Raw genomic sequence first — 116,707 nt, 5'->3', positions numbered from 1 at the left:
AGCATGCACAGGAGAAAGTGAGGGTTAAATCCGGGCACACCACGCATGCACAAGAGAATGTGAGGGTTGAGGCTGGGCAGACCACGCATATACAAGAGAATGTGAGGGTTAAGGCTGGGCAGATCACGCATGCACCCTACAGAGCAGATTTAATATTTTTTAGAGCAGCATATTTCAGCAGTTAGGTGCAGCACTGTGATGTGCAAGGGGGAGAGAGCCGCGCTGAGCCAGATTTATGAAATACAGCACGCTGCTGCTCACTACCCCTGCACTAGTACACAAGCTATCTCATGCCACACAAAACCTTTACACCATAGGCCAGACGTGTGTGTGCTGTCTAGCATAGGATTAGTATTGGAAACACACTTACAGTACAAAATCCTATACATAGAGTAATCCTTAAACACTCCAGAGTTTGTGTTTGTGCTGTAAAGTGCAGGGCAGGTCGTGTTTGTGCTGTGAAGTGCAGGGCAGGTTGTGTTTGTGTTGTGAAGTGCAGGGCAGGTTATGTTTGTGCTGTGGAGTGCAGGTCAGGTTGTGTTTGTGCTGTGAAGTGCAGGGCAGGTTGTGTTTGTGCTGTGGAGTGTAGGTCAAGTTGTGTTTGTGAAGTGCAGGGCAGGTTGTGTTTGTGCTGTGAAGTGCAGGGCAGGTTGTGTTTGTGCTGTAAAGTGCAGCGCACATGCAATGTGTGGATTGTTTGAAGAAGTGGCAAATTTTCTCCGTGTTATCACGTGATTTGAAGGTTTTTTAACATAAAAGTAACAGATCCTCAATACTCTCACAATGCGATATTGAAGCCTTGTATATTTTTCCATATTTCCGCATGTTGCTAATATATGAAGTATTGCGTGTCCATGGCGGTGATAGAAAGGAGGAGTTTATTTCTTACAGAATGCTCCACCCACAGATCTGCTTCCTCCTCGGATACTGACACCTTCCGAATCCCTCAGCAGCATTCCACATTGGGTGTTGCCTCAGAGACTCTGGGATGGCACAGCTCTGTTGAAGAGACTGCAAGAACTTTGTGTGAAGAGTGAGCCGTGATTATTTGAGGTGTTACATGTGATTGTGCAAATCTGTGCCCGCCCTGTGTGTAGGTCTCTGGAAGTAGGTGATGCTCGTGAATGGCTTGGACGAAGCCTAACCTTACAATACAAAATGTATGGAAGTGATTTGTGTGTGCGAGACAGTGTGTATCTGCATGTTTGTGAATGGTCATCTTGGGTGGATACATTATATATGAGCGTGTAAACGACTGATCCGTTTGATTACTTATTTCCAGTGTGAAGGTCTTTGTGCCTGGGGATGAATTGTGTTTCACGTGTGTGTTTGCCCGGCAGAGCACAATGCCTGTGTAATTGTGCAGCATTGAAGATGTGGTTAAGAGATACCTGGTTTGTTACATTAATCCATTTATAAATAAGGTGTGAGACTGTACAAGTGAGTGTTGGAGTTTGTGTCACATTTGTGAGTACACAATTGAATGGACTTTTTAAAGAGCAATATTTTGTGTATGCGTGTTTGTTGCAAACATTTGGCGTGTGTGTTGCAAGCATTATGCCAAAGACAAGCCTTTCTGCTCCCAGGCACACCTGGCCGTCACTCCTGGGACCAGAAGTCAGGTAGTATACTCAATATTGCTCATATTCTGCATAAGATCTAAAGTCTTTCAGGTACACAGATTTTAGTATTTTCCCCATGTTTGTCTCGTTTTTAGAAGCAAATTGCGTGTATGCCAGCCACACATAGAGTAATCGGGTACTCAACAGACCTCAGTTTGGACCAACAAACAATAAGACTCTTCTCCATCCTCAGATTGAGGAGTCGTTAAAAGCGCTTTACTAAACCCACCCTCCCGAGGCAAAGATAAGGTGGAAATACTCAAATTATTAGAATCTTCTAAGCTGGATATCCTGTGCTTAACTGAATCCTGGTTGTCAGAGGAATCTACTCCAGATCTCCAGAAGCCATACTCGAAGATAACCAAAAGAGCACGAGCTCAGAGAAAGGAGTGAGATAGGAGCAATTATTCTCCAGTGGATTCACACATCTCTGAAACAAATTACTCAAACTGAGGGGGTAGATCTGCTTTCCTTTCTCAAGTTTCGAGTTGATGACGACAACTCGGTCCCTGAAGATAATTAATTTGCTGATTTAATGATGTTGAATTTACACCAACACATTACATGCTCAGATCACATAAAATTAAATCCCTTAGATTTGATCTGGGCGTATAATTCGAATTGACTGAATATAATCATCCTTCCTTGCATATGGTCCAATCAGATGGCGATACATTAATACAGAGCCAGTGTTATCAACACTTTCAAACCCTCCCCCCTCTTCCCATCAATTGAAGACATTCTCTCCAAAGAAAAATTACCCACTCTGTGGCTCGGACATGCTAGTGACCCACACCCCTCAAATCCAACAGCGTGTTATAAACCGCACCAGACCAGTGCCCTGGTACAAGCCAGAGTTAAAGGAGGCGAAATCTGCATTGCGTCAACACTGGCAGGAAAGGGATGATGAAGGGAGCAAAATCACATTTTAACCCCTTCCATGCTCATGACGAGCTCAGCTCGTCATGAACAATGGGATTCAAAGATCATCAGCATGGAGGATGAATCTCTGTAGCATTGATGGTGTTAAATTGAGCTTGAGGAATATAAAGGCAAAACCGCACATGCAAAGTCCTCTTAATAGGCCCAAAAAAATCTTAGCAGCAAATGTAAATTGTTTTTTGATATCCTGAATGATTAGTCGCCCCCAGATGAAATGAGAACCTCCCTGACTCCTCTCGAGGCATTCTGTGACAATCTAAATACTTAACAAAAACATTCTTTAAAGATTGTATAAACAAATACAGTAATTCTGAAGTTGAGTCTGAAAGAACTCCACTCTCCTTATCCTTGTTTGAAGAAATAAACAGGCTTCATGAATTTATGATCAAGGTCAAATTTGGGTCACCAACTGACCTTTGCCCTCCAGCAGTCATAGAATCTCTGACCTCCGCAATCAATCAATCAGCATTTATAAAGCATATCCCAAGGATATCTGGGCACTGAGGGTGCTGCGTCTCAGTCAAAAAGCGAGTTCTTGAGCAGTCCCCTGCAGAGCGTTTTCATCAATTCAGCAGCTCAAGCTGTCGCTCCAAGCGCGTTTCATAATGCTGTAGAGCTCACGATACTGAAAAACCAGGGAGAAGTCCCGGATAGAACCAAGAATTATAGGTCAATACCTCTGCTCCCTTAACCTGCAATAACTATTGGTCAGAGAACTGTCTTCAAGAGGTTCCAGGCTTTATAACTACCCCAGCTCTCAGATAATTCTTATCAATGGAATGTCCGCCTCACCATTCCAGTCTCAAAATATGATGCAATTTGATGATTACTTGATGAGGTTCAATCAGCTAAAACTGAATATTGACCAAACTGAGAATGTAATTTGAAAGAATAAGACCAACGTTTGGAGCCAACTTTACTCTCCAACAAAAATTACTTTGAGTGATAATCGATAGCAATCTTAGCAAGACCCAGCTGCTGGAGCAGTAGGATCTAAATGCAGATTTATACTGAAACTGCTTCAGAAACTAGCCCCACTCCTCCCACTTTAGACAAGAAAAGCAATAGCGGTGGCCACAGTCCTATCTAGATCGCATTATGCCAACCGAGCATATGTAAGAATACCCAATATCACCATTCATAGACTACAAGTAATTCACAGCGACGCAGCTTGTTTAGTACGTCATCTTCAGAGGTGGGCACGCACCACACCTATATTGAAATAACAAATCCACTCCGAGGCCCTCTGTCTCAGCCCTAAAGGGTCGAGAGGTCTAGCCCCTCACTTCATTGCAAATGAAGCGGAAATGCATACGCCCGTACAAAACCAGACATCTCCTCACTTGAATTTACTGTCTTTTCCGAAATTACAGAAGATCAGATCAGGTGGACGCAGCTTTGGTACAAGTTCCTTTCATCCAGAAATCTGACAGCTCACAAGCCTATTCAGACTAGATTCTTCGCCGTTATGGTTCGTTTTCTCCTCTTTAGTGTATTTCAGATTCAGTTCCAAGAAACCCCAGGTTGAACATGCTCTCTATATGTGTAATGACATAACAAGCGTTTTGTAGATCCTGTGGAGGTTTGGTATGTTGGCGTGTGCTTCAGTCACTGACCTGAATACTGCAAAAGAGAGGTGTACAGTGCAAGTGAGGATGATAGCGCAGTTTTGTCTGCCAGGGTATTATAAACCTTTCATTGCTGCAAGGCTGTTACAGTATTCTCTTTTTGTGGTTGCACAGTGTACAATTTGAGAAGACCAAGGAACAGACGTAATGTTGGAAACACATTTCAAATCCGTGCCTTTCATAATATATGAACTATGTTGCGGGTATTGTGAAATTTTAATGATTCCATTTTTTTTAGGTTTCAGAAATTCGCAATTTTCTCTGATCAGGAGTATTTTGACCTAACTGTCCTGTATTAACATGTTGTCTTTTCTCTTTTCCTCTCCTCTGCAGGCACTTGAGACTTGAACATCAATTTACCAGAATGGGCAGAAGACGGGCTCCAGAAAAGAAAGTGACAGCGCAGTGTTCACGTGAATCCGTAAGAGCCACAGTCCCATCTTATCCTCTTTGTGACATCTCAACTTCAAGATTCCGAAATGATGCTCAGAGGGACCAGGACCTGGAACCGCTTTCGGAGAACCTGCCCCACATTATCCTTCTATCCATGCTGGAGGAGTTGGAAGCCAAACTGGATAACTTGATGAATACTGTAGAGGACGTACCTTCTAGAGTCGCTGGGCTGATCAAGAAAATCTGGATAGAAAAGGATCAAGGTTACCTAGATAATGGTGCAGTGTCTTTGGAGGTGGTTTGTCCAGCGAGTATTAGAGATTGTGCTGTTAGCCGGTCTCCTGCAGCACCTCAACTGGACAGGCCCGGGGAACCGAGCTTGTGTCTTCAGCCGGTGTGTTATGATGGGCATGCACCAAAGCAGGACTGTACGCTCTCCTCGCCAACTGATGTTCAAGTGCGTCCAGAGGAGCCAAACCTTTGTCTACAGCCAATGTTGCCTGATCGACGCCACCCACAGCAGGACCAGTGCTTGCAACCTGGGTTTCCAGATAGAAATGGAGTACAGCAGGATTGTCCTCTATCCCGGTGCCCTCAGACAGATCCTCCAGGCAGATCACTGGAGGCAAACCTGTGTCTTCACTCAGAATTATTTGATGGGCAGACACTACAGCAAGACCAGAGCGTACAGACGGCGTTCCCAGAAGAGTGGGAGCCAGATGAGCCCCTGAAGCAAGAACCATCCCCATTGTCTACTAATAGCTGGGACCAACAACAGAACCTCTGCCCACACCCACTATTTCCTGAAGGACACGAACCACAGCCAAACCACCGTATACAACCCGCGCTACCAGATAGGAACGGACCAGATGATCCATTAGAGGAAGAACTGATGTGTTTTTATTTCCAAGATCCGCAGGAGAACCACAGCCTACAACCCATGTCACCTGAAGAGATGTCATCAGACGAACACATAGAGTCTGGGCTATTGTCCTTTGATGAGTTGGGGTTACAACAAACCCAGTGCCTACAGCAACACCTATGCTTGAAGCAGGAATTCCCTAATGCACCATTATTGCTGTTCGAAGCTACCCCAGGTATGTGTTTCACTATAAATGGACTCTCGGAGTGCATACTAACACATGTAACCTCTTCAAAATGCGTATGGGCAGATTTTAGAAAGTCTCTGAGGGGAGGATTATTGTTTGGATGGAACCCACTGAGCGATACTGACCCCCAGAGTACGAGTACACAGGGTGCAGATGTTTCCCTGCAATCTCCTCCTCTGTTTCCACACAGGACTGCATCCTTCCTGTGCAGAAACATGCCTGGTTATGGGACTCTGCATGAGACAAACAGGCCAGTAGCTCTTGTCGTTCCATGATCGTCCCCATTCCAGGTTGAGGAACTGGAAATAGTGTTATTCATGGGAGGAATTACTGGCCAGAATCACGTAATAGTCGGATGCAAGTGATGTGGTGTTCATTGAGATTAGCAGACAAGCGTAGCCTAGAGAGGGAACTGTGTTTCCAGTTGCACAGTTACATTGGGTAAGACGCAGTCGTTTCCAGTTACGGATATAAAAATCCTAGTCTGTATTCGGCCTCAACAGCAGGGCCGACCAGGGATGTTGTTGTCCCTGCAGGGTTCTCCAGGAGTGCACACCACCTCATGATAGACAGGTACACAAAGGTTTTGGAACTCTGAGGTGACTTGTAATAATCTTAATATATGCACCAGGTGGTACTTTATCCCGTATAATACATGGACACACCATCACCGTTCCCACAAATCTTGGTGCGTAGCTCCTACATATGCAGCAGCTAACATGTTTGCAAACATGAAGAATGAGCTTAAAACCTCTTGTGCAAAAGTAAACATCAAAACTGTTAGAGATTTCTTCCAAAAAGATGTTAGAAACTGTTCAATAAAAGCCCATTGAAAAAAAAGCTGCAGTAGCTCGAAACGTGTAGAAACATGCAGAAATATTCCACCCATCCTTTATCTAAGGAAACTAATAAACATATTCCCTCTGCTTCTCATAGTAAGCTAGTAACATACAGCATAAGTAATAAAAGTAAAGTTCTGTTTGTTGCTTTAAACAGCTGCTTCAATTATGCTTCGTTACTTGACCTTCTTTTCACATCAGCTGCTGGTGCTGGCAGCAGGCATTGTGCCCACAGAACTCGACTGTAATAACTTATAAAAGCCGAGTTCTGACGTCTTTTCTTCATAATCACTGACTTGGTGCGTCACAAATTCCTGATTATTAAGAAATTAGAGACTGCCATTTATACAGGGATTACAGAATCCCATGTAATATAATTATATATATACACGTATAATAACTTTGGTACAGTTCAATGAATTCGCACAAAACTATTTGGGATTGGCATGGCTAGTTTCATGCAGTGTTTTTTTGTGGTCCTCAAATTAAGCCACTAGTCATTTAAGATAGAGCTAGCTGGACCTTTAGCCCATGAATGGTCCGTGCATCTCGACTCGCGGACCCAAATGTAAAAATATATTGGATCCGATTGGACGAGGGAGCGTTTTCTCCCGTCGTCCATTTCGGATACGTAAACCCAAAGTTGGGTCTGCGGACCTGAAGCTCCCTGATTGGCTGGCTACATCTTGAACCATTACATGATGAAGAAACTTGTTCCCTGCATCCTGTAAAAATACTAAAGAAGCCATGAAGAGCCGTGGTGCCATCCTGTCTCTCCCTGGCACAGGGGCTGCCTAATGTTAAAATGTAGAAAGAAATTGCTGATTTTGAGACAGAGGTTGGATTCCACATCATGACCCTTGTGGTCCGCAAACCTTAGGCAGGTGTCTGCGCAGGCACAGTAATTGCCTTGTACCCTGGTGGATATTTGTGATGTTCGGAGACCTGCTGCTCGGTCTGAAACCCTATTGATGTCCAATAGGGATACACAAGTTTGCAAGGGTCCGAGAACCCCAAGAAAGTGTCTGGGAACCAGGCTCTTCAGGGAATCCCCTGCTGTGGTCAGGCACCGTTGAACACCTGGCCCTGCTTGGAGTTGGCTCCAGGGAACTGTTGCGTGTGTATATGATGAAGAGAAAAAAAAAACACTGAAAAAACAAATAGGTGTCTCCTATCTGAAAGCTGTTGGCTTTGGCAACGAGTTTTAGCCATTTTGTACCCCAGTGTGACAGCTGTTCTGCATGGCTAAAAGTTAGTGGCACGAGGTCGGGTGGGGTAGATAGAAGGGGGATAAATTGGGGTAGAGTGCAATGGGGTAGATTGGAGTCAAATGGGGTAGATTGAATTTAGCTAGATTTGGGTGAAGTGGAGTAGATTGAGGTGGAGTGGAGTGGATTGGAGTGGGATAGATTGGGAAAGAATGGGGTGGAATGAGGTAGATTGGAGTAGAGTGGGGAAGACTGGAGTGGAGTAGATTAGAGTGCAGTATATTGGGGTTGTTTGGATTGCGGTACATTGGACTGGAGTAGACTAGAGTGGAGTTATATAGAGTCGTGTAGGGTAGATTGGGTTGGGGTGGGGTGGATTAGATTCGACTGGAATGAGGTAGGTTTGGGTGGAGTGGAAATGGATAGATTGGAGTGGAGTGTTGTGGGGTAGATTGGGGTGGAGTGGCATGGGGTCGATTGGGTGGATTGTAGTGGGGTGGATTGGATGGAGTGGGAGGGATAGATTAGGTGGAGTGGGGTAGATTACAGTGGAGTGCAGTAGATTATGGTAGATTGTAGTGGGGTAGATTGTGGTAGTTTGGAGTGGGTAGATTGTGATAGTTTGGAGTGGGGTAGATTGGATGAAGTGGGGAGGTTTAGATTAGGTGGAGTGGGGTAGATTACAGTGGAGTGCAGTAGATTATCGTAGATTGTAGTGGGGTAGATTGTGGTAGTTTGGAGTGGGTAGATTGTGGTAGTTTGGAGTGGGGTAGATTGGATGAAGTGGAGAGGGATAGATTGGGTGGAGTGGGGCGGATTGGATGAAGTGGGGAGGTTTAGATTAGGTGGAGTGGCGTAGATTACAGTGGAGTGCAGTAGAGTATGGTAGATTGTGGTAGTTTGGAGTGGGTAGATTGTGGTAGTTTGGAGTGGGGTAGATTGGATGAAGTGGAGAGGGATAGATTGGGTGGAGTGGGGTAGATTGGATGAAGTGGGGAGGTTTAGATTAGGTGGAGTGGGGTAGATTACAGTGGAGTGCAGTAGATTATGGTAGATTGTAGTGGGGTAGATTGTGGTAGTTTGGAGTGGGTAGATTGTGGTAGTTTGGAGTGGGGTAAATTTGATGAAATGGAGAGGGATAGTTTGGGTGGAGTGGGGTAGATTACAGTGGAGTGCAGTAGATTATGGTAGATTGGAGTGGGATAGATTGTGGTAGTTTGGAGTGGGTAGATTGTGGTAGTTTGGAATGGGGTAGATTGGATGAAGTGGGGAGGGATAGATTGGGTGGAGTGGGGTAGATTACAGTGGAGTGCATTAGATTATGATAGATTGGAGTGGGGTAGATTGTGGTAGTTTGGAGTGGGTAGATTGTGGTAGGAGTGAAGATGAGTTGGATAGATCGCAGTGGGGTAAATTGAAATGGAGTTGGGTAAATTGGACTGAAGTAGAGCGAGGTAGATTGGGGTGAAGTCAGTTAGATTGGAGTAGATTAGAGTTGGGGTAAATTGAAGTGGAGTGGGGTAGACTGGGATATATTGGAGCAGAGTGGGGTAAATCTGAGTGGAGTGCGGTAGATTGGGGTGGAGTGGGGTAGATTGGAGTGTGGTGGGGTTGATTGGCTTAGATTGAGTGTAGTAGGGTAGATTGGAGTGGGGTAGTTTGGAGTGGGATGGGGTAGATAGAAGTGGAGTGAGGTAGACTGGGTTATATTGGAGCAGAGTGGGGTAAATCTGAGTGGAGTGCGGTAGATTGGGGTGGAGTGGGGTAGGTTGGAGCGGGATGGTGTAGATTGAGTTAGAGTGGGGTAGATTGCGGTGGGTAAATTGGGAATGGATAGATTGGAATGGGGTCAATCAATCAATCAGAGCATTTATAAAGCGCACTACTCACCCGGAGGGTCTCAAGGCGCTGGGGGGGGGGGGGTCCGCTACTGCTCGAACAGCCAGGTCTTGAGCTGCTTCCTGAAGGCGAGGTGGTCTTGGGTCAGGCGGAGGTGGTTCGGAAGGGAGTCCCAAGTCTTGGCGGCCAGGTAGGAGAAGGACCTTCCTCCTGTGGTGGCTCTTCGGATGCGGGGGACGGCGGCGAGGGCGTGGCCGGTCGATCGAAGCTGGCGTTTGGGAGCGTAGAAGTTGAGGCGGCTGTTGAGGTATCCTGGGCCTTGGTTGTGTAGGGCTTTGTGTACGTGGGTGAGGAGCCGGAAGGTGATTCTCTTGTTGATCGGGAGCCAGTGCAGGTCTCTCAGGTGTCCGGAAATGTGGCTGCGGCGGGGGATGTCCAGGATGAGTCGTGCTGAGGTGTTCTGGATCCGCTGGAGTCTCTTCTGGAGTTTGGCGGTGGTTCCGGCGTAGAGGGAGTTGCCGTAGTCCAGACGGCTGGTGACGAGGGCCTGGGTGACCGTCTTCCTGGTCTCGGTGGGGATCCATCGGAAGATCTTACGTAGCATGCGCAGGATGTTGAAGCACGACGAGGAGACGGCATTGACTTGTCTGGTCATGGAGAGGGAGGAGTCCAGGATGAAGCCCAGGTTGCGTGCGTGGTCTGTTGGTTTGGGTGCGCTGCCCAGGGCGGGGGGCCACCAGGAGTCGTCCCAGGCGGATGGTGGGGATCCCAGGATGAGGACTTCAGTCTTGTCCGAGTTCAGTTTCAGGCGGCTGTTCGACATCCATTTGGCTACGTCTGTCATCCCTTCGTGCAGGTTGGCTCTGGCGGTGGCGGGGTCGTTGGTGAGGGAGAGGATCAGCTGGGTGTCGTCGGCGTAGGAGATGATGTTGAGGTTGTGCTGGCGTGCGACGGCTGCGAGGGGGCTCATGTAGATGTTGAACAGCGTGGGGCTGAGCGATGATCCTTGTGGTACGCCGCAGATGACTTCGGTGGTCTCCGATCTGAACGGGGGGAGGCGGACTCTCTGTGTCCTTCCGGCGAGGAAGGAGATGATCCACTCCAGTGCCTTCTCCTGGATTCCGACGTTGCTGAGGCGCTGTACTAGGGTACGGTGGCAGACAGTGTCGAAGGCCGCGGAGAGGTCCAGTAGGATGAGGGCCGCTGTTTCTCCGTTGTCAAGCAGGGCTCGGATGTCATCGTTAGCTGCGATCAGGGCGGTCTCGGTGCTGTGGTTGGCCCGGAAGCCAGACTGCGAGAAGTCGAGGGAACCGTTTGTCTCGAGGAAGGCGGCCAGTTGCTTGTTGGCGGTCTTCTCGATGACTTTTGCCGGAAGCAGGAGCAGCGAGATGGGGCGGTAGTTCTTGAGGTCGGTGGGGTCGGCTGATGGTTTCTTAAGTAGAGCGCTGAGTTCGGCGTGCTTCCAGCTCTCCGGGAAGGTGGCGATGTCGAAGGAGGTGTTGATGATGTCCCGCAGGTGGGGTGCATTGGAGCGGGATGGATTGGGTAAGTGGTGTGGAGTGGAGTGTTGTTTCATGGGGTGAGTGGCATAGATTGGAGTGGAGTGGAGTGGTGTCGAGTGGCGTAGTGTGGAGTATACTTGGTGTGGTAGCGCACTGCCATTACAAACAACACATTTTCAATTAAAATGATCATTTACACTGAAATATGGTTGTATTGCGCATAAATGATCATGTTTGCAAATGTCATCCCCTAGTGTTTTAATGTATTTCAATCATATTCAAATATTTTTCTCCACACTTCAGTAATACAAAACAAATGTGCTTCATTTGTACTAATTCTGATATATTCTGAAACATTATCCCAGTACTTTTTTTTAGGTCTTGTCCCAGCAGCGCTTAACTTTGTGGGCTTACTGCCCACCCATTGCTTTTTATTTGTTTCTTCGAATCTCCTTTAAACAGCCTTGCTTCCCAATGGCTAATATTTCCTACTTGTCCCTCCTTTTCATATATTGTTCCCTTTCACGGAGCACCGTCCCGTTACTTGTATCCTTGCAATGGTCCCATATTATCAACTGCTTTAGGCACTTTTTCTTTTTTCTTTGTCTTCTGTATGAAGGCCCAAATTCCTTCTTCACCGCGATCTTTTCCCTGACTAGATCCCCAATCTTTGGAATCCAGACAGGCCTTGCTGGGACAGGTGGTTTTTCTTCAGTGGTTGTTGGCTTTTGTGTTGTGTTACTCAGACTTCTTTTTGTTTCATTTAAGTCCTGTAAAACAACCAAACGATCTTTGACATCAAAGAATTTTTGTTCCACCACAGAAGTTTGACAATCGAGGTCTTCGATTATCATTCTAGTACCAAACAGTAATTCATATGGAGTGATTCCACCCAGAGAATTTCTTGGCAGATTGTTAAGACTACGTTGGACACTTATTAGATGTTTGGCCCACCCATCACCCGAGCCTAATACCCTAGCTCTTATAGATTGCTTTATGTCACGTTTTTTTCTTCCCACTACCGCATTTCCCTCAGGATGGAATGGACTTGAGTACCGCAATGCAACGCCCAAGCTGACCATGGCCTCCTTGTAAGCCCGAGAGCTAAACGCAGGACCCTGGTCAGAATGTAGCGTGCCGATTGCCGCAGTTCGAACGTCAGCCGAGCGCTGAGGCCACATCCAAATGAATCTTGTCCTAATAGTTGTGGGACCGCATTCGTCCATGGTGACGTCTGCGTGTGGAAAGTCTAATGCTGTCTAACAGTGGTGTCTGTGCTGGGCTGGCTACACTGTAGTCAGATTCTTGGTGTTTTTCAAAGCTATGATCTCTGTAACAGACATCGCAATTAATTCCAAATTCGTATACTTCGACGCTCATTCCTGGCCACCAGTACACCTCTTCTAACTCTATTAGAGATTTTAAGATCCCTGATGTGTCAGACCCTCTCCCATATGTGCTTTGAGAACCAACACAGCTCTCCGGTTCCTGTTTGGAATTACTCTGTCCCCCACTCCAGGGATTCGAGCAAAATTATGTATGTATGTCCGAGTGGATAATTTAGTGGTCACGCCACATAATTGCCTTTCATTGAGGCATTCACTGCTAGCATTGTTTCACCGTCTATCGTTGTTTTAGAACGATTGACTGTAGCTACGGAAGCCGTTTGCACAGCTGCCTTCGCGGCTTCATCAGTCAAGTCAAGTCAAGTCAAAAAATGTATATAGCGCGCTACATACCCAGAGGGTCTCAAGGCGCTTGAGGAAGGGTGGGGAATTATTGGTCGAAAATCCAGGTTTTAAGCTGCTTTCTGAAGGCTGGGTGGTTTTGAGTGAGGCGGAGGTGCATGGGAAGGGAGTTCCATGTTTTAGCCGCTAGGTAGGAGAAGGATCTTCCCCCCATGGTGGATTTGTTGATGCGTGGAACCGCAGCGAGGGCTTGGTTGGAGGAACGTAGCTGGCGGGAGGGGGAGTAGAAGGATAGTCGCGTGTTGAGGCATTCTGGTCCAAGTTCGTATAGGGCTTTGTGTGCGTGGGTAAGGAGGCGGAACGTTATCCTCTTATTGACAGGGAGCCAGTGGAGGTCTTTTAGGTGACCGGAAATGTGGTCTTTACGCGGGATGTCTAGTATGAGTCTGGCTGATGCGTTTTGGATGCGTTGGAGTTTTCTCTGAAGTTTAGCGGTGGTACCGGCGTATAGGGTGTTTCCGTAGTCCAGGCGGCTTGTAACTAGTGCGTGGGTGACCGTTTTTCTAGTTTCGGTGGGGATCCAGTGAAATGTTTTTTTGAGCATGCGGAGGATGTTGAAGCAAGATGAGGAAACTGCGTTGACTTGTCTGGACATCGAGAGAGAGGAGTCCAGGATGACGCCCAGGTTCCGTGCGTGGTCCGTTGGAATGGGTGCTTTTCCTAGGGCAGCTGGCCACCAAGAATCGTCCCAGGCGGAAGGGGAAGTACCTAAGATGAGGACTTCTGTTTTGTCTGAGTTCAGTTTAAGACGGCTGTGCTTCATCCATTCGGCTACTTCTTTCATTCCTTCATGAAGGTTGGTTTTAGCGGTGTTTGGGTCTTTGGTGAGGGAGAGGATCAACTGAGTGTCATCAGCGTAGGAGATGATGTTGAGGTTGCGTTGGCGTGCGATGGTCGCGAGGGGGCTCATGTATACGTTGAAGAGGATGGGGCTGAGTGAAGAGCCTTGTGGCACGCCGCAGATGACTTCGGTGGCCTCCGACTTGAACGGTGGAAGGTGGACTCGCTGAGTTCTTCCGGCAAGGAACGAGGTGATCCAGTCCAGTGCTTTTCCTTGGATTCCGATGTTGTTGAGGCGTTGTAAAAGGGTGCTGTGGCAGACTGTGTCGAAGGTAGCGGAGAGGTCAAGGAGGATGAGGGCGACTGTGTCTCCATTGTCCAGTAGTGTTCGAATGTCATCTGTTGCTGCGATGAGGGCGGTCTCAGTGCTGTGTTTGGCTCGGAAGCCGGACTGTGATGAGTCGAGGGATTTGTTGGCTTCGAGGAAGGCGGCAAGCTGGTTGTTGACTGCTTTCTCGATGACTTTGGCCGGGAATGGTAGGAGCGAAATGGGGCGGTAGTTTTTGAGTTCGGTGGGATCAGCTGTGGATTTTTTCAGGAGGGCGCTGAGTTCGGCGTGTTTCCAGCTTTCCGGGAAGGTGGCGGATTTGAAGGAGCAATTGATGACGTCTTGGAGATAGGGTGCTATGATGGAGTCTGCTTTGTTGAAGATGTGGTGAGGACATGGGTCTGTGGGGGATCCTGAGTGGATGGAGTTCATCAGGCGGATGGTGTCCTCAGTGGAGATTGGGTTCCATTCATTAAGGATGTTCAAGGGGGGTGAAGGTGCGGCAGAACGTTGGGTGGGTTGGTCTCCGGGTTGGTTGTCGAAGCTGTTGTGGATGTCTGCGATTTTGTTGTGGAAGAACGAAGCTAGGGAGTCGCAAAGTGTTTGAGAGGGAGTGATGTCGTTGGAGTTGGCAGCGGGGTTAGTAAACTCTTTGACGATGTTGAATAGTTCTTTGCTGTTGTGGGCGTTGTTGTCTAGTCGGTCTTTGAATGCGGCTTTCTTGGCAATCCGGATCAGTTGGTGATGTAGGCGGGTGGCGTTTTTGAAGGCGTCCCTGGTGCTGGTGTTAGGGTCTTTTTTCCAGGCCTTCTCAAGGGAGCGACAGAGTTTCTTGGATTTCTTAAGATCATCGTTGAACCAGGGGGCGTTTTTGTTGCCTAGTTTGATTTGACGTTTTTTCAGGGGTGCTAGGTTGTCGGCGCAGTTGGTTAGCCATTGGGTGAGGTTAATGGCTGCTTGGTTGGGGTTCGAAGAGTGGGCAGGGGGGTTTTGAAGAAGCGATGAGGAGATCTGGTCGATGGTGATTTTGTTCCAGTTTCTTCGCAGAGTAGGTTGAGGATGGTTGTGGGTTGCGATCTTATTGTAGATGAAGTGAACGCAGCTGTGGTCCGTCCAAGGGAGAGCTGTGGTGTGGCTGAAGGAGATATGTTTGCTGGAGGTGAAGATAGCGTCGAGTGTATGACCTGCGTCGAGTGTATGACCTGCGTAGTGAGTGGGGGTATTAACAAGTTGTTTGAGTCCGAGGTTGGCGAAATTGTCCAGAAGGGCGGTGGTGTTGCTGTCGTTGCTTTTTTCCAGGTGAAAATTGAGGTCTCCCAATAGAATGTAGTCCTCGGAGGGGAGGGCGTGTGGGGTGATGAAGTCAGAGATGTCTTCACTGAATTGTGTACGTGGTCCTGGTGGCCTGTAGAGGAGGGTGCCTCTGAGTGTGGTCTTGGGGTCGGTGTGGATCTGGAAGTGAAGGTGTTCGGCGCTAGCGAGGTTGACGTCGGAGCTGGTTGAGATGCGGATTGAATTCTTGTGGACGATAGCGATGCCTCCTCCTGTTTGCTTGTTGCGGTCTTTTCGGATGATCTTGTAGCCTTCCGGGATGGCAATGGTGATGTCTGGGGCTGAGGAGGCGTTCATCCATGTTTCAGTTAGGAATGCGACGTCCGGAGAGATGGTGTCTAGTAGATTCCAGAGGTCGATGGCGTGTCTGTGGACCGAGCGGGTGTTGAGCAGGATGCACTTCAGGTGGTTGGTGTCAGGTCTCTGTTTGGTGTTAGTGGATGAGGAGTTGGTCTTGGTGTCGTCATACTTGCAGGAGTTGCATGTGAAGGGTCCATGGGTGTGTCCGGGGGCGGCTTGGGCGCAGTTGGGGAGTCGGCCGGGGTTAAGGGCTAGGAGGGTGGAGGCGGTGTATGTAATGCGGGTGGGGTGGGTGGGACGGGGGCCAGGAGGTCTGGCGCTGGGCGCGGGCTTGGCGCGGACGGGCGTAGACGGGCTTACCTTTGGCGCACCTTCGGCGCGCATGGGGCGCGATCGCTGCGCGTGAACGCTGCGCGCAAAAGCATCTGTCATATATGGATAGTGGAGGGGACGGGGCGAGGGAGGGTCAGCAGGGAGGCGGGAGCGTGATTGGAGGAATGGGCTGGGACTACACAAACAACAAAATGGCAGCAGCCGTAAACAACAGTGGTCAGGAGCAGTGAGCACAATAATACAAGCACACAGCAGCGCTATAGTAACAGCGCGTTAAAGCAGAGTGCAGCGCTAATAAAATGAGGCAAAATTAAATGCAGACACTGCGCAGGAAGCGTCTAATCACAGGCACAATGCGGCGAGATTACAAGAAGTTAAAGATCACAAGTAGCGTCTAGACACTATGCACAGTGCGGCGCTATGAAATGAGGCTAGATGCAATGTGAAGCTAAATGAGCTAAATGATGTAAGCAAAGCCCAGGCAGCGTGGAGAAAAGCGCTACGATACCAGGAGGAATTGCGGGGAGCGGACGATTCTGTGCAGGACAGGACGGTCATCAGTCAATAAATTCCCTGCAACGTGAACCCCATCACGCTTATGATTCAGTGTATGAATCACGTGAGTCTTTTGTAGTTCTTTCTGTGATAGAACTACTTGTTCCCAAAGCTCTTTATGCTTGATTGTGCCACGTTTTGTATTTTTTAAACCATTTTGGACCCAGGTCTGCAGATATTCATTCTAATTCCTGACGCAGTTATACGAATCGCACACTATGAGTGTGGGGAATTCGCTATGGGTATTTTTAAGCGCCATCTTGAAAGCCTGTAGTTCAGCTCGCTGAGCCGTACAGTCTCCGAGTGATTGAGTTTTAGTGACCATCGGTCTAAATTTACCTTCACGCCAGCGACCTTTAACAATCGCGCACGCAGCACTTTAGGCTTGTTTACCCCCAATTGTGGGTTATGCTGAACCGTCTGTATAGATTATACTTCCGTAATGTTCTTGAGGCAGAATTTCAGTTGGCAGAGGACATTGGTGTTCGTATTGTAGGAATTCTTGTGTTTTCAAGTAGGGGTCAAACACGTATTCAACGTCTGTTGCAGCAAGAGAATTAACCCATTGTATCCATCTCGGATGTAAAGCTTTTGCATTTGGAATGCTCGCTTTCGTCACTGCTTCTAAAGCAGGTACAGGTGTGACGATCATTATGCGTTTACCCTGTGCTAGGGCTCTCTCCTTTGCTACTGCAGTTTGAACCGCTGTCAGAATTTTTTTTGTAGAAGTTAGGTACGTGAATCCGCATCTCCCTGGGATGATCCGGATCACAAGGTTGCGCACGTTTTCGCGTGTCTGTAATTGTGTTTTTGCTAACATATCTGTTTGTACTGAGCCCAAAATTTCTGTGTGTTTTTGAGTCCACTTAGTTGGTTTGAAATCAGGTTTGATCAGTTCGTAGAGAGGTTTAACCCTTTCTGCGTAATTTAGAACATAAGTTCTTCCAAAATTCACGAAACCTCAAATTGACTGTAAGTTTTTCAATGTTTTCGGAGGTTGGAGCAGCGCACATTTCTCTAGAAAGTTTGCTGCCAGGCTTTTGCCTTCACTTGAAAGTTCATATCCTAAGAATAGGACGTTGTGGTGGGCAAATCGTAATTTCTTAAAATTGAATTTGTTCCCTTCAGAAGCGAACCCTAGTATTATGGTGTTCACTCTTTTCAAGTGTACGTCCAGGTCATCTTCTGTAAGATAGATATCATCGACATACGATAATGCTTCATCATCGTACATTTGTAGTAACTCTGTTACTCTGGCTGAAAATAACCCTGGAGTATATGGTCTGGGATGCCCGCCACCCCTTCCACCATGAATCCCAATGGTAGGAGACAGACACAGTTTGAGCTTTTGGAAGGCAGGGAAGCCTCACGACTCCCCCGGCCGTATTTATTAAAATATGAAACAAAATTTAAAACTTTAAATAAAACGTTTCATTTTTATGTACAAAATTCAACTTCCATTACACTTGATGAAGACAGGTATTGAGGCTAACCTTAACAAATCTCTAATACAAAGATTTCCTAGCCGAGTCTAACATCATGGCATCGTGCATTGTATACGAATTTTGTACATCCTATCGTTAAGGGCCAACGGCAAGGTCTTAACCGGTGTCAGATCCCTATCACCAAATCCGCCCTCTCGTAGTGGTGCCTGCGCAGAGGGCTGTACCCTCGTAGCCAACCGTAATTTCCGTTGCCTGGGGGCCCCTTTTCCACTCGGCGCCATCTTAAGGTCGTCCGAGATCCCGTGCGGGGTAACCGTAAGAAGGACAGCGTAGACTCCCCCCCTTTCCCTGCACTCTCTTCCGCCGCAGCGGCTATCCGGCCCCCGGGAAATTCCTGGGAGGGGCTTATAGCCGTCTCCCCCTGGGAGGGGCCAATGGCCGTCTCCCCCTGGGCGATCCCATACGTATTGGGCGTCGCCCCCCCATGGGAGGGGCCAATGGCCGCCTCCCCCTGGGCGCTCCCATCTGTACTGGGTGGCGCCCCCACTAGGGACCTTGAAAATTGCTCACCGATCATGACCTTACCGCCACGGGCCAGATAGTTGACCGACGATCTGGCCCCCCCACAAAAGTCCTATAGGTTATATCTCCTCAATCCCACTAGCCATGCTAGGAGATCCCCAATCCAAACGTCGTTCCCTGCCTTGGACAGGTGTACGCCATCACGAGAGTAACAGTGATCCCCCCAGATGCACCCGTGAGGTATACTATGAAGGTGGGCGGACCGAAACAACCTCTCAATCTTATTGTTGACCCTCTTTACCGAATGGTTCAACGCTGTTGTGGACCGCCCCCCCTCCATACCTTCCTCGGCACCATGTGCGACCAGGCTAATGTGCAATCTGGGAAGGTCCTTGCTAACCAATTAACTGTTATCAATATCTGCTCGATTAAGGCCCGTCTGCCCAATCTCACCAAGTCATTGCCCCCAATGTGCACTATGACTACTGATGGCGGTGACCTGTGCCGACCTAACAGTTCCTTCACAAAACCTTGCAGTTGGTCAATGCCCAAACCGCCCCGTCCATAAAAGGACACCCGAAAACCGTATTCCTCAGATGTGTGGATCGCATCACCTGCTCTGAATACGTCCGCGGCCCGTCTCACGTATGAGTGGCCCACGACCCAGACCACACGTAGTCCCTTCCTCTCTTCGGACGTGCTGGATAGCTGACACTGGGTCGATCCCAGTTCCCGCCCTGCGTCACAGGCTCGTGAAACTGTAATCCAAACAGAAGAGAAACAACGTGAGTGCACATCCTTAATAAATCACAACATATGCAACCGCACGTACCGTTTAAAGCAGTCCGAAGACCATCTCCCCAACTGTTTAACCTTGTCTGCCTGCAGACCCCTGGCCGTTGCTTCAGTAGTGGCTCCAATTCTGAAAGAATGAGTCCCAAAATCCCTCGGGTTCAAGCCCGCCTCTGCAATCGTCATTGCTAGCACTTTTTGGAACTGAAACTTTGTTAACAGGGTGCCATCCATATGCCGCAGCAAGGCCCCCCCCCCATGTCGCCCCCCTTTGCCGTAAGTACGCCTCTACATGCGCTACCGGACAGCAAGGACTACCAGGAGCACGCTGCAACACAATGCTACTCCCTTGTGCCTCTTGGTCGGTTTTAGACCTGGCAATCGTGATGAGCAGGGAATCCCCCCTCACTTGGACATGCTCCCTCCGCAAGCCCCCTTCGGTATCCTTTTTGTTGGCCGCCACCAGTTCACCTATTCGCATGGCACCATAGAAAGCCAGCGCAAATGCTGCTCGGAACAGGCCAACTTCACTAGGTGAGGAGCATGTCGCCTCCAGGGCAGCCAGCAAGATGGTTAACCTGTCAAAACCTATCGGATGCCTAGTGTCCTTCTTGCGTCCCTCTACGCGCCGCCACCCGCGCAGCGCCTTCCTGACCATGAAGGAGTCTGTGGGATCCCCCATCCCTCGGAGCTGTGCTATAAATTATACGGCGGCCTTATACCGACTGGCGGTTGCCGCTGACCGGCCTTCCTTATGAAGAGCCGCCAAGAAATGGGCGAAGGCATCCTCCTGACCCCATTCCTGCTCCCTTGTGGGGCCCAAAAAGGTGCAGTACGCACGGAACGCCCCTTCGTAAGCTTTCCTTGTCTTGAGCCCTAGACTGGCTGCCACGAGGTCTTGTAATCCGGCGCGCCGATTCGCCACAATGCCTCGGGAAATGGCACTGCCGCTAGCTCCGCTGCTGGTAGACACTCTCTGAATGCCTGCATTTTGAAACGAGAGAGCGCATCCGCCGCATTATTCAGTACCCCCGGCACATGTTTTGCCCTGAATTGCACATTCAATTTTAAGCACTGTAACACAATTTCTTTTAGCAATCGCAATATCCATTTGCAGCGTGCTGCCTGTTGATTAATGCATTCAACCACTGTCATGTTATCAGACCAGAATACCACCAAGCTATTCCTGAGTTCTTCTGGCCATGCCAGTAATGCCACCCAGATCGGGAACAACTCCAGGAACCCAATGTTGCTCGTCAGGCCGCTTGTTGCCCACCATGCCGGCCATCTCTGGGCCGACCAGCGATTTCCAAGTATGGCGCCAAAGCCCACACTGCCCGCCGAGTCTGTCCAAAGCCCCAGCTCTGCTGATGAGGCCGGTGCCTTGCTCCAGACTACCCGGCCATTGAAATCCACCAGGAATGCCAGCCAAATGAGCTTGTCCTGGCGAACCTCGGCCGACAGCCTCGTTCGATGGTGGCCTTCCTTGAGGCCCACCATGGCCTGTGCAATGGACCGTGAGAAAGGGCGGGCCATCGGCATCACCCGCAGCGCAAAATTCAGCTGCCCGACTGTTTGTTGTAACTGGTGCAGTGTCACCTTACTGCTCCCAAGACATTGTTGCAAGGAGGCCCTGAATTTGGCGACCTTGTCCAACGGCAACCGGAAACAGCCCTCCACAGAGTCTAGTTCGATGCCCAGAAACTCCAGGGAGGTAGTCGGCCCCACCGTCTTACCTGGCGCCAACGGCGCTCCGAAACCCCGCATGAGCACGCAAAATTCCTGCAATGCCCTTGCACAGTCCCGAGAGCCAGCTGGGCCGAGAAACAGGAAATCATCCAGATAATGCATTACATGTTGATGCCCTGAGGCCCTTGAGAATGCCCATTCCAAAAACGAGCTAAACATTTCAAAATAAGCACAGGAAATTGAACAACCCATCGGCATGCACATGTCCATGTAATATCTTCCCTGGAAGGCAAACCCCAACAAATGCTGATCTTCGGGATGAACCGGCAGTAGCCTAAATGCAGATTCAATGTCTGATTTTGCTAGCAATGCCTCCGAACCCAGGTCATTTAACATGGCCACTGCGTCATCGAATGATGCATACCTCACACTGCATACACCCGGATCAATTGCCTCATTCAAAGAAGCCCCTCTTGGTGCAGACAGATTATGTATGAGTCTGAACTCCCTCTTGGGCACAACCCCCAACGGGGAACACACAAAATTGGCCGTCGGTACCACTTCGAACGGTCCCGCAACCCGCCCTAAGCGAAACTCCTTTGCTATCTTCGCAGCGCCCACAGTCAGGTTGTGCGTAACAGATGCTTGGTTCCTACACAATGGGGAGCCCCGGAAGTCACCCGCTGGGATCCTGAAGCCCTTTGTGAAGCCTTCCCGCAGGATCCCGGCGGACGCCCGATCAGGGTATTTACTTAGCCAGGGGGTCATTGCCAGAATTGCTATCGGTGACTGTGAAGTGCTTCGTGCCCCCATGTCACTCCTGTTGATTACCCCCTTTTCCTCCGGAAGCGTTGCCCTTGGATCGGCAGATAATTTCAGGGTGGGAGGTGTTGCCACAAATTGCGCAGGCATGCCTGAACCTGCATGTTCCCTGCGGCCTTCTACATGTGCCTTTGTTGAAACCCCAACATACCTTTCGCTTACCTCCATTCCCACCCGGTCTCGACTGCGAGTCACCCCCATGGGTTGGCCGAAAGGGCTGCGGCTGCCTCTGTGGAACCGCCTTGAAACCATTCATGCTCGACCCCGTGGCTATCGCCGGGCCTGGCGCGAACTGCCCATGCCAAGATACAGTGTCTAAACAATCCCAAGTCAAACATTCATTAAACTCTTTTGCTTTTCTAAAGGACACATCATACCCTTTCCATGCGTCCCCCCGTACTTCTCGTAGTAGCCCACGATCCTGCTCTGGTAGCAGTTCAGGGCTCCCATCAGTTCCGGTGCGCGCTCATGTATTATTGCCCCGAACACATTAAAGGCCCTGATCCAATTCGTCACGGACTCCTCCACCCTGAATTCCGCCATTTTGGCCCTCCATTCGCTCGGGTGTAAGAAATCCTTCTGGGTCTTGGCATACTCAAATTCTCTATTGTCGGTCAACAATGAAAACATATTAATGTATTTGTCGGCCCACACCATCTCCTTTGCAGCCATCGGCACATGTTGTGCCAGGCTTTCCCGCCTTGACGGTATAGCACCCTCCCCCATCATTGGGAGCGATCTCTTACCATCCTCCGCCGGTACTCCGGGCTTGTCTGTTGTCTTGTCCTGACTTTCTCCTGCAGCGGGGCTCGTCACCTGTAAGGGAGTAGAAGGCACCTTCCCGGCCACAGAGCATCTTGCCCGTCTGAGCTCCTCGCCTCCGTAGCCGGATCTCCCCCAGCCCCGGCCTCCCCCGTACCCTTCTTCAACCACGGTAACACTGCTGCCAAGTGCACCGCTAGCTCAGGGGGCATCTGTTCCTCATTGATTGGTGCGACTATCACCGGTATTGGTAATCCCCCTACCGGGGTGGCCACTGGGTCGGCCGCCGGGGACACCGGGACGGGCGGGACCTCCACCAGGACCGGGGCCTCGCTAGGGATCGCTTTCTTTTCCCTCAACTTACGCTTAGCTGCCCCCGGAGTGTCGCTCGGCGAATCCGACCCCTCTATCCTCTTACGTTTCCCTGCTGGCCCGCCCTGCGCTTCCACCTTTTTCTGAAGCGCCGCCAAGGTGCGATCCACTCGTCCATTTTTACGAATTTCCTGTCCATCGCCGACACGTGGGTCACCAGTGTACAAAGCATCCGTTCCATCTCAGAGTTCTTTCCAGTCTTCTTCCCAGGCATAACCGCTGATCTGCTCTCGCTACTTTCTCCTTGAGCCCTTGAGCACGCCTGGACCACTGAAACAGAAAAACAACAATTACCACGTTCAAAAATTGCTGCTTGTTCCCTTGAGGGCTCACGAGCGACGAGTGGTGCAACCTTCAGAGCGCGGGAACAAGAGGACGACTTCTTCGATCCTGAGCCTTTTATCCTCTTTCAGGAGGCGGGGCGGTATTCCCTCCCGCCCTAAGTGCACGGACTTCCGGGCGGGAAATTCTAGGACAAACCCTCATGCGGCGGGGGCGTGTTCCGGCTACATCACTCTGGATATACCAGCCGGGGCACGCCCCACGCCTGCACGGGGTTCTCGGGCGGGCGGGGCACCCAGCCATAGGTGCGGAGTGACCGAGTGGTCCCCCCTTTCCATATGGTCTGGGGTGCCCGCCACCCCTTCCACCATGAATCCCAATGGTAGGTTCTTGAATCCCTGGGGGAGATGGCAAAATTGACGCTGTGTCCCCATAATTGAGAAAGCGGTCAAATGCCTGCTTTTAGGTGCAATGTTTTGACAGAAGAAACCATTTGAAATATCTAATGTCGTTTTATATTTTTTCCGCACAATGTTATTCATCAGTGCTGCACTGTGTGCATTTTGTACTGCAAATGTTTTGCAACAAGAGTTTAAGTGTCTGTAGTCCAAAACTAGATGATATGAAATATCTGGTTTGGAGACAGGAAACAAAGGATTATTCATAGATGAGGTGCATGTTTCAATCACCATATTCCAGTATATTTAGAATCTCCCTGACCTGTTTTTTAGCTTCCTGCTTAACAGGATATTGCCTTTGCATTGTAGGTCTTTAGCCTAGCGTACACTGCGCAGCAGTGTTGCGCAGCGAGAGTCCTTTTCTCGGCGTTTTGAAAATGGACCTAGGAATTCCAAGCAGCTCGTGCATGTTGTTTCCTAGGTCCATTTTCATTGGCCTTCGCGTGCGTGTGTTTTTAAAACAGAACACGCAATAGGCCATGGGCGGTCGAGTAGCTCCGCCCATGGCCTATAGGTGTCTGTTATGCGCACAACAGGCCATATATCTTTAAATATTACGGCCGTCAGGGTCGCGGTAATTGAAGACATATGCTCGCAGTGGCGCGCGTGAACACCACTCACAAGCATTTTTTTTTTCTGCCTGCACAGTGACCTCAACTAACCAGGAGGGCCCGGCTCTGAAAACAAAACTACAGCGTTTTGAATTTTGTTTCTCGGGAAAGAGAAACATGCGCTGTGTGCTGAGGCGGGAGGGGTCGGAGACTCAGTCCTATGGGGCCGGGCATCAGCTGAGGCTGCACCCCCCTCTCTGAGACTGGAGTCCAGAATCCCGACGTCTGTGACTCGGTGCTTCGTTTGAGCTGTGGGTTGAGGACCGGCACTTTCTTTCCGTCATCACAATGCGTGTTCCGCTTTATCATTTGGCAATGCCTTGTTTCCCGTTTGACATATCGTGGGCAATGCACACACACACACATTCCGCAACTGGACCTGTTCGAAGCCGCATTGAACTCCCTCCATTGAAATTGCGCGAGACTTACCTCGCGGCAAAGGTTGCCGTTCTTCGTTGCTTGTGCTTGCTTAGCCGGAGTTACCCTGCGTGGGCGCCCGGCCACGGAACGTTTGACGGACAGCCCCACCACGCGTGCACCCAGGGCTCGGGTTGAGTCGCTTTGATTGCTCCACGGTTCCCTCTCTGCTCGCAGCGCAAATGAGTTAAGAAGTTCATTAAGCAGCCTGTTAACCTTTTCCTGCAGCCCCCCTGCCTCCCGCGCGCTCATTAATGTGCCGCCTGATTAATCACGTGTGGCGGCGACAGCCTGCTCTGAGGAGAATGCCGCCACAGCTTGACCCACTTTAACCATTTCGGCGCTAGTTACATTAAAAAACGACGGTGTTTAGGAACTCCCTTTCATCGGTCTCATGTTATGCTACATAAAAATGAGCGCCAACATAACCAGCTTCCAGTCAGGGGCTCATTGGCACGGATGTCGCGGGAGATTCAGTGTGTGGGGCAGAAATTCTCTTTCAGCATTGATCCAGCTTGGATGTGGGCACAGCTCGGCTAAACAGGTTATTTTCTTATTTCATACACATCCTCTTTTTATCTGATATAGAGTGATGTTGCCCGTCTACCAAAGCGAGCGCAATTTTCGCAACTTCAATATACTTAAATGCATTTAGTTCTCTAAAATGTACCCAGACCCGATTTTCTGAACAGAAACTAAAATATATCTTCATCTCCAGTTTTTATAAAGCACTGACTGGTATTCTCTCTCGTACTTTCCTTGTGAGCAAATGGGAAATGGCTGGTTATTATGTTTACCTAAGCAGCGGGATGCGGCCTTGTTACGAGGGAACAAGTTGTGTGTGTGCTGTCGAAAGCTCCAATTATTTTGCAAGACTGTAATCCCAAAGCAGGCATTAGGCTAACCGTTATCCCACAGCAGGCCACATTTCACCCCTAGCCCCGGCTTCCTGTGACCGTGGCACTGCGAGGAGACGTCGTCGTGGTGTTTAATCACTTTGAAAATATCTATCATTAAATATTGCTACGAGGGTTTCATAGTTCTTTCTTAGTCTGGGTGCCCTTTGTGTATGTTTCTGGCATTTCCATCGACCTGTTTTGGTTGAGTATGGTTAGATTTGGTAATCGTTTTATTTAGTGATATAATGTTTTTGCTGTTTAATATGAAAGTAAAATGTGTTTGGTCCTTCCTACGCAAGCATTTTATTGTGTTTTACGCATGTGTTTAGGTGCGCCAAAAGAGTTCAACATTTCTCATTGAGCTCTATGGTCAATGTCCATAGCCCAGCCCATGCCAGCCTTTGTTTCCTAGCAGTACCATTATTTGGGTAAAAGATTCTAATGTGATTGTGTGTGTGTGAGGCTGTGCTATTTTTATCTCTATATGTCGAACCACGTTGCAGATGTAGGGTTAGCTAATGTCCCTGACAGGCTGATGCCTTTCATACTTGAAAGGTTTCAACACAGGCTGTTCAGTCAACCGGTTGTCAGTTTACCCTTAACTATCTCTGGGGGAGTTCAGAAGGCAGGAAAATCTGCGTCTTTTGGCGTGTTGACGCCTGTGTCTAAAGATAACACAAGGCAAAACATCTTTTTTCGTTATCTGTTCGGTTTATGCCTCCATTTAATATTATTTTATTAATAGAACAATGTTGTAACCCAGTGACAGCATGAGTGGCAGCAGAGCCAGAGTGGTAGCAGAGGGAGAGTGACAGCATGAACAAGAGTGACAGCATGAGTGACAGCAGAGTGAGAGTGGCAGCAGAGTGGGAGTGACAGTATGAGCGAGAGTGACAGCAGAGTGAGAGTGACAGCATGAGTGATTGCAGAGTGAGAGTGACAGCATGAGTGACAGAGTGAGTGACAGCATGGGTGACAGAGTGAGTGACAGCATGAGTGACAGCAGAGTGAGAGTGACAGCATGAGTGACAGAGTGAGAGTGACAGCAGAGTGAGAGTGACAGCATGAGTGACAGAGTGAGTGACAGCATGAGTGACAGCGTGAGTGACAGCATGAGTGGCAGCAGAGTGAGAGTGACAGCAGAGTGAGAGTGACAGCATGAGTGACAGCAGAGTGAGAGTGACAGCATGAGTGACTGAGGGTGAGAGTGACAGCAGAGTGAGAGTGACCACATGAGTGACAGCAGAGTGAGAGTGACAGCAGAGTGAGAGTGACTGCATGAGTGACAGCAAAGTGAGAGTGACTGCATGAGTGAGAGCAGAGAGAGTGACAGCATAGTGAGAGTGACAGCAGAGTTAGAGTGACTGCAGTGAGAGTGACTGCAGTGAGAGTGACAGCATGAGTGACAGCAGAGTGAGAGTGACTGCAGTGAGAGTGACAGCATGAGTGACAGCAGAGTGAGAGTGACTGCAGAGTGACAGCATGAGTGACAGCAGAGTGAGAGTGACAGCAGAGTGAGAGTGACAGCATGAGTGACAGAGTGAGAGTGACAGTATGAGTGACAGCAGAGTGAGAGTGACAGCATGAGTGACAGAGTGAGAGTGACAGCATGAGTGAGAGTCACTGCAGTGAGAGGGACTGCAGAGTGAGTGTGACTGCAGTGATAGTGACAGCATGAGTGGCAGCAGAGTGAGAGTGACAGCATGAGTGACAGCAGAGTGAGGTGACAGCAGAGTGAGAGTGACAGCAGCGTGAGAGTGACAGCATGAGATTGACTGCAGAGTGAGAGTGACTACAGAGTGAGAGTGACTGCAGTGAGAGTGACTGCAGAGTGAGTGTGACTGCAGAGTGAGAGTGACTGCGGAGTGAGAGTGACTGCAGAGTGAGAGTGACTGCAGTGAGAGTGACTGCAGTGAGAGTGACTGCAGTGAGAGTGACTGCAGTGAGAGTGACTGCAGAGTGAGTGTGGCTGCGGAGTGAGAGTGACTGTAGAGTGAGAGTGACAGCATGAGTGGACAGAAGAGTGAGAGTGACAGCATGAGTGAGAGTGACAGCAGAGTGAGAGTGACAGCATGAGTGAGAGTGACAGCATGAGTGAGAGTGACAGCATGAGTGACTGCAGAGTGAGAGTGACTGCAGTGAGAGTGACAACATGAGTGACAGCAGAGTGAGTGACAGCAGAGTGAGAGTGACAGCATGATACAGGAGAGTGACAGCATGAGTGACAGCAGAGTGTGAGTGACAGCAGAGTGAGAGTGACAGCATGAGTGAGAGTGACTGCACTTGGCACTGTGGTTCCAGTTGTGGCAGGGATTTTCCTAGCCGCACATTAGACTCAACCATGTACAGATATTGGATGTTTGTGGTTGGTGTGAAAGTGGTTGCATGAATGCTTGGTAGTATGTTTGTATTGATTCAATTCTAACCAGGGAGATTGCATATGTTTTCTCTATAAAAGTATATTTTTTGTTATACTGCTTTGTGTATTAATAAAAAAGACTTCTTTCTGATTGAAATTCTTATCAACATAGATGGATTTATAACCATTAAAAATTAAAGAAATATTGATGTGCAAAATGTTTTCGAAAAGAACTATCTAAAAAGAAAAGAAAAAAAGATGGTTTTTTTAAGAAAAAGAGAAACGAGTTTTGATAAAAATAAAAAAATAATAATGAGATGATCATATGTGTCACTGTTGTACCTTGGTATATATTCAAATGTAATTGAACAATGTCTGAATGAAATTATATATAGGCCTTGAGGGAAATATTTAGCACTGTATAGTTTGTATTCCCCTCTTTTCCCTGGCCTCGAGTATTATTAGAGGGGATCCCCTTATTTTGTTATTGCAGTGAGAGTGACAGCACGAGTAACAGCAGAGTGAGAGTGACAGCATGAGTGACAGCAGAGGGAGAGTGACAGCATGAGTGACCGCAGAGTGAGAATGACTACATGAGTGACTGCAGAGTGAGAGTAACTGCATGAGTGACTGCAGAGTGAGTGTGACTGCATGAGTGACAGCAGTGTGAGAGTGACTGCATGAGTGACAGCAGAGTGAGAGTGACTGCATGAGTGACAGCAGAGAGAGTGACAGCAGAGTGAGAGTGACAGCATGAGTGACAGCAGAGTGAGAGTGACAGCATGAGTGGGAGTGACAGCATGAGTGACAGCAGAGTGTGAGTGACTGCAAGAGTGACTGCAGAGTGAGAGTAACTGCATGAGTGACTGTAGAGTGAGAGTAACTGCATGAGTGACTGCATAGTGAGAGCAACTGCATGAGTGACTGCAGAGTGAGAGGGACTGCATGAGTGACAGCAGAGTGAGAGTGACTACATGAGTGACAGCAGAGAGAGTGACAGCAGAGTGAGAGTGACAGCATGAGTGACAGCAGAGTTAGAGTGACAGCATGAGTGACTGCAGAGTGAGAGTGACTGTAGTGAGAGTGACAACATGAGTGACACCAGAGTGAGTGACAGCAGAGTGAGTGACAGCAGAGAGAGTGACTGCAGAGAGAGTGACTGCAGAGAGAGAGTGACTGCAGAGTGAGAGTGACTGCAGAGTGAGAGTGACTGCAGAGTGAGAGTGACAGAAAGAGTGACAGCAGAGTGAGAGTGACAACATGAGTGACTGCAAAGTGAGAGTGACTGCAGAGTGAGAGTGACTGCATGAGTGACTGCAGAGTGAGAGTGACTGCATGAGTGACTGCAGATTGAGAGTGACTGCATGAGTGACAGCAGAGTGAGAGTGACAGCAGAGTGAGAGTGACAGCAAGTGAGAGTGCCAGCAGAGTGAGAGTGACAGCATGAGTGACAGCAGAGTGAGAGTGACAACATGAGTGACTGCAGAGTGAGAGTGACTGCAGAGTGAGAGTGACTGCATGAGTGACTGCAGAGTTAGAGTGACTGCATGAGTGACTGCAGAGTGAGAGGGATTGCATGACTGACTGCAGATTGAGAGTGACTGCATGAGTAACTGCAGAGTGAGAGTGACTGCATGAGTGACAGCAGAGTGAGAGTGACAGCATGAGTGACAGCAGAGGGAGAGTGACAGCAGAGTGAGAGTGACAGCATGAGTGACTGCAGAGTGAGAGTGACTGCAGAGTGAGAGTGACTGCATGAGTGACTGCAGAGTGAGAGTGACTAAATGAGTGAGAGCAGAGTGAGAGTGACTAAATGAGTGAGAGCAGAGTGAGAGTGACAGCATGAGTGAGAGCTGAGTGATAGTGACTGCATGAGTGACAGCAAAGTGAGAGTGACTGCATGAGTGAGAGCAGAGTGGTGCACTTTACTTTTAAACATATTCATCTAAAGCGCAGCATGCCACCATTGCTACACATCCCATCCAACCCACATAATTCCACTACACAGCACATGCATACACTCCATAACACATGGCTAAAAGACATTGCCATTTACAATGCCATTAGCTCTAACTCAAATAAATCCGAAACCTATTGCATTTCCAATGCTTGTTAACTGTATTTTATGGTGAGGAGAGTCCTCATCCCATCCTACATGATTTTTATATAATGCTGGAGCTTGGGCTACTGCCCATTTTCTGGCATATGTGTATTTTTTGTGTATTGGAATGTGATTTGAGAAGGCTGGCATCATTATCTCTTCGCCATGTGGGCGTCCCTGATAAATTCAGGTGGCCAGTCTTGTTCAGCTAGAAGAATGTCATAACCATTAGAAAGCTTCTCCCAAAAGAGTGCTTTTATTTTTATAGGTATGTCCCCCTCCATCCGGAGCGTGACTTCATATAACTTATGGGGTACACTAACCCTGGTATCGGCAGTTTCAACTTGAATGCATTTATTCAAGTCCAATGTCTCCAGATGATCCTTCAGGATCTTGCGAGCTATGGTTACTTCTGCTGCGCTGTCTAGCATTATCAAGGCCCATTCCCCGTTCTTGAGTTGTGTCCTCAAGATCCTCGGCATGTCTGATCTTTACGCTTGCTACCTTCTTTTTGGTGAATTGAGTTTTCTTATTTTTTGGAACGTGCTGTTCGTCTCTGGACTTCACGCGTTCTTCTTTCTGTTCTGATCGTCCTCTTCTTTCGGATTTCTGTGATGAACGTGTATCAGTATCTTGATATCTATCAGGTTTTCTCAAATTATGCCTATTTCTGAGGTTATACCTCTTTTCAGAGGGCTCCTGTTGGGGAGCCCTACCTCCCCGTTGGGGAGATCTTCTTCTGGACTGAGAACGCTTCTCTTTATGAAGTGTTTGTTTACTATTCTCCCACTTCTTTTTAGGAGTAGTGAGATTGTTTTTAATAAAAACTTTTTCAGGATTTTCTGTTAGTTGGGGTTTTAATGGTTTCCCACCCAAACTATCTCTACCTAGTTCTTCATATGATTTATAGTTGCTCTGCTATATCTGTTTCTTTTATCTTTTGGCGGATTGCCACTGATGCTGCTTCACCTCTAATGTTGGCTAATAGTATAGCCGAGACATGTTTGAAACCTTTTAGCAGTTTCATACCAAGATTTAAAGCAGTTTCTGGTCCGTATTCATTTTGAATCTGTCTTTGGACGTCTGGTATTACCGCCATAGACGGAACACCATGTGTTGTTGTGTAGATTGAAGCAAAGACTGTACCCCAGTCACAGTCCTCCACATGTGGTGCTATCCTCATTGGTAAGCAGATTGTCAGAATTCTGTGTTTCTCATGAGGTGTACTATCAGGGAATACGGCCTCAATTTGAGTAATTTTCTGAGCTAACCAGAACGGAATATGTTCCCTCTTTGCAGGCAATTTACCAATGACTGATTGTATAGTCTGTGGTAAATTTTGTTTGTGTTCCCCTGGTGAGGGGTGTGCTGTGGAATCCTTACAGCAGGCTGGACTGTTAAAGTCCTCATGACATATGGAACCAATTGTCTATGTATTTTAATTAACTGTTTTATCTGGGCTAACAGTTCTGGACCTGTCATTTTTTCAATGTCAGGATGTGGTGTATAGCTGGCTAGTACCGGCCATGTTGCTCCTGGTCTACCTAGTGGACCGAGCCTGGTAATGTGATTTTGATGTTGTAGGGTGCCTTTAAACCAGAGCTGATGCTCTTGGTAAGTTAATGGAATTTCAACGTCCTCGTAAGGAACGTATTCCGCTGGAGGTTCCTCTACTTTGTAGTAGTGGACCTCTTGTGTTAATGCATTTGCTGCAGGAAACTGAATCCATGATTAGAATACCTCTGTCTGCCGATATTCGTATACCTCTTGATGATACTCCATTATTTATTAGTTTGTAAGTTATGGTTTTTCTTACATTTAGTGGGATCAATATAGCATCAGGGTTATTTTGTTTGAGACTTGTGTCATCTAAAATTGCTTGAGCTGCTGCTGCTGCTCTATCCAAATCCTCGTCACTATCCGACTGAAAGTTTGCAGAGCAAGTATCAAGGAAAAAAGATTAGGTGCACAATATTTTGGAACACTGTATCCTTCAGCGTTGAACAAACCAAAAACTAATACATAGGATTTTCATCTTACTTAGTTTTGGCAGATATTATATCCTTTCACTCACTCCAGACGTCTATTGGAGTATTTTACGGGAAAAAGGGGTCTGTGTGAAAAGCACGACTGAGTTACTCTAGCATCTAGCGTTAAATTATCGCCTTACCAAACGTTGGGCGCCATGTAGTGTAGTTCCTATATTCCCGATAGGCTCTGCGCATTGGAATAACATATACTATAGTTTAGACGTAGGACTGAGGTCGACTAGGTCTCTATTAAATATATTAGACTTAATTGTTAGTGCCAGCTAGCTCAGAGGTCACTAGAAACTTTCTCGAATAAACAAGAAGGGATTTGTATCTGACAGCCGCATAAACATGACAACTTTGTTTCCCAAGAATAAGAAATCAGTCTCTAGAGTCGCGGGAACAATAGATAGTTATTTCACTCAGTCAATCATGCATGCTTCGTTTCACCAGATGTGCAGAGAAAATAGAGAGATGGGCGTTTTCAATAAAAGTATTTATTGAACAGTCTTCTTTTTCAAGCACAAGAAATAAACTGCTACAATCGTAATACTGGTTATAAAGTACACTGCATATAATACGTATAATAAGTAGTACTGTTAAAGCATGGTATGGTTTCTAAGCCATATAAAAGAACATAAAATACATACATTAATAAATAATGACTAAAAGTACTCAACTGGTGCTTCTAAAATACGCCTACCCCGGTGTACCTAACCTAGGTCTAGTACAAGGGAAGAAGTAAGTGAGGTGTAGCTTAGTTTCAGTATTCTTTTTGCCAAGAATCTATTCCAAGAATTCTCTAAGGGTCTAATCAGCTCCGTATCTTGGTTTAGAAGGAAGGAGGTCTTGTATCCCTCTCTCAGGACTCGATTTCCCAGCAACCCGCAAGGAAACACTGGATCTGGATTTCTCAACCAGAGAAAAGACAGCGTCTCTCAGTGCGTCTGCTGGAGGGTCGGCTTCCTTCGGCACTTGCTGCGGCGTGATGTGTCGGGCAAGTAGATAGTCGAACTGCTCCAAACCACCGTGTGTTTAGTCTGGGCAAGTGTGGGCATATTTATACCTTGATGGTGCCGAGTTTGACGTACGGTTGGACATAATAACATCATCAAAGACTCAGTTCTTTGAAAACCCCCTGATTTCTTAGATAAATTCGTATTCAAGCAAGGGGAAGTCCCTAGCTGCTGAAGGCGGGTTTTTCCAAGAAATCGTTGTGGATTCTCGGAACTAGTGGAAGTAGCCATGCCGTATTTGGGCTGCATAGGCTAAGTCTAAATATGGTTATGATTTCTATGCCTATATAAGGATAGGGTAATTTATACCTATATATGGGCATGAATCGGGAAAATTACACTAGGGTCCTAGAGTCATATACAACACAAGGATAGAGCCCTTGGTATGAGTTTGTTTATTGCAGTGTTGGGTGAGATCGTTCGCTTCCAGGAGGGCGGATAGGGCTTGTACTGTTGGATCATCGGCATTGTTCAAGTACAGATTCAGGTCTCCTAGTGGAACGTCTGCGCTGCCTTTAAGGTAGTTTTGCATTAATAGGTTTGTTTAGTCCTCAAAGATTTGTCATTTTTCACCAGGAGGGTGATAGATAACATGAATTTTGATAGAGTTGGGGCCTTTGGACGAGAGTTGAACTCCTACATATTCAAAGGTAGGGTATTTCGTGTTGAGGAATGGAGTTAAGCACAGATAGTTTTTAGGTCGAGCTATTTATAGCTCTGAACTATTGGGTTTAACAAACTCTCTTGAACAAGTGGATTTCTCACAATGCATGTTGTCTACTGGAGCGTGAAGCTTCGCCAGGCGCGCGCTTGGTCTCACTCACACCCCATAGGCCTGCTCCCCCCCCCACCCCCCACGCCTCGCACCAGACTTCATTGGAATGCGCTCCCAAGCTGCTTCGCCGCCGCTCGCCATATGCTCGTTCCCTCCCACTCGCTCGCTGCCCTGCTCCTGCAGCCTCTTTTACTTCTCTCCACCACCACAAATCCCCAGCATGCCACCCGCAGCCTCTTCCACCTCTCCCCAGTGCCACAAATCTCACCCGCCACCCGCTGCCTATTCCACCTCTCCCACCACCACAAGCTCCGGCACGCCATCCACAGGCTCTTTCACATCTCTCTACTACCACATATCCCCCTACAAGCAGGCAGGCTAGAAACAGAGCAGGATTTGCTGGTTAGACTTCAATTAAAGGACAGCTGGATCTATCTATCGCCCTCACTCTATCCATCTATCGCCCTCACTCTATCTATCTATCGCCTTTACTCTATCTATCTATCTATCTATCTATCTATCTATCTATCTATCTATCTATCTATCTATCTATCTATCGCCCTCACTCTATCTATCTATCGCCCTCACTCTATCTATCTATTGCCCTCACTCTATCTATCTTTCGCCCTCACTCTATCGATCGCCATCACTCTATCTATCTATCTATCGATCGCCCTCACTCTATCTATCTATCGCCCTCACTCTATCTATCTATCACCCTCACTCTATCTATCTCCATCACTCTATCTATCTGTCGCCCTCACTCTATCTATCTGTCGCCCTCACTCTATCTATCTGTCGCCCTCACTCTATCTATCTGTTGCCCTCACTCTAACTATATGTCGCCCTCACTCTATCTTTCAACCTCACTCTATCTATCTATCGCCCTCATTCTAACTATCTATCGCCCTCACTCTATCTATCTATCCATCTATCGCCCTCACTCTATCTATCTATCGCCCTCACTTTATCTATCGCCCTCTCTCTATCTATCTATCTATCGCCCTCACTCTATCTATCTATCACCCTCACTCTATCTATCTATCGCCCTCACACTATCTATCTTTCGCCCTCCCTCTATCTATCGCCCTCACTCTATCTATCTATCACCCTCACGCTATCTATCTATCGCCCTCACTCTATCTATCACCCTCACTCTATCTATCTATCGCCCTCACACTATCTATCTATCGCCCTCACTCTATCTATCTATCGCCTCACTCCATCTATCGCCATCACTCTATCTATCTATCGCCCTCACTCTATCTATCTATCCATCTATCGCCCTCACTCTATCTATATATCGCCCTCACTCTATCTATCTATCTATCTATCTATCTATCTATCTATCTATCTATCTATCTATCTATCTATCTATCTATCTATCTATCTATCTATCTATCTATCTATCTATCTATCTATCTATCTATCTATCTATCTATCTATCTATCTATCACCCTCACTCTATCTATCTATCGCCCTCACACTATCTATCTATCGCCCTCACTCTATCTATCTATCGCCCTCACTCTATCTATCTATCGCCTCACTCCATCTATCGCCATCACTCTATCTATCTATCGATTGCCCTCACTCTATCTATCTGTCTATCTATCTATCTATCTATCTATCTATCTATCTATCTATCTATCTATCGATCTATCGATCTATCGATCTATCTACATATCTATCGCTCTCCCTCTATCTGTAGCCCTCCCTCTATCTATCTTTCGCCCTCACTCTATCTATCGCACTCACTCTATCGCATCACCACAGCATTACTCAGCACCACCACAGCATCAATCAGGGGCACCACAACATTACTATGCGCTACCACAGCATCACTGAACGCCACAGCATCACTCGTCGCCACCACAACATCACTCAGCGCCACCACAGCATCAATCTGTGCAACCATTCAACAACAACTGGTTCAAATATGTTCTCTCAATGTTTCACTCTATCTATCTGTTGCCCTCACTCTGAGGTTCCGTGAGAATCGTTACGACGTTTTGGGTATGTTCGAATATGGACGAGTTTGGTATCTATGAACCGTAAATGACGAGATTAGTAGGTGTATGCGTTTTCGCTACACAGCTTGGAAGGGTTCGTCTTATTTACGGGTTTCTGCATCTGAACCCTCGGGTTCCATTTTAGATACGGCATCCATTTTGTTTTCCTGCCCTCGCGTAGTCAGCGAACAGGCAAATGTCCGCTTCATGACCCTTAGTTCCCAAGCCTTACGGAAGATGCATATTCCTTTTGTGCGTCTTTTATGACGAAGGGGATGACACTGCAAAGGCAGATGGCTCCGCTCGAGGGTAATCTTGCCGTGCCGGTCTATTGTTTAGCCTTGCACGTGCTGGGATCAAATCCTTTGATCCTGTGATCACGCTTCCGATATTACCCCCACACTCTTTTCCCACTGTTGTCTGTCTTCCTTGCATCTGTTCCTGTCTCTGTCTTTCGTTTGTTTACAACTAGAGTGGAATGTGCCTAGCGGTGAGAAAATGTGCTTTTACAGTTGGGAACCGGCAATGTTACTGTAATTATGTTCCGGGGTTCTGAAAACATGAAAGCAATCCTTTTGAAGTTTACTGTGGGAACTGAGTTGTAACCTTTTGTTCGTATGTTGTGCAATGACGAAAATGTGTACAAAAGGAGCGATTCACATATGCAATTTGAAGCAGACTCTCAGAACCTACACGTTGTTGTACTTCTAGCGATTTCTGTATCCCTGCAGTAATAAACGCTGATCTTTGACGCCGAAGGAAGTCTCCCGTGTCTCTGTCATTTGTGCGCCAGAACAGGTAACCCACGAAGGTTTTAGGTGTTGTCCCATGGCACCGCTGGGCCTTAAATAGTCCAGTCCTTCAACTCTATCTATCACCCTCACTCTATCTATCTATCGCCCTCACTCTAACTATCTATCACCCTCACTCTATCTATCCATCTATCCCCCTCACTCTATCTATCTATCGCCCTCACTCTATCTTTCTATCTATCTATCTATCGCCCTCACTCTATCTATCTATCACCCTCACGCTATCTATCTATCGCCCTCACTCTATCTATCACCCTCACTCTATCTATCTATCACCCTCACACTATCTATCTATCGCCCTCACTCTATCTATCTATCGCCTCACTCCATCTATCGCCATCACTCTACCTATCTATCGCCCTCACTCTATCTATCTATCCATCTATCGCCCTCACTCTATCTATCGCCCTCTCTCTATCTATCTATCGCCCTCACTCTATCTATCTATCACCCTCACTCTATCTATCTATCGCCCTCACACTATCTATCTATCGCCCTCACTCTATCTATCTATCGCCCTCACTCTATCTATCTGTCTATCTATCTATCGATCTATCTATATATCTACATATCTATCGCTCTCCCTCTATCTATAGCCCTCCCTCTATCTATCTATCGCCCTCACTCTATCTATCTTTCGCCCTCCCTCTATGTATCGCACTCACTCTATCGCATCACCACAGCATTACTCAGCACCACCACAGCATCACTCAGGGGCACCACAACATTACTATGCGCTACCACAGCATCACTGAACGCCACAGCATCACTCGTCACCACCACAACATCACTCAGCGCCACTACAGCATCAATCTGTGCAACCATTCAACAACAACTGGTTCAAATATGCTCTCTCAATGTTTCAAGCTTTATTACAAATGTCACGAAAAGATGTTAATATTTCACTTCTGTTCTTAGATTTACGTCACAATAAAATACACTGAGCATAATCTTCACAAAAGTTATTTACAAAAGTTTAAGCTATTGCCATTATAAATTACAATAGCTTTTATTTAAGTATTAATTATTAAAAAAATAAAAGCCATTGTTATTTGTAATATCAATACATCTAAGTCACGTAAATACAACACATATTGCATTACAAATGCTATAGGTGTCACATTTGCGAAAGTTAAAACTATTGGCATTGTAAATGACAAAGCTATTAATTTAGCTATTTTCAAAACCAACACATAAATAAAAAATTTGTCATTTACAATACCAATAGCTCAAACTTTCCTAATGCGAGACCTATTTCATTGCAAATGCTTGTTGTGTATAATGGTTAATCCACCGCCAATCCGATCTTAGCGGTCGTACGGATGATTGAGAAGCCCTGTAGGTTGAGGAAATTGATAAAAGAGGATGAGTGGTCATTCAGCCGGGTTTCAGTTGGAAAGCGGAAGTCAATTTTGTGTCCTAGGATGGTTTCGGCTATTTGAGTGGCATGCTTAACTGCTGACTGACAGTTTAGTAACCAGCAACGTGTAGGTAGTGATCTTGGATCAGGCTGACAGGGTTGGATGGTTGTTATTTGGGTAGGCCGCCTGGGAGGGCGAGTGGTGTTCAGAGTTCTACTCGTGCCAAGGAGGACCTGGATCTGGCGGCGACAAGGCTTGCTCGGGGCATTGTCATACGTGTTGCTCAGCATTTCAGCTTCCCGTTGCGTGATTTCAGTCCTGGTGCATCTGTGTTTGAGTTGGTGATGGATATAGGGGATAGTTTGTCTAGGGGTAAAGGATGGGGGATCAGAGTGTATGTTTGTGGCAGGATCAGTGTTCGCTATAGATGCGTGAAGCTGGGGCAGGAAGTAGGTAATCTTTGCGTTTTTACGAGATTTCATCCAGAATAGTGTTGATTGTGAGTAAAAGCTGGGCTGTTGTAGGGATCAGTTGAGTGGCGTTTGGTTCTGTGGTAGGAAGTGGAGTGCGATGGAGCTCGGCTGAGTTCGGGGTGGAGGCTAAAGCAGGAACGGCCCGTGCAGGTAAGAGTGGTGGGGCCGGGTGGGGGGATTCAATAGACAACGAGGGAGGAAATGATTTATTTGATTTTCTCTTGTCGTTGTCTGTCGCATTTCCCCGGCCCTTCACCGCTCTTACCTGCACAGGCCGCTCCTGGGCTAATATAGTATCCAGCCTGCTGTGGTTGGAGGACTGAGAGGATTCCGGTGGGATAGATAAGTCAAGCTGGGCAGTGGAGGTGTGCCATGCAGAGGGGGCAAGTAGTTCTGGTATAGCAACAGAGGCTTCAGTGCGTCTGGGGATCAGAGAGGCTGTAGGGGAGTTAGAGGTGGGGGCAGTGGAAGGGGGTTTGGGAGTAGAAGGTTCAGCTAGTAGATGAGGGCGTGCATGGGAGAGGGTGGAGGAGTGGTGGTGGGAGCAAATGGCATGGCGCCACAGAGAGCCGGAAAGTGGAAAATAGATAATTTTGTTCAGTGGCTTGGATTAGGATGTTCCCATTTCTGTATATAGTTATGGAGCGATCTCCGCTAAAGTTCTGGGATAGGATATAGTTTATTTAGATCCATAAGGGACATTGGTAGCATTAGCTACATGAAGGTGTTGAATGACGTTTTCTCTCCTTGTGGCGGGTTTCGTAGTGTAGAAGATGTAGTCCATTTTAAGACTTCCGTGTGTTGGATTGTAGAAGATGTCTGTTATTAGTGTCTCTGGGTGTTCTTTAAGCATTTTGTGTTTGTACTTTTTAGCAGCATGTTTGGAGAGGTTTTGCAGAAATGAGTTGGGGGCGTATCTTTCCAAGCTCCCGAAGTTGAAGTGATACTCAGAAGTTGTTTCTGGGGATAACCAAAGTTAGACTTCAGGAGAAGCATTCAGAGGTGTGCATAGTGGTCAAGAGGCAGCCTTCGACAGCTGATATGGCTGCCTGATTGTAATATTGGCCCTTCAGTGGACGGTTGGTGGGCACTTCTTTGGAAGATTGGGATGCGAGTGTCAGAGGCATGTAAAAAAGGTCACCAAGGCGATCTGGCAGGATCCCTTTGAGGAAAAGGGGGCCTTGAATGCCGAAAAGCGCCAGAGGGACTGTTGATGTCACTGGGTTCTTAGTGGCCATGGTATCTAGGAGCTGGTGGTTGTGATGGAGTTTATTGGTCAGTCTGCAGAAACGTCCTTTATATTCGAGGGCATATATGCAAGTTATACACCCACATCATAGGTAGTATATCAATATCAGCATAGACTAGTAGACATCACAAAGGATGGGTCACTGCTAAAGGCACATGGTAGGATAGGAAGCAGCATCAACTTGAGATAACAGTATATGCACAAGATAATATTGGAATAAAATGGGCAATACAATCCCCATGTAGGCTTACAATAACAGTGTAGATATAAAAACACAGTATACTCGCAAGAGAACATCTTGCACTTTAGCATTGTGGAACTTCGTTGAGAGTTCATTTTAATGGTGAGATATGTTAGGAGGGGTCACTAAGTGTCATTGATGTAAATTGTCTCTGACACTATAATTTCGTGGGACTTTGTTGAGAGTTGTTTTTATTGGCATGAAGTATTAAAAGGGACAGTAGGTGGCACTGGGACCTCATTTATTCTTTTGCGGTCTGGAGTCCAATATTTATACCTGGCGCCCACTTGTAAGAGTTTCTAGAGGCTTCCACCGCCATGACATGTCAGGCATTCCCTTCCTCCTTGCCCTGGGTCAAGTTTGTCTGGAGTCACAAAAGACCAGTGATAACTCCTTTGTGAGAGTGCTCATGCAGAGCCTTTGTGATGTGCAACTGTGATAAGTGACAGCTGCTCCCCATCGTTAAGGCAAAGAGGCCTATCCTGCCAACACCTAGCTTCCAAATGAGCAGGGTAATACTGAAGCACTCGGCGAAGTCCGATGGCCATGCCTTGTGGCCCGTAAAGAAGTACTGCAAGATCAGAGATGTTTGTTGTGATTTATTGTTTCCACAATTATTCACCTTTCTTGCGTTGGAGACGTAAAATCCATTACAGACAGACGTGTTTCGTCATAGAGACTTTTTCAAGGCTGCAATAGGATATAGAAAGTATCTTACACAATGCAGCTGTTAAGTCACCACCAGCAGATAGAACAAGAAGAACACCGTTTTGATCCTGAAGGATACCCTGTGAAGAGCCAAGTGCATCGGGGGAAATCCTAAAACAGATTGTGCCTGATAATCTGGCCATGCTAAGTTATTGCAACTTGCGGTAAAATCATACTACTCCCCGGATAAAGTAATTGTTAGCCAAAACAACAGTAATCAAATCTATTAGCATTCCAGAATGCTCAAGTAGAATGGCGTCTCCGATTTCCAAAAAATGCTGTATGGTGGCAATCTCCCCAGATTTGGGGATACTAGTATATAATGCGCAGAAGTCCAAGGTAACCAGTATGTTGCTGTCAGTCTACTCACATTGTTTTCTTATTGCTTCATCAACCCGACCCCCCTTCTGCTGCATACACCAGAAGCAACACTACAAACAACCCACTCTCCTTTCACCGCTTCAGCCGTCCCGTTTAAGGTTTATTTTGTAACTTTAAAGCTGAGTGCGGCGCTCACTCTTCCCTAGACTCCACCCACTTTTCATCTGTGTTGGACTTGGCCCTTTTGGCAGGTTCACCCCTGTACTTTTTGCCTTAAGATCTGACATGGTGGTATTGTTTCTAGCCCTCTGCACTTTAGCACTGTGGCCCAGTGTAGAGTGCCTGCGCTCTCTGAGTGCTGTGGTGAGATTGGCCTGCCCTCCCAAAGGAATGCATGGGGGATATGTGTGTCCATAGTAATTCCTGGTATGAGAGGAGTGCAGGGTCGAGTTTAGTATGTATGAACTCGTGAGAATAAATGCTGCGCAATGGTGTGCACAGATTTATGGTGAGTGGTGGAGAAATGCCACTTTTAGAAGGTGGCATTGCTGTGTGTCTGCCTGCCTGATTTGAATTGCATGTCTGGCTTGTAAGTGACATGGGCTGGATGGGGTGGGTGGCTCCAGGAGACAGGGTGAGTCAGCCCAGTAATGAATAGAGAGATCTGCATGCAGATGGGAGGGAGGAGTTTCACCTGGGACCTGAATAGGGCTGTGCCTTCCCTCCACAGTGCTGGCACCGCCTCCTGTCGTGCGTCTGATCACTGAACCCCCACCTAACAATAGGGAAGAGGAGCTCCAAAACCAATTGCATCTGGTTTCCCAAGCCCAATCCTGTAACACAAAGGAAATTGGCCTATAAATGTAGGGGCTGTGACCCCATGAAGTGTTACGCTTGTTCTGGGAGGACACTCTGCCAGGAGGAACTACCGCTGCATGCTGGCCTGCCTCTCTGCACTTTGCTGGGGTCTGCCCAGCAAAAAGGACTCTCTTATTTCTGCCTTTTTAAGGACTTTTGTGGCCTAGCGCCTCGTGATTGCTGTATTTGGGTTGCCTAAGGGAAGAGGAGCAGGCCCTGCTGCAGTGCGAGGGTGCGAGGGAATCCCGGCGTGTGAGATTCCCCCCTGAGCTCCTTATTGAAGCAGGAGCCCACCTTGCATTTGTGTGTGCTGCCAGCAGGTGCCCACCCCGCAATCATCTTTATTGAAAGAGTGGGTGCCCACCTCTGACTGCCGCTGTTTCCGCGGATTAGTATTTTTAAAAAAAATGAAGCGGGAGCCCATGCCGCCGGTTCTGGCCCCCCGCATGAGGCTGCCACCGAGAACACAGAGGATCTACAAGAGGGGCGCCGCGCTGCCCCTGGCGACCCAGAAGCCAGGCAGAGCGGCCTGGTTTTGGGCGGGGCACTCCGCAAGAAACCAGAAGCAGACGGGTGCCTGCCCCGCGCTCCTGTGGAAAAAGGAAAAAGGAAGCAGACGGGAGCCTACCCCACGCTCCTTGGACAAAAAGAAGCGAGAGACCGCCCGACTAGGTGAGGAGGGGGCCAGAGGTGAGAGAGAGACGAGGCACATTGTCAATGCCTACCCCCACCGGGACCCAGAGAATTCTGCCAGTGCACCTCAGTGAGTGAGGGGGGCTGAATGCACCGCCGTGTTGGTGCCGCTCGAGGCACATTGCCGGTGCTTGTGGCATTTTCTCCCCTGCACTGCAGAAGCCGGCAGCTACAACGTTTTGGGCCCTTCTCCAGTCTAATCTCCAACGAGATTACCGTGCTCGTCCCCGTGTTGGCAAGATTTTGTTACAGTTGTCCCGCGTGACAGTGGACAACTGCAACATTTGGGGCAGAGTTTATTTTCAGAGTCCGAGGGCAGGATTACCATGTGCAAAGTGCCCGTCCTCATTGCTTGTGGGACATTGTTTTGGGCGCCAGAGGCACAGTGAGTGCCAGGACTGCCGGTTCATTCCCACAGCTCCCCTGCGAAGCGCAGGCAGCTGCAACGCTTGGGCCCATTAATTTTGTTAGAGTCCCAGTGGGGGACGGAGGGTGCCAGTGCCCATCTTTTTGGATTTCACAGCTGCCCAGCAAGTAGAGGGCAGCTGCCATGTTTAGGCCAGCATTCCTTTGGGGGCATCTCTGAATGAGGTAGGAGTGAGATGCACTCCTCTGCCCAGCGCAATTGCACACTGCGAATCCCGCTGCATTGGCAGCAGCCCTGACATTTGGAACATAGGGCATTAGAGCCGCTGAGGCCAGTTGGCCAGGGGGACTAATAGGTTTGTAGGGCGCCAGGCCCTAAGGTGATTTATGAGTATGAGGTCTATCCTAATGTGTTTATGCCTAATGAGATAGTGTAATGTGTGTATGCAGACATTATGGGCCAGATGTAGGTAATCCCCGATTACCGATTCTTAAATACCGAATCATACCGATTCGGTATTTAAGAACTGGCAATCGGGATGTAGGTATATTTACCTAATTAATTACCGAATCGGTATGATTCGGTAATTAATGAATCGGTATTTACCGAGTCTGTAACTGCCATTGTTTCCTATGGGCCCTGAGGCCCATAGGAATCAATGTCAATTACCGAATCGGTAAATACCGATTCGGTAATTGAGGGAAATATTGAAGGGTGGCAGGGTGTCACTTTGACACCCTGTTGCACCCCTCAATTGTGCATAGGTGCACATGTTGCTGACATACATGCCCTTAGGGCATGTATGTCTGCAACATGGCACTGTTTAAAGAGCAAAAAAAATGCTTTTTAAATGGTTTTCTAAATTTACCACCAACTACTAGTTGGTGGTAAATTAAGAATTCGTAAACCCTTGTATCACTGAAAACAGTGCTACCTACATCTCAAATTACAGAATCGGTAATTTTACCAATTCGGTATTTTACCGAATCGGTAAAATTACAGAATCGGTAAAATTACCGATTCTGTAATTTTACATGCCCCTACATACCAATGTCCAAATACCGGTCGGAAACGGCCGAAAATCTGTATTTTCGGCCGCTTCCGAATGGTATTTGGACACCTACATCTGGCCCAATGTGTTTGTTACAGGTGATAATGCTGAGGTCATTATGGTACCAGTAGTTACTGGTTGTTTCATTACTTGTGTTTTACTTACCTGTTCCGATTGGCCTGGTCCTGTATATAATCCCCTGTGAATATTGCCTAGTGCCAGTTGGCACAGTGTAATTTATGTAATTATGTTTCGAATGTGTTTATGACAATACAAAGGCTATTTTTTTATATAACCTTGTTTGGAGTTCCTTTTGTGGTGTGCCTAGGGTGTTGCTGCTTTACAGATTGCCTCCGGGATAAGCCTGACTGCTCGTGCCAAGCTACCAAGGGATTGAGCAGGGGTTATCTTTGACGTGTAACTCCCTTGCCCTGACTAGAGTGGTGGTCTCTGCCTGTCTTTGGTGCAAGCCTTAGCCAACCAGAGATCCCATTTGTAACATTGGTGGTCACCGGTGAGGATAGGACTTGCGTTTGGCAAGTACCACAGCGACAACTGGTTGCTCTACAACCCTGCATTTATATAATCACGTGTTTGGGGCTTATTATTTGCGAGTTTTATTTTATTGTTTTCTCCTAAAAGTGTTATTTTTGAATTACATACCCCTGTTGCAGCTCTTGCACCTGCGCGCTCCTCGTTACCCTCCACGCCATCTTAGGGGTCCGAAAGGGACGCTGGACGCCATTGCAGGTTAGAGCTCCAGCAGTCAGGTTGACTGATCTGAGCCCTACTTAAACACGAGTATGCTAGCGCACGGCGCATGCGCACGGCGTATGTGCCGCAGTAACGCCGGAGTCACGCCAGAGTCCAGCCCGTCTGCGCCCGTCCGCGCTAAGGACGAGCTGGACAAGGGGGCGCCTAGCTTTATGAGAGCAGACATGGTCAATTCAGGTACCCTCACCAGGTCTTGTTGGATCTTAAACCTGCTCGGTTACCTTGCCACCACTCGTTCACCCCCGAGGCTCTGCATTTTTCACCTACTTGTAGGTGCTTTAGGTCTTGCTGTATAGGAGCTGCGCTTTCTCCCCGGTCCACTAACGCAATCTCTCTAGCAAAATCTTCACACCACACAAGTGGAGAGCATGGCTTCTTGATTAATGCCAGATCTTTAATTAAGAACAATGTCTCTTTTAAGGATTTTGTCGTGGTTAACAGACCCTCGTGGGTCTTTATTACCGAAATGTGGGCCAAAGATTCCTCTGGACCGGATCTTGTAGAGGCAATGCCAGACGGTTATACCCTAGTTAGACTAGATAAAGTGGGTCGTATTGGTGGAGGGCTTGGTATTTTGTATAGGGATTCCCACTCGTGCCGCATTACCCCTCTATCAGCCCCCCCACGAAGCCATCCAGGCCCTACACTTCTCTATTAATGCATCCTATACCGTCCCGTTTATGGGCGTGCTTATATATAGACCCCCGGGGCCTAGAGTAGATTTTAGTCAGCATCTGCTTAGTATTCTAGAACCTTATTTTGGCTGTGAGTATGTTACAGTCTTGGGAGATATGAATTTTCATCTAGATAATCTAGAGGCAAAAGAAACTCTCTGTCTCTTAGACACCTTATCGGCCTGTGGTCTGCAGCAATTAGTTAAAGGTGCCACTCACCAGGCGGGCCATACGCTAGATGGCGTTTTCTCGAATGATAGGCGTCTGTACACCGATGCCCCCATACCGCTCACCTGGGCAGACCATTTTGCTGTCCCGTTGCAATTGGACACCACTCCTATTAATATTATCCCGAAGGGCCCCAGCAAAATGGAACTTAGGCGAAATCTGAGGAGGGTCACTAATGAGCTATTAGCTCCTTTAATTTCTACCATGGTAATTTCTATAGATGAGGATGTGGAGTCGGCGGTATGGAGGTTTGAAAACGTCACCTCTGCCGCTGTGGATGAGCTTGCACCTGCTTCCTTACGCTACACTGCTAGAAAAAGGCCGTCGGCCCCCTGGTATGCCGAGTCTTTAAGGCTATTAAGACAAGGCTGTAGAAAGCAGGAACGACTTTGGAGGACTAGTGGGAACATACAAGATAGGGTAATTCATAAAACCCTTTTGAGGGAATATAGGGCTGAGGTTATAAGAACTAAGCAGGAATACTTCTCAAACCTCACCGGGGCTCTTACCTCGCCGAAAGAGCTTTTTAATATTGTGGACTCATTGACCACCCTGAAGACCCCTGATCCTGTTACCTGTTCGCAACAGCTGTGCGACAATATCGCTGAATATTTTCATGTCAAAATAGCTGATATTGTCTCGGCCCTTGAGCTTCAAAGGGCTCCAACATCTTCTCCTACTTTTCCTACTTCTCAGATCCCTCCCCCTCTAGGGTTTGTTCGACTTGCTAATTCGACCTTGCTGTCTAGCTTTCCCCCTCTTTCCTTACAGGAATTGGAAGTCCACTTGGCTAAGACCAAGTCTGGTTCACCTCTCGACCCCTGTCCTCTCTATCTCCTTAAACAATGTAAGGACACTCTCCTGCCCCCTTTACTTCAGATCATGAACAGGGCTTTGAGGGATGGCATTTTTCCTTCCCAGTGGAAGAAAGCGGTGGTGAAGCCGCTCTTGAAGAAGACGTCGCTGGACCCGGAGGTGCTTAAACATTTTCGCCCCATTTCATTGCTTCCAGCCCCAGCAAAGATGCTGGAAATCCATCTCCACCAGCATCTTTCATCCTTTCTGGAAACCTCTGGTCTTTTGGATCATGGATTCCGAAAGGGTCATAGCACGGAATCCGCCCTGACTGTGGTGCTCGATAACATCCACACCACAGTCGATAAGGGTGGGAGTACTCTGCTGATCCTTTTGGATCTCACAGCTGCGTTTGACACCCTGTCTCCCCTCGTCTTAACATCTCGACTGAGGGAGATAGGGGTGGAGGGGCCCGCTCTCAGCTTGTTGGCCTCCTTCCTGGACCAGAGGGAACAGAGAGTGAAGCTGGGTGAGTTCCTATCTCCATCCCTGCCGATAAAGTGGGGGGTCCCACAGGGGTCGGCATTAAGTCCGACCCTGTTCAACATCTATGTGACCCCCCTGGCTAGGCTTATTAGATCTTTTGGGATGGAGGTAGTTTCCTACGCCGACGACACTCAGATCTTGCTGTCCCTCGCCCAGCCTGTCAGCTCTTCTGCCTCCAAGTTTAGACTCTGTATGGAGGCAGTCGCACAATGGATGATTGACAATTCATTGCGGCTGAATGGCGAAAAGACGGAGATCCTTGTGTTTGGCGAGAAGGAAGACATCTGGTCGGCGGAATGGTGGCCTTTATCCCTGGGGACTTGTCCGGCTCCAACCCTCGTAGCAAGAAATCTGGGGGTTATGATCGACCCAGCCCTTGATATGGACCTCCAAGTAAAGAGGGCAATCTCTACTTGTTGGAGCATCATCGGAATCCTGCGGAAAATTAAGCATTACCTGTCTGTGCAAGCCCGGAAACAAACTGTGGTAGCATTGATAGCAATTCGGCTTGATTATTGGAATGCCCTATACGCCTGAGCTAACAAAGGCCTGTTGCAAAGACTTCAATCGGTGCAAAATGCAGCGGCGAAGTTTGTACTGGACCTGCCTAGAAGGTCGTCAGCTACTGTCGCCAGGAAATCCTTGCACTGGCTCCCAATTGATGCCAGGATTTCATTTAAAGTGCTCTGTTTTGTGTTCAGAGCCCTGAACAGGAAAGAGACTGGAGGGGTAAAAGACCTCCTGATTCCCTATGTCCCCGCCAGGAACCTTCGCTCCTCAATGAAGGTCCTCCTCACAGCTCCCCAAGTGCGAAGAGCTAAGTGGGGAGGCAGAGCCTTTTCTAATCTGGCTCCAAGATGGTGGAATACTGTTCCCTTAGAAATCAGGATGCTACCTTCAATACAATCTTTCAGAGAAGCCCTTAAGACATGGCTCTTTGTCAAAGCTTACCCCTAGCTCTTTGGTTCTGCCTTTTCGTTTTTGATTTTTCTTCTGTAGGCGCCTTGACGCCTCCGGGCAAAGTCGCGCGTTATAAGTTTTATTTCATTCATTCATTCATTCATTCATTGCACCTAGGTCTCCTGTGTTGCTCGTGTCTCTGAGCATCCTGCCAAAATGGAGTCTGCCTTTAATTTCTATGGTCTGGTTAGATACAGTATGTGGGAGTTGGTGGGGTTCTGTGAGGAGAGAGACATAGCAGTGAGTGGGTCAGACACCAAGTCAAAACTTTGGAAAAACCTGATCCAATGGAAAAAGGACGAATGGGAACGTGAGCACAATGAGGAGATGAGAGCCCTGGCCGCCCGCCAAGAGGATGGTGGGTCTGAGGGGGGGCCTGTGGAGTTTAAAGGGGAGGAAGAAAATGACAGGACCGGGACGCAAGTAGATAGTGAGGACCCCATAGTTAGGGAGTCTCTAGCTGGGTCAGTGTCAGGGGCAGTGCCCCATCCCTTTCCCTATCCCCAGAGGAATGGCTAGATAAGAGGGAAGAAAGTGAGCATCAGCTGGCTTTGTAGAAGCTCAGGTTAGAGCATGCCAAGGAGATAGCGCAGCTGAGTGTGGAGAAGAAAAAGCTAGAGACCGAAAGGGTCTTAGCGCAGGAGAAGATTGCGGAGGCTGAGAGGGCCTTCGCCAGGGAGAAATTAGCTCCGGAGGGTAGATTATCTCCTGAGCGCAGTTGTGGTTTTCTGGATTCACCAGTGAGGGTGGGGTCCAGTGGTGGCATAAATATGGAGTCCAGGGCAGGAAGTCCCATTCCCAGTTCCCAAAGTATAGTACCTTGTTCCCAAGAAGAGGAGTACAGGTTGAAGTTCAGGTGCAGTAAGAAACTGTCTCACCAGTCGTGGGGGGTGTTTGCGGATGAATGTTATGATGCACTGGTTGATTGGGTGACGGTTAACCCACAACATGATTTTTAGGGACTGATCAATATGGTTATCAAAGAGCACATGCTCAGTCGTTGTTTGCCGGGGTTGTGCCAACACCTGTTGGAGTGCGAGTCCTTTAATCCTTGGGAACTTGCACAGGAGGCAGACTTCTGGGTAAGTGCCCGAAGTTCTGCCAAAGCATTGGAGAGTGATTCCAAAAGTAGCGGCTTGAGTATCTTCTCGTCCTGTGTGGGGGAAGAGGTTCAGTGTAGCCCAGCTAGGTCCCAGTGTAGTGGGAGGAGTGTAGGGGCTCAGGTCCTGTCTCAGTGGAGTAGGAGTGAGTGTGGGACTGTGTTTCCTCAGGTGCCTGAAACCCAGTCTCAGGGCCTGAAGGGTTCCCTAAGGGAATACCAGGTTGAGGGCCTAGGCTGTACTAGGAAGCCATTTGAGGTGGATCTCCTAGTGTTAGGTGACCCTGGAGCTCCAGTGGTTCTGGTGTCTGTTAGTACCGCTCCAGTTGGGAGGGTGCAGAAGTCCGGATTGAGGGGTGAGAGGGGGATGTGTTCCCCAGTGGAAAAACCAGTGGGTCAGGGGCCAGCCAGAAGGACTGAGTCACCGATGAATGGTAGAGGTGACACCACTTCTGTCCTGGGGGATCTTCCTGTGCTGTCAGATGAACAGGGGTCGGAGATCTGCGACAGGCAGACTTTCACACGACACATGAGTCATGTGTTACCCTCATGGGGTTGAGGCTGTGTGCGCCCCCAGAAATCCTGGCGTACCAGGCAAGTGTTCAACCGCAGGGGTTGGTCCCTGGGTTGAGAGGACAGGTTCAGGATCTGCCTGACCTGGAGAGAGGGACATCTGTAACCAGTGTCTTGACCAGTTTGGTTTTCAGGGGTACCGCTCCAGTTAGGAGGGTGCAGAACTCTGGAAGGGGATGCGGAGGGAGGGAGCCCTTGCCTCTGACCCCGGTGCAACCTGAGGGTTTAGACCCTAGGTTTGGAAACCAGTTGCTGGAGAGAGGTCCTGAACTGGTGGGAGAGTTGTGTTCTGGGGGGCCTCTCAAAGGAGGAGAGTGCTGAACCCTAGGAGGAGAGGTAGGGGGAGGAAAGCCTCACCCGTGACTTCTGGTCAGCCTGAGAGTACGGACCCTAGGCTGGAGGATCAGTGGCTGTCTAGAACTGCCCATATGAGGGGAAGAGTGGTGAATGGGTACTATATGCCATGGGTAACTACCCCCACTCTGTGGATGGGCAAGGACCAGTGGCATCTGGGTGGCCTAGGGCCTGGTCCTGGCTGAGGGCAGCTAGGAAGTACCAGTGGGGTAGCCTAGTTGGTCCTGAGAGCTTTTACAAAGCGTACCACATGGGTTCACAGTGGCGTAGAACAGGAGGGTGTCCTAAGGCCAACAGAAACAAATTCAGCAATAATAGGAAGGGTGAAGGCACCCGTTAGGGGTGATCCTGTAGAGAGGGCCAAGTTAAACAAATTCAATAGCTGTTTTCTTCAGTGCAACTAACAAGCTTATTCTTGCAGTAGTAGCATCGATCCTTCATGAGTGCCTTCCAAGGTATATTATCGGTAAGGACGTAAGCGCTGGAGAGATGAGTTAAAGGCCGGCGTAGAACGTTGAGTTCTAACGTACACGCAGTGTAATCAAGATGTGTTCAACTACTCTCCATGTGTGGCTTGGTTATTGGTGAGTACCTGAGCTGGAAGGAAGCTATAACTGGTGACAAGATCAGGGATACGAAGCCCGTACACTAAAAGCGCTCTTCCAGAGACTTTGCCGTGGTCTAGCATACTGCTCGTGCGTGCCACATGTGCCTCAGTTGACGTGCAGAATCGATGCTGGCACTGGTGGAGTCTCAGCACAGTGCCCGCCTGCATAAAATGCTTAAAGATAAAGACAGCGACACTGAATGTCTACATGTCGCTGGACAGGAACTGAATGAAACAGCTTCTAATAGAATATATGGCGCCATTACGCAAATTAATACGATTACTCTATGTGGAGTAAGAAAACTAAAGGTGGACAAGGAAAACACACAGAAATAGTTCAGTACACTGAAATTCACATGCTATGAAGCAGAGATTAACCAGGTGTTTGTGAAGAAACATTTAAGCACAAAATCGACCAGTGTTATCTGCTTTCATGTACTTGTAGTGTACAAATATTTATCTCCTTCTCTAAAGCATCAACAAATCATTGTCTCACAACATGCTGGAGAGCAGTCCCAGAAAGCAGGTTGTGTCGGGTTTGCTGAGTTTCCCCAGACGAAGCGGCCCACCACCAAAGCTGCTGCATAAGTGGCCCAGAACAACTCCTTAGACAGCCATGACACACAGAGCTCCGATGGAGAGCCAGGACGAGATCCAAGCTCCAAAGGTCATTAAGGCTGACCCCGAAGCCAGCACATCACGAGGCGCTAGAGAAGCTCTGTCTGATCAAGTTCCACAGGAAGCACCTGAGAGACCACTACTGTCCTCCAATGTATATACGGCTGCTGCATTCTTAAAACCGCCAACTGTGTTTGATATTGCTAAAAAACTGAATATAGGCGATAGATGGATGGAAAGAGACTTTTGAAGAGTTCATAGATGCAATAGATGAAAAAGAGTATAAAGTATCTTGAGAAACATGGCCAGTGAAAGAGTGAAAGAAGCCATGAAAAAGAATTTACAAGAAGGTGAAAAGACATAGGATCAAATCAAAAAGGCCTGTAATGTCAAGTTTAAGCCAGTGCCAAATGTGAATTATAAAAGATATATATTCATCGAGAGACCAGGTAAGACCATTGATGAGTTTGTTGAAAGACTGGATGTTTGGTAAATCACTGTAAATTCAATTAATTTATGATGAGGTGGCTACCCTCCTCAGAGTGATCAATGGATGTCTGTCGTAAGCATTTCAACGACGAATGCTGATGGAAACTGAGCTTGTATCAAGTCCTCAAGGCTGCTTGCGCTGACAAGCGTACTTATCGCCAAGTGACTGACATGGAGGCCGTAGGTGCCCAAAGTGCGTCGGTCATGAGCACGAAAAGTAAGCCAAGGTACAAGGCCGAGGGACACAAGGTCCTGTCTCCACAGAAAAACAAAACATGTTACAGATACGGACTGTCATTTCCACACGAAGGTAAATGTCCCGCCATTGGACAGATATGCATAGACTGTGGTAAAGCGAATCATTTCGTGACGACTTGCAACACGAAGATAAAAGTAAGTGTGTTGCTGCGTGAAGACAAAATGGCCGACCATACGCTAGATCAGTGTCATTCGACATACTCCCACAAGGCTAAGCGGTCACACCAATTGAGGCAAATCGACGCAAAATGAAGTTGATAATCGTGTCTAAATCACCGAGAAAGAATTCCTCCTGTCTGTTTACAATGAAAGGGACCATGACAATTGTGCAATATTGATGTTTACTTCAAAAAGGCATGCACATATGGGGCTAGTCGAATGTGGGTAAAAAACCAAAATGAAGACAATTCAACATTAAGACAGCTGTGCGTCAATAAATATTATGCCGCTGGAGATTTATCGCAAATTATCTCTGGTACCACAACTTACAAATTCAAAGACTAAAGTATACTCATGGGCTGCCTCAACGCCCTTCAAAAGTCAAATAAGAAATTTGTAGCAACGATGAAACTTAAGAAAACTGTGTTGAATGTACTTCAAGGAACAGCTTCAAGTGTTTTCTGAGTTTCCATAGTGCTGCTGATATGGGACTGATATCAGTGAACTACACTATGAATGCTCCTCATGAAATTGTAAGTCAATTTCCTTCATTATTACATGGGTCGGGAAAACTCAAACAATGAAAGTAAGGTTGCACATAAATGAGAATGTTCATCAAAAACATAGACGAGTTGCGTTTCACTTACAAGAAGCTGTTGAAAAGGAACTTCATTTTTTACTTATGACACCATGGCTTTCTCCCATTGTAACAGTGCCTAAAAGAGACAGGGAAGGAGCTGTACGCATAAGTGTTGACATGCGTCAGGCCAACAAGACAACTGAGCGAGAGAAACCTCACAGTCCGCACATTGCTGATATAATAACTAAATTGAATGGCGTAGAGTTCTTCTCTCGACTCAACCTAAATAAAGGATCTTACCAATTGGAACTGTAGTGTAGTTCTTATATTCCCAATAGGCTCTGCGCATTGGAATAATATATACTGCAGCTTAGACATAGGACTGCGGTCAACTAGGTCTCTGCCGAATATATTAAACTTAATTGTGTGTGCTAGCTAGCTCAGAGGTCACTAGGCACTTTCTCGAAAGTACAAGAAGAGATTGGTTTCTGACAACCATATAACATGACAACTTTGTTTCCCCAGAATGAAACGTATCTCTAGAGTCGTGGAAACAATAGATAACTATTTTACTCCGTCAATCGTGCATGCTGAGTTTCACCAGAGTTGCTGAGAAAGTAGAGAGACGGGCGTTTTCAATAAAAGGTATTTATTGAACAGTCTTCTATCTCAAGCATGAGGAATGTACTGCTACAATAGTAATGCTGGTTATAAAGTACAAGGCATATCATACGAACAGTATTATAAAGTAGTACTGTAAAAGTATGATATGGTTTCTAAGCCATAAGTTGCTTAAAATATATAAAATGCATAAAATACATACAGTGATAAAAGAATGGCTAAAAGGTACTCCCAAGCCTGTTCAGAAAAGAATGGAACTAGGTGAGGGGGTAAGAAAGTAAGAGTTCGTTGATTCGATACTTATCCTGGAATGTCAATGGCCTGCGCGTGAAGAGTAGAAGGGAAAACATACTTCAATATTTAAGAGACTCCCCAGCGCAGGTCATTGCCATCCAGGAAACACATCTTCTCAAAGCTGAGACCACATCAATACTAAAGAAACAGAAATTGGTGGACACCTACACCTGTACGGACCAATCGGCTAACATCAGAGGCGTCTTATTTATCTTTAAAAAACAAGTAAAGGCCCAAATTGTGGAAGTTAAGGAAGACCATAGTGGGAGATGGCTCCTTTTGAGGGTCCTGATGGGAGATTCAATGCATGCTCTGGTTGGATATTATGGCCCGAACCATGATGATCCTACATTTCTGGAAACCATTTATGGTCACCTACTAGTTTTGTAAGACCCCGTAATCTGGGTAGGGGATTTTAACATCGTACTAAACCCCAAGCTTGACAAATCGCCTAATTCAAGATCTTGTGTTCTCTCGAAATCTAGACAAGTTTAGGGGACAATAATGGCTCAGTTGGGAGTTGCTGATTTTTGGAGAGAGAGGGCAGGAAACAAATTAGGGGTCTCTTTTCGGAATCTTAAATATAAGCATATTTCAAGGATAGACTACGCGCTGTTCAGCTATAGCCTTAAAGACCGGCTGAAGGACTAACATACCTTCCTTCCCATCTATCCGATCATTTGGCTATTGCTTTTAGCCTTAAAGTAGGACAGCAGCCTGGTCATTCTTCCTGGTCCTTTGACCGGACAATATTATTAGACGAGGATGAAATCACGTCCCTCCAAGTTGAGACCCAATGTTTTCTCGATTCCAACATAGACTCCTCGAGCAGTAACTTTGTGTGGGATGCCTTGAAGGCCTTCTGGAGGGGTTGCATTACCAGCAGAGCCTCCTTCAGAAGAAGATTGTATAGAGATAGTATCAATAAACTGGAGTCCGAAATGATGACCATCACTCAAAATTTAGGTAATCATGTAGGTGGAAGTTAGGAACAAGAAAAGCTAACCTCACTGAAAAATCAGCTTGAGACTATTCTACAAAACAGAGCAGCTAAGAGATAGTAGGCAAGTAAACTTTCCCACTTTGAGTTTGGAGAGGCAGCTGGTAAGGTCCTAGCGTGGAAGACTAAAACTGACCAAACACGCAAGTACATCAGAGAGATAAAGGCAGAGGGTGAAGTTACCTCCAGGGTTTCTAATTCAGGTATTGGGGAGGCATTTCAGGACTTCTTTCATAAGATAGGCAAGGAAGATATTAGGAAAGACCATGAAGGTGAGGAAAATTGAATTTTGCCCTGTTATGTGTCCCTACGTGTTCCCCAACATGTAATACATATGTGCATGATCGCTATGCATTTTCCCTCTATGGCTGATAATAAAAACGCATTTACAGTTGCGTCCAACGTTAGTATGTCAGTTATCCAGTCCTCCGTGAAAGCAACCTAAATTAGGCTTTCAGGCCTATATTGCCAATGTATTTACATGGTGCACGTTAAATCATTGAGTTGCACCTGTTTCTAGGCCTCGCAGGGCCCGGACACCAGATTCACGCCTCAAACCTCCTGAAGCACTCCGAGAGATGCAGCCCCGCCCGCATCCCTGACCCTTCCCTTACTTCCTGCTCAGCAACGCGGTGCCCGGCTCAGCCTGGCCTGCCTGCCAAGAATATGTTATGCCTACAGTTATCTGTTCAGCTCCCCGGCTTCACATTCCTAGCTAACGAACTGCATAAACATATCCATCTACAGTCTAGTCTTTCTGTCTCCATGTAAGTGATTTACTGAATGAATATCCATAGAAGATTCATAGTCCGCGCAATACATGAAGAAATATATGCATACACTAGCCTTTAGTGACATGTAGCTTTTGCCCTGATGACTTTTAGAATCAAGCAACATGTACTCCAAACACGAGATATCAGATATGCTATAGGTACAGGTCGTTCTGACATCCCAGACTTCAGTCTCCTCTACTAGTGCTAGAAGTCAGCGCCCCCCAGCCCTCCTCAGTTACACGTCATGACTCGTTTTTCGCGCACCAGTAGGTTAAAGGTTCCAGCTGCCCATGAAATCCCCTCCATATGTCCACCCACTTATGACACTTCTGTGACGTCTACATCACACACCTCCGTGCACGCCCTGTGCACGCCTTCTTTCCCGCCCATATGTTCTTATCTTTCGTTTGTCACTTGTTACGCCTACTGTATCCAATGCAACTGTACTGTTTTACTATATATACTGTATGATGTTAATGAGATATTGGCTGTCCCCTCTTTTTCCTGAGATTGTCCCTTCCTGAACCTTAGCAGGTGATGGAACCCGATGTCCATTGGCTCGAGCCACTTAATTAAAGCCCGTATGACTCAGATACATCGGATTCTGCCTCTTATTTATTGAGCTATCCTTTTCATTTAATGCATAGAAAAATAGTACCGGTAATTTATTTATTTACCACATAATGGCGCCCGAATAGGAACGAGCCCCTTCCCCACGCGCCGGCGATGTAACGCAGGCCCCCTGACCCCTTCTACAGCCGTGACGGACCCCTACTGTGCACCTGCAGGTTTTCCTGCTTAATCTCCCTCAGGCCCACGGAGGAGACGGAGACTGCGGTCCGGCATCCAGACGAGGCGGTGAGGAAGGCGGAGCGTCCCGACCAGAGCCCAAGCCGAGAGAGCAAGGTCCGAGGTATCCTGAGGCCCACCTGTTTCCGAAGCCCGAAGCGCATGCGTAGTACGTAGCAGTAACCAGACGTCGTAGCAGTCCAGTCCAGTCCGAGGCCTTCAGTTTTGCTTCCCGGTGAGTACCGTTGCTGGGGAAGTATCTAGACGGGTTCATTAATTTGTGCCCGGTCCGACGGGTTTGGGTACACAGATCCGGTCCGACGTGTTCACCTAGGTGGATACGGTATGACGTGTCTCTTTATGAGACCGGTATGTTCCGTACTGTTTTAGCAGTGCATCCAGTAATTCTGTTTTTCTAGTATAGTTTCTCGAGATTTCCAGTATTATGTTTTCAATGTACTAGGTAGTATCTGTTCGAACTGTTATTAATGTGTTTTGATGTCGTGGTATGAATGATTTGTTTTGCTATTTATTACTGTGTTCATTGTGTATTGTGTTTAAGTTCAAGTACGTTCAAATATGCCTCTGTTTTCAAGGCTACGTCAGATAGGAACCAGAAAAGTGATACTCGAAGAATCAGTTCCTGTCCCACCTAGGGACAGTCCCGGACATTTCATGTATCATAAACATGGCTTAGATGCCATACTGTACTTAGACTTATGGGTAGACTATACCAAACATCTGGAAGAGAAATATAGATGGCCTGTTTCAGGAACTTGGGATGCCGAGTGCATCATGAGAGTGGAGGAAGCATTATGGAAAAAGAAAGCCAGACAATCCCAGAAAGATGCCATAGAATTGTGGCGTAAAGAATCGCATAAAAGAACAGAAAAAGAAATCAGAAAAGCAGAACTAAGTAGGGAATCATCAGAAAAAGCCCAAGAAAGAGAACTACTAGAAGAAGGTGAACGAGTTAGAGCAGAACAGTCAGACAGACAAAGAAATGCCCTTATTAAAGGCATGTATCCCCTTCTCGCCGAGGGCCTACCGAAGGCGACCCCGGAAGCACCCTGTAATTTACCGCCACCATTGGTCCCGACTAAGCTACGTCATAAACCGACCGCAGCTGAAATTTTCCTTTCTTCCTATTTAGACGACACTGTCCCAGAATACACAAATCCGCTTCCTCCTCCGCGTGCTCAACCTCACAACCCTGTTCCTCCAGTCACTGGTCCCGGGAATCCTTTTAATCCACCAGTAACCCAGGACCAGCCCACATCACGTATGCCTACTTTACCAGTTACATTACCAGCGACGGCACATCCAGTATTAATTGACGATTCCAGTTCAGGAGGAGCAGGGGGAGGTATTCCTGTCACCCCGCCCCAAGTAAAACGAATGACGCTGAGAGACATAGCATTACAGCGCACGCCAAAAGTGGCTACTTACGCAGCCCTCAAACAATACCTTACTGATTGTAGATATGATCCAGTACCAGGCGAAGATCAGATGATATTATATTCCATACGTTTACGACGCGTAACAAACTATTTGACTATCTTACCGGAAATGAGGGAACACTTAGACAGAATATATCATTTCATCAGAACAGGGGAAAAACCAGAAAGTATTCACGAGGCTATGGCACACAGGAAAGTCGAGACTCAAAATATGATCTTGCAGTTTTTGATAAATTGTTTAATAAGAGAACAAGACCAGCCTGGTAAGAACAAAGACGAGATGAAAGTCCTGACAAAATGGAGTGACAACATAGCAGAAGGAAAACACAGTAAACAAGGTTGTATAGAATCCATGTATAGAAAGATTCGTAAAGAAATTCTAGGCATACACGAAAGGGAGAAAGCAGCAAGACAACCCGAGAAAGAGAATGACACTTCAGACGAAGAGGCAGACACAGACAGTCCAGATAGAATAGCGTACGTAGGTAGGACGAGACCTTTTGACAGATCCACACGCCTAGAATGTAAGAAAACTTTTCTTCCTCCCGTACCAGAACAGTGTTCTCTTGAACATTTATTCCAAGCTACCGATAGGGTCCTGAGACAACGTATAGGTTACAGTGAGCTTAGTACCATTCATGAACAGGAACTAGCCCGGTCAGCAGTCCAATGGACTAGTGATTCTACCACATTTCCAGACGAAATAGTGGCCCAAATGTTTCTGAAACTTTTCCCCGACCAACAGCGATTGGTGGGTATGTACATGATCCAGCACCTCATTACATTGTACGAAAGTCAGCATTCTGATCCAGGTCCCTTATATAATGTACTGGACGAGTTGCTCCTAAACCGATGGAAAGGCCTAGGTACCGATTTGATTAATGTCATTTTAGAGCAACGTAGACAGACAGAATCCTTTGCGAGAAGTGCATCCTGTTAAGGGAACGGGGGGTGAGCTCGAACGAGTATTTGTTTACACCCCTTTAACGAAAATAGAACTACTAGAAATGAAAAAGTTAGTGCCCTGTCACGATAAAGATCCAGCAGGGTTCCACCGTGAATTAAAAGACATGCTCCGCATGGGACAGTACACGTATCCCGATATCATTAAAATGTTAAAGGTCCTGTTGCCTGCGGGCATATATGAAAAACCTAAAGAAAAAGAATGGGAGGTGGGAGAGAAAAAGATTGACTGGGCAGAATTAGAGAACGAAGATAAAACACGAGTTCCTGGTACCGGTCTGGGGGAAAAAGCCAAAGCATTGCCCGAGTTGTTAATACAAGTCTTGCCAAGATTACTAACCACGAAAAAGGAAGACTGGGATGCCATCTCAGCCTGTAAACAGAAACAAGATGAAGATACTAGTGATTTTTATTCCAGATTTGAGAAATGTTTCATCATTAATAGCGGCTTGAAAACAAGTAGTGAGTTTTATCCACATCTCTTTGTTACCAAATTAGTAGAGAATTCTTTACCACAAGTTAAAAATCGAGTACTGAAAGTTGAGAGTACCTGGCAAGCTAATACCCCGTCCCAAATGTTACAAATGTTACAGTATCACCAGAACCGAATCAGAGAAGAGCAAGAACACGAAAGGAGACGTATGAAAGACACGAAAATGAAAGTACTAGTTGCACAGTCTGTTCCGGTAGATAGTCAGAAGAGGGGTACGACTCAGACCAGTCATTCTGCAACTCCCGTTAAAGGGACATGCAATTATTGTAAACAGCCAGGTCACTATATAAACGAATGTGCCGTTCTGAAACACAACATAGCTACTGGTAAGACGAAAGAGAGACCGCGTCCTCCTAGACAGGAACATGTTCCACAGAACACGCAACAACCGCAGAACGCACAACAGACAGTAACAGTACCGCAGCCTATAGCTGCCACACCACACGTTACACAACAGATGTACCAGTACGCACAGTCAGATTATCCAGATTATCAGCAGTATTCATGAAACAGCCTGGAGAGGGAGGTTGGCTTGCCTCTCATCGAGGTTCCTGTAGATCAAGAGGGTCCCTATGTACACAGTCAGGTGTTAGGGAAAGACAGAACGTTTCTGATTGATACAGGGGCAAGTAGGACTACCATCAGTCATGACGAGGTTCCAGGGGCCCCTCTCTCAGGCTCAAGAAATTTTTCCCTGGGATTTTCAGGAAAGCCTATTGTTAATGAAGTATCGAAACCAGTTTCCCTAGAAGTTGGTCCATTGTCCCGAACTACAGACTTGTTACCTACGAAATCATGTCCAGAAAATTTACTTGGTATTAAAACATTGAAAGAATTAGGTGCTGTAATTTGTTGTTCTCCGGAAGGAGTGAGATTGTTTTTACGTGATTTTAAAGGACATTATGTGTTAAGAGATTTTGATCCGAGATTAATGAATGTACCACAACATTTATGGGCACAAGGTCCAACTGATGTAGGTTGTATGCACATTACACCATATCGTGTCACCCTGAAACAAGGAGTTGTATTACCCCGAATCCGACAATACAAGTTGCCACCTGAGGCTGTAGCAGCCTTATCGAAAATCATTGACGAGCTCATTGCCCAAGGAGTGGTTGTAGAAACTGACTCCAATGTATGTAATTCCCCGATCATTCCGATCCTTAAACGTACTGACCCAAATGCACCTCCAGTTTATCGACTAGTGATTGATCTTCGAGAACTTAATAAATGTATCATACCCCAGTACCCAGTGGTTCCAGATATCTCTTCCCTGTTGACTGCCATTGATTCCGAGGCAGCGTTCTTTACTGTTATCGATCTCAAGAACGCCTTCTTTAGTGTACCCATCCATCCGGACAGCCAGTTCCTTTTCGGATTCTGTTTAAATGGAAGAAGCTATAAATTTACACGTGCACCTCAAGGGTTCACAGAAAGTCCCAGTATTTACAGTCAAGCACTTAAACGACAACTAGAAAGTATTCACATGCCAACTGACACTGCCCTGCTCCAGTATGTTGATGATCTATTGATCACAGCCCGTACAGAACGTGACTGCGAACGTGCGTCACTGACAGTCTTGTATTTTCTGGCAGACATGGGGCACAAGGTGTCCCCTTCGAAACTGCAATTCTGTGTCCAGCAAGTAGTATACCTTGGACACTTGCTGTCCAAGAGGGGTAGACAGTTGACACCTGACCGTATCCAGTTAATTGCACATCTTCCACAGCCCAAGACACAGAAGGAGGTACGAGCTTTTATCGGCCTCACTTCTTACTGCAGACAATGGATCCCCCAGTACGCATATCTAGCCAAGCCACTGATACAGTTAACAACACAGGAGGCAGCGACATCGACTGTCCTCCCTTGGACCCAGGAACATACACTTGTTTTCAACGAGTTAAAGAAAGCTTTATGTCAAGCTCCTGTTTTAGCAACACCAAACTACCGCAAACCTTTTACACTTTTTGTCACTGAACGCGATGGTACAGCATTATCTGTTCTCACACAATATCAAGCAGGACAACACAAGCCTTGTGCTTATTTTTCTAGCACATTAGATCCAGTAGCCCAGGCTTTGCCTGCGTGCCTCAAATCAGTTGCAGCCACAGCTTTAGCTATCAGACAAAGTGATTCCATAGTGTTAGGACACCCCCTGACAGTACAGGTTCCACACTCTGTGGAAGTTCTTTTAAACCGAACACAGACTCAGCACTTGACAATAGCGCGATTGACAGGATATGAACTGACACTGTTTCAGCCACACATAGAGATCAGACGTTGCAACATATTAAATCCTGCTACACTGTTACCCTCGATTACCTCAAACCCTGCAGCACATGACTGTGTGGAAGTTATTAACACCCTGACAAAGCCAAGGCAAGACTTGACGGATATTGCATTACCTGACCCAGACCTAACACTTTATGTGGATGGTTCATGTATGAGAACAAGTACAGGAGAGTTAGTTGCAGCATATGCAGTGACTACTGAAACTAAAGTTATAGAAACACATCGTATTGATACCCTGTCTGCTCATCGCTCTGACCCAAGCCTGCCTATGAGCCAAGAACCTGAAAGTAAACATATATACAGATTCACGTTATGCATTCGGAGTCGTTCACGACTTTGGAGTCCTGTGGCAAGAAAGAGGTTTCATGACCTCTCATGGAACCAAGATTCAGCATGGCCCCCTCATTCAAGCTCTGTTAGAAGCAATACATTTACCTACAGCTATAGCCGTCATGAAGTGCAAAGCACATACGAAAGTCACTGACACTATTTCCCAGGGTGACGACCTGGCAGATCGAACAGCCAAGCTTACAGCCCAGACTCCAGACATTCCAGTTGACACGACAAAGACAGACGTTCCAGTCCAGACGACTTGCATGACAGTCAAGGACCCTACACAAGATGTACTAGACATACAGACACATGCTACCCCAGACGAAATCAAGAAATGGTCTGAACAAGGAGGGGTCCAGACAGATCAGGGATGGATGACAAAGGGAAAAGCCACATGGTTTCTCCCCGACTCTATGGTTCAAGTCATTATTAAAACAGCACATAGTCCAGCACACTTAGGAGAAAAAGCCATGTTAGATAGCATTCAGAACCTCTGGTTTAACAAGCATTTACGAGCAGCAGCGAAGCAGAAAGTCCGTACCTGTATGATCTGTTGTCAGTTCAATCCAGGTAAAGGTGTTCCCGTGGAACAAGGTGGATTCCATCCTCCTGACCACCCTTTTGAAGTCCTCCAGATGGATTATATCCAGATGGACCGATGTCGAGGTTTCAAGTATGTCCTCGTAGTTGTGTGCGCGTTGTCCAGATGGACAGAAGCATATCCGGTCCCAGATTATACTGCCGCGACCACTGCCAAGCAGCTGGTTCGTGAGTTCTTCCCTCGCTATGGTTTGCCCCGGGTCGTGTATTCAGACAACGGACAGCCATTCTCATCTGAACTCATGAAACAGGTATCACTTCTGTTAGGGTACCAGTGGAAATTCCATTGCGTACGACATCCCGAGGCAGCTGGCCTCGTCGAGAGACACAATCAAACACTGAAAATATGAATAGCGAAGGTATGTGCAGAAAAAGGTGTAGATTGGATGGTAGCCCTGCCGGTTGCCCTCTTCTATATGCGAATGGTCGCTCATTCCAGATCTGGTTTGTCACCATATGAAGTTGTTTTTGGTCGTCCCCCAAACATGTGGGGTACACCTATGCCTCGTAAAATCACCGACGTTGACAGTAACATGCTGACAGATTACCTAGCTTCCTTGATGTCTGCACTACTCTCTTGTCGTTCACAGGTCGCGGCTGCCTTTCCAGACAATACCCAAGTGAAACCGCACGAGGTCGTTCCAGGAGATCTAGTATTGGTTCGTAATTTCGATCGCTCAAGCCCTCTGGAGCCCCGCTGGAAGGAGCCAAAACTTGTTCTGATGACCACAAGGACCGCCGTAAAGCTGGAAGGAAGAAAAGGCTGGCTCCACTCCAGTCACATCAAGCGTTTTCATGGACTGCGTCCAAAGACTTTTTTCAAGGACTGCCCCGATACTGACTCTAAACTTCCCCTGTTAGAGAAAACTCTGCAGCAGGAGTATAAACTGAAGTTGAGGTCTAGTAAGTCAGACAGCGTTTAATTGTTTAAGTCCCCCTCGGGTGAAGCGGTTAGACAGGTTCCTGACATGTATAAGATAGACCCACATAGTGAGAGAGATAGACGAAACTTCAAGAAAATGAAATACTGTAAAAATCTGCGAAGCAGATGTGTTGTTACGTTATTGTTTATGTTATTTCTGAGTCTTACGATCACATGTATAAGTTATATGCTACATGTATTCTTTCCTCCTCTTGGTTCACATGTACATCTTTCCTCTAATGATACTGTAGAGCACACATTTAGTGAACTACCCCCTCACGAGTTATCCTATCGACTTGCAATGCGCAACAATACCTTTATTCGTATGTTACACTATTCGCACCAGACCAGCAATGCCACCAATTGCTGGGTATGTGGTCGACTCCCCCCTTTCCAGACAGTGAAGGGAACTCTGCCACTCTTTCCCTATCCGTTTTCACACAATGGCTCGTGTGGAGCATGGTTTACATTGACGTCATCTTTAAATGATAGGTCCCTTTTGAATACAGTTATGAATAAAACCTGTTTCCCAGACAAGGACGATCTTCCCCATAGGACAGGGATAGATCTAGAAAATGAAGTATATGATCTAGGTAATTTTTCCTCTAACCTCATGGTTTTGAATGGTCAGTCCGAGACTAATCCAGACTTGCCTTCTATAACCGTTTTACCAGTGAAAGGCGAATTATGTGTTAGAAAGAATGGTTCAGTACATCTAGGACACAGTGATTGTACTACTGTGGTCGAATACAGTGACAGTGGGAAGTCTACTTTCAAAGCTTCACGTCATTCCTATTTTATATGTGGTCAGACCGCTTATGTACGTTTGCCTCTAGACTGGGATGGAACATGTTATATTGCCTTCCTACTGCCACCAGTTTTTCTAGCCCCATCCGATTATCACCGAAATACCCATCTAGTACACGTTAGACATAGAAGGGAGATCGAGCCCCCAATTGTCGATCAGACTGAAACTGCATTGGAGCAGTATACAGATTTCAATAAAGGTTTCTTTTTCTTTATAGGTCCTGTCCAGAATAGTAAATTAATACGCAGGTTAACCAGAACCCTTGAAGCAGTAGTGAATGAGACTACTTCCGCTCTAGGTAACTTAACAGAAGAGCAGTCTGCTATGAGATTTGTTGTTCTTCAGAACCGCCTTGTTCTTGACGTCATACTGGCCGATAGGGGCGGAGCTTGTAGAGTCATCGGATCTAGTTGTTGCGTTTTCATTCCTAATAACGCACCGTCTGTGTATTCAGCAATAACTAGACTTCATAAAATAGCTCATAAGCTACACCAGAATCCAGGCACCTGGACTTGGTCCAGCTGGCTCTGGAGTGTAATATCTGCCTGGGGATGGAAAGTACTGTCATTCCTAGGAGTAGTAGTAATGATCATATTCAGTTGTTGTCTCTGTTTACAATGTGGCCCAGCGATTTGCGGCTTGTGCGCTACAGCTTGTATTCCACGTCCACGATCCCATTCCCAAATGAAGAAAGATGAGCAAATGATGCTGTATGAACAGATAGATGGTCTCATGAAAATTGATGTTTCCTGAAGGGAACGTAGGGAACAAGGAGGGAATGAGGAAAATTGAATTTTGCCCTGTTATGTGTCCCTACGTGTTCCCCAACATGTAATACATATGTGCATGATCGCTATGCATTTTCCCTCTATGGCTGATAATAAAAACGCATTTACAGTTGCGTCCAACGTTAGTATGTCAGTTATCCAGTCCTCCGTGAAAGCAACCTGAATTAGGCTTTCAGGCCTATATTGCCAATGTATTTACATGGTGCACGTTAAATCATCGAGTTGCACCTGTTTCTAGGCCTTGCAGGGCCCGGACACCAGATTCACGCCTCAAACCTCCTGAAGCACTCCGAGAGATGCAGCCCCGCCCGCATCCCTGACCCTTCCCTTACTTCCTGCTCAGCAACGCGGTGCCCGGCTCAGCCTGGCCTGCCTGCCAAGAATATGTTATGCCTACAGTTATCTGTTCAGCTCCCCGGCTTCACATTCCTAGCTAACGAACTGCATAAACATATCCATCTACAGTCTAGTCTTTCTGTCTCCATGTAAGTGATTTACTGAATGAATATCCATAGAAGATTCATAGTCCGCGCAATACATGAAGAAATATATGCATACACTAGCCTTTAGTGACAAGTAGCTTTTGCCCTGATGACTTTTAGAATCAAGCAACATGTACTCCAAACACGAGATATCAGATATGCTAGAGGGACAGGTCGTTCTGACATCCCAGACTTCAGTCTCCTCTACTAGTGCTAGAAGTCAGCGCCCCCCAGCCCTCCTCAGTTACACGTCATGACTCGTTTTTCGCGCACCAGTAGGTTAAAGGTTCCAGCTGCCCATGAAATCCCCTCCATATGTCCACCCACTTATGACACTTCTGTGACGTCTACATCACACACCTCCGTGCACGCCCTGTGCACGCCTTCTTTCCCGCCCATATGTTCTTATCTTTCGTTTGTCACTTGTTACGCCTACTGTATCCAATGCAACTGTACTGTTTTACTATATATACTGTATGATGTTAATGAGATATTGGCTGTCCCCTCTTTTTCCTGAGATTGTCCCTTCCTGAACCTTAGCAGGTGATGGAACCCGATGTCCATTGGCTCGAGCCACTTAATTAAAGCCCGTATGACTCAGATACCACGGATTCTGCCTCTTATTTATTGAGCTATCCTTTTCATTTAATGCATAGAAAAATAGTACCGGTAATTTATTTATTTACCACAAAGGGACAAAAGCCTGGCTTAATACAGTGTCCCTGCCCAAACTCTCATCGGATCATAGTAGGCAATTGAAAACAGAGATTTTGGAGGTTGAGGTTAGTAATGCCATCAGTCATTTAAAGCGGGGGAAGGCTGTGGGTCCTGATGGTTTACCAGGGGAGCTTTATCGAGACCTCTGTGGAGTCATTACTCCATTCTTAGTAACCATCTTTAACAGCATTCTGATGGAAGGTAGGAACCCCCAAAGTCATGGAGTGACGCGACAATAGTAGTGATACCCAAACCCGGGAAAGATCGGACAGAGTGCGGGTCTTACCGCCCGATATCACTCCTTAATACAGATTACAAGATTTTTTCTGCCATTCTGTCAAACAGATTGGGGGGTGTCATTGGCTCTATCATACACCAAGATCAGAAAGGTTTTATAAAGGGGCACCAACTTGCAGATTTGACTCATGACCTAGTGGGTGCTATTGATATAGCATTGACTTTATCTCTTCCTTTGGCTAACCTTACGTTAGATGCAAGTAAAGATAAGTGTTGTTTTATTTCTGGAAGTGTGGATTTCTGTAGCCAGTCAAGGCATAGCTTTCCTACACTGTAAGTGGTTACTATCCCTGGATGTTGTCTCTGGGAGTATCTTGGGCCTGGCCTGCTCATTTTGAACCCCTGTGTTTTGTTCAGGAATCTATCTTGACAGTTATTAGTGTCTGTGGGCCAGATCAACCATTTTTTCCATTCAGGATAAGTTCTGTTTTGTTTCAATCTGCAGTGGTATTACTGTCAGGTGTGGCCTTTGGTCTGGATGGTATGGACGGTTTGTTTAAGTCTTTTATCTTAGCTAAGCCAAGACAAAATGTTTGTTGAACAGTGTCATTTAAAAACATTATTTGTTCTGGTATAATGCAGGCTCTGAACAAGGCTTCTAAACCTTGCACCTGCCAATTTTCTGTGCCCCAGACAGTTTTTGTCTCAATGTTGTCTTTCCAAAAGTCAAAACCTAATGTAGACAGCTGAGCATAAAAGTTTGCAGAAAAAATTTGTTTAGTGTTGGTCAACATTGTTTTCATACCTGTCTTATTCACATTTTTTAAATAAAACGTTTCTGGATTTGTAACATTAAACCCTGAGAAGTATGGAAACCTTTCATTAAATGTTTTTGAGCTGCTTTTTGGCGGCGTTGGACAATGTTCCCATTGATTGTAAGTAAAAACATTCCTATGGTGTGCAGATTTATACAAGTAATGGTGATCATAGTGATTAAAACAATACATTTGTTCATAATCTGATGAACCTTGTAAGTATTCATGTTCTGTAAATTTTGCTGACATTTCTAAATCTTTCATCATGTTGTTTACAGCTTCAAAGTTCCAATCATCACTAAACGTACTGGGTGATACAAAGTCACTTAAAGAAACCTTAAATTGGTGTAGAATCTTCAGCAGTTCCACTGGACCATAGATGTCATAATCAGTTCTGTCCCATGCTATACCACCAGGTATAGGAACGGCTGTGATGTTCACTGATGACAGGTCTCTTTTTTCACGATGAGATGATTTGTGAGGTTTCAGGACCAAGTTGATTTTCTTACTTGCTGTGTCCATAGTACTATATTTTCCATCAATCATCCTTCCCAAGCTTAACACTAGTATGAGCCAGAGCAGGAGTTAAAACAAACCTAACCCAATTCAAAATTCAATCCATGGTGAAACCAGATCTGTTTTTTCAAGTAGATGAAGGAGTTCTGTTACTTTTTCTTTGAAAGTTTTGTTTGCTGGCGTTTCTTCAGGTTCACTGGGATCCTCAGAAAAGTTATCGAAATTGATAAAATAGCCAGAAGCAGTTCTGTCAATCATTGGGATGGCCTAAGGATTATTTGAAACCACTTGAGCTGTTTCTCTTTTCACCATGTCTGTATAGTCAGATGTTACATCATTGTAGACAGTCGTATCTTGACAAACTGTTATTTGGGTATCCAGAGGCACAAGTTCCATGGCTTTGTTGCATAGTCCTTCTTTTCTTACTGGAGGTTTATCAAAGGTGATAAGTCTTTCAGTTTGAACCTCTTGGATTGTAGCAAGATTAGGTCGTCTGCTACTTCTCTGGAGTCCACTGGGCCTACTACTTATTATTGGCCACATGATTGTGGTTTGACCAAGTCGATGGACACAACTCTGTTCTCCCTTTTACCAGCAAGGGGCGGTAGTAACACTGATCTTGTTCCGTGGATTGCCAAGACAGGTACGGCTTTTCTGTAAGAAGGCCCAAATTCCTTTTTCACCGCTATTTTCTCTCTGACCAGATCCCCAATCTTTGGAATCCAGACAGGCCTTGCTGGGACAGGTGGTTTTTCTTCAGTAGCTTTTGGCTTTTGTGTTGTGTTACTCAGACTTCTTCTTGTTTCATTTAAGTCCTGTAAAACAGCCAAACGATCTTTGACATCAAAGGGTTTTTGTTCTACCACTGAAGTTTGACAATCGAGGTCTTCGATTATCATTCTAGCACCAAATAGTAATTCATATGGAGTGATTCCCCCCCAGAGAATTTCTTGGCAGATTATTACGACTATGTTGGACACTTATTAGATGTTTGACCCACCCATCACCCGAACCTAATACCTTAGCTGTTATGGATTGCTTTATGTCACGGTTTTTTCTTTCCACTACCGCATTACCCTCAGGATGGAAGGGACTAGAATACCGCAACGCAACGCCCAAGCTGACCATGGCCTCCTTGTAAGCTTGAGAGCTAAACGCAGGACCCTGGTCAGAATGTAGCGTGCCAATTGCGTATGTGCTGATAAAGACTCACAAATCCTTTATAACAGTTCTGGTGTCAGCCGAGCGCTGGGGCCAAATCCAAATGAATCTTGTCCTAGTAGTTGTGGGAACTTATTCATCCATTGTGACGTTTGCGTGTAGATAGTATAATGCTGTCTAACAATGGTATCTGGACTGGGCTGGCTACACTGTAGTCAGGTATCTGGTGGTCTTCAAAACTATGATCTCTGTAACAGGTATCACAGTTTATTCCAAACTTGTAAACATCTACGCTAATTCCTTGCCACCAGTGCATCTCCTCTAGTTCTACTAGAGATTCCAAGATCCCTTGATGTCTCAGACCCTCTCCCATATGTGCTTCTTGAACCAAAGCACCCCTCCGCTTCCTGTTTGGAATTACTCTGTCCCCCACTCCAGGGATTCGAGCAAAAGGAACGGAGTTCACATCAATGATGTATGTAAAAGAGTGTGGATAGTTCATAGGTAGCGCTGCATTGCTGCCTGTCATTGAGGCTTTTACTGCTAGCAACGTTTCACCATCTATCGTTGTTATAGAACGTTTTATTGTAGCTATGGAAGCAGGTTGTACAGCTGCCTTCGCGGCCTTATCAGCCAATGAATTCCCTCCAACGTGAACGCCATCACGTTGATGACTCATCGTATGAATCACGTGAGCCTTTGGTAGTTCTTTCTGCAAAAGAACTACTTGTTCCCAAAGCATTTTATGCTTGATTTTGTTACCTTTTTTATTTTTAAACCGTTTTGAACCCATGTCTGCAAACATTCATTGTAATTCCTGATGCAGCAATACGAATCGCACTCTATTAGTGTGGGGAATTCGCGATCGGTATTTTCAAGCGCCATCTTGAAAGTTTGTTTTCTACCATCTTGTGACAGGTTCCTGAGATTAAGTAATAGCTCGCTACGCTGTACAGTCTTCGAGTGATTGAGTTTTTGTGACCATAGGTCTGAATTTGCCTTCATGCCAGCGACCTTTAACAATCGCGCACACAGCACTATAGGCTTGTTTACCCCCAATTGCGGGTTGTGCTGATCCATCTGTATAAATTATGCAGCCGTAATGTTCTAGAGGTAGAATCTCAGTCGGAAGAGGACATTCGTATTCGTATTGTAGGAATTCTTGTGTCTTTAAGTAGAGTTCAAACACGTATTCAACGTCTGTTGCAGCAAGAGAGTTAACCCATTGTATCCATCTCGGATGTAAAGCTTTAGCATTGGGAATGCTTGCTTTTGTCACTGCCTCTAAGGCAGATACAGGTGTAACGATCATTATACGTTTACCCTGCGCAAGAGCTCTCTCTTTTGCTACTGCAGTTTGAACAGCTGTCAGAATTTTTTCTGTTGAAGAGAATTTCATTTCAACTTGTGTGTACATGTGTGATTTGTATTCAATTGGTACCTTTTCACCTTCATTAAGGTCAGGTATGTGAATCCGCATTTCCCTGGGATGACCCGGATCACCAGATTGCGCACATTTTCGCGTGTATCTAAATGTGTTTTCGCTAACATGTCTGTTTGTACTGAACGTAAAATTTAAGTGAGATTTTGAGTCCAATTAGTTGGTTTAAAATCAGGTTTGATTAGTTTGTAGAGAGGTTTAACCCTTTCTGCGTATTTCAGAACGTAAGTTCTTCCAAAATTCAGGAAACCTAGAATTGACTGTAAGTTTTTCAGTGTCTTTGGAGATTAGAGCAGCGCACATTTCTCTAGAAAGTTTGCCGCCAGGCTTTTGCCCTCACTTGATAACTCGTATCCCAAGAATAGGACATTGAGGTGGGCAATTCGTGATTTCTTAAAATTGAATTTATACCCTTCAGAAGCAAACCCAAGTATGATGGTGTTCACTCTTTTCAAGTGTACGTCCAAGTCGTCGTCTGTAAGATAGATGTCATCGACATAAGCTAATGCCTCATCGTCATACATTTGTAGTAACTATGTTACTCTGGCTGAAAATAACCCTGGACTATTCTTGAATCCCTGGGGGAGACGGCAAAATTGTCGCTGTGTCCCCAAGATTGAGAAAGCGGTCAAATGCCTGTTTTATGGTGCAATGTTTTGACAGAAAAACCCATTTGAAATATCTAATGTGGTTTTATATTTTTTGCGCATAATGTTATTCATCAGTGCTGCACTGTGTGTATTTTGTACTGCAAATGTTTTGCAACAAGAGTTTAGGTGTCTCTAGTCCAAAACTAGACGATATGAATTGTCTGGCTTGGAGACAGGAAACAAATGATTGTTCATAGATGAGGTGCATGTTTCAATCACCCCTTGATATTCAAGTTGATCTAAGATCTCCCTGACTTGTTTCTTAGCTTCTTGCTTGACTGGATACTGCCTCTGAGCAGTAGGTTGATTTTTTTAACTGGATTTTGTGGTGAGGAGAATCCTCATCCCATCCTACGTGATTTTTATATAATGCCTGAGCTTGAACTACTGCCCATTTCCTGGCATATGTATGTTTTTTATTAATTGAAATGTGATTTGAGAAGGCTGGCATAATTATCTCTTCGCCGTGTGGGCACTCCCTAACAACTGCAGATGGCAAGTCTTGTTCAGCTAGAAGTATGTCATAACCCTTGGAAAGCTTGTCCCAAAAGAGAGCTTTTATTTTCCTAGTTATGTCCCCCTCCATCCGGAGTGTTACTTCATATAATTTGTGGGGTACACTAACTCTGGTGTCGGCAGTTTCAACTTGAATGAATTCATTCTAGTCCACTGTCTCCAGATGATCCATCAGGATCTTGTGAACTATGGTCACTTCTGCTGCGCTGTCTAGCATTGTCTGAGCCCATTCCCCGTTCTTGAGTTGTGTCCTCAAGATCCTCGGCATGTTTGATTTTTATGCTTGCTACCTTCTTTTTGGTAAATTGAGCTTTCTTGCTCTGGTGAACGCATTCTTTGTCTTTGGACTTGACGCATTCTTCTTTATGTTCTGTCCGTCCTCTTCTTTCCGATTTCTGCGAGGAAGTCTGAAAAGATTGAGAGGGACGTGTGTCATTATCTTGATATCTATCAGGTTTTCTTAAAGTATCCCTATTTCTAAGGTTATACCTTTTTTCAGAGGGTTCCAGTTGGGGAGATCTATCCCCCGTTCAGGAGACCTAACTCTCCTTTGGGGAGACCTTCCTCTGGACTGAGAACGCTTCTATCTAGGAAGTGTCTGTTTAGTATTTTCCCACTTCTTCTTAGGAGTAGTGAGGTTATTTTTGATAAATGATTTTTCAATAATTCTTGCAAGCTCATATGGTTGGTCTGCTATGTCTGTTTCTTTTAACTTTTGGCGGATTGCCACTGATGCTGCTTCTCCTTTAATGTTTGCTAGTAATATAGCCGCGACCTGTTTGAAATCTTTTAGCAATTTCATACCAAGATTTAAAGCAGGTTCTGGTCCATATTCATTTTGAATCTGTCTTAGGACATCTGGTATTACCGCCATAGACGGAACACCATGTGTTTTAGTGTAGATTGAAGCAAAGACTGTACCCCAAGTGTCACAATCCTCCACATGTGCTAACCAGAACGGAATTTGTTCTCGTTTTGCTGGTAGTTTACCAATGACTGATTGTATGGTCTGTGGTGTCATTTTATTTGTGTTCCCCTGGTGAGGGGTCTCCTGTGGAATTCTTACAGCTGGTTGGACTGTTAATGTCCGCATGCCATATTGAACCAATTATCAATGTATTTTAATTAACTGTTTTAGCTGAGCTAACAATTCTGCATCCAACATCCTTTCAATGTTTGGATGTGGTGTATAGCTGGCTAGTACGGCCATGTTTCTCCTGGTCTACCTAGTGGACCGAGCCTGGTAATGCGATTTTGATGTTGTACGGTGCCTTTAAACCAGAGCTGATGCTCTTGGTAAGTTAGTGGAATTTCAACGTCCTCGAAAGGAACGTATTCCTCTGGAGATTCCTCTACTTTATAGTATTGGAACTCATGTGTTCCTGCCTCTGCTGCAGGAAATTGAATCCATGAATAGAATACCTCTGTCTGCCGATATTCATGTGCCTCTACGACAAAGATTACTTTACCACCTCTAGGTGATACCCCATTATTTATGAGTCTGAAAGTTACACTTTTTCTTACATATCCCGGTCATTTTCTAGCAGATCATCTAGAACTGCTTGGGCTGCTGCTGCAGCTCTTTCTCTTTCTCTATCCTCTTCACTTCCTGACATTTTGTCCAAAAGTTTGCAGAGCAAGTTTCAAGGAAACAAAGATTAGGTGCACAATATTTTGGAACACTGTATCCTTCAACGTTGAATAAATCAAAAACGAATGCATAGGATTTTTCATCCTACTCAGTTCTGGCGGATATTAACCTTTACCCACCCCAGACGTCTTTTGGAGTATTTATGGGAAAAAGGGGTCTGTGTGAAAAGCACGACTGAGTTACTCTAGTATCTAGCGTTAAATTATCGCCTTACAAAACGTTGGGCGCCATGTAGTGTAGTTCCTATATTCCCAATAGGCTCTGCGCATTAGAATAATATATACTGCAGCTTAGACGTAGGACTGCGGTCAACTAGGTCTCTGCCGAATATATTAAACTTAATTGTGTGTGCCAGCTAGCTCAGAGGTCACTAGAAACGTTCTTGAATGTACAAGAAGGGATTAGTTTCTAACAACCATATAACATGACAACTTTGTTTCCCCAGAATGAAACGTATCTCTAGAGTCGCGGAAACAATAGATAACTATTTTACTCAGTCAATCGTGCATGCTTAGTTTCACCAGAGTTGCTGAGAAAGTAGAGAGACGGGCGTTTTCAATAAAAGGCTTCTATCTCAAGCATGAGAAATGTACTGCTAAAATAGTAATGCTGGTTATAAAGTACAAGTCATATAATACGAACAGTATTATAAAGTAGTACTGTAAAAGCATGATATGGTTTCTAAGCCATAAGTTGCTTAAAATATATAAAATGCATAAAATACATACAGTGATAAAAGAAGGGCTAAAAGGTACTCAACTGGTGCTTCTAAAATAAGCCTACCCCGGTGTACCTGACCTAAGCCTAGCAAAAGGGAAGAAGTAAGTGAGGAGTAGTTTAAGTTTAGTAATCTCTTTGCCGAGAATCTGCCGAGAGTCTAATCAAGAATTCTCTAAGGGTCTAATCAGCTCCGTACCTTGGTTTAGAATGAAGGAGGTCTTGTATCTCTCTCTCAGGACTCGATTTCCCAGATACCCGCAAGGGTAAGCCGGAAACACTGGAGCTTGATTTCTCGGCAGGAGAAAAGGCAGAGTCTCTCAGTGCGTCAGCTGGAGGGTCGGCTTCCTTCGGCACTTGCTGCTGCAGGGCGTCGGGCAAGTAGTTAGTCGATCTGCTCCAAAACCACTGTGTGTTTTACTGAGCAAATGAAGGCATATTTATATCTTGAAAGTGCCGAGTTTGACGTATGATTGGACTTAATAACGTCACTCAAGACTCAATTCCTAGAGAACTCCAGGATTTCTTGGATAACTTAATATTCAAGCAGGGGGAAGATCTTAGCTGCTGAAGGCTGGGTTTTCCAAGAAATCGTTGTGGATTCTCGGAACTTAGTGGAAGTAGCCATGCCGTATTTTGGCTGCAAGGCTCAGTCTAAATATGGTAGGGATTTCTATGCCTATATAAGGATAGGGTAAAGTATACCTATATAAGGGCATGAATCGGGAAAATGACACTAGGGTCCTAGATTCGTTTACAACAGAACTTGAAGAAAAATCCTGATACGTTGCAACCTTTTCTACGCATATTTGTTTGTTTTACTACAAGCGATTGAGTTTTGGTAGATCCTCTGCTGCAGAACTTTTCCAAGTCGTCATTTGATTTATCATATAGCATGTAGTAAATGCATTTAACTGTAGTGATATATTGGTATTGTGGGGCTGCACAGAAAGAGCATTACAAAACTCTCATGCAAGTATGTCGTTTGCTGAATGATGCAGCCTTAACTCTGAATGCTGTCAAATGTGAATTCCACACGAAAAGCTTGAAATTCTTCAGCCATGTCTTGTGATGGGGGTATGAAACCTGATCCAGCTAGAGTGCAAGCATTGTTTACTGCAAATCCCCCACAAGGCATTTCTATGATACAGTCATTTCTTGGAACGGTCAATTACTGTTCTAGATACATACAAAAGAAGAGCATCCAAAAAATCAAACAAGCCATTGAGAGCGCCATTGAAATGCCCGATTTTGATCCCAAACTCCATACAGAGGTTGTAGGTGATGCTAGCCCTGCAGGGTTAGGCGCAATCCTTGCACAGCACAAGGGACCACCAAATGCCTGGAGACATATCGTGGTACATGCCAATAAGAGCCAGTCACAAACTGAACGTGCTTACTCGCACCCTGAGAAAGAAAGTGTGGCACTGGTTTGGGCTTGTGAATAATTTCCATGTGTTTGTGTATGGAAAGCCCTTCACATTAGTGGCTGATCCCCAAGCATTGTTGATGGTATTTGGCAATCCCACAGCAAAAATGCCTCCTCGAATTGAGCGTTGGGGTTTGAGGTCACGAGAATACAACTACACGATTCTTCATCGTCCAGTGAAAGATCAGAAACTAGCTGATTATGCCCTGGTACCCCATGTAAGACAGTGGAGGATTACATCCAATTTATTGTGAAATCGAGTACACCAGCTGCCATGTCTTTAGAGCAAATTGCCACTGCCAAGGTCGTGGCATGTCAAGATTAAAAGTTGTGGAAACAGTATTCTAGACCTCTCACTAATGACAGCGAGTATATGAAGTTCAGAAATGTGAGATGAACTTTCAGTAACGCAGGAAGGCCTCATTCTGCAAGGTACAGGGATTGTTATTCACCAAAGTCTCTGACAACAAGTAGTCGAATTTGCCCAAAAAGGAGATCGAGGAATAGCTGCCACTAAGAGAGCTCTCCGTGATCGAGTCTGGTTTCCGTATCTTGACAAAAGGGTAAAAAAAGAATTGAAGACTTGTCACATATGCAACTGTCTTTCATCTCAAGTTAGTCAGCAACCTTTGATTATGTCAGAATTGCCACATCATGCTTGGGAGAGAATTGCTATTGATTTTTTATGGCCCTCTGGATAATGGACATTATCTTCTAGTTATTGTTGATCAGTACTCCCATTTTCCATTGGTAGAAGACCTTTCATCCACTACACATGAGCAGGGTTATTCAAAAACTAGATGGCATCTTTGCGTCATGACTTGTACCTGCAATCTTAAAATCTGACAACAACCCACCTTTTAATAGTCGAGAATTCAAAAACGTTCTAAATCACCTCAATATAAAGAATAAAAAAAAGTACTCCCCTTTGACCCCAGGCCAATGTTCTGGTAGAACGCCTCATGAGTACTCTAAAGAAAGCTGTTCAGCATTCTGCATTGGAGAAGCTCGACCTCGAAGGTGTTTTGAACACTATTCTTTCAGGTTACTGTTTGACCCCCCCTCACTCAACCACAGAGGAAACCCCTGCAACTATCAAGTTTGGAAGAGTCATGACAACCAAGCTTTCCCAATGGGGGGGGGGCTGGGTGTGACAGGGGATACATCTGCATTCATCTGCACGCTGATAGTCTTCTTGGGCTGGGAGAGAGGTTATTCACACTTACATTTGAATAGGTTGTGTCCTTCCCTCACTCAAAGGGTTGATTTACCCCCTACTGATCGTCTGGAGCCAGGAATGGGCTGCAAGGGACTGTTGCACACTTCTGAGGGTTCATTTGAAGTCACCCGTTCAGCAAAGACATTTTTGAGTATATGTACTGGAGCTCTGATCCCATGTTTTTAGACGCTTCTTGGGACTGGTAGCCAGACACTGTTGGCTCTACAATCTGCTCATTGCCATGAGGACTGCTGTGCTGCCAGGAGCAACAACCATTTCAACTAACTGCCTTGTTGTGTTGACCTGCTGCAGCTGGGCTGCAGGAGGGACTACCAATTTGCAACCTAGCTGTATGTGCTGTCTGCTGCCTGCCACCTCCTTTTGTGCCCCGAAGTGCTCTCCAAGGGCTTGTTTGCTTGCCCCCTGTTCTCTCGAGATCTCAGGGCCATCAAAGACCTTGTTGCCTCTTTTCTCCAAGACTTCTGCTGGGTGAGCCCATTTTACAAGGGCTAGCATGTCGCCAGTGCCCCCTTCTGCACCAAGGTAAAACATTAAAGGACAGTGCACCCTGGGACTACAGTGCAGCGCTCTGACCAGGGGAGTGCCTTTGTGCATTCGAGGGAAGTGCTCCATGTTTTACAAACCTGCATGTGGTGAGCGTTTTTTCTCTAGCGTGAACAGCGTTGTTTCGCCTGGAGGCATTACCAGAGAAACAAACACGTCCTTGAGCCAGCGTGCTCACTGCAGCTGAATTGTATTGTGAACCTCACCCCCGGAGTCTGGCAAGATATCGCCACCATCAGATGCCACCAAGAATAAACTAGTGTGGCCCCTCTGGTCGCGAGACTCGAGGAACAGCCCCCTGAAGACTTGTACTGCTCTAAGATGGTACAGTGCAGCGTCTAAAGCTGTAGAGCTACTGGAGCTGCACAAAGCCTTCAAGGCAGGCGTTTCGACGACACGTTGTTCTGTAACATGCGGTGGGCCAGCATTTTGAGGCTCATTCCATCCAGCCTCGCCCTCTGGTTTTAACGCGTATACTGCACGAAGCTCGCAACATCGGGTCCCACTCCCGAGACATGACAGTATTGTTAGCAAGTTACAGATGTCCTGAGGACAGTGACCCTGCACCCACAAAGGTACTGTGATGCGGGTTGGGTCCAGAAGAGTGGTAAAGCCTCCCTGCTCTCCCTGCTCTCCTTCACGGGGGGCTTGGTTTCCCTTGGGCAAAGAGACGCGATTTAAGCGGCCCCAGCGGACTCCAAATTCACAAGAGCGTGAGGGGCATTTCTTGTTCAGCATTGTCTCTGCTCTGGAGATGACCTCAAGAATGGTGCAGGGCTGTCCATAGAGGAGAACTGCTGGAAGACCCAAGCTCAATTTCTGTTTAGCGTTTAGTAGGTGCTCCTGCGCCGTACGTTTGGTTTCATTTAAAAAAAAAAAAATTATTGACAGGGAATTTTCAACATTACAATAAAGAAAAAACAAATTCAATTGACATTCATTGCCACCTACATTAAATTATAAATTTATTTGTATTGAAAGCAGAGTTAATCCAATATCAAAATTCGGCAAAAACTGGCCAAGAAAGACACTTACGACTAAATCATAACATTTCAATTGATCCATTCTGCTACCGGAGCCCAAATCTTTGATGCCATTTGTCTCCTCCTCCCCCCTTTGCAGGAAAAAACGGAGAATTCAAGCCTGTGAATAGCTAGCAATCTAGCTCGCCAGTGCAAATAAGTAGGAGCTTCAGAGGACAGCCATTGAGACGTTATACACAAGCGCACCTGTGGCATAGCTATAAACACAAAGGCAGATTCATATCGCGTATTCCTACCTTCCTCATTATTACATACATCAAACCCAAATTTCACCAGTGCTGGGGACAGTGTGCAGCTAATCTTAAGTGTACTATTAATAAAGCGCTCAATATCTTCTAAAAAGCTACTGAGGACGGGACAGGAGTAAAACATATGAATTGCACCAGCCGCAAAAAGTCCGCACGGTGCACAAGAGTCTCCCTTTCTACTACCCCATTTTGAGATTTTTGCGGGTGTATGATATAAGTCCAGCATTGCCATATAACTTTGAGTTCTATTGTTCCCGACACAATGACCTCACTGGCAAGCTCTATCACTGGTGATAAATCAATGCCTGTCTTCCCAAGCTTGACTTCCCATTTAACACTTTGAGATGTCAAATCATTAGGAAGAACCGACAATATATATTGATAGAGCGAGCCTATTCTACTTCTTTTTTTAATCAAGTCTAACATAGGCACTTGATCCAACATACCAGGTATAACCTTCAAATGTTTTTGAAGAAAACTATGAATCTGTAAATATTTCTAAAAATCCTGCGATGACAACTGAAATTGATCTTTTATACCATTATAAGATAACAATTGCCCATCCCCCACCAGATCCCCTAACACCTGTATCCCCTGCATTTGCCATCTATGCATAGTTTGATCTTGAAAGATACTAGGCAAGAGCCGAGCATCTTTAAAAGGAGTGTATAGATTAAGATTTGGAATAGCTAATTTCCGCCTTATTTTCTGCCAGATTGTGTATGCAGCAATAATGACCTTAAATCGGGTTCTTTTGTAGTAGCTAGGTTCCAACACTTCCAAGAGGATACCCTTAGCCGCAGCACCCAAACCTATCTCAAAAATGGTAGGACGATTACATATTGGCACTACCGCTTTATCTCCAAATATTAACACTCCCATTGATTGAGCCATCGCTGCCCAGTAGTAAAAAAACAAATTTGGAACAGACCAGCCCCCACGGTCGCGTGGGAGGCACATCCACTTAGCTGCCCTACGCGAGCGCCTATATCCCACAAAAACCTATTGCAAACCCTATCAGCCTTAATCAAACTGTTTTGAGAAAATAATAAAGGAACAGTCCTAAAAAAATATAAAAACTTAGGAAGTACTAACAGTTTAAGAACACTGGAACGTCCATATAAAGATAGGTGCAAATGATCAAGTCGCTCTAAATTAGTGTTCACCGCATCTATCACCGGAAGGATGTTTAAATCCGGAATAGTATCAACTGCAGTAGTTATCCGAACCCCTAAATACACGGCTTCTGTAACCACTGGGGCATCTGATAATGGCATATCGGGGGTCTGAACAACCTGTGTTTTTAATACATTCAGCTTATACTCCGAAGCTGCACCGAATTCCCCAGCTAAATCCTTAAGGGCACTGAATGCAGATGGAACATCCGAGGTAATAACAGCTATGTCATCTGCATACGCTAAAATATTATGCATAGTGTTACCAGGTCTTATCGGTACTATAGCCTGATTGCCCTCTATTCTACTCAGAAAAGAGTCGATTTAAAGGGCAAACAGCAAGGGTGAACAAGGACACCCTTGCCGCGTGCCCCTACTGATAGAAAAATAAATGGTCTGTTGTCCAGAAATGCGAAGTGAAGCTCTTGGAAAGAAATACATTGCCCTCATCGCATGTATAAATTCTGCAGGAAATTCCTTCCACTTAAGTACTGCCCACAGGAACCCCCAAGAGACCCTGTCGAACGCCTTCTCGGCGTCCAACAGGATCACCCCGAGGGGAGAGGCCGTAATATGTGCCCAATCTAATAGCGCAATGACACGCCTAACGTGGTCCGCAGTATCGCGCCCCGGAAGAAATACGTGCTGGTGCAAGGAAACCAAAGGAATAATCACTTGAGCTAGCCTGGCAGCCATAATTTTTTAATACATTTTAGAATCACTATTTATTAGTGAGATCGGCTGAAAAGAAGACAAAAGCAGCTCAGGTTTGCCTTTTTTTTAAACAGCACTACAGTAGTATCCTGCCACGATTCAGGGACTATACCCCTCTGAGCAGCTCTAAGTACCTCAAGCAAGTCCTGCCGAATCTCCGCTAAAAATACCTTATAAAACTCAAGTGGGACTGCATCTGGGCCACAGGCCTTGCCATTCGCTAAGGGTTTTACCGCGAATTCCACCTCATCCCACTGAATAGGGGCGGCCAAAAATTCACCCTGCTCCTGAGACAGCTTAGAAGTGTCAGTACCTGCTAAAAAATCCTCGGCTGCTGTTTCTATACCCAATCTAAAAAAATCCTCAGTATATAAGGTAGTATAGTAATTCAAAAACACTTCATTAACACCCTCCTGAGTGTCATAAATTATTCCCATTTGGTCTTAAATTTTTATAACACGACTCTGAACACTTCGCTGGTGGAGCCTCTTTGCGAGCACCCTGCCCGAATTCTCCCCGAACTCGAACATCTCTGTGCGGTATGGTAAATACTTCGAGGCCAATTCCTGTCCAAAGGACTCCAACAAGCTGGCTTTCAAGATTGCTACATCCTGTTGACTAGACTCAATCTCATGAACGTGTTTAATTTTTGAAGCAAGTAATATTTCCGCGTCCCATAGCTCCTTTAAACGGCTCTTGATCAGCTCTTGCTCCCTCTTCCACCTATAGGAAGAAAGATTTTTAGTCTCCCCTCGCAAACCCGCTTTCAGAGTATCCCAAACTATCTGGTCTTTTGCCGAGCCCCTATTAACATTCAAAAATTCGACTAACCATTTTTTAATATGAGCACAGTAAGCCTCTTCTAATAATCATTTCCTTTCAAATGTCCACTCCCTAGGAGGTCTTCTACTACGCGGCCAATGACATTCAGCGATCAGAGGATTATGGGCCGAAATGATCCCGGGGGGAGAGGAAATGTAAGAAACCGCTGCCAGCTGCTCAGACAAAAAAACATAATCTCGCCTGACATTTTTATTGTGGGGAATCTAATAATACGTATAGCCATCATCCGATTTGTTATGCAGAAACCATAAATCTATAGCACCATGTTCTTGAAGTAGAGCCTGGAGTGCTTTAAATACTTTTGGCTTCCTACCGACATAGTTTAAATCTTTGACAAGGTTAACGTCACTTAACGTATTAACATTAAAGTCCCCACAAAACAAAAGTGGAGTGGGCCAGGCAGCCAATTCAACATTTAAATACCTGACCACCTCAGGATTGTCTAAGTTCGAGCCATAAACTGTGCAAACCGTTAATAATTTGCCACCTATAGACAATTCAGCAAATGCCCATCTACCCGTTCGATCTCCAAGAGCCCTTTTACAGGACCCCACCCCCGCTTCATAAGTATAGCTACACCTCTTATTGATGAAGATTGTTTAGAACATACTACCACCTCAAAACCCGGAAACCTGAGGCAATCCCACCTCCCCTATGGTATATGCATCTACTGAATACATAATATGTCTAACTGCATAAGATGTAAAATTTTAGAAAATAAAGCCCGCTTCTTTGCATCATTGAGGCCGCATACAATCCATGTACCTATAGCAAGTTTATCCTGTCCCATCTGAGCATCCCAAAATCAGCCTGAACTGTGCCTTTCCTGACCTTTTTAGTCTATAATAACATAAACATGTATTCATTTGACCATACTTTAATACCATTTCTGCAATATCATTCTTAGACCTTCTTAGACTTGACCCTGCCACGCACCCCCCTACACCCACCCCCCCTGCCTGCCCCCAACCACCTCACAGAACCCCACCCCCCCTTCACCACCCCCTCCCATACAACACCCTTAAGTGTCAACAGGACGGGTGTCCTTGTGATGGAAAGAGCTGGAGTCTCACTTCCCAACATGTTCGAAGGACGACTAAGGGCGGAGGCACTAAGAAAAAACAGAAGTAGCAACACACATCCAGAACAAAAATTTCAAGAAAAAATCATACATATTATAGGCCATCCTACTACCGCCTGCCACTTAGCCGACTCTTCTTAATCCTAAAAACGACATTAAACAACCCAAGGCGACATTCCCAATGGACCACAGACGGAAAAAATAAAGAGACACATGTTTCTTTTTAGATTGAGGAGAGGAATTCCTTTGCCTGGATTTCGGAAGAGAAGAATTTTGTTTGGCCGTGCTGTATAACTTTTAGCTTTGAGGGAAAAAGCAAAAAAGCCTGAGCCCCTTTTGCCTGAAAAGGGGCGATCAGCTGACGTAGCTGCCACCTCCATTCCACCGTCGCCGGGCAAAAATCGGGTCGGACAAAAAAATCGTAGCCCTTGCCACGCCTTTTCCTATCCGGTTGCGCTAAATCGTATGGTTTTTCCCTAGCTAAAAAGTTATTAACACAAGTCAGAATATAATTCCCTTTGGGCGAATTACCATAGAAACACAAATTCTTACAAACATACACATATAAACTCAACAATATCAGATCATAACAAGGAAGCAATATAAAAAATATTAAAAAAGCAGTGAAAACACTATAATAAAAGTATATCTGCACAGTTTATTAGCATACACTATATTTTGTTAAAAATGGGAAACATATACAAAACGGAACACTATAAAAGAAATAAATCCAACATTCCTATAAAAAAGGAGGTACAAGTAAAGGACTAAATTCCAACAAAAGCTCAGAATTTTCCTTTGTCTGTTTTTCACATATTACTCCTTGTGCATCGACACGTTTCGGTGGTTTGATTAGTGTTTAACCACCTTCATCAGGACAATTACAATAAATGTTTCCCAATGGTTCTGAAATTCAAACAAAACCAATCTTAGTGACATATAATTTAATCTTTGTTTTGAAAAAACATAATGTATACAAGTTTCTACAACCCTAAGTACATATAAAATCCATAATCAATCAATCAATCAATCAAAGCATTTATATAGCGCACTACTCACCCGGAGGGTCTCTAGGCGCTGGGGGGAGGGGGTCGGCTACTGCTCGAACAGCCAGGTCTTGAGCTGCTTCCTGAAGGCGAGGTGGTCCTGGGTCAGGCGGAGGTGCGTCGGAAGGGAGTTCCAAGTCTTGGCGGCCAGGTAGGAGAAGGACCTTCCTCCTGTGGTGACTCTTCGGATGCGGGGGACGGCGGCGAGGGCGTGGCTGGTCGATCGAAGCTGGCGTTTGGGAGCATAGAAGTTGAGGCGGCTGTTGAGGTAACCTGGGCCTTGGTTGTGTAGGGCTTTGTGTGCGTGGGTGAGGAGCCGGAAGGTGATTCTTTTGTTGACCGGGAGCCAGTGCAGGTCTCTCAGGTGTCCGGAGATGTGGCTGCGGCGTGGGATGTTCAGGATGAGTCGTGCTGAGGTGTTCTGGATCCGCTGGAGTTTCTTCTGGAGCTTGGCGGTGGTTCCGGCATAGAGGGAGTTGCCGTAGTCCAGACGGCTGGTGACGAGGGCCTGGGTGACCGTCTTCCTGGTCTCGGTGGGGATCCACCGGAAGATCTTACGTAGCATGCGCAGGATGTTGAAGCACGACGAGGAGACGGCGTTGACTTGTCTGGTCATAGAGAGGGAGGAGTCCAGGATAAATCCCAGGTTGCGTGCGTGGTCTGTTGGTTTGGGTGCGCTGCCTAGGGCGGGGGGCCACCAGGAGTCGTCCCAGGCGGAGGGTGATGATCCCAGGATGAGGACTTCCGTCTTGTCCGAGTTCAGTTTCAGGCGGCTGTTCGACATCCATTTGGCTACGTCTGACATCCCTTCGTGGAGGTTGGCTCTGGCGGTGGCGGGGTCGTTGGTGAGGGAGAGGATCAGCTGGGTGTCGTCGGTGTAGGAGATGATGCTGAGGTTGTGCTGGCGTGCGATGGCTGCGAGGGGGCTCATGTAGACGTTGAAGAGTGTTGGGCTGAGCAAAGAGCCTTGACGAACGCCGCAGATGACTTCGGTGGCCTCCGATCTGAATGGGGGGAGGCGGACTCTCTGTGTCCTTCCGGCGAGGAAGGAGGTGATCCATTCCAGTGCCTTCTCCTGGATTCCGACGTTGCTGAGGCGCTGTACTAGGGTACGGTGGCAGACAGTGTCGAAGGCCGCGGAGAGGTCCAGGAGGATGAGGGCCGCTGTTTCTCCGTTGTCGAGCAGGGCTCGGATGTCATCGGTAGCTGCGATCAGGGCGGTCTCGGTGCTGTGGTTGGCCCGGAAGCCAGACTGCGAGAGGTCGAGGGATCCGTTCGTCTCGAGGAAGGCGGCCAGCTGCTTGTTGACGGTCTTCTCGATGACTTTTGCCGGAAACGGGAGCAGCGAGATGGGGCGGTAGTTCTTGAGGTCGGTGGGGTCGGCTGATGGTTTCTTGAGTAGAGCGCTGAGTTCGACGTGCTACCAGCTCTCCGGGAAGGTCGCGGTGTCGAAGGAGGTGTTGATGATGTCCCGTAGGTGGGGTGCGATGACAACGTCGGCCTTGTTGAAGATGTGGTGAGGGCAGGGGTCTGTCGGAGAACCGGAGTGGATGGAGTTCATCGTGTGGACGGTGTCTTCGGTGCTGATCGGGGTCCAGGCGCGGAGGGTGGTTGTGGGGGGCGGTGGTTCGGTCGTGGCGTGCGTCGGTTGAGTGCTGAAGCTGTTGTGTATGTCCGCGATCTTGTTGTGGAAGTAGGAGGCGAGGGAGTTGCAGAGGTCTTGCGAAGGGGTGATGTCGTTGTTTCCGGCGTTGGGGTTGGAGAGCTCTTTCACGATGTTGAAGAGTTCCTTGCTGTTGTGTGCGTTGTTGTCAAGTCGTTCCTTGAATGCGGTTCTCTTGGTGGCGTGGATCAGTTGGTGGTGTTTTCGGGTGGCGAGCTTGAGGGCAGTCATGTTGTCTGGTGTTGGGTTTCTGCGCCAGGTTTTCTCGAGTGCTCTGCAGTTCTTCTTGGAGCTCTTGAGTTCGTCGTTGAACCATGGGGCTTTCTTGCTGCTGGGTCTGCTGGGCGGGGTCTTCAGAGGGGGGAGGTCGTCTGCGCAGTTGCTGATCCATTTCGTGAGGTTGGTGGCCGCTTGGCTGGGGTTCGTTGTGCTGGTGGGGGGGTTCTTGCTCAGGGCAGTAGCGAGCTGGTCTGTGGTGATCTTGTTCCAGCTTCTGCGGGGAACCTGTAGCTGGTGATGGTGGAGCGTGGTCCTTCTGAAGCTGAAGTGGACGCAGCTGTGGTCCGTCCAGTGGAGTCCCGTGGCGTGGCTGAAGGCGATGTCCTTGCTGGAAGAGAAGACCGGGTCGAGCGTGTGTCCAGCGTAGTGGGTGGGGGTGTTGACCAGCTGCTTGAGTCCGAGGTTGGCGAGGTTGTCCAGCAGGGTGGTGGTGTTGCGGTCGTTGTTGTTCTCCAGGTGGAAGTTGAGGTCTCCGAGGAGGATGTAGTCAGTGGAGGGGAGGGCGTGCGGGCTGATGAAGTCGGCGATGTCTTCGCTGAATTGTGTGCGTGGTCCCGGGGGTCTGTAGATGAGGGTGCCTCTGAGGGTGGTCTTGGGGTTGACAAGGATCTGGAAGTGCAGGTGTTCGGTGGGTGCGAGGGTGTCGTCGGTGTTAGTCGAGATGCGGATGGTGTTCCTGTGGATGATGGCAATGCCTCCTCCGGTCTGGTTGATGCGGTCCCTCCGGATGATCTTGTAGCCGTCCGGGATGGCGATGGCGATGTCGGGCGCTGAGGAGGCATTCATCCAGGTTTCCGTGAGGAAGGCGACGTCTGGGGCTGTGGTGTCGAGCAGGTTCCAGAGCTCGACGGCGTGTCTGTGGACGGAGCGGGTGTTGAGCAGGATGCACTTCAGGTGGGTGGTGCTGGAGTTCGGCTTGGTGGGTGCTGGTGTAGCGTGGGTCCGGTTCCGGTTGCAGGTGAACTTGCAGGAGTGGCAGCTGAAGGGTCCTTGGGTGCGTCTCGGTGTTGCTCGGTAGCATCCCGGGATTCGGCCGGTGTTGAGAGCGTTGAGTTCGGTGGCGTCGTAGGTCCGTCGGGTCGGCTTCCGTCGGTGGGAGCCAGGGGTCCTGGCACTGGGCGCGGTCCAGGCGCGGACGGGCGCAGACGGGCTTACCTTTGGCGCACCTTCGACGCTCATTCGGTGCGCCCGCTGCGCGTCAACGCTGCGCGTAGGCCACTCTGCCATATGTGGAGAGTGGGGGGGGGCGGGGCGAGGGAGGGGCAGCTGGGAGGCGGGGAGCGGGGCGGCGAATGGGGAGGGCAGCAGAGGTGAGGGGCGGGGAGCGGGGAGGTGGCGGGAAGCGCGGCAGGGGCCGGGGGCGCTGAAAACACAGGGGAACAATAATACTATACTACAAACTACAATACTAACAGAACGGGGATATACAGAATAAAGCAGGGGGGCTGACAGTACACCAGGGGATACAACGACAGAGGTACACCCTTACCAGGAGCAGAAAGCACAAAGGAGAGACAATGGAACTCAATACCAGCGCGGCGCAGGCGGGGCAGGAGCACAATCAGCGGGTCACAGGGTCACAGCAGGCAGGGTCCCGGCTGCGGGCAGCGGCGGCACTAGAGGGAACAAGGGCAGCCTGGTCGCACTCACGAGGAGTGTGCGAGGTGCGTGGGGGTGACCGGCCCAGAGGGACAGAGGTCACTGCTCACCGCCTCGCCCTCCTCGTCCTATATGGTCCCGTGGGAGGGAGGGGCAGCTGAGAGGCGGGGAGCGGGGCAGCGAATGGGGAGGGCAGCAGAGGTGAGGAGCGGGGAGGTGGCGGGAAGCGCGGCAGGGGCCGGGGGCGCTGAAAACACAGGGGAACAATAATACTATACTACAAACTACAATACTAACAGAACGGGGATATACAGAATAAAGCAGGGGGGCTGACAGTACACCAGGGGATACAACGACAGAGGTACACCCTTACCAGGAGCAGAAAGCACAAAGGAGAGACAATGGAACTCAATACCAGCGCGGCGCAGGCGGGGCAGGAGCACAATCAATCAGCGGGTCACAGGGTCACAGCAGGCAGGGTCCCGGCTGCGGGCAGCGGCGGCACTAGAGGGAACAAGGGCAGCCTGGTCGCACTCACGAGGAGTGTGCGAGGTGCATGGGGGTGACCGGCCCAGAGGGACAGAGGTCACTGCTCACCGCCTCGCCCTCCTCGTCCTATATGGTCCCGTGGGAGGGAGGGGCAGCTGGGAGGCGGGGAGCGGGGCGGCGAATGGGGAGGGCAGCAGAGGTGAGGGGCGGGGAGCGGGGAGGTGGCGGGAAGCGCGGCAGGGGCCGGGGGCGCTGAAAACACAGGGGAACAATAATACTATACTACAAACTACAATACTAACAGAACGGGGATATACAGAATAAAGCAGGGGGGCTGACAGTACACCAGGGGATACAACGACAGAGGTACACCCTTACCAGGAGCAGAAAGCACAAAGGAGAGACAATGGAACTCAATACCAGCGCGGCGCAGGCGGGGCAGGAGCACAATCAGCGGGTCACAGGGTCACAGCAGGCAGGGTCCCGGCTGCGGGCAGCGGCGGCACTAGAGGGAACAAGGGCAGCCTGGTCGCACTCACGAGGAGTGTGCGAGGTGCGTGGGGGTGACCGGCCCAGAGGGACAGAGGTCACTGCTTACCGCCTCGCCCTCCTCGTCCTATATGGTCCCGTGGGAGGGAGGGGCAGCTGGGAGGCGGGAAGCGGGGCGGCGAATGGGGAGGGCAGCAGAGGTGAGGGGCGGGGAGCGGGGAGGTGGCGGGAAGCGCGGCAGGGGCCGGGGGCGCTGAAAACACAGGGGAACAATAATACTATACTACAAACTACAATACTAACAGAACGGGGATATACAGAATAAAGCAGGGGGGCTGACAGTACACCAGGGGATACAACGACAGAGGTACACCCTTACCAGGAGCAGAAAGCACAAAGGAGAGACAATGGAACTCAATACCAGCGCGGCGCAGGCGGGGCAGGAGCACAATCAGCGGGTCACAGGGTCACAGCAGGCAGGGTCCCGGCTGCGGGCAGCGGCGGCACTAGAGGGAACAAGGTCAGCCTGGTCGCACTCACGAGGAGTGTGCGAGGTGCGTGGGGGTGACCGGCCCAGAGGGACAGAGGTCACTGCTCACCGCCTCGCCCTCCTCGTCCTATATGGTCCCGTGGGAGGGAGGGGCAGCTGGGAGGCGGGGAGCGGGGCGGCGAATGGGGAGGGCAGCAGAGGTGAGGGGCGGGGAGCGGGGAGGTGGCGGGAAGCGCGGCAGGGGCCGGGGGCACTGAAAACACAGGGGAACAATAATACTATACTACAAACTACAATACTAACAGAACGGGGATATACAGAATAAAGCAGGGGGGCTGACAGTACACCAGGGGATACAACGACAGAGGTACACCCTTACCAGGAGCAGAAAGCACAAAGCAGAGACAATGGAACTCAATACCAGCGTGGCGCAGGCGGGGCAGGAGCACAATCAGCGGGTCACAGGGTCACAGCAGGCAGGGTCCCGGCTGCGGGCAGCGGCGGCACTAGAGTGAACAAGGGCAGCCTGGTCGCACTCACGAGGAGTGTGCGAGGTGCGTGGGGGTGACCGACCCAGAGGGACAGAGTTCATAACATTGCTTCCATGTTACACTAGACAAACAATACATTCTATTACAACATAACACTAGTTGCTATCTCCTGTATATAAAAAACCAAATCATAAACAGTACATTCACTGATTTTGGTCACATGAGTATATTCCTCGTGCTCACAATGTCTCATAGGGTCTATACATGTTAGTCATCTATTTATAAGTACCCTACACAGTGCTCCAGTCACTAAACGTACAATATTAAGTCCACATCAATACATTTCTTAGAGAAAAAATAGTTTAGTTAGGGCCTATTTTGGGCAAGAGAGGCGGCTAATGAGATAAACTTGATATATCACCTACCTCAATTGTTTTATATCAATCAAAATAGTATCAAGGGTACTCTGCCTCCTTCTACGTCTCAAAAGATATTCGTCCAGCGAATTATCTCTTCAAAGTTAAAATAATGTTATCCTATATAGAGTAGATAAACAACTGATTTTAGTGTCAACAAACACCGTTATCTGTAAAGGGTGGTATTTATTATCACACACAAATATTTTCTAAAGGCATTATTAGTTATCTATACTAGGATTTATAACACGCAATAGGATACTATTAAGTAGTGGCCTCATTGGTTATCTATACTAGGCTTATGCTGAGCAGTTATATAGGCAGTCCACGCAACGGCCTAAAAGCAACAAGAGTCCAGAAGTATCTATACTACATCTGTGACTTTTTAAAGAGGACAAAAAAGTGGCATGGAGTTACGATATTCACTCGCCACAAAAACGTTCACCTCCTAATGTATCTTGATCGTGATTAGGGGACCTCGGCACTTACATTCTGCCTTGTTTCCAGACTTAGTAACTGACAGCATGTGCCAGTATAGATCTGTGGACATATATAAACAAACGCCTTTATAGACTGCTGAGGACATATGGTCCAAATAGCTCTTCCTATACCTATTCCCTTATGATACTTACATAGATGTGGAGTGATACAGCCACGCACGCGGTATCAGTGTGATCGTATATACACACTCTGTCAGGGTTTGTGTTTAAAATACCCCTAAAGACAGGAAAAAGAAGAAACCGCATCTTATTCCCTCATCGGTACTTGAAGACTCGCTACTTTAACAGACCCCTAAGCTTATCACAACCATAACGATAACGTATATCTTACTTGCTAATCGGGAATCCCAGGATCAGGGAACCATTAGTAGCACGTGAAATTACCAGCGTGTAAACCCTGAAAGACATTTAAACCGATACGACACGTTTTGAGTGATAAATTCAAAAATGATCTCATTTGCCAAAGCAAAGCAACGCCAGTTCCTTACCTCTCGGCGCTCAAGCAGAAACGTCCCGCGTGCTGGCAATCAACGCTGGAAGCGGCAAACAACAACGCCGTTCCAGCCGCCTGTTTAAATATCCGGTCCCTCCAAATTGTATAGCGGAGGTTCCTGTCACATGACCTAATCAGTAACAGATACAAATAACGGAATACATGATGAAGGCAGAGCTAGAAATACTCACTTCCTCCCATATGGAGACAAAAAAACGTAGCCTGTAATCCTTGCTTAAACTTCTTTTTTATCCCATTTAGATATCGCGCTAAGATAAAGAGCCCAGAATGTTTTTATTGGTATAAAACAGCACAGAAGATCGTGCTTGATTCGTGCTCTTTTCAAACGCAGGTTGTTTACGACTCAGATGGAGTCGACTCTTTTAGACAGTTTTAAATAAGCACAGACAATTTTTGTAAGTTTTAAACAGCACAAAAAACGTGTTTAAGTCGTGCTATATTCAAAAGCAGTTTACATCCATCCATCATATGGTATATAGAAATATAGGGTTATGTTCAAAGCAATTATTATTACACGTAGATGTTAATAAATAAATTTGCCAAACACTCCCATAATCCTTGTGGCTTATTTTCGAGGAATAGAGATCAATTAATAAAAGAGATGGATCATCACTACATCTTCAAGCTTCTGTGGATATAAATCATATTCCTAACTATTTCTAGTTTCCTAAATTTAGTTTAGCCATGCATTAGTCAGTGTCAAGGACGTCATTCTCATATAAATTTATCCCTATCGAGTGTTTATAAAATAAGAGTGATAAAAAGTTATTAAGACATATCAAGATCGCACGGGGTTTATCCCCAGTCTTTTGCCGTTGTTTAAAGGGGAATCGATGTGCACGGAGTACCTCGAGCTGCCAATCCCATTGAACAATTTCCGGAAATGCCTCCTTAAACAGATCCACCATAAATTGTCACACGTCACCCCCTTCACAACCTTCGGGCACCCCTAAGATTCTGAGATTGTTTCTTCTCACTCTGTTCTCCAAATCCGTCGATTTCCATATTATGTCCTCCTTCTGCGCCCCGATCAAATCATTAGCGCTCTTCTGTGCGGCAAGAGCGTCTTCAAGACTAGAAATCCTTTCCTCTGCTTCGGTAATTCTAATTCCAATTTCAGAGCATGTTTTAGCAACTCTACGGACAGAATTCTGTACTCTGCGACACACCACCTGGGTGCGGGCACTTTCCTGGCGTGCTTCTTCTCGATGGACCATCATTGTTTGATAAATAAGAGACAACGTGATCTCAGAGGGTGGCAACTCAGATTCTTGGGGCTTCTTGGTAGGTATTACCACTAAATTACCCACTGCAAAATCGCCTCCATTGGTTAATGAGTTATCCAAAAATGAAAACCCCCGTATCTCTGGGTCCTCACTTGCCAAGTCCCGGCCTTCCTGAACCATCCCCTTACAAACTGTCATGGGATATCGGGGACTACGACCACTATTCAGAATGCCGTTCTGCCGCCAATCACTATTTTCACTGCCATCGTCTGTCCATTCAGGGTCGTACTCATCAGCCTCCACCGATGAACCAGTGTGCTCGGAGAGAGGAAAAAATTTCTCAGTTTCAAGATCCTTGGAAAGTTGGCTGGTAATATCAATAGCCTGGATAGCGCTTAAATTGCCACTGGGTATGCAAGGAACCAAGGAACATGAAGCCCCATGCAGTTCTGCTTCTCCTTGAACTACGTCTCCCACAATGCAATTCAATGATCCCTCCACAGCAGTACTGGAGATTTCACTTTTATCAATTAACACTTGCTTGTCTGGCAGGAGACCCTGTCCAGACACTAACAAAGTCTCACCACTTTTCTCGGAGGGGGAGACACTGCCATCTTTGCCCTGAACAAACTGCCACAGACATCGTAAGTATGGGTGGTCCCTCTTTTTCTCCCTCGTTACTTTTCCTTGCGCCATCCAGGGCTTGACTAACTGCTGACACACTGTTTTTAGATTTAATATTTGCCTGATTAAATAGTGCAGGTACTGTCTTAAGGCTATTTTTCCTATTCAAGCCATTGCGAGCGGGTCCGCTGTTCTGCTCGCCGCTCCGATCATCCTTAGAAGCACTCCCCGCCTCGCTCCCTACCTCTCTGCTGTTCAAGGAGGCCGCCGCCGCAGCTGACCGTGCTCTCGCTGCTAACGCCGCTTTGGAAACAACCTTTGGTGCCATAGCGGAGCCGCCGTGAAACTGATGCAGGACCAGAATCAAAGACCAGGTAAGCGGGCGAGGAAATCGCAGACCGCTTATAAGCCGCAAGTCCACTGACCACAATATCAGTCTTTGCATATCAGTCCGTTATCTCAAAAATATCTCCCCCGAGTCTTTGCCGAGTCTTCTCCGCCTTGGATGTTAACCACGCACGGGTGAAACTGCCGTGAGGAGGAACGCCAGCTCACACGGCCAAACGAGCGGCCGCCATCTTGCCTACATTTGGTTTCTAACTGCAATCACTTCAACCACGTTCATTACAGTTACCATATGAAGTGTAATAGGAGCGCAGGTGCGCTGTGACCTATGTTTTCATAGTAAATTGTGTTTTTCTCTGTCAAAACTGCATTATTTGCACGAACGGTGTGATTTAGGTCATTTTGGTCTTGTTTGATTTACAATATAGAATTTATTTTACATAATCCTGCGTGGATTCTCTTTTGTGGTTTACTCACTGTGTTGCTGCGTGAGTGTGTTGCACAAATGCTCTGCACATTGCATCTTTAAACTAGCCTGACTGTTCTGCGCCAAGCTACCAGAGGGTGAGCGCAGATTATCTCAGGTGTGTATCTGGCTTACCCTGACTAGAGTGGTGGATTCTGCCTGGCTTAGGTGCCTACCCTGGCCAACCAGAAACCCCATGTCCAACAGTGGTTCTTGTGAATCACTTGATTTCCCAGCAGACTCCTGCTGCAGGACTAGGTCAACTCGCTTTATGTAGGAGGACTAGCCACCATTTGTGTCTCAAAGGGAAGTGAGACTCTTTTTCCTACAACATACATTTTTTTCCCTGAATTGTAACTGTTCACTTCTCCATATTATAACAATGCAGCTTTTTCAAAAAATATTTTCTTCATGTAATTTTCAATGTTTTTTCTATTTTGCAGAACAACAATCACATCTAGAAAGTATGAATGGGAAAGAAATCCATAAAGGTCCCGGAGGCAAGATGAATTTTACTCAAAATATCTACTTAAAGAAATGGCGCAGAATGCACCTGAGGGAGAGACGCTTTGCTTGTAATGTGTGTGAGAAAGTATTTATCAATGAGACACTTCTTGTGAGGCACAAAAAAGGACATACCAGCGTCAGGCCATATCAATGCGAAACGTGTAAAAAGTGTTTCACTCAAAAGGGAACTTTTTTACAGCATCAAAGAACACACACTGGAGAGAGGCCTTATCACTGCACAGTGTGTTCCAAGCGCTTTGCTCATAAGAAAAACCTTGTACAGCATCAAAGTGTACACACAGGAGAAAAGCCTTATCACTGCACCATGTGTGAGAAGAGCTTCAGTCAAAAGGCAAATCTACGAATGCACCAACTAATACACAGTGGAGAGAGACCTTATCACTGCACCATGTGTGAGAAGAGCTTCAGTCAAAAGGCAAATCTTCTTCAGCACCAAAGAAAACACACAGGGGAGAAACCTTATCATTGCACTGTGTGTTCCAAGCGCTTTGCTGATAAGAGATCCCTTGTACGGCATCAAAGCGTACACACAGGAGAGAGGCCTCATCATTGTACTGTGTGTTCCAAAACCTTTTCTCAGAAGACAACCCTTGTACTGCATCAAAGAACACACACAGGAGAGAAGCCTTATCACTGCACTCTGTGTTCCAAGCGCTTTGCTGATAAGTCGGCCCTTGTAGGGCATCAAATTGTACACACAGGAGTGAAGCTTTATCACTGCACTGAGTGTTCAAAGCGCTTTTCTCGTAAGGCACAACTTGTACAGCATCAAAGTGTACACACTGGAGAGAAGCCTCATCACTGTACTGTGTGTTCCAAGCGCTTTGCTTATCAGGGATCCCTTGTACGGCATCAAAGCGTACACACATGAGAGAAGCCTTTTCACTGCACTGTGTGCGAGAAGAGCTTAAATCAAAAGTCAAGTCTCGTAACACCAAACACACTGGAGAGAAACCTTATATCACTGCAAAGTGTCTTCCAAGCACTTTTCTTAGAAAGAAAGGCCATGTATGGTATCAAAGTGCACACACAGGAAAGAGGACTTATCACTGCACAGTGTGTGGGAAGAGCTTTACTGGTAAGGCACATATGCAACGGCACAAAATAATACACACTGAACTGAACCCTATCACTGCATAGTTTATGCCAGGAACTTCACTCAAAACAAACGTTTCTACAACACCAATAAATACAAACTAGATCCATTTTCACTGTAACAATCTTATGTCCTGCTTACCCCAAAGTAAGTTTTACTGGAATGTTGTAACTTAGCAAGGGCTTATAGTCATAAATTCCTAATGGCCAGTGTTCCCTGTAGGGAGCGTGCATTTAGTGTAATAACCCTGAGTGCGCAAACTCCGTTGCGAAGCGCATACACTTCATACATCACTGAGGCACCATTTGCAGCTCTTGCTTTTAAAAAGCGAGCAGCGTGGAAAAAAGATCTCTTGCGTGAAGGAGCAAAGAGAGCAGATCTTGGGCCTAGCAACATACCACGGTGGAAGAGGGGAGAACGTTGCAGTGTGCCTCTTAAACGGCAGGTATCGGTTTGCCGAGGGCCACAAGTTGTGCAGCATGTTTCTTCTTCGCATGCTGTTTGCTGCACTCGTTTCTGAGAGAGGCTGAAGGACTTTACAGGCAGCTGTGGCTCTCTGGGCGTGATCCCAGCTAAAAGTGTTCAAAAGGCAAGCACTCCGCGCATAATGGTATGCCTGTGCTAAATTTATTTAGAGAAGTAATTTCTGACCCTGCCGCAAGCATGCCAAGTCATATGTGCCCCCAGTAAGGCAGCATCATTAAGATGAGTCATTTTCCCGGCCTAGACCTGAGCTCTGTAATTGCAGCTCTGGTCACCTGTGAAGTGTGATTGTAAGCAGCCATACGAGAATGTAAGGAGATATGATCGGTAACCAATCACATCCTCATGTTATATCTTTTAAATGTGCTGAGTCTTTCTCACTGCTAGTTGATTCTATTGTACCAACGGAATATAGGATTCATTTACCACCTCTCTCACGCCGTTACATGAGGGCACAGCCTCAACGCTCTCACACCGCCTTACAAAACACACACTAAACTACTACTTACACGTCACAACAACTTCGTGCTCACAGCTAGGGCTCTCAGCACAGACCCAACGGCGACGCAACGGCGGCGCAAAAGATGCGCCATGGTGCGGGGTATTTACAACGTGACGCATCTGGGAGATGCGTCACGTTGTAAAGCCCTGCGCCATAAGGAGGCGTTTCGGCGCGGGGGGGGGGGGCGTTCCTGCGCAGGAACGCCTCCTAAAAGTGGCTGAGTGAAATCTACAAGATTTCCCGAGATATCCTGCAGCAATCCATGCTTCTCTTTGTCCTGCTCAAACCACCCACAAGGAAATTTCATTTTTTGGAATAGAAGCAATCGGGCAGAATGCGAGAGGAGGCAATAGAGAACTGAAATTACGACGAACAGAGGCACTATGGATAATGCGCTTAGTGTCAGTAAAACGGGGGCTCAATTGTGACTCAGAAATGCAATTCTTCTTAGGATAATATGCGTAACTGTGGTATAACCTATTCATTACCAGGTGATCACAATGTAGGTAACCAATAATAACATGCATCTACTTCTGTAATTGTATTCTGCAAACTAAAAACAGATCAATGTATGACATAATGTATGTAGGAGACACTCATGCCACTTGAACTGTCACCGAATGCACACAATGGGGTGAACTACACAATATATACATTAAGGGACAATCCTAGTCTAAACACACGAGACAATAGGAGTCTCTGAATAAAGGAAGTACTTACACAGTGAGCACCTTAAGAAAAGTACCGCAATCTAGGTTTCAACAGCGAGTTAGATGGATAGCATATTGGTTACAATATACAAGACATAATAGATGAGGTTTTTTACATCACACATGACTATCATTCAGCAATAGAAATTAGCGAATATAATTTTATTCCTCACACTTCTGACTTATTACTCATTCGTAATCCTTAACTATCAGCCATTGATAAAATGAATATTGCCCAGCCTTAACATATAAGAATTATTTTCCTATCATATTAGTCGCGTTACATTTTTCTTGAAGTACCGGCTCACAGTTTTTATAGCTGAACTCGGAGTAGATTCGTACGTAGGAGAGACACATCGGATGGTACATTAACAAATAATACGGAAGTTCAGGCGACGGTCTAGTGTTTTCAATCGTACCCGGAAGTAACGCATCGTATAAACACACGGGATTGGTTTTGCGCGCCACCTTTGGATTCGTGATTACAGAGAGACGCCGGACTCGCGGCTGTTAGGAGCAGGAGGTAAGAGAATACAGCGAGATTTAACGACATTACTGGGAATGGGACGTGTATTTTCGGAGCATCACTTGAAGCATTAATTTAAATTCTTGCAGGTCCTGGATCAATCCGGACTGTATGTCATATTTTATCGGTAAAATCACTCGAGGAATTGAAGAACCTGGGAGCGGTAACAATTGCAGTAAGCTTTCAATCTATTCTGGGACTAAGTACAGTTGGGGGTAGAAGGTGCTTATGGCCTATATACCATATTGCATTAATACTTCTCTATATTATTATAGGCATTCACATGTGGTTATATACAGACGGTTCCTGTTCCTAACACACGCCATTACACGGCGCATAGAGCTTGAGCAACATTGTTTTTGCCAAGGTGAGCCAGTCAAAATTCGGCTTTTGATTAGTAGAACGCTGTTATGTGGTGTAAAAAAACGTCGACATCATGAATGAAGAGAGAAAGTTTTTGCTATTAGATTTGTCGTGCAATACGGTGTTGATCACAAATGGGAGGAGCAGATTTAGGCTAATCTGTGAAATAAGATAGGAGCCTAAGATGATAATGTCTTGCGATTGCGTACATAGGATATGATTAGTATAGCAAATGTCGCCGAATTAATTCTCAGCAGGTGATGGGCATTATTGGGCATCAGAATTTGTATACATTGGCTCTTTATAAAAAGACAGTATACGGATACAGATATTCACTGATTGGACGTTTCTCTACTTTTTATGTTATAATACTACTGCGGCTTTCATCTCCATGATCAAGAAGGTGCAGGAGAAGGTGCACACTCCCTTCAAATAATTAAAGATACCCTTACCGGGTTGGAATTATCACCGGTCAAGTGGTAAGTTTTCAATACTAAAAATAGAATAGACATTTACCAATGGGAATTACGTACCCAGAATTATTAATTTTCATTATATATATTTTATTAGGAACTACAATACACGCCATTAGAACAAGAAAGGTAGGATTTCGCATGATCAACATTAGACAGTTCCTTTTCTACACAATCCCACATCGGTGCTGGGTCTATCCTTTATGTATCTTTTAATTGTCAGTGGCATCAATGAAAAACCAGTGCGGATACTAGGTTCTGGAATTGGCTTTTAACTTTTGACACCTTATCTTCACATCACTTTCCCCTTCCTCTTTTCCGTTTCTTTTGTGTTAATCCATAGTCATGATCGATTCCCTTGACTTCGGAATATATTCGTTTGTGAACTCATATAAAAATATGAACTGTTCGGTCTACCATCGGTTGGTACTTATACAAATGGTATAGGAGATACGTTGTCACAAATTGGCCACACAGTCACCTTTCCATGGCATGAGCATGTCACACTCACGAGTGATTATGTATATGATGATTAGTAATTTTTCTATTTGACGGTACTGAATGTAAATACGCAACTGTGTATAAATGTGGTAGAAGGACCACAAGAGGTATTCGGATTGGGGTGGACACTATATCATGGTCCTTTGTCTTCCACTTTCCGTCAGTACCATTAGGGCACAGTAATAAAAATGTTTTTTGTCTCTTCGTCCCCACCCCCTGCACAATGAGTTTGTTTGGGGTCGAAGGAGACAAATGTGAGGTACAAAGTTCTACAATACCTAACAAATGGAATCAAATCACCTCTTTGTAAACTATTGCCTCGATGTTGTAAAGATGTATGATACAGTATACATTTCAAAAACCCACTACAAATGTGCAATTTTGTTTGAATTCCAGCCCTGAAGAGTCAGAGTGACTTGTACTCTGATGAAACACGTGTCGGCTGGCGTGGTATAACTGGAGCAATAAAAAATAAACTATTGCTCTAACAAGAAGAAGTGGAAATTATTCCTGAATGATTATATTGTGTGTTTTGATACTTAAACCACTGTGTGTTTAAATACAATAGAGTGTGTGCGTAGGTTTTGGTCTTTCATGTGACCAAGTGGCTCCCTTGAGACGCGTCACAGTCAGACGCGCCCACAATGCCAACAAATGGTTCACTGATGACCTTAAGGAGAAAAATTGGTTGTGCGTCACTCTGAGCGCGCCCGGAGGCGCGCCTATTGCCCGACCTTAAAAGCACATTATTCCCTTGTACTCAATATATATAAAAAGGCCATCCTCCTTGCCAAGACGGACTACTTTTCGGGAAAAACTCTCTCGGCTGAAAATCAACCCAGGGAAATTTTTGGCTTCGTCAGATAGAGCCTCTCTTAAACCTTCCCCCTCCCAACTTCTCCGCGAATTTTTTTTCATTGAAAAAATTGCAATCATCAAGGCTAATATACCACTGCCCTCTCCCTCCTTCGTTGCCCCTCAGCCTCCACCCAACAGACTCCACCTGGATTATATACCTCCTTTGACCAGGAAAACCTTCTTTCCCTTGCTGGCCCAGATCAAATCTGGTTCCCCCTCTGATGCCTGCCCTGCTTTTGTATTGAGAGAGATCTTCCTAGCTTGCCCTGCGCCCCCCTTGGTTTTCCTTAATGACTCCCTCAAACATGGCACTATCCCCAGCCATCACAAATCGGCAACAATAATCCCTATTTTAAAAAAACCCGGAGCGGACCCCTCCTCCCTTTCTAACTACCGCCCCATCTCCCTCCTCCCCTACTTGGGCAAAATCCTGGAGTGCCACATTACTACAATCCTCAGCTCCTTTGTCGAGGACAATGGCTGTTTTGCCCCCTGCTAGGCTGGCTTCCGTCCACTCCACTCCACCGAGAAAGTGGTGGTCTCAGTCATGGACAAGCTCAGGGAGGGGATTGACGTCAACCGGCCCCAGGCTCTGGTCCTCCTTGATTTGTCCGCCACCTTTGACACGGTAGATAATTCCATCCTTCTTACCCGTGTCGAGGCGGCGGGCGTCAGGGGGCCTGTCCTGGCTTGGCTTACTTCTTTTTTGAATGACCGTGCAAGGTGCAATGTGGTGTCCCCCAGGGTTCCTCCCTCTCTCCTCTTCTGTTCAACCTGTACATCTTCCCTCTTATTTTTGCTTTACAGCAGTTGGAGGTCACGGTTTTTAACTATGCAGATGACCTCCAGCTCATTTTCAACCTTTCACACTCCCCTGAGTCCATTCACAGTTTTCAATCAGTTATGATTTTTATCAGGGACTGGATGAACTCCAACCACCTTAAACTTAACCCAGATAAAACAGAGCTAGTTCTCACTGGTGGTACATCCAGTCCCTGGACCCCCACGTTTTGGCCCCCCTCCCTTGGTTCCCCCCCTCACCCACTTCCCACTCAGTCAAAACACTTGGGATCACGCTGAATGAACACCTCACCCTGCACTCCCAGATCAGCACGGTGGTCTCATCTTGTTTTTTCACCCTTTGCACCATTAGAAAGATTTCCAGATTCTTTTCTTTTCCTGCCTTAAAACTTATCTTGATGGCGATGGTTCTATCGCGCCTAGATTACGGTAACATCTTGTACAATAGCGCTCCCGCCTATGCCCTTCGGCGTCTTCAATTGGTCCAGAACCAAGCTGCTCGCCTCATTTATGGTCTCCCCAAGTCGCACCACATCACTCCCCTACTAAAGGCCTTGCACTGGCTCCCCATTAGAGAGCGGGCTCTCTTCAAGCTGGGACGCACAACGTTTCAGGCCCATGCCGGAACTGCCCCAGCTTTTATAAACTCGGAAATTAATAACTACAGTCCCGCTCGAGAATTACGCTCTTAGACCCAGTCCCTCCTTTCTGTGCCGCGATTCAGGAGGAGCAAGTTGGGGGGCATGAAATTCGCTGTTCTCGGCCCCACTTTTTGGAATTCCCTTCCCCCCACTATTAGATCTATATCCTCGTACTCTGAGTTCCGAAAGGCGCTCAAAACTTTTCTTTTTCTGCAAGCATTCTCGCCTTAGTCCCTGGTCCTCTGTCTCCCAGGCTTCTGCATCCCCCAGCGCCAAGAAACCACCAGGTATACGTGCGCTTAATAAATGTTTTTAAATTCAATTCAATTCAAATTTATTGTCAGCCCAGATAAGGACCCCCCTAGGATGTGAGGTAAATCCAGATGCAATAAATTGACATGTACTCGTTTCGCCCTCTTTCTCATTGGCTCAAAGTCTGGTTGAACAAGGGTACCACCCTTAATAGAGAGATCCTAAGGGATTGTTTGGCTCTGGACCATGCCCACTACATCCCTTGGTTAAAATACATCCGGGATGGATATAGGACTCTTGGTAGGGCGGATCTCTATAGTAATCCGAATTCAAAGAAAGAAAAGATCTTCTTTGGGCCAAGGAGATTTTTTTTCAGACAGCGGCTGGTGAACAGGGAAGAGCGTGAGTTAATGAAGCCCAGTGTATGTAAATATATTATTCTTAAGACGTACCCACAATAGACCCGTACCTCCTAGGACTTCACAAAACGCATGACAGTTTTTTATTAACCGCGGCAGTAATTCAGCTGCAAGACACAGAAACACATCATCTGAAAAAACGAAATTCTTTTAGGAAATGCAAGATGGATGAAAGCATGTGAAATGTGAACGGGGACTGCTCTGCTGACCTGGGGGACGTTAGGGTTTTTACGTCATCTCTGAGAAATGAAGTTAAGAGCATAAACATGAATTTTTAAAGCCCTAGGTGGGTCAAAGGTGTAAAGAAACTGCAGAGGCTCATGGGATTGTCCAGGCCAGCAGTGGTATGAGATCGGCCAGCGCTAATGATGAAGGGGAATGGGGTGGTATTGTATAAGAGGAGTGACAATATCAGAAGAGTTGAGGGAGTGTTAGTGAAATTAAATTAAATTAAATTAAATGTAATTAGTACAGACCTCTTCCGAGATACAGAATATGTTAAAATAGTACATACAGATTTTCAATTCCATAGAACCACAATATATCACGAAATACATTATATACAAAAGAGATTCTTCTTCTTAATTTAAACATCTCTAAAATAGCGGAAGAAACACTTTAAAAAAATTAAAAACTTTGTGACTTACAAATTTATCCTGTGGGGTTCTTATAAGACCAAGCAGATCCATTGTTCTAAAAATATTATAATTTGTGCAAATCGGTTTTATGAATCGATTGCGGGCATCGACCAAGCTGCTATTTGGACAGGCAAATAGGACATGTACCAGATCTTGGATTCCTCCGCTACACAAATCACATTGGCCGGTTTTATCAAAATTACCGCCCCATTTTTTTGTTATATCTTTTAGCGGTAACGTACTCAGTCTTAGCATCAGGATGCAACACCTAACCTTATGGTCCAGTGTAAAACTCAAATATTTTGGGATCTCTTTATACTCCACCCTGGCTAGTGAGAGCTTATAATGCGATAACTGTTGACAATAAAGTTTACCCATTTCATAGCTGAAGGTCGGAGTAGAGTTTTTCTGAAAAATCTTTAGGTGTACTGAGATCAACTTTATAAAAGATTCTTGGAGCACTGGAAGTGCTCCAAAGCAATCTCTATATTTCCTTTAAACATATTTATTCCTGGCCCAACCTTAAAGTTGCTCGACATATAATTGCTTTCAATGTTCCTTCAGGTGCATGCAATATGTTATAAGCCCACCTGACAAGGTTTGCCAAGGCTCTTGTATATGCACTCACTACCCCTAATTCCAGTTGAGGTGCGTGAACAGGAGTGGCTTGACTTGTAGTAGTAATTTTAGGAACTGGGGTCACCAGTTCCCCGGGGGGGGTAGCTTGGCACGAGCCGGTAGGTACCCGATAGCTTTGGTGTAAAGTGATCACACAGCACACACGTCCACTGAGACAATGAAACGCCCACACCTGTAGGTATGATTCAAATCAATAAATTTTATCTACGATCAGAAGGAGGTTACTCAATATTCACGGGATCTCTGGTCCATCAAAGCATTTCATCAAAGGTGTAACATTTCATTACTTTAGCAATAACATTCCTTTGAGTCAGGAATCAGCATATCATTAAACAAGAGCAAAGCATTTCATCAGGGGAGCATAGGGTGCAGTTCATTAATCAAGGTAGCATACTTCAATAGCTATTTCATTAAAGGATTGCATATTTCAATACTCAGTAATAACCATGTCACTATTTAACTGTAGGCCTTCAGGAAATGCGGCATTAGGCAGGAGTAGAGCACTTCCCTGAGCAGAAATAACCATTCCATTGAGGGTAAAACATTTCATGAATCAGGAATAATTAGATCCCTACAAATCAGGCCACATCTCATTAGGCAAGAGGAAACATTTCAACCAGTAATCATGAACATCTCATCAGGTATGAATAAACCTTTCATTAAGTAAAAGCAAACAATTCCTGAGATAATGCAATTAGTGCCTCAGAGATGGTTGGGCCCATGGACCTCCTGCTGGCCTAGGGCCGGTTGAAACAACAGTCCCCCAACGTGGGGTTAGTACCCTTGGAATCTAGGCCCTGAATGTTTTTACCGGGCTCTGGCCCAGTTCAGGTTCCTTCTAAGGGGGCAATTAAGGCCAGTGAGGCCCCACGATAGTCTGCCCCGGGAGGGGGGGGGGGCGAACTCGGGCCTTCTCTTGCCTTCCGCTCTCCTCCCCGGGGGTTACCTGACTCTTCGGGCCTCCTCGGCCCCTTTCGATGGTTCCAGTGCGCCGGGTGGGGGAGGAGGCTCACGCTGACTCCGGAGCCCCCTCGGCGGTATTTCCGGCCTTGGCAGGGAGTAGGCGGATCAGGGGAGGCCTGCGCGGCTCTGGCGTTCTTCCTGGGCCTCCCTACAGCCCGACGTTGCTTCGATCTTCCGGGACTTCCCTCAGGGCGCCTCGCGGGCCGGGGACCATTCCGGTCGCGGCCCCGTGGGGGTGTAGAGCCGGCCGCCAATGGCAGTGTGGCCGGCTAGGGGCGCAATCACCCGGCCCAACCAGCAGTGCGGGGAAAGACGGGGGGTGCGGCCAGTGACGCGGCCAGCGTCCCCCACCACGTAACAGGGGTGATAGTAGCTTCGGGCCCAGCGCGGCCTAGTTGGAGTTCGCGGCGGCCTCCCTCAGGCTCCGGGAGCCGCCGCAGGGACCTCACTCAATCGGGCCGGACGCGGCCCACAGCAGCACGGTGGCGGCTTTCACCTGGCTCCGGGGGCCGCGAGGGCGATTGATGGCAATGTCAGCACCTCAGCCAGCGCCAGTGAGTCTCCGAGCTGCGGCGGTGAGCGGGGCTAGTCAGCGTCTCGAGGGAGGTCGCGCTGCTGGGCACAAGCACAGCGCTAGACGGCGCACCAGCAGGTCGGGGGATCGCAGCGCTTGAGGCAGTTCATGCAGCTTAAGCCAGACAGTCTATGCTATGTAAGAAGTACCAAACTCCCCTTAGATTCATATGCCGAAAGGAAGCTGACAAGGGAGGACGTCGTGCTGAATTCACCAATTCACTAGTAAGTACTCTGGGGATTGAGGAAGGACAGAGAGGAGCAACCTGGTAGAATACCTTGCTAGAATGCTTTAATATTAAAACTACCCTTTGACTCTTCCACAGTTTGGAACAATTTGTTAAAAAATTCCAAGACAGTGGACCTTGATTAAATTATACAAGATCAAGAGGAACTAAGAGAGGGGTACCAAGAAACCTTACCAATTACTAAAGACAGAACTAAGAACTCCCTCTACTTAGTGACAATACTCACGAAATTAACATATTAAATAGTGATTAGAAATATCCTGACTACATTACAGATCCAAACTCAGGAATCTTGGACCTTTTTAACTAAAAGACGCCCCCCCTACCCCAAAGAGGAGAAAAGAACCATTAGCGGTAAGAATAATATGCAATAAGGTGATAAAGAAATAACCAACAAAAAAACTAAAAAATTAAGATAACCTCTCTCTTTAATAGAAAACTACACAGCTTATACAAACCTTACAGAGAAGAAGCAAGAAAATCCCTCTTGTAAGGTAAATATTGGCAAATGTTGAAACAGAGGTCTGCCCTGAAAAGATGGGGGGAGGGAAGACAAGTAAAACCCAGCCATGCCCATTGGGACAAGATATAGACTCCTTGTTCTGATATTTCTCCTAGAGCATTTAAAGACAGGAAAACAATACACTCGGATCTCTGAATATCTTGCCAGGAAGGAAAAAATCCCTAGGTAAGAAACAGCACTAACTAGCTGAAACTGATATAGCAAATAAGACACAAGGACAGAGTAATTATCTCTTCTCTCTCCTGGATTACAGCTTGTCATATTTGGGAGCCGCCGAGTTTTTAATTACACAGACCATCGGAGGTTCCATCTGGAGCCAATAGGTATGCGCATAAAATTTATTAAATCCCTAAGGGAGAGGGCGCGCCATATCAATAGAAAGAACCCAGTAGGGGCATTTAAAGAATGCAGTTGCTGAATTGTCATGTGGGGTTACCAAATAATAGGGTGATGAATTAGTATCGATAAATGTAAAGACAGTAAAGAGATGAACACCACCATGAGCAGGGTCTAATGGAGTGTTGTTATATATCTTCTAGATGTACATGTTATGAACAAAGTCCTGAAGAAGGTGCAAGATTGTGTATGTCACCGAAACGTCGCGTCGACAATTTGTTTGTTCATCATTAATTATAAAGTGCACCAAAAAGGAAAATATTTGTTGTAATATATTGTGTTTTTTAATGATTTTTGTATGATTTTAATGGAAATGTTTTTTTGAACTGTGATTACCGACTTGGAAATAATGTACATTAGGACCTCAGTAGAATACTGATATTTTAATAATTTGTTCAATAAATCAATGAAATTTTAAGCTCATGTGTGAGTAGGTGCTCTTGTTGAAGAACTGTTCTAAATAAGTCTGTACATTTGGTAACTCTTGCATAGACTATATTCAGGTTTTATGGGGAGGGCGCACTAATATTTAGTGACCCACTAGGATCATCACCTTTGATAAATTGTGGAAAAGGAAAACCTGTTGTTTTTTGATACTGTAACCCATGCCTTTTCCGGTAAAAGAGTAACTCCCTCTTGATTTTGGTGCTTAAGCCAGACAGGCCACACCACAGTAGCAGGACAAGCAATTAAGGCAGTTCAGGCAGGGCAGGACAGCACTGGGGCACAGGCTGAGGCCCGGGGCGCAGAGATGGCAAAGCCCAATACCTGGTTGATCCCCCGTAGTCCTGTGGCAGTTAGGTTTCTTCTTGGCGCTTGGTGGTTCCTGCACCCTTGATAGGTAACAGATTATTGGTTTCTTGAGGGGTTGAGTTGCAGGCTGCTGACAGGAGTCCTCAGCAGGTCACTGCAGGTGGTCCCTGGGTTCCCCTCCCGCCGGGCCAGATCAGTGGGCTAGTTCAGTGTTTCTCACACAGCTTGGTGGGCAGCGCCTACACCCTGTCACCCCCTGTGGTATAGGTTCCTGACTAGGCCCTACCGCCTAAGTCTCCTGCGTAGGGTCTCCCAGGTCAGTGATGCTCCAACTGACTAAAAACTTTCCCACCTTTCTTTATATATGCCCAGGTCAGGTGACCACCCTCTAAGGCGGCAAAAATAGACTCTGCCCCTATTCTAGAAGGTTCCAGGAGCTTCCCCACTCTAACTATGGGCAGGCAAGGCAGGCTGGTATTGCAACAATGTTTGGGGTCCCAGCCAGCTCCTGGAAACTAGAGTGCTACTAAAAAGGCCACTCTGCAGTAGCAGGGGCCAGTGGCAGCCATGTTTGAAGTAGAGAGCACCTGCACCTTAGCATTGATTAGCAATGAAAAGGCGCTCGGAGACCTAAGGCCAACAAAAAAAGAAGGTGGGAAAAATGAGGCAAGGGCGAAAAAAACAGGGAAAGACCACCCTAGGGCTGACAGGTCTAACATGCGTCCCCCCAGCCGAAAGCGGGGAGAACTACCCAACCTCTAGGAAGTTCTCGTCACTAAGGCGGAAAAATCTGGAGAGACCGTCAGCATTGGCGTGGTCAACTCCGGGCCGTTGTTCCACCCGAAAGTCCATCTCCTGTAGGGAAATGGACCACCTTAGCAACTTGGGATTCTCGCCTCTCATCTGCATGACCCAGCGAATGGGTAGGTGGTCGGTTTGAATAAGGAAGTGAGAGCCAAACAAGTATGGCCTCAACTTCTTCAAGGCCCAGACCAAAGCGAAGGCTTCTCGCTCGATGGTACTCCATCGTTGTTCCCTTGGGAGGAGCCTTCTAGAGATAAAGGCCACAGGTTGGTCTTGACCGTCGTTGTTGAGTTGCGAGAGCACAGCGCCTATGCCATGCTCAGAGGCGTCCGTCTGCACGATAAATTCTTTCGTTAAGTCAGGTGTTGCAAGTACCGGAGCGGTGCACATCGCACGCTTCAGTGTCTCGAATGCCTCCTGGCAAGCAGCCGTCCAAATTACTCTTCGTGGCTGCTTCTTGGACGTCAACTCAGTCAAGGGGGCTACGATGGTACCATACCCCTTGACAAACCTGCGGTAATATCCGGTGAGGCTGAGGAAAGCTCGGACCTCAGTTTGTGTTTTGGGGGGCTCCCAGGCCAGGATGGTCTCAATTTTGGCCTGGAGGGGCTGTACCTTACCCCCGCCCACCAGGTGTCCCAGGTAGACGACAGATTCCTGTCCAATCTGGCACTTGTTAGCCTTGATGGTCAGGCCAGCACGTTGCAGAGCCTGTAGCACCTCCTGGAGATGCTGCAGATGGTCCTCCCAGCTACTACTGAAGACAGCTATGTAATCCAGATTTGCCGCTGAGAAGGACTCTAAGCCAGACAGCACCTGGTTCACTAACCTCTGGAAAGTGGCCGGAGCATTCTTGAGCCCGAAGGGCATCACTTTAAATTGAAAGTGGCCCTCGGGGGTGGAGCACGCTGTTTTCTCCTTTGCTCCATCGGCCATGGCAATCTGCCAGTACCCTGATGTTAGATCAATGGTGCTGAGGTACCGGGCTGCTCCTAGCCGGTCAATCAGCTCATCCGCCCGTGGGATCGGGTGAGCGTCGGTCTTGGTGACAGAGTTCAATCCCCGATAGTCCACACAGAACCGAAGTTCTGGTGTGGTGCCCGGTGGGGCCGCTTTCGGCACCAACACAACCGGACTAGCCCACGGGCTGCTGGAAGGTTCGATCACCCCCAGCTCCAGCATTTTGGCCACCTCACCCTGGATGCTGTTCTTAACTTTATCGGACAGCCGGTAAGACTTGGGTTTTACAGGCGGACTGTCCCCTGTGTCCACATTATGGGTACACAGATGTGTAACTCCAGGCGTGAGGGAGAACAACGAGGCGTACTGCTCCAACACCTGGCGGCAGTCCCTCTGTTGTTCTGGGGTCAAGGATGGAGAGAGGACAACTCCCTCCACTAAACCATCCTTCTCCTGGGCTGCCAGAAGGTCAGGAAGAGGCTCACTCTCTTCCTCCTCGCTCCCATCCATCACCATGAGGAGAGCAAGCTCAGATCGTTCATGGTGAGGCTTCAGGCGGTTGACGTGGAGCACCCGATGGGGCTGACGGGGGGTCTTTAAGTCAACAACATAGGTAGACTGGCCCTCGACGCTCCACAATTTCGTACGGACCAGTCCACCGGTCCTGGAGGGCGCTAAGCTCTCCAGGCTCCATGACCCACAACTTCAGTCCAGCGTCCAACTCCACCGTCCGAGCGTTGCGGTCATACCACTCCTTCATGACGGCTTGGCTAGCCTCCAAGTTGTCTGAGGCTTTCTTCCACAGCTTGGCCATCTGGCTGCGGAACGCCAGCATGTAGCTGACGACATCACGGGGAAGCTTCTTCGAAGTCTTCTCCCACCCCTCCTTGACAAGGCTGAGGGGCCCCCTAACGGGATGGCCATAGAGCAGTTCAAAGGGGCTGAACCCGACTCCCTTGGGAGAGGTGTGGCGCCGCGGCCAGGGCGACTGACGCTGGAATCTGGGGACCACGGTTCGATCCCCGGCTCCGGCGGCAGGTTAGCCCAGCACCATGTGACTCTGGGCAATAGCTCGCTTAATCTTCCCGACGGCCCCCCAGCGCCTAGAGACCCTTACGGGTGATTGTGCGCTTTACAAATGTGGACTTTACTTCTGTGGTACCTAGCGGTACGAAAACAGCAGGCACGGGAGGAGGATGTCCCATTTCCGCCTCAAGTCCTCTAGCATGCTCCGGATCATCTCCTTCAAGGTCTTGTTGAAGCGCTCTACGAGCCCGTTAGCCTGGGGGTGGTGGAGAACCGATAGGTCACTCCGCACTCCTTCCACATGGCCTGCATGTAGGCCGACATGAAGTTCGTGCCCCTGTCTGACACCATGACCTTGGGGAATCCCACTCTGGTAAATATCCCCATCAGGGCCCGTGCCACTACAGGTGCAGTGACGGTCCTCAGAGGAATAGCCTCCGGGTACCGAGTGGCGTGGTCCACTAACACCAAGATGAACCGGTGTCCCGAAGAGGTCGGAGGGTCCAACGGCCCAACGATGTCGATTCCGACCCGCTCAAAAGGGGTCCCGACCACCGGGAGCGGTTCCAAAGGGACCTTCACTTTAGTCCCAGTCTTGCCACTTGCCTGGCAAGTCTTGCAGGTCTTGCAGTAGGTGTCAGAGGCAACTCTCATCCTGGGCCAATAAAAATGCGGGACCAACCGCTCAAAGGTTTTGTCCTGGCCCAGGTGTCAAGCCAAAGGAATTTCATGCGCCAATTCCAACAAAAAGGCCCGGTAGCATTGAGGGACCACTAAGGCCCTTGAGGATCCATGCACCGGAACCTTAGGCTCACTGTAAAGGAGGCCATCCTCCCAGTACACGTGAAAACTGCCGGTCTCCTGATTGGTCGCTTGGGCTTCGGCCTGTCTCCGCATGCCTTCAAGTGTGGGGCACTCTTTCTGCGCCCGACAGAATTCCTCCCGGGTAAGCCCTCCTTCCACATGCCACTCGGCAAGGGTCGGCAAGTCCCCCACGGGAACAACCTCCACCTCCGAGGACTCCGGGGGTACTTCTGCAGGCTCCCCATCCATCACACAGGGTGTGTTCTCCACTCCATTCTCCTCTGGACCGGCATTGGGTTGAGCTGTATTTTCAGGCTCCAACCCAGGTTGAGTTTCTTGCCGGGCAGCCATGAGACCGCGTGACCACGCAAGTCCACCCTGGTAACCCCAGCATCTCAGTGTGGGCCTTAAACTCCACTTCCTTCCAGGCGGTATGTTCCAGGTCGTTGCCTAGCAGACAGTCCACAGGCAAGGCAGGGCTTATCGCAACTCTCAACGGGCCTTTCACTCCTCCCCACTCAAAGGGAACCTGAGCCACGGGATAGTAGCTCAGACTGCGTCAGCCAACACGGCCGGATGGAACACATCAGGTACTACTTGCTCAGGAGACACCAGCCGCCTCACTACAGTAGTCATGCTGGCACCTGTGTCCCTCAGAGCCTCCACCTCCTCCCCGTTAACAGGGGACAGAGCATCTGAATCAATCAAACACTCACACCCAGTCAAAAGATCTGGGTTTAATCCATCACCGTTCTTTAGCCCACTCTGCCACCCCAGTTCAGACATGGCTATATGCAAATCAGTCTGACCCTGTGCCTCATGGGAACAGTCCAGCCCGAACTGCCAAGCCATGTCTTCCCTGGACCGGAAACAAGCTTCCGAGGACCGGTTTCTGGCATTCCAGCCGTCTTCAGCCCGGCTTGCTTGAATCCAGTGGCAAAGTGAGAAAGGGACTCACGGCTGAGCATACCCTGCCACACTTGTAGCGGCCAAAAGCGGTACAAAAGGGGGTGGTGATGGACGGAGCATCTGAATCAATCAAACACTCACACCCAGTCAAAAGATCTGGGTTTAATCCATCACCGTTCTTTAGCCCACGCTGCCACCCCAGTTCAGACATGGCTATATGCAAATCAGTCTGACCCTGTGCCTCATGGGAACAGTCCAGCCCGAACTGCCAAGCCATGTCTTCCCTGGACCGGAAACAAGCTTGCGAGGACCGGTTTCTGGCATTCCAGCCGTTTTCAGTCCAGCTTGCTTGAATCCAGTGGCAAAGTGAGCAAGGGACTCACGTCTGAGCATACCCTGCCACACTTGTGGCGGCCAAAAGCGGTACAAAAGGGGGTGGTGATGGATGGAGCATCTGAATCAATCAAACACTCACACCCAGTCAAAAGATCTGGGTTTAATCCATCACCGTTCTTTAGCCCACTCTGCCACCCCAGTTCAGACATGGCTATATGCAAATCAGTCTGACCCTGTGCCTCATGGGAACAGTCCAGCCCGAACTGCCAAGCCATGTCTTCCCTGGACCGGAAACAAGCTTCCGAGGACCGGTTTCTGGCATTCCAGACGTCTTCAGCCCGGCTTGCTTGAATCCAGTGGCAAAGTGAGCAAGGGACTCACGTCTGAGCATACCCTGCCACACTTGTGGTGGCCAAAAGCGGTACAAAAGGGGGTGGTGATGGACGGAGCATCTGAATCAATCAAACACTCACACCCAGTCAAAAGATCTGGGTTTAATCCATCACCGTTCTTTAGCCCACTCTGCCACCCCAGTTCAGACATGGCTATATGCAAATCAGTCTGACCCTGTGCCTCATGGGAACAGTCCAGCCCGAACTGCCAAGCCATGTCTTCCCTGGACCGGAAACAAGCTTCCGAGGACCGGTTTCTGGCATTCCAGCCGTCTTCAGCCCGGCTTGCTTGAATCCAGTGGCAAAGTGAGCAAGGGACTCACGTCTGAGCATACCCTGCCACACTTGTGGCGGCCAAAAGCAGTACAAAAGGGGGTGGTGATGGACGGAGCATCTGAATCAATCAAACACTCACACCCAGTCAAAAGATCTGGGTTTAATCCAGTTCGGGCTGGACTGTTCCCCTGAGGCACAGGGTCAGACTGATTTGCATATGGCCATGCCTGAACTGGGGTTGCCGAGTGAGCTAAAGAATGGTGATGGATTAAACCCAGATCAGTTGACTGTGGGTGAGTGTTTGATTTGCTCAAACGCTCCGTCCATCATCCCCTTTTGTATCGCTTTGTTCGCCCTAAGTGTGGCAGGGTATGCTCAGACGTGAGTCCCTTGCTCACTTGGCCACTGGATTCAAGATAGCCTGGCTGATGAGGATTATGAATCCGAAACCGGTCCCAGGATGCTTGTTTCCGGTCCAGGGAAGACATAGCTTGGCAGTTCGGGCTAGACTGTTCCCATGAGGCACAGGGTCAGACTGATTTGCATATGGCCATGTCTGAACTCGGGTGGCCGAGTGAGCTAAAGAATGGTGATGGATTAAACCCAGATCAGTTGACTGGGGGTGAGTGTTTGATTTGCTCAAACGCTCCGTCCATCATCCCCTTTTGTATCGCATTAACTGGGGCAAAACATTACCTAGCTGCAAAGATAAGCAGTTCAACAGCAGATGTAGCACATTTCACAAGGCTGGAATAAAGCAATTCATGAACTAGAAATAACCCTTACAGTAGGTGAGGTCCACCATTTCAGCAGGAACTCATAACTATTTCATTAGGTAAAAAAATGTCAGTCCATTAGATAAGTATCAGGCATATAAAACATTTCCCAGTGGTCACTGTAACAATCTACATCTCTTTCATGGCCTTCCTGATAAGAAGGGGGTCTCTGTGACCGTTCAATAGGGCCTTATTCCTATCCTGGCCCAGTTCAGAGGAGTTTGTGACCACAATTGGGGCCAACGGGGCCCAATCCTAGTTCTCCCGGGGGGAGGGGTAATCTCGGGCCTCCTACTGTCTCCCGGGAGGCACCACGTTCACTCCGGCTGCCGCCCTCCTCCCCCTGGGGTTACCTTTGGATATTCGGCCTGCTCGGGGCCCTTGCGTAGGCTTCCAGCGAAGGGGAAGGCTCGTGCTGTTGTCCGAGCCCTCCGGTGCGGTGTTCGGCAAAAGTCCCGGGCCTCCAGACGCTTCCCAGGCTCCGGGACCGCTGAGGTGAGAGGGAGCAAAGTGAACGCGCTGGCCGCAATTTGCAGCGCGGCTGGCTAGAGAGGTACGGCTGGGATGGCCAATCACAGTTAGCAAGGGCGGGGCGCGGCTTGTGACGTGGCCAGGTGCCCCCGACACGTGATGCGAGTGCGGGCACCTCATTGGACCTAGTGAGGCCTACTTTACGATGCGGCGGCCCTCTCCTGGCTCTGAGGGCCGCCAGGACAGTACCAGAGGCCGCAGCAGGATGAGGCGGCCGTAATCCTTTGGGCCCACACAGCACAAGAGGAGTGGGGCCGTGGCGGTGAGTGCTCTCGCCGGATAGCGCTTCAGGCCTAGCGCACTACGGGGCCGGTCGGCGTTTGTAGCGCCTCAAGGAACGCAGCGCTCAGGAGACACGGCACCGGGGCACAGGGCAGCACAGCGCCTGAGGGACAGTAGCACTTCTAGGACACAGCGCGATGTCAGTCAGGGAGGTGCTCAACGTTGAGGGTGCCTTGGGGGCAATTGGACAGCGCTTGGAGGCCTTGCAGTTCTGTGGTAGCGCTTAGAGGTACTCAGCGCGATGTCAGTCAGAACACAGCGCTCTCAAGGGCACAGTAGGGGAGCGCTGGGTAGGCAGGCGATATAGCAGTCTCTACAGTAGCGTGTCGTGGGCATAGCGCTACGGGGCCATCAGGGAAGTGCAGGCAAAGCAGGACAGCACTGGGGGGCTCAGGTCGAGGCACGGGCGCCGATATGTCAAGGCCCAATACCTGGTTGATCCCCAGGAGTCCCTGGGTGGCACAGAAAGGGGGTCTTCTCGGCGCCTGTTAGTTCTTGCACCCTTCTGGAACAGGTTCTAGGTTTCCTGAGGAGGGGGGAGGTTTGAGTTGAAGGCTTCCCTCAGCAGGTCACTTCAGATGGTCCCTGGGTTCCCCTCCCGCCGGTCCAGATCAGTGGGCTAGTTCAGTGTTCCTCACACAGCTTGGTGGGCAGCGCCTAAACCCTGTCACCCCCAGTGGATTAGGTTCCTGACTAGGCCCTACCGCCTAAGTCTCCTGTGTAGGGTCCCCCAGGTGAGTCATGCCCCAACTGCCCCAACTGACTAGAAAGTTTCCCTCCCTTTTCTTTTATAGTGGCAGTTGGCAATTGGAAGTGGGCAGTTGGTGACCACTCCCCTATTCTGGAAGGTTCCAGGAGCTTCCTCACTCTAGCTATGGGCAGGCAGGCAGGCTGGTATTGCTACAATGTTTAGGGGTTCCAGCCAGCTCCTGGCTACTAGAGCGCGCCTAACAAGACCACGCTGCGGTAGCAGGGGTCAGTGGCAGCCATGTTGGGGGAAGAGAGCCCCTGCACCTTAGCATTGACTAGCAATGGGAAGGTGCCCGGAGACCTACGGCCAACAAAAAGAAGGTGGGAAAAATGAGGCAAGGGCAAAAAAAATAGGGAAAGACAACTCTAGGGCTGACAGACATATTCTATATTAGTGAAACCGGGTCCAACGGAAAGAGAGATTCATCGATGCTGGTCTGGAGGTTTGGCGGTCTGACGGAGCATCACGGTGCAGACGTGCAGTCGTGTTTGTGAAAGCAGAGAGTCCTGACCCAACCAGAGAGAGAGGGAGAGAGAGACGGACCCCACTAAAAGATCATATAGAATGGTGAGGTGTTCCATGTATGTCTAATGTTATCTAACTGCATCATTCATTTCCAGGTTCTATGTATATGTGTTATGAATATTTCTTCTTTTCTTTGTCATTTTTATTGTCATGTAATAAAGAGACCCCAGATTACATTGGTTTCATTTGTTTGTTGTCACTAAGAAGGCGTGTGGGCTCTTCTTAGCCAGGTGCTATTGTATAAAGGCTGGATTACCCCTTTTTACAGATAACTGATGACAGGAGGGTGCATTGCTTCTGAATAGGTACAACTGTAGAGGAGATTATATATAATGTTGCCCCTAGTCTTTGTGAAGGAAGGTCAGGCCTTTCTACATGGGAGGGAAACTGGCTCCGAAGCCGAGACATCCAAATTGTAGGTAATGCAGCCCAACATAGTGTAAGAGGTATGTACTGATTCACCGTAAGGTGTTGCTGATTCTTGTTGATTCAATGGAAGGTGTTGCTCGTGCAGAGGCGCGTTGTTCATCGGAAGATGTTGCTCAGTTTTCACCAGGGTGCGTTGCTCGCGTAGGTACGCGTTGTTCGTCGCAAGACGTTGCTCAGTTCGCACCAGAGTGCGTTGCTCGCGTTGGTATGCGTTGTTCATCTGAAGACGTTGCTCAGTTCACACCAGGGTGCGTTGCTCGCGTAGGTACGCATTGCTCAGTTCGCACCAGGGTGCGTTGGTTGCATAGGTACGCGTTGTTCGTCAGAAGACGTTGCTCAGTTCGCACCAGGGTGCGTTGCTCACGTAGATACGCGTTGTTCGTCGGGAGACGTTGCTATATATACTCTCTGAGCTATGAGTTTCTTGTATCTTTAGTAGTTAGGATTATCTTCTTTTTCTATTAGTATTCTAAAGGTGTGGTATATATGGATACCCTAAGGAAAGTTTGTTTTATGTAATGACCCTGTATCTCTAACCAAGACACCAGAATCTGAGAAAATATCGGTCATTACACAAGCCTTGGTAATGACAGACAGACACGGTGCACAGGGAGGCAGTTCACGTCGACTGGAGCAGGAATACAGTAACCCCACTTGCAGGGAAAACTGGTCAGGCCTCTGGAGAGCCAACTAGCCACCAGTTGTGTTTCAGAGCTGGGCAAAATCCGTGGGACAATAGTGTGAGAAGTTAGCCTTGCATATGATGTCCACTAGTTCTAGTGGGCACCTTGCACCAGTCCAATCGACCCTTATTGGTTATGGTTGTAAAGTCAACCTTATAGAAAGCTATCCTAGTGGTAGCATGAACCAGCAGTCTTCAGGCTAAGACTTCAGTAGGTGAGTTAAACAAGTTATTTTACCATATATAATCCCTTGAATACCAAATGAAAGTACACCACACAAGGTATATATCAAATATATATGTATTTAATCTAAACACAACCCCTATCAAATATATATGTATTTAATCTAAATACAACCCCTCTGCACTCTCTATGAGGTCAGAGGTAAAAATACAATACAAGTCACACAGTTAATACACAATAAGTTGCACAGTATATGTTATGCCCTAGGGACCTCACTAACCATATACTAAGAAAGTGGTATGAGTACCACTGAGCGTTAGAAAGCAGGCCTAGGGCCTGTAGAATCGCTGGGGATTCACTAATCGACCAGTTGTTAGGAAGTAGGAGACCCACGGGAGCCGCATGCAGTGTCTAAACACAGGCGCAGGGTCCCATTGACTTTCTACGGTGTTTGTAAAAGTTACAAAGTTAAAGATTAAGGACACTACCAGATGGACTTGGATAGAACCCTTTTGAACTACGACACTTGAAGAGTCAATACCCACGGGAGCACCGGAGTACTCGAGTTACCTCACCCAGGGAAGCCGGGTACGTAGGTGTCATTTTCTATGGAGAGCTGCAAAGAAGTGCTGCAGGCGACCAGAGGAAAAGTGTCCAGATGGATCCAATGGTGGATCGGAGATGTGTAGAACCTGAATGCAGAGGGGACAGAGTCTGGGTAACTAGCCAGTGACCAGGAAGGAACCAGGAAGGAACCAGGCCATGTCGGGTGCCATGCAGGTGAAGATGGGGAGCTTGTCTCTTCAGCCACGACGTCCAGGAGGCATGGACGATGACCAGAAGCTGGATTCGAGCTGTCCCACGATGGATCTAGATGACTGAGGTGTCGGTATCCAGATTGGACCCAACAAGCCTTCGTAACCGCAAACCTCGCAGGATGTCGGGATTGGCTCTGTTGCAGACCAGCAAGGTCTGTGGCGCTTCTCCTTTTGGGGGATCCTGGAGCAAGCCGTTAGCAACCAGGAAAGTTTCAAGATGGCGTCTTCGGGGGCTCACTAGCCAACGGGCTTGCAGCCGGGAAGACGTGTCGAGCACAAATATGAAGGTGGGGCCCATGGGATACTCGCGGAGTGTGGGGGCCTGGGCTTCAGTGCAAATGATCCTCTAAACCAAGGGAGTTCTTGTGGTGTCTGGGGTTTGTAGAGGGGTTCACATTCCTTTGCTAACTAGACTCTTGCCATGACCGAGTTAAAACCCAGCGAGTACAGGGTGGCTACCACAGGTGCACCTCTCTTCGTGGAGTCCTACTATGTTGTGTAACGGGTCACTTGGTATCATGATGAACCTGAGGTTCTGGTGTCTGGGGTGCCCCTTAAATTCTAGATTTAGGGAATGTTAGTGGGTGTGAGGCCTAATAGCCAATTGGAATGATGTCCTGTGGCTAATCCGCCTCAGTAGTAACAACATCCTGATGTTGTATGTCAATAAAGTT

At 47.2% G+C, this 116,707-nt stretch overlaps 1 protein-coding gene across 1 annotated transcript; it reads left to right on the top strand.

Annotated features, from left to right (window-relative positions):
- Nucleotides 1-4,739: 4,739 nt before the first annotated feature.
- LOC144758250 (uncharacterized) lies at nucleotides 4,740-95,320 on the top strand. The gene is made up of 2 exons (XM_078646418.1): nucleotides 4,740-5,682; nucleotides 93,106-95,320. Exons 1-2 carry the CDS (start codon nucleotides 4,740-4,742, stop codon nucleotides 94,059-94,061), a joined length of 1,899 nt encoding a protein of 632 aa, XP_078502544.1. The 3' UTR covers nucleotides 94,062-95,320.
- Nucleotides 95,321-116,707: the final 21,387 nt, after the last annotated feature.

Source organism: Lissotriton helveticus, chromosome 1_1 (genome assembly GCF_964261635.1).
Source record: "Lissotriton helveticus chromosome 1_1, aLisHel1.1, whole genome shotgun sequence".
Lineage (NCBI taxonomy): Eukaryota > Metazoa > Chordata > Amphibia > Caudata > Salamandridae > Lissotriton > Lissotriton helveticus.
This window is presented reverse-complemented; position numbering and strand designations above follow the sequence as displayed.

Coding starts and splice junctions, on each gene's coding strand:
- LOC144758250 (XM_078646418.1), top strand. CDS start 4,740: ATGCTGGAGGAGTTGGAAGCCAAACTGGATAACTTGATGAATACTGTA. Junction 5,683..93,105: donor GCTGTTCGAAGCTACCCCAG/GTATGTGTTTCA, acceptor TCTATTTTGCAG/AACAACAATCACATCTAGAA.